At 31.4% G+C, this 144,179-nt stretch overlaps 11 protein-coding genes and 1 long non-coding RNA gene across 34 annotated transcripts in view; 5 read left to right on the plus strand and 7 right to left on the minus strand.

Moving 5' to 3' along the window:
* Positions 1 to 2,969: 2,969 nt before the first annotated feature.
* On the minus strand, positions 2,970 to 8,779 carry LOC124823124 (protein ALTERED PHOSPHATE STARVATION RESPONSE 1-like). Its single transcript, XM_047295259.2, has 4 exons — positions 6,927 to 8,779; positions 5,412 to 5,617; positions 4,801 to 5,024; positions 2,970 to 3,993 (listed from the first exon to the last, which is right to left on the minus strand). Exons 1-4 carry the CDS (start codon positions 8,230 to 8,232, stop codon positions 3,201 to 3,203), a joined length of 2,529 nt encoding a protein of 842 aa, XP_047151215.2. The 5' UTR covers positions 8,233 to 8,779; the 3' UTR covers positions 2,970 to 3,200.
* Positions 8,780 to 18,707: 9,928 nt separating this feature from the next.
* Positions 18,708 to 23,633, plus strand: LOC124823126 (uncharacterized). Of its 3 annotated transcripts, XR_015784529.1 has the most exons (6): positions 18,708 to 19,160; positions 19,862 to 22,119; positions 22,196 to 22,322; positions 22,402 to 22,641; positions 22,740 to 22,844; positions 22,934 to 23,633. It is a non-coding gene; the product is annotated as an uncharacterized LOC124823126 (long non-coding RNA). The 3 variants fall into 3 exon arrangements; XR_015784528.1 differs by having other exon boundaries at positions 18,708 to 22,119; XR_015784530.1 differs by having other exon boundaries at positions 18,708 to 22,112.
* A 29,263-nt stretch (positions 23,634 to 52,896) lies between these two features.
* On the minus strand, positions 52,897 to 59,843 carry LOC124823125 (putative L-ascorbate peroxidase 6, chloroplastic/mitochondrial). 2 transcript variants are annotated; one of them, XM_047295260.2, is made up of 12 exons: positions 59,457 to 59,843; positions 59,218 to 59,361; positions 55,910 to 56,030; positions 55,727 to 55,827; positions 55,552 to 55,639; positions 55,275 to 55,342; positions 55,097 to 55,183; positions 54,058 to 54,132; positions 53,855 to 53,932; positions 53,658 to 53,762; positions 53,439 to 53,510; positions 52,897 to 53,141 (listed from the first exon to the last, which is right to left on the minus strand). In XM_047295260.2, the coding sequence occupies exons 1-12, from the start codon at positions 59,670 to 59,672 to the stop codon at positions 52,989 to 52,991; spliced, it is 1,308 nt and encodes a 435-aa protein (XP_047151216.1). In that variant the 5' UTR covers positions 59,673 to 59,843; the 3' UTR covers positions 52,897 to 52,988. The 2 variants fall into 2 exon arrangements, with proteins under 2 accessions (XP_047151216.1, XP_047151217.1); XM_047295261.2 differs by lacking the exon at positions 52,897 to 53,141 and adding an exon at positions 53,179 to 53,296 and having other exon boundaries at positions 59,457 to 59,840.
* Positions 59,844 to 63,699: 3,856 nt separating this feature from the next.
* LOC148203986 (QWRF motif-containing protein 3-like) lies at positions 63,700 to 67,353 on the minus strand. Of its 4 annotated transcripts, none has more exons than XM_088106797.1 (7): positions 67,139 to 67,349; positions 66,647 to 67,022; positions 66,358 to 66,477; positions 66,126 to 66,236; positions 65,951 to 66,040; positions 65,751 to 65,858; positions 63,700 to 64,054 (listed from the first exon to the last, which is right to left on the minus strand). In XM_088106797.1, exons 3-7 carry the CDS (start codon positions 66,427 to 66,429, stop codon positions 64,049 to 64,051), a joined length of 387 nt encoding a protein of 128 aa, XP_087962923.1. In that variant the 5' UTR covers positions 66,430 to 66,477; positions 66,647 to 67,022; positions 67,139 to 67,349; the 3' UTR covers positions 63,700 to 64,048. The 4 variants fall into 4 exon arrangements, with proteins under 4 accessions (XP_087962923.1, XP_087962922.1, XP_087962921.1 ...); XM_088106796.1 differs by having other exon boundaries at positions 67,106 to 67,349; XM_088106795.1 differs by having other exon boundaries at positions 66,647 to 67,349.
* Positions 67,354 to 75,374: 8,021 nt separating this feature from the next.
* On the plus strand, positions 75,375 to 80,304 carry LOC124823127 (aldehyde dehydrogenase family 3 member H1-like). The gene is made up of 10 exons (XM_047295263.2): positions 75,375 to 75,919; positions 77,017 to 77,085; positions 77,190 to 77,286; positions 77,411 to 77,617; positions 78,302 to 78,417; positions 78,507 to 78,611; positions 78,700 to 78,872; positions 78,987 to 79,077; positions 79,440 to 79,589; positions 79,826 to 80,304. Exons 1-10 carry the CDS (start codon positions 75,689 to 75,691, stop codon positions 80,057 to 80,059), a joined length of 1,473 nt encoding a protein of 490 aa, XP_047151219.1. The 5' UTR covers positions 75,375 to 75,688; the 3' UTR covers positions 80,060 to 80,304.
* A 981-nt stretch (positions 80,305 to 81,285) lies between these two features.
* Positions 81,286 to 82,448, minus strand: LOC124823123 (HSP40/DnaJ peptide-binding protein). Its single transcript, XM_047295258.2, has 2 exons — positions 82,030 to 82,448; positions 81,286 to 81,813 (listed from the first exon to the last, which is right to left on the minus strand). Exons 1-2 carry the CDS (start codon positions 82,392 to 82,394, stop codon positions 81,372 to 81,374), a joined length of 807 nt encoding a protein of 268 aa, XP_047151214.2. The 5' UTR covers positions 82,395 to 82,448; the 3' UTR covers positions 81,286 to 81,371.
* A 6,314-nt stretch (positions 82,449 to 88,762) lies between these two features.
* LOC124847823 (aspartic proteinase Asp1-like) lies at positions 88,763 to 93,156 on the plus strand. 4 transcript variants are annotated; one of them, XR_015784344.1, is made up of 9 exons: positions 88,763 to 89,579; positions 90,890 to 91,007; positions 91,117 to 91,337; positions 91,502 to 91,735; positions 91,805 to 91,946; positions 92,041 to 92,235; positions 92,331 to 92,403; positions 92,496 to 92,669; positions 92,828 to 93,156. XR_015784344.1 is itself a non-coding variant. In XM_088106799.1 (8 exons), the coding sequence occupies exons 1-8, from the start codon at positions 90,343 to 90,345 to the stop codon at positions 92,920 to 92,922; spliced, it is 1,251 nt and encodes a 416-aa protein (XP_087962925.1). In that variant the 5' UTR covers positions 90,018 to 90,342; the 3' UTR covers positions 92,923 to 93,156. The 4 variants fall into 4 exon arrangements, 2 of the variants coding, with proteins under 2 accessions (XP_087962925.1, XP_047181353.1); XR_015784343.1 differs by lacking the exon at positions 88,763 to 89,579 and adding an exon at positions 90,022 to 90,515; XM_088106799.1 differs by lacking the exons at positions 88,763 to 89,579; positions 92,496 to 92,669 and adding an exon at positions 90,018 to 90,515.
* Positions 93,157 to 96,274: 3,118 nt separating this feature from the next.
* Positions 96,275 to 98,981, plus strand: LOC124847813 (aspartic proteinase Asp1-like). Its single transcript, XM_047325384.2, has 8 exons — positions 96,275 to 96,623; positions 97,091 to 97,208; positions 97,318 to 97,538; positions 97,648 to 97,881; positions 97,963 to 98,101; positions 98,207 to 98,401; positions 98,500 to 98,572; positions 98,675 to 98,981. The coding sequence occupies exons 1-8, from the start codon at positions 96,448 to 96,450 to the stop codon at positions 98,767 to 98,769; spliced, it is 1,251 nt and encodes a 416-aa protein (XP_047181340.1). The 5' UTR covers positions 96,275 to 96,447; the 3' UTR covers positions 98,770 to 98,981.
* A 1,840-nt stretch (positions 98,982 to 100,821) lies between these two features.
* LOC124847819 (Pentatricopeptide repeat (PPR-like) superfamily protein) lies at positions 100,822 to 109,087 on the minus strand. 14 transcript variants are annotated; one of them, XM_088106805.1, is made up of 7 exons: positions 107,314 to 109,087; positions 106,665 to 107,216; positions 106,397 to 106,477; positions 105,427 to 105,637; positions 103,748 to 103,806; positions 103,626 to 103,644; positions 100,822 to 101,239 (listed from the first exon to the last, which is right to left on the minus strand). In XM_088106805.1, the coding sequence occupies exon 1, from the start codon at positions 108,958 to 108,960 to the stop codon at positions 107,479 to 107,481; it is 1,482 nt and encodes a 493-aa protein (XP_087962931.1). In that variant the 5' UTR covers positions 108,961 to 109,087; the 3' UTR covers positions 100,822 to 101,239; positions 103,626 to 103,644; positions 103,748 to 103,806; positions 105,427 to 105,637; positions 106,397 to 106,477; positions 106,665 to 107,216; positions 107,314 to 107,478. The 14 variants fall into 14 exon arrangements, with proteins under 14 accessions (XP_087962931.1, XP_087962927.1, XP_087962930.1 ...); XM_088106801.1 differs by lacking the exon at positions 103,626 to 103,644 and having other exon boundaries at positions 100,824 to 101,239; XM_088106803.1 differs by lacking the exon at positions 100,822 to 101,239 and having other exon boundaries at positions 103,434 to 103,644.
* Positions 109,088 to 109,563: 476 nt separating this feature from the next.
* LOC124847818 (replication factor C subunit 3) lies at positions 109,564 to 117,760 on the plus strand. Its single transcript, XM_047325389.2, has 9 exons — positions 109,564 to 109,802; positions 110,164 to 110,380; positions 111,223 to 111,302; positions 111,382 to 111,541; positions 112,713 to 112,794; positions 115,921 to 116,050; positions 116,137 to 116,200; positions 116,282 to 116,350; positions 117,366 to 117,760. Exons 1-9 carry the CDS (start codon positions 109,625 to 109,627, stop codon positions 117,463 to 117,465), a joined length of 1,080 nt encoding a protein of 359 aa, XP_047181345.2. The 5' UTR covers positions 109,564 to 109,624; the 3' UTR covers positions 117,466 to 117,760.
* An 8,645-nt stretch (positions 117,761 to 126,405) lies between these two features.
* Positions 126,406 to 128,360, minus strand: LOC124847816 (NAC domain-containing protein 2). The gene is made up of 3 exons (XM_047325387.2): positions 128,054 to 128,360; positions 127,671 to 127,945; positions 126,406 to 127,212 (listed from the first exon to the last, which is right to left on the minus strand). Exons 1-3 carry the CDS (start codon positions 128,211 to 128,213, stop codon positions 126,769 to 126,771), a joined length of 879 nt encoding a protein of 292 aa, XP_047181343.2. The 5' UTR covers positions 128,214 to 128,360; the 3' UTR covers positions 126,406 to 126,768.
* A 15,399-nt stretch (positions 128,361 to 143,759) lies between these two features.
* Positions 143,760 to 144,179, minus strand: part of LOC124847820 (uncharacterized) — a 1,111-nt gene continuing 691 nt past the window's right edge. Inside the window, exon 1 of the mRNA XM_047325393.2 lies at positions 143,760 to 144,179. This exon is cut by the window's right edge and continues 691 nt beyond it. Within this exon, the coding sequence (XP_047181349.1) occupies positions 143,901 to 144,179 (279 nt within the window). The 3' untranslated portion in view covers positions 143,760 to 143,900.

Here is a 144,179-nt window from a genome sequence, read left to right on the forward strand (position 1 = left end):
ATTGTGTTTCTTCACATTTCTTTCTCAATTTTCTACCTAAGTTGTTTTTTTATTGTTGCAGAGTACTATCTTTCTTTCCCAGGAGAAGTGTTCTCCAAATTCGTACATGTGGTTATCATCTTTTCTTCTTGGAGAAACATGAATGATATGTTTTCCTGTACTGAGAATCTATTCAACTCCTTTTCTTTCTCCGAAAGATTTTGAAATTAAAAACTGTAAAAGCAATTTCAAATTATAGATAAAGCAATCCATCTTGCCTAGAAAAAGAAGGGGTCGATCCCGATATTAATATCAATTTTGAACAATGTTGTGAGTTTTTCTTGTGAAAATGCATGAATATGTCTGTATAGTTGGTAATGATTGAGTGTATAGGAATGTAATGTTATTCCTTATATGTGGTTTGTGATAAAGTAATTGATTGTTTAAGGGGATTAAACTCTTTTAAAAGCGAAAGTCATCCAAAATACATTTTATCACCTACCCTCCCATATATTCTTCCCATGTATTCTTCATTTCACTAACCTAGAAAATCCTTTTTTTGTGACCTTAAACGAAATGAATTTTCAGGAGAATGTATATTTCAGTATCACAAAATATAATTAAGAGAAAAAAGCTAATATTTAAATTATAGCATTAAAAAAATTATTTTGTCAACCTTATTACATTTAATTGTACTGGGATAAGTATGTGTAAAAAAGAGAGGAGAAACGTACGAGGGAAGTGTAAAAGTTAAGATTAAAATATCTAATAAAAGAAGTTATATATATATATATATATATATATATATTATATATATATATATTAATTATTTTGGTTTCTTTAATTTTATTTATTTATTCCAAGATTACTCTTTGTTAATATATCTCCCTAGACTTTACAACGAATTAGAACAAGACTCAAATGCTTTTTTCGATGATTTTAGTGTCGTTTATGAATCCCAATTAATATTTCATCTCGAATTTTGTGCTAGCATTTGATGTATAGTACATATATTAATGAAATGAAACTTCAATTTAACTTATAAACTATAAGGAAAAAGTTGTGTTTAAGCTTTTGTCCATAAATTAAAGATGCAAAAAGAAATTTAAGATATTTCAAATGACTTATATTTTAAATAATTAAAACAAAAAGTACCTAATTATTTCCAAAGTTGAGATGGAGTAATAGATACCTAACTAAAATCAAAGCAAGGATGTGTGCACCACCTACCATGAATGACATATCTAACCTAGGTGGAAAAAGATAAAATGATATTTAAGATATTCACCAATGGGTCCTAAAACACTAACTTGGACTATGACAAATCGAATGGTAGATATATTAATAGTGTGGACAATCCTATGATTACAAATTCATCTAATCATTGACATTTATTGCTCCTAAAAATGAACAAAAAGATATACTCATAAAATAAACTGAGGGACAATAAAGAGCTTTAAGTGTATAATGAAGTGTGAGATAGATATTTGAACATATCAAACCATTAAAAAACAATTAATCTACTTTTAATAAATATATAAAGTGATCAAATTTTATAACCAAATTTAATAAGCCTTTAAATGCGGCTAAATATGGCTATGATTATTTTTTCAGGTCATTAGTTTGCCTATGCTTATAAAGGACTCCAAAGAGTATACATTAGTTGGAAATTTATTTAATACTAAGATATGATTTTTCTTCTTAAAATGTCAATCACACTTTTTATTTGATCTCTTTTAAATGTATTTATTTAAAATGAAATTTAATAAGATGTTTTTTAAGATTTTGACAGACACTAATTATCTTTTATGAAAAATAAAAATTAATTTTGATTCGCTGTGTGGTGAACTAATTCCATTCATCAAACGTGATTATTGTAGACGAAATCTGGTTTTACTTTAAGTGATGATGATAATATAGAAATGAAGAACTTAAAATCAAATAAGAAAACAAATTAAAATTTAAGAAAACTACAAGACACATTAACTTTAATTTTTTGTACTCAACGGATATAGATCTACCATTCGAAATGCAAACAATGTACTGACAATAATTTAATTAAAATAGCGTAAGAATTTTGATGTTGCAGTTTAATCACAAATTAATGTCGTTGATTTTCGTAATAACAATATAGCTGTAGTGTATTATCGTTAAGTTCATTTACGAAACCACCTTGTATTACGAAAAAACCAGCAAGTTAGTAAAAATATTTTTTATTTTTAAATCAAGAAAAATACATCAAAAAATAATTATTTTAAACGGAACAGAGTTCAAATTCCTTAAATTTCATGTTCAAACACTGCTATAATTAGAAGAGAGAAAAAAAATCTACTACAAAACAGTTAGTCACTTTTTTTTTTCGAATATTAACTTAAATACTTTGCACTTCTATAATAGTAAAATGATAATGACAAATAAATTATGATAGTTTATATACTAATGTTAAAAAAGCATAATTCTAACTTCTTATGAGGTATTTGTTTCTATTAACCAATCTAGGTCCTTTTGACAATAAAAAATGGAAATAAAAATAATTAGAAAAACAAGACAAATAAGTAATAAAATAAAATATGAAGTCCACAAATTTAAATATCCTTCCTATCGGATTTTTTTGACAACAAAATAATTTAAAAACTTTTTATTTCCTTATAGTTCATCCGCATCGCAATCTATTTTTCCCTTTCCATATAGGGATTAGGGTAATTCAGTGTTGGCTGGCAAATGACACTAGGTAGTATTTACAACACTTCCCTACACGGTGAACCCTAGTCCCTTATCATTACAAAAATTGAATTTCCTCCATTGAGCTGGTGAACATTGGTTTCATATTCAGCACACAATCAACTCTTTCATCAAAGGAGGAAAGAATCAAAACTGCAGGAGACTATGTTTTAATTCACCAGATCATTCTTGAAACATCTACAAAATTTCCCTGCTTCCTCATAAAGATCCTACTCCTTCCTAGGCATATGCAACATATATAGTCCACCTTCAAGTTACAACCAATAAATCAATAAATGAATTTTTTTGCTATACAAATTTTCCTCTAACTGTAGATTGGGTGACCCTTCAGTGCTGAAACATGTTTCAAGCAAACGCTTTCCTACAGAATAAGACTAACTATAGCTGCAAAACTGGTGGGTTAGTTCTAAATCTTCCAAGTACAACCCCTAAACTCCCCCAATCAATTCACTCTAAAAGAAATAAAATAGTTGGAATCTCTACGAATCCCCAGCAGCCTTTTTAAGCCTAACTTGTTCATGAGCTTTCACCACCTCTGAAGTGAAACTCTCTAATGTCTTAAAAATGGGAATCAAACCAGCCTGTAAACTACTATTAGCTGCATCATGAACAAGTTTGACGGCTTCTTTATGCTTGACCCTCTCTTCATGTAATTTCTTCTTCATAGAATCTAAATCCACCTTTAGATCATCTAGTGGTGAAACACCGCTATCAGAAGTGAACTTCGACAATGCAGTCTTTCCTGAAACTTTATCATGTTCTAAGCCTCCCATTTCTGTGCGCAATGTTCTAAGTTGTTTCTCAAAGTCCTTTCTGAGATACTCGGCTTTGATTCTCTGACGTTGCACCTCATCTTGCCTTTCCCATAACTCATGTAGTTTTTGAGCAAATTCATGCATGGCCTCTGCCACCTCCGTTTCTGAAATTCTAGTCATTGCTTGATGCCAATCATTACAAATAATAAAAACTGGTGGAGCATCAAGCCGACTTGGAGAGAAAGGGGCAATACCGTCAGCTGTTTCTTCAGGTTCATTAGGAAGGCATCTCAAGAGCCACTCATTCAAATTCTTGACATAAGTTTTTTGGGTCTTAACCCAAATGTTGAACTGACTGCACCAATTCAAAAGCTCCTTTTCAAGTTCTACAATGGCCTTCAGAACTTCATCTCCTGAAACACCAAGGTTAATCTTAATAGACTGACTTTTACTCTCCATGATAGCTTGGACCTGTTTCTGGTGGCATTTGAGCATGAATTTCCACATTTTCGTGAATCTGTTGACAAATAGGCCGTTCATCAAATCAATAGCTCCATAACTTCTGACTCAAGAAAAACAATTCAACCATGTAAAAAAAAACAAAGATTTATCCACTCCAAAACCAAATAGGATAATGTTAATAATTATGACGGAAACATGTCTTCAACCACTGACGCCATAACCACAAGCCTATTTCTCATCAATCACTTGAAGATATACTTTGACTCAGTGCCATATCTCTATACGACTTGAGACAATTCTCGACGGAATGTCGAACTTGGCACATAAATTATGTTGTACCATCAATTATTGGCCTCTCTTGCATCCAGGGGCATTAATAATGACAACAAGATTTTTAAATTGCTAACTCAAACATTCCATAAGGGATTTCTCATCCTTAGGTGAACGAGGGAGTTGCATTGAGCCAATAGAACTGTGAATAAAAACTGTTAATTGAAGCATCTAAGGAGGAGAACAAGGTTTTTACTCAATTTATTTGTACAAAAACGTGGAAACGATTATATCACTTAGATCATTAAACATCGTCACAATTCAGAGAGATAATAAAACATGGCAACAAATCACGTAAAACTTCACAAAATGGCTTTTATGAGTTTAAAAACATTAATACTTCATCTTACTTATTTTAGCCTACTCTTTATAAGGGAAGAAGAGAGACCAAACACATCGCCTCTTGAAACGACAACAAAAAAAAAAGCCTTGACAGTATTTTCTGGTAATAAATTTAAATGTTTGAGACCAGAAATTAGCAAGAAATGACAGATAAAAATCAGCACAGTGAATAAGCGAAGCAATTTGATACCCATTAATCAATGCCGCAAGTTGAGGCTGCAATTCATTATCCCTCAATTTATGTATTCTTCCCATTATAGTTTCAGCGGTTCTGATGCAAATATTGATTTTTGTTTGCAACTTCCTAATTGATGCTCTAGTAGCATCAATTTTACTAGATTCAGCTCCTAGATTATCCAATGTTTTCAGTCTCTTGAACTTTTTCTCATAAATGGCCCGTAACCTCTCTTCATCCTGAGAACAGGGCAAAAACATAAATGCATAAGCATAATTTGAAATTAACACAGTATATTATCTAGAACCACTTATCAATACAAGTATGTGGTATAATCTACAATTTATTAATTAATACAAATAATTTATTATTGAAGATGATGCTGAATATGCATGACATTGAAAATACATGTTATTGAGTACTGAAGTTTCAAATTATATCCCCTCCTGTCCAACAACATGAAAGTATTAAAGGGACTATCATAAGGGTTTTAGAAGCCTTTGCCCTCAACAAGTAGGTCATATAGCAAATCAGTAAGAAGGATATCAAACTATGAATGGCACAAAACATTTCTAACTTCATGATTCATTAAACTTGGATTATTTTGAAAATAATCATATTCATACCTTAACTTCCTTATACAATTTCTTCTCCCACGCATAAAGTTTCTCCAATGTGGATGAAAGATTTTCTGGATTTGTCTTGAAGTCTTTCCCAGGTTCCCCACAGTATGCTCGTGCCAATTTTATTTTCCTAGAAGAAAATTGTATAGATGGAGGATCTGAAGGTAACCTCAAAGGTGCTACCATCTGCAAGATTCTGGACAAGATAACTGCACAAAACCACATAACATAGGAAGACATTTAGTTGACTGATGTTTCAAACTCAACAACAAAGAGGGTATGGAGAATAAAAACAGAGTTTAAGAATAAAGCCCCACATCTGCATTTTCTTGAGGCACAAGCCTGGGACGCTCGACTATGGAAATATAAAACTAAAGGTCATAACGAAAAATCTATACAATTATTCAACTTGGTTCAGTCGATCACAAAATCTGGTAGCGCTTGCAGTCTGTCTATGACTTGATTATTTGTTTTAGGAGAGGAGACGTAATGTGAACAGCACAGAAGAAAATGACTAAACGAAAGAAGCCACAAAACACGTCTTGAAATATAATCATACAGCATAAGAAATATTCTGCTTGGAGCTCACGCTTGCCAAATCAACACAAGTCTTTTACTGTTTTACAATAAACGTGCTACCATTCAATGAAGTATTTATCGTCTTGCCTTTTTTTCTCAGTGCAATCTAATTTTATTTAGATTATGGTGTCTACATAAATAAAGAAAAATCATGACAATTAAACCAGTGTACACAGAAAAATCATCAAATTGGACGCTGCCAGAGCCAAAAGAAAAAACAAAAAAAAAGAGAGAAGACAACTCAAGCTATTTTTGGAATAAAGTCCGGAAAATACTTTTTGCAAAATTCAATGCACAATTGTAAACTCCGATGCACAAAAATGAAGAAGAAATAATTTGTTGTTTTGAGAATAATAGCAAATTTGAACTCTCTCAACTGAAATCTAAACATGATCCCAACTGGGATACAGGCCGAGGAGTTGCGGACGCTTGTTCCCCACATCCTAGGATGAGAAAACAACCATGCAGACAACAGTGTTCCTGAGGAGTGTGGGGGCACTCCTCAGTGTCGGATTCATCCCAGATATTTTCTAATAGAAATTATTGTTCAAAAGCCCCAACAGACTCCAGGTTTATAAAGAGGATGCAAAGCCAAACTGTAATAAAAAAAAGAAACTAAATCTAATGAAATTTAAAAAAATGTAAAGGATAAAACAAACAAAACAAGCTTATTCTAGCTCGAAATTAATTAAAATATAATCCTAAATAAAAAAATTAAAAAAACGAATTATGTACCAAAGTCCCAAAAGGAGCAAATAAGGCAATCTACGTCATCTTTCCACCCTCTACCGGCTACAGGTTCAGAAAAAGAAGCAAAATACGCCAGATACTAACGCTCACACATCACCGTCTACAAGCTCCACACACGAACAAAAACTGAATGAAATAAAGGTAAGGCATGAGTCTAACATTTAACAGAAAAGGATAAAGCGTTTATACCTCTAAGTGCAGCAACCCTAGACCGATAAGGCGGTTTGCAAACCTCAAGCAACAATGCAACCTCTTTCCCAAAATTCGATGCCGTCACAAACTCATCCTGAATCTCCACCACAACCTCACGCAGATCCCTGGTTCCGTGCGCCGACAAAGTGGTTACACTACTCAGAACGGAAGAGTCACCTTCCACCGTCGTGACCGTCGCTTCATCAATCTCGAAGCTCACCCCTTTCTTCGCACCATGCTCTTCGGAAACAACAGTGTCGGGACTGCTCCTAATCTCTTTTTCAACGGAACCGTTATCGCTCCCGTCATGGAACCTTACCGTCTTGGAACTCCCCTCGCTGCTACTCACCTGCTGCAACGGGACCGTTTTAGTGTTCGAAGGCCCTTCCCCGAAATCCCTCACTCCAGCGGATCCCTTTTCCCCAGCCACCTTTTTACCTTCCTTCTCCTTCGCAGGAGCCTCTCTCGGGACTTCGTGCTCCATCTCATCTTCCAATTCGGGAATCCCCTCTCTCTCCCTCACCTCCTTCGAATCCGGACTGCTCGCTCTCGACCCGAACCGAGGCGGATAAATCGGATACCCGTTCTCGAAGCTATCGAAGACGTTGAGGAAATCCCAAGTGGAGACGCGAGGAGGAGACGGCGGCGCGGGAGGGGGACGCGGCGGAGATGACGACGGTCCCGGGGGAGGGTAGTAAGGGTAATCCCCACCCGGAAACCCGTAGAAACCGTAACCGTAAGAAGGATCGGGCCATTGTCCAAATGTTGCGACGTGCTTCTCTGGTTCTTCATATACCATTGGTTTTCCATTGGGGACAGACCTCTTCATGTAATGGGCGTATTGGTAATTTTGATAGTACCCGTAAGGAGGTGGGTCGGGTTCTGGGGAACCGTGAATTTGAGGCGAAGAAGAATGAGAATGCGAGTGAGAATGAGAATGAGAATGAGAATGAGTAGGAGAAGGAGAACTCAATTCGGATCCAGAAGAGAGAGGCAAGTGGGAACCGTCGGGAGAATCTGCGTGAGAGAGTGAAGCAGAAGAGGATGAAAGTTTGTTATTGTTGATGCTCTTGGTTTCGGAAGGTAATGTGAGAACCGGAGAGGAAGAACCGGCGGTGGTAGTCAGGTCTTGTTCCGCGAATTTGCGAAGAGCGTCGCCGATTTCCCTGAGCGAATGGAAATACGCCACGTGTGCCGCTGCCAGAGCGTAGCGTTCCTCCGATGCGGCTTTTAGAAACCTCTTCCGCTCTCTGCACAGAGCCACCGCGGGGAAGTCCTCCACCTTGGAGGCGCCGCAGCCCATGTCAGTGACCGGAGATCGTAGACTGAGTTGCCGATGTCGACGCCGGAGAACATAGTTCACCGCCGCAGTGGGTCATGGTTGATATAGTTGTGTATATGATTAAAGAAGTGAGCGCGTGAGAAAGAGTGAAGTGTGTGTGCATGCAAGGGGATTGATGGAAGAGAGTAACAGAGAATGAAGATTCTGGAGAGATTTATAATTATTAATTTAGAAGCATGAAAAAGAAAAGAGAGGGTGGGGAGGATGTTATGCAATAAAATAATAAGGAGAAATTGTATTGAGATTGGTGATGGTGGGGATCTGGTTTTTGTTGTTGGTGTTTGAATTTAAACAAAAAATTGAGTGAGATTTATGGAAGTTTGAGAGAGTCGGAGAAGAGAAGAAGAGGGAGAGAGAGAGAGAGAGAGAGAGAGGAGACCCGCCATTGACAACGGACCCCTTTCATCATAATACCATCTCATGCTTCTCTTTTTATTTATTTATCTTTATTTTTGTTTTTAATATTTAATATCTTCATTACCCATGCAATTCTACCTCAATATTCTGTGTCAAACTGTCGCCTCCTTCCCTCCAGTTTACACTTTCAATGTTTCCGCGTTTTTCAATTTATTTCAATATATTTTTTATAAAATAAATTCTTCATTTTATAATTCTAAATTACTTTATACAGTAAATATTTACTTTAAAAATATTTTCTTTCTGTAATATTTTTAAGTTTTATTTTTATTAGGGGTCGGGTTCACAAGTAATTATTTAAGTTTTCTCCTTAAACCTATTAAATGTCTTTAAATAACAATTATTTCCCATGTTAATTAAACATTATGGATCAAATCTGTTTATATATAAAGAAGTTCCACTGTTTGATCTGGCATGGGTGATCTTCATTAAAGTGAGATTAAATTGACTTAATTACAATTTCATGTAAGGAAAATGTTATTAATTCTTTTTAAATAACTATCTTATTCCTATTAAATAATATTTTTTGTAATTATTTTCGGACAGTGACAAACTACTTAACTTATTTCAATTTATTTACTATTTTAATAATTCATTGAAGTATATTTATTAATAAAACATTATCATATATAATTAATTATAATTTTACTCATGATTATACATGTAATTATTTTTTTATTCTGGTAAGGAAAGTCCAAAGGAAGTTACTCTTTACTTTTCTATTAACAATTTACATGTTTTTTCTTTCTGTCCATCGTGCAGAGTACATGTATCCGTCTGTCTTTGGAAAGAAATATGTTGTAACAGAAATACAGATAAAAAGTATTTTTATTTTTAAGAAATTTCACTAAAACAATATGACTGAATAAATAATCAGATTTTTAAATTGTATACTTTTGGTCCGTAATAAAAATTAATTAAAAATGTATTGCTGTTTGTTATAGTTTAATTTGCGACTAATTTCTTGTTTGGGTGCAATTTGTGGTTCAAACTTTTAACATATTTTACTTTAAAAACATCAAAGTATGTTGTAGATAAATACGTTTAGCTCCTTCCACTTCAAAAACTTATTTTTAAAAAGGTAAAACATAATTGTTAATTAAAACACTTTAAATGCATTTTAAAAATAATAATGACAATTGTATAAATTAATAATATTATCTTGTTTAATAAAAAATTTAAAAACCTAGAAAATTGTGTTTTAAAAATATTAAAATTATATTATTTTAATATTAAATGGTTTTATTATAAATAGTTTCATGGTAGAGTTTCATTATTTAAAACAAATTATTCTTTTAGAAACTACTTTTCTAGAATTCTCTCTCATTTTCTAGGAGTTTTTCTTCTTTGTTAATTTGATTGAAGAATTAGGACTCTAGAGTGATCATGACAGTGAGATCTTCAATTTAGATAGATTAGTTTCTTCATATCAGTAAGTTAAGTTTCAATCATTTTTCTTTGATCTTTTCTTTCTTTTATTGCATGTGGGTCCTGCTCATTTTGCATTTAATGTTTCAGTTTTTTTAAGACTTTCTGTTGATAAGTAGTTACTAACCGTATTCCTAATCGTGTTTATATTGTAATTAGGTACAGATAGAGCTCATTGAGATGTGTGAGCGGAATATGATTCTTTAAAGCGGTTGGTCTTCTAAAAGGTAAGGAAGCTAATTATCATTTGTTTCATGTTAGTGATGTTTTGATAAATTGTGTTATATGATTGAATTGACAATAGACCAACCTTGTGTGTGTGGTAGGGTGAAATGTTGACAATGATTTTGTAGAGCAGTAGAGGCCACCACAAGTACATGATTTGTCATAGCTCAACATTCATACCTTATCCGTATGGTCAAGTCTAAGTTCATGGTATGCCTATAATGTTTATTTAATTTGTTAGGGTTAAATATGTTTTTAGTCCCTAAACTATTGGCCGTTTCTGGTTTTCGTCCCTCTTTCAAAGTAAGGTACAATTTGGTCCTCATTCTTTTCGAAAACGTTCGTTTTAGTCCTCGAAAACTAACACCGTTTAAAAATTTGGTCCTCATTTAGCAACAAAACGAGGACTAAAACCAAAGTTCCGAGGACTAAAACGAACGTTTTGAAAAGAATGAGGACCAAATTGTACCTTACTTTGAAAGAGGGACGAAAACCAGAAACGGCCAATAGTTTAGGGACTAAAAACATATTTAACCCAATTTGTTATAAACTTTATGTATGATGAATCCTGATATTCTATGTTTATTTCTTTTGATATTAGCTTACTCTTCTTGTTTGTTTGTGTATTTGTTTTCTCTTTTACAATGATTACCTTAATAATGTGAGCTTAGAAAAACGTCAAAGATGAGCAAGTGCTAATGAATAGTGAAGCTAAATCATAGAATATGAAGTATGGTTTTTAACTATTCTCTTGTTTATTGTTTATTGTTTATGTAAAGTTAATTGTTAAGTTTAATTTTTTTATTTTTATTTTGAGATGCTAAAAAAAATACTTAATATATGAAAGACCTATTTCTTACAATTGAATTAAAAAAAAACAACAACCATATTTATTGTATGAAAGACATAGTTAATTGATAAGTTATTAATATTTATTACATGACAGTAGAATTATATTACTATATAGTTAAGTTTTTGTTCTTATGCTAAAACTTAATAATATATATAATATAAAATTCGCATCTAAACTAAATTATTAAGTTTTAAAGAGTCTAAAAAAATATCAAAATTACTTCATATGTAAGTAAATTTTAATGTAAAAAAGAACTCATTTTTCCATTCTTATAAATTTAATGAAAACATTTATTTGAATACGTACTTAATATTTAAATAATTAAAAATATAGTTTAATTTTTAATATGTAAAAGGTGTAAAAATTAGTAAGTTATTTGATAATATAGTATTTTCTTAAAATGTTTAATTATTTCGATAAATTATAATTTAATGTTGATTTTACAAAAATTAACAAAAGAACATAATTTTATACTTTTTACAAATTTTAAAATTAAGTAATTTTGTTTTCAAAAACTAAATTAATAACGGCTTATACATTAAGACTTAATTAGTGGTTTCACTAAAAAATTCAAAGCATTCTCACTTTGATTGGAAAAGTTCCAAAGCATGAAGGCTAAGAAGTTTAATATTTAAATTAGAAGAAATAATTATAAAACATGTCAAAGATGATTAAAAACGCTGGTTATTGATGATTATTAGATAACGCATTTTTAGAAATATTGTTTATTAATATTGTTTATTAATAGACATAGTTCCAATACACAATATTTAAACAGATTGTCTATTAATAAAAAGATATTATTTATTCATAATTTTGGACTAGCTAGTACAGGAATAGATACAAAATATTATATTATTTAAATTGTTATATAAATGTCTAGTTATTTATTTAGTTTAATAAATTAACAAAAATACTATTTGTTACACAACTAACTACAATTGATTACATTATTTTAACTTCGGAATGTTAATTATCAATATAATTAATTTATGCTAATGTATAATTTCTTGCCATGTGTTGGGTAGTACTGTTATAATATATTATTATTATATTGCAAAATATGAAAACGTTGGCAACGTTAAGATTCTTTCATAATTGCCAACGGAAATTTTTTTTTTAATAGCAACGTTCAAAACTTAATTGGTGCAACGTTAACATTTAAATGTTTTAATTTCATTTTAATTTCTTTTAATTAATTGATTCTCTCCAGCTCTATAAATAGGGAGTTCCTCCTCCATTCCAAGACACACCAAATTCAATCTTCTCATTCTTCTCTTTTCTGAATTTCATTCTTTAGCTTTTTCTCTCTTCTAAAAATATTCTGGGTTATCCTTATACTCTCTTTAGAGTTCCTTGCTAGTTCTGAGATCCTCAGACATTCTGAGAAGTTCCTGTTGTATCCTGGGGGACTTGCGCAACACACCGCGGATAAGTCCTTAAGGGCAGTGACTCTACACGCCTCAGGAAATACTCTTTTGTCAGCTTTTCCAACAATCTTAAGGACTTATGGCTGACATCAACAACATGCCTTCAGAGAGCCAAACCATTGCTTCCGGAACCCAGACGGTCTTCGCAAAATCTCTTCCGGACGTGTCAAAAATCGAGATTTTCTCTGGACAGAACTTCCGACGCTGGCAAGAACGCGTTTCCACCCTTTTAGACATGTATGGAGTTGTTGCTGCTCTTTCATCTCCAAAGCCCGACTCCACTATTCCTTCAAACTCAAAACTAGTTGAAGAGTGGACTTACGCGAACAAGGTATGCCGACACACTTTGCTTAGTGCACTTTCTAATGATTTGTTCGACGTGTATTGTTCCTACAAAGAAGCAAAGGACATTTGGGACTCGTTGATTCTCAAATACACTGCCGAAGATGTCGTCAGACAAAGATTCGTCATAGGAAATTACTATCGTTGGGAAATGATTGAAGACAAGGACATAAAAACTCAAATCAATGAATACCACAAGTTGCTCGAAGACATCAAAGCAGAAAACATTCTACTGCCGGATGAATTTGTTTCAGAACTTCTGATCGAGAAATTGCCGCCATCCTGGACAGATTACAAACAACAGTTGAAACACAGGCACAAGCAAATGTCTCTACCAGAACTCATTACACACATAATAATTGAAGATACCAACAGGAAGGAGTCTGCTACTACAAGGGCTAAAGCTTTATCTGCGAAAGCAAATATGGTAGAAGTAAAACCTGCTCCAAAAAGGTACGAATACAAACCTGATCACAAAAAGAAAAATAATTTTCTTAAATCTCGTCCCCATGAATCTAAACCCACCTTTAAAAAGAAAGGAAATTGCTTCGTATGTGGGAAGCCAGGCCATCATGCACCACAGTGCAGGCGTAGAGTGAGAAACGACAATCCTCCTAGGGCCAATATAGCCGAAGGAGATGACATTATTGCTGCGGTCGTTTCTCAAGTGAATCTGATGACCAATGTGAGCAAGTGGGTAGTAGACTCTGGTGCTACTAGGCATATCTGTGCGAACAGAAGTGCTTTTACCTCTTACACTAGTGTAGGGGATGGAGAAGAACACGTCTACCTCGGTGATTCCAGGACCACTCCTGTTCTGGGAAAAGGAAAAGTTCTTCTCAAACTCACATCTGGAAAGACTCTGGCCTTGAGTGATGTGCTACATGTGCCATCAATCAGAGTTAATTTAATCTCTGTAGCATTATTGGGAAAGGTGGGGGTTAAAGTGTCATTTGAGTCTGACAAGATCATCATGACAAAAAATAATGTGTTCGTGGGGAAGGGATATTGTGATCAAGGACTCTTCATTCTAAATGTTTCTGAAAATATTAATGAATCAGTTCTTCTGCTTATATTGTTGACTCGTATGATATATGGCATGCTAGATTAGGACATGTGAATTCCTCGTATGTTTTGAAATTACAACTACTAGGATTGATTAATATGCATGATAAACAGAGTAGAAAATGTGATATATGTGTAGAATCTAAATTAACAAAGAAAACCTGTTTTTCTGTAGAACGCCAAACTGAGCTATTAGGGTTAATTCATACTGATCTAGCTGATATGAAACAAACCATGTCTAGAGGAGGTAAAAATTATTTTGTGACCTTTATAGATGATTATTCTAGATATACCAAAGTTTACTTAATCAAACATAAAGATGAAGCCTTTGATGTATTTTTAACCTATAAGGCAGAAGTAGAAAATCAGTTGAATAAGAAAATTAAAAGGATTAGATCAGATAGAGGTGGTGAGTATGTGCTTTTTAATGACTATTGTGTTAAAGAAGGAATTATCCATGAAGTGACCCCACCATATTCACCTGAGTCTAATGGAGTAGCTGAGAGGAAAAATAGAACCCTTAAGGAAATGATGAATGCTATGCTTATTAGTTCTGGTGCACCTGATAACCTTTGGGGAGAAGCCTTGCTTACTGCATGTTTTTTACAAAATAGAATACCCCATAAGAAAACTGGTAAAACTCCTTATGAGTTGTGGAAAGGTTACCAGCCTAACCTTAAATATTTAAGGGTGTGGGGGTGCTTAGCTAAGGTGATGTTACCTGATCCTAAGAAAAGGAAAATAGGATCTAAAACCTCTGATTGTATGTTCTTAGGTTATGCTGAACATAGTGCTGCCTATAGGTTTCTAGTTGTTAAAAGTAACATACTTGAGAGAAATTCTATAATGGAGACGAAAAATGCTGAATTTTTTGAACACGTGTTTCCCTTAAAGGTTAGTGAGATGTCTCAACCTGTTGATGATAATGATAATAGTAATACCATAAATGAGGATTTGAGGAGAAGCAAAAGGCAGAGAAAGGAAACTTCCTTTGGAGATGACTTTTATACTTATCTTGTTGATAATGATCCAATAAGCTTTATAGAAGCTACTAGTGCTCCTGATGCAAAACAGTGGGATAAGGCCATTAGGACTGAAATTGAATCAATTCAGAAAAATAATACTTGGACTTTAGTAGATTTGCCTAAAGGAGCAAAACCCATTGGTTGTAAGTGGATCTTTAAGAAAAAGTATCACCCTGATGGATCCATAGAAAAATATAAGGCAAGATTAGTAGCAAAAGGTTTTACTCAAAAACCCAACATAGATTACTTTGATACTTTTGCTCCAGTGACTAGGATTTCCTCTATTAGAGTGTTGTTAGCCTTAGCTGCTATCCATAAACTAGTGATACATCAGATGGATGTTAAAACAGCATTTTTGAATGGTGATTTAGAGGAGGAAATTTATATGACTCAACCTGAAGGGTGTGTTGTACCTGGTCAAGAAGATAAAGTATGCAAACTCTTAAAATCCTTATATGGGTTGAAACAAGCACCAAAACAATGGCATGAAAAACTTGATAATGTGTTGCTTTGTGAGGGGTTTTCACCTAATGATGCTGATAAATGTGTGTACTCTAAGTTTGAAAATGGTGATTGTGTCATTATATGCTTGTATGTGGATGACATGTTAATCTTTGGTACATGCGATGAGATTGTCACTAGAACTAAATTGTTTCTAGGATCAAAATTTGAAATGAAAGACATGGGTGAAGCCAATGTGATTTTAGGTATTAGAATCATAAGGAAGGGAGATAGTATATTACTATCTCAAGAACAATACATTGAGAAACTTCTTAAGAAGTTTGGATTTTATGACTTAAAACCAGTGAGTACCCCTTATGATGCTAACTCTAAATTAATGAAAAATAGAGGAGAATCAGTATCTCAGCCTCAGTATGCCTAGATAATTGGGAGCTTACTGCACTTGATGAGCTTTTCTAGACCTGACATTGCTTATGCAGTAGGTAGACTAAGTAGGTACACTCAATGTCCAAATCAGGAACATTGGGATGCACTTGCTAGGCTTATGAGATACTTAAGAGGTTCAATGGATTATGCCATTGAATATTGTGGATTTCCCGCTGTACTAGAAGGGTACAGTGATGCTAACTGGATCTCTGATTCAGATGAGACAAAATCCACTAGTGGTTATGTATTCACTCTTGGGGGTGGTACGATTACATGGAGATCAGCCAGACAAACAATTATTGCAAGATCAACAATGGAATCTGAGTTTGTCGCTCTTGAGATGGCTGGTAGTGAGGCTGAGTGGTTGAAAAACTTCTTAGCAAACATTCCACTAGGAATGAAACCAACCCATCTGTGTCAATACACTGTGATTGCCAATCGGCAATAGCTATAGCTAAAAACAAAAATTACAATGGAAAGAATAGACATATTCAATTGAGACACAATTTGGTGAAGCAGCTGCTAAAGAGTGGAACTATTTCCATTGACTATGTGAAGTCAGAACGGAATCTAGCAGATCCTCTGACAAAACCCTTGGGAAGAAATATGATTTTAGAAATATCGAGGGGAATGGGACTTAAGCCACTAGCAAACAAACAAGTGATGGTAACCCAACCTTTGTGATTGGAGATCCCATGAATAAGGTTCATATGGGTAAAAACAAGTCATTTGTTAGTTCTGATAGCACTAAATTGATTTTAATCAATTATGTCCCTTCCTATGGTGTGTGTGAAAGTGCTAGAGACTGCAATATTGAGAGGCTAAACTTTGTCATTAAAATTCTATACGGTGATAGAATTTTGTCTGAAACAAAGTTTTAATGATTTTCATATCCCTTATGGGTGGTGTATGATTTGCAGCATACACTTGATGAAATCACCTATATGAGTGTCAAGTGGGGCCGCTTGCATGAGATCTTGGCATGATCTCTAGAGCACTCATGAATACCGGGCAAGCGCATGGCCTAGTAAGCGCAACACAGCGATAACAGCAAGGATTGTGGGGGTGTATTGTGATTGATAAACCTCTAACACACGTCAAAGTGTCTATGGTTCATATAGCTTGCTATACCAACTACATTGTGTGTTAAGTTTATAAATCTAAGACTGGTTCATATAGCTTGCTATACCAGCTCTGATGCATTACATCCTATGAGACCCAGAATAAAAGTTTCTTGTTTTCTGTTAGTGTTTGAACTATTTGAGTCAAAGACTATTTCTTTCAACTCTATTTTGCAATATGTGGGGGATTGTTATAATATATTATTATTATATTGCAAAATATGAAAACGTTGGCAACGTTAAGATTCTTTCATAATTGCCAACGGAAATTTTTTTTTAATAGCAACGTTCAAAAACTTAATTGGTGCAACGTTAACATTTAAATGTTTTAATTTCATTTTAATTTCTTTTAATTAATTGATTCTCTCCAGCTCTATAAATAGGGAGTTCCTCCTCCATTCCAAGACACACCAAATTCAATCTTCTCATTCTTCTCTTTTCTGAATTTCATTCTTTAGCTTTTTCTCTCTTCTAAAAATATTCTGGGTTATCCTTATACTCTCTTTAGAGTTCCTTGCTAGCTCTGAGATCCTCAGACATTCTGAGAAGTTCCTGTTGTATCCTGGGGACTTGCGCAACACACCGCGGATAAGTCCTTAAGGACAGTGACTCTACACGCCTCAGGAAATACTTTTTGTGTCAGCTTTTCCAACAAGTACATGTATTAGAATCCCATTTTTATAAAATAATAAGCGTTTGGTAAAACATGATGGATTTAAATTTATTTTAAGGATTTTTTTTCTTACAGGGTTGGATAGTTATACTTTTTAATTAACTTATTATGTTAAATTGATTTTATTATATATTTAATTTGGTACATCAAACATAATATTACAAAAAGGGAAGCTTCTTGTGTAATTCATGTATCTAATTAGATTTCTTGAATTTTAAATTATGCATGGAAAAAAGAAAGTCTCAGATTTCTCTCTCTTTTTTGTTCAAAGGATTAGTCAAAGAGTTTACGTCGTTTTATTATGAATGTTTGTGATCTGAATTGAATAAGATTTCTTCTAACTTAATAAGGTTTCAATGCAAAAGAAAATTAATATTATAATATCGTAGTCAAACTTTAGTTATTATTATTCTTAATTATTCCATTCAGTAGAAAAGGGAAATAAATATTTTATTGTAACATAACGGTTTGAATGACCCTTAATACAACTAAAATTTTCATATTTAATCAAACAAAAAAGTTAGTTTTGTTTCTTTTAATCTAAACTTTTTAAAAATCATTATTATATTTATTTTCTTGATTTTCTATTTTATTTTCTTTTAATCTCATTTAGCTGAAACAGTAAAAAAAAAAATACAGTACTTTTATTACTATCATATTAAATAAGGATTTATGTAATATAGGTACAATATCATCATAACCACTAAATTTATATGCTGAGGAATATTAAATAACACTTACGGGTAAGAAAAACATAGATTACAGAAGAATTAATATCGACGACCTTTTGGTCGTCGGTATATATGATTTATCAAAGGTTTTCGTGACGGTCAATTAAGATGGTTATTACGGACGACTTATATCCATCAGTAAGCGACAACGAATTTATTAAATGCTTTTGGTTGTCAGTATAGGCATGGGCTTAATGAAATTAGGAATTGGGATTTCTCGCTTCCATTCTCCCAAAAACCCTATTCGCGAAAGCAAGGTTCCCCTTTTCTAAGTTCCCTCTCCCCTCTCCCCCACCGTAATCTGTTTCCGTGTCTCGTTCAGAGTTCGAAACCACCTTGAGCTCCTCAGGTATCATTGTTTCCCAGTCATCCATTATGGTTCCGCCATTGCCATTAATCGTTCTCGAGTTCCTCTCCATTGTCCAAAAGCGTGTGTGGTTGAAGGACGGAGGCATTGACGTGACACCTTTGATTGTGAACGGTGTTTCTCTTAGGGTTTGTTCACGATAGTCCTTTGGCAGCGTGAGGAGGTGCATTGTCGGGTTAGTGGGTGGTGTCGTGGTTTCGAGCATAGCTTTAACTTCGCGAGGGAGGATAATCCAGGACGAGCTGGCTTTCTGTGCATGAGAAAGGCTTCGCGAGACAGGCTATCGGAGGTGCTAATACACCTAGGGTTGTCACTGCCATAGAGGTAAGTTATTGCTTCAATCGATTGCTTCAAATTATGTAGGTTTTGGTGGCTGCCCTCTTTGTGATGCATGTGTGAGTTAACTTTGTATGTATCTATTGAAATTATGATAGTTATGGTATAAATGGGAAAAGAACACGTTAGTACTTCAGTTTTGTTATGCTCTGACCGAACATGTTAGCTTTATACCTATGTATGTCTGAAACTTGAACTTTGATGATTGGATGAGATTATAGTTCATTAAATTTTGTTTGATGGTAGGAACACTATATCATATGTAATTCATGAATAAAAGATTGTGCCTGGTAGAAATTCGAAGTGGAATGTTAATTGACCTTTCCATTCAGTGCTTAAATCGTTTCAAATCTGTTTTAGTGTATTAGTTTTGATTTTGGAAAAGAATTGGATTAAGTCTGAACCAAAAGGCATGATTAATAGTTTACTATGCTTCTTTATGTGGATAGATAATGGATACTATGAATGTCCAAGTCCTTGTTGATTTTGAAAGTAACGTGTGATATGATGTGGTATATATCATTTTATTTGCTTAACTATACACTTGGAAGCTTGATGGATCAGTTCTAGAGAGTTATCTTACGACCCATATTGTTTATTGAAGTATGTTTCATGTGATTGCTTGTGTTAAGTGACCAAACTAGTTTTAAAAGTTGTCTAAGACTAATTATTTTAAAACTACAATTTAGATTGTCATGTAGTGATTGCTTGTTCCTCTCGGCCAAGGCTATTCAAATCTCACTTCTGAACTGTCGTAGGGTGCTCTAGCAAGTTTCTTTTAGAGGATAAACACTCAATCTTACAATCCCTCAGCTATTTGGCTTGTGTCTCAAAACTTGGCTAGTGGAGTTGCCAAATTTTCACTCTTTTTCTCACTGCAGAATGATGTTTCAGGAAGCTATTTTCCTTTGCTATATAGGCACTTAGATCAAGAGCTATACAAGTTTTCACCCCTCAAGATGCTACCATTATCTACACAAGTGTTGTCTGGTTCATTTTTTCCAAAAAAGTGACTCACAATTTGGTGGTTTAAGACACAAAATGTCACAACAGTGGCTGTAGCTCAAAACTAATCACTCCAGCAAGTTGATTTAGTGATTTTAAACTTGTTCAAACTTTGAATTGGCTCAAATCCAAACTGTTACTCAAAAACACCTTGCCACTTCCCAATTTTGACTCAAAATTGATGAATTAGTATACTATTATGCACTCAGACCATTATATCACTAATTGAATTCTGCTAGCAACTTTTAAACATCATTTTAGACTTGCTCAAACTGTCACACAACATAGAAATGCTAGCATTCGAAATCTGACTTTGTTATGGCAAAAAATGTAGAAAAATCACTCCATCACACCACCAAAACTGAGTTTAAAAGATTCAATGGACTAGGCAATGTTAAAAGTTATTGTAGAATGTGTAACTACAAAAGATCAAGCTGGAAAGCAGCAGCTAGGTGGAGTTAAACTCGAATTAGACTCACACATAACTCAAACAGCACAGTGCAAAGCTGAAATCTGAAATCTGAATGCTTATTCAATGTTGGTGCAATATCAAGCTTCTGTTTCAGTGCACATTTCGTGGTTCTACAGCTTAAGAAAAGTTTTTTTGATGATTTTACATATTTTTGAAGTGATAGCAACTCCTAATAATTACAAAATTGAAAATTGACTATTTGAGTTGCTTGAAATCTGATTTCAACCACTATCACTGTTTTTCCATCAAGCTTTTTCACCGTGCTTGCTTTCTTTGACTGTGTCTTAGGTGCTTATAATCTTCTAGTTGATTATATTTAGTTAGCTCTAGTGCATTAGGCTTTCCTAGAGTCCTTGTTGCTGCTATCCTCTTTTTCATTCTTTCAAATCTGATTTCTGGTGTTGTTTTTCGTGTATTTTGCTGCATATTTGACTATAACAAGAGTGATTTGTTGAATCTTGTTGTCTTTGTGCATTTCCAACGTTTGAGTAAGTTTAAATTGCCATTTCAAAGTTGTTTGCACTGTTCATTTGGTCATTTTTCAGCCTATATGAAGAATCACCTTTTAAACCGTCAAAATTTGATTTAAAATGGAAGTGAACCACTGATTTTTCATGCAATATGTTTCTTGGCTGTTTAAGTGTTTGCACACCTTCAAATTTATGATATAAACTTGCTTGAAGCATCACTTAAGCTGTTGAAACACTTTCAAGCATTTTTTCGTTTGAAACCACCATTTTCAATGTCATTTTCTGGTGCGGTGTGCATTTTAAGTGCTCTTTGACAATTTCAAATCTTTAATCTTCATTTCTGGATTGACAAAAGATGGTTTAGTGTTTCCAAATATAATTACATCTTTGTACTGTAATACAATCATAAAAAGAAAACGAAGCAATCCAGTTTTGGTCCCAAAACTTTAAAATCACAAAATCTGAAATTCATTGGGGACTTTCATCAAACAGTTTGCAAAATTATCAAACAGTTTCACTACACTTGATTTTGATCTTCGTTTTTGAGTTTTCTCCCTTGTTTAATCTGTTATGCACCAAAGTATGTACTTAGGGTGCCTGCTACACTACCTGCCACTGCTGCCCCTAGTCCATCATCCGTGGGGCCTCCTCCTACCCCTGTAGTAGACCCTCCTCCTACCCCTGCAGTAGACCCTCCTCCTACCCCTGCAGTAGACCCTCCTCCTACTCCTGCAGTAGACCCTACTCCTACCCTTGCAGTACACCATTCTCCTACCCCTGTAGTACATCCTTGTCCTACCTTTGTGATTATAACCCCAACTCCTTCCCCTATGCTTATTACCCCCACTCCTTCCCCTGACCCTACTTCTATACCTTCTTCATCTTCTATACCGTCTTCTGAGACTGTCACACCATCTGCTGATCCAGATTCAGTTGGTGATGGTGAAGGCGTTGACCTGCCCCTCCATGATCAACCATGGATTGAGCCATATGGTAAATGGTACGATTTTAATCCCTTTTTTTAACCATTTTGAAGTCTAAAGATCGCCTTAATTCAAATGACTTTTATTATGCAGATTTATTTCATCCAGGGTTGCTTCCCAGGCCATCACACGATCAATTAAGCAATAGTTTTTAAGTCCATGGCCTACTTGGGGAGTAATATCTGTAGAGGACAGAAAGCCATTTTGGCAGCGTTTTCAGGTGAACAACCCATTAAACTAATTGTCATTCTTATTTTAGTATGTTCATTAATCAATGTTTGTTTTGTTTAATGTTACAGATGAAGGTGCAGTGGAAACCTGAACATGAAACACATATACAAAAAATTTCCACATGAAAGCATCCCATCAGCTGTCAGAGAAGTTTACGGATGCCCACAATGCAGTGGAGCGCCCTTACTGGTTGGACGAGCACATTTGGAACTCTTTACTGACTCATTGGAATTCAGTAGAGTTTCCCAATAAGTGTGCCAAAGCCTAGAGGAACAGAGCTTCTGAAAAGGGTGGCACCCTGCATACTGGTGGGTCGATCACGATTCATGAGTATCCCATTCGTATGGTAAACTTTCATTACTTTTCTATTTCATATGTACACTTCTAACTCTAAATTATGTTACAGACATAAGCTTTGGGATGGGTGGTCCATGTTGATGAGGTCTTTGTACAGACTCATGTTCGGAAGGGCACTAATGAATTCGTTGATGAAAGATCTCGGAAGACTCATGTAAGCAAAGAACACTGTTACTATTAGTAATTTTTCATTTATGTTATTCTGTCATTCCTTAACATTGCTTTTAATGTTTGAACAAGAAGAATTTTCTACGAGACTTTCACAGGTTAGATTTGAACATGGGTCAGCTCCTACACTGGATGATGCGAGTAATGCAGAAGACGACATCCGTAGGACACAGTGCTGAGTCGACATCGTTGGCATCGTTGGTGGGAAGAAAAAGGGACGAGTGTACGGTGCATGACAACTTGATGCAAACTATACAGCATCGAGAGGAGGTACTCTGAAGCACCTACCTTCTTCTTCCACCACTACTGCTGACGAGGCCGTTGTCTGCCTCACGTAGGCACTAGAGCAACGTGACCAGGAAATCACTGATTTGAGAGCAGAGTTTAGAAACTTTAAAGCCCTAGTCATGAGAGTGTTGCCTGAAACTTCACAGGATCAGTTCATTATCCCTTCGACCCAACCATGACCCTTCCCGTCACCCGTTGTCCCTCAGCAACCCACATCAGTCCAGCGCTCATCAGTCCAGCCGACATCAGTCCAACCCACACCAGTCCAGCCATCTACAGAGGAGCAGGATGATGAAGATCATTTTGATGATAATTATGTAGATTATTAGTTTTATTTTGTTATTGAACATAGTTGTTATAGAAACATTTGGATATTAGAACATTTGGATGTTAGATCATTTGGATGTTAGATCAATTGGATGATTTGAATGTTAGAACATTATGTTAGATTGTTTTATGTTTCATTTATAAATACATATTCTATTGATGATTGGATGATTCAAATGTTATATTGTGTTTATGATCAATGATTGGATGATTGAGATGCACATTATGCAGGTCTGTATGTGGTTGGAAAATGTTATGTAGGTTTGTTTGTGCTGTGAACAATTTATGCAAGTTTGTTTGGTTAGATAAGAAATACAATTGTGCCTAAATTTTCCTGGAACTTATCGAAGGCTTCAGCCCTTCAGAAGTATCCGAGGGCCTCTGGCCTTCGATAATTACCGAAGGCTTATGTCCTTCGATAATTACCCACGACCTCTGGTCCTTCGGTAATTACCGAGGGCTTCCGCCCTTCGGTAATTACCAAAGGCCAAAGACCCTCGATAAATGTTAGCGACAAGAGATTTATCAACGGTATCACGACCGTCGCTAAGCCGTCGGTAAATGGTCATTACTGACAGCTTCTAGCTATTACTGAAGGATTATAATCGTCGATAATGTCTTTTTTTTTTAGTATAGATATTTTATGTAATAGCTAATATCATTTAAATTGAACATATCACAAAGTTTTAGTGTAAAATAAACGATCTTTATTCATGTGCACTTCCATCCAAGATATACACAACTTAAGAAACCAATTATAATTCTTTTAACAAGTTTGAAGAGTTGAATACTCAAAAATGAACTTGAAATATTATTTAATATGTAAAAAGGTTAACGTCATTAGATTAAAATAGTTATATTTATTTATTTATTTTAAAAATTTAAAAATTAAAGTTTATTAAAATTGAAAACAAAAAAAATTATAATTTTATATATAAGTTTAAGAATTAAAATCATAGTCAATCATTTATTATAATAACATAAGAAAAACATACTTATGTATATTTTTCTACTTCTTATATTTCTCAACAAAATAAAATAATGTGCATAATCTTCACAGCAAACTTGATTTACAAATAACACATTGTTTGTACACAACAATAGTTTCGAATTGAAAGTCAGAATTTGAGATGAACGAATACTGTGATGACGAGAAAACGAACATCCTAATGACAATGATAATAATAATAAAAAATAAGAAATTTTTCCTTCATAATTTAAAATTTTTTAACAAGTGGTGAAACAAATATGAAATGAAATGATGATGGTTTTGTTACATACATGTTCCAATCCCATTGAACTAGAGATTTGCCAAAATTGATTATATATACGCAACACCAACCCATTGTTTATATATTTCTCAAATATTATATAATCTCACTTGGTTTTCAACATTTGTCCGATCCTTTACTAACGTGTAACATAAAATCGTAATAAATGAATATCACAACATAAAAAAAAAATAAAAGGGTAAGTCAGTAAAAATCAAAACATATTACACATAACATCATTATCATCATATCAAGTAAATAACTCTCATCAAAAATTAAATATTTATCACACGACACAACTTTTTTAGTTCAACCCTTATGACTCACTCACAACATAAATATCTAGCTTTACTTTCGAAAGACTCATTATTAAATAGAATTAAAGATCCTACATTTGTCATAACTTACTCTTACCTCTTAAGAACTATTGTTATAGATTTACATAAGGACTAAAGTTTATCTCAAGCATGACCAATGTTAATTCGAATATTTGTGATATAGAGTTCTTTTTCACACTAGATAAGAAACCACTTTTAATTCTCACAACTAGATATCTTCTTCTATGTGAATCTGACATTACCATTGTCAAGATAATCTCAGAACTTAATCACTTTTCAGCACCACCTAACATCATCTCAATGTAGTACACCCTCCCTAGGAGTCATTACATTCACATCATCCACACAATCACATATCTCGTATCCAAACTTTAATAAATTACAAGAAAAACATTTTTTGTCATATTTGCGCCCAATATGTTACTTTTCTCACCTAATGAAAATCAAGAATAAAGCTCTTTGTATTTAAAACAAGAGTTTTTGCTCAACAAGACCTTGGCTTACTCAAGTATTTGGGAGCAAATTTCTCAAATATCAAACTCACTTTTACCCAACGATCAAAATCATCTTGCTCTCTAGATTTTGAATAAAATATTTTCACTCAATGGTTCTTTCTTCTCACCCAACGACCCAAGTCCTTCGAGCCAATTTCACTTAGCTTGTCTAGATCAGGGAATGACCCACTAACAAAAAGAAAGTCAAGAGCTCTTTAGAAGGAAAAATTATCTTTTGTGCCCAACAACTCTAAGGTCTCACCCAACAAAATTGCATGGTTCAGAATCTTATATGTGTATTATATTAGCTTATTGAGTCTATCTCAACCATTTAACTTTTTTCTTGTACCAAAATATGTTTAATTCAATTAAAAAACTACTCAGATAGACCAATTTGATATCTCATACTCAAATAAAAATATTTAGCCCGTCCCATTTTTATCAAACAGTCCAATCATAACATAGTTACTTAATAAAGTGAATTTTATACTCGCTTTCCTTACCTAAAATAGTTTTCCTCAAAGCTAAGGTTCTTCCACTCAAAAAGTTGAGTTGCTCTCAATTAGAGATTTAGAGTAAAGTATCCAAACAAGAAAAAACAAATAGTATATGGTAAAATAAGTTGAAAGAATAATTTCTCTCAACTAACTTCACTAAAATTAATAACTATAACCTTACTAATAATATTGCAGCGCAAGCTACGGTTATTTTAGATGATAGGCTAGAATTAAAAAATCGTAGTTATTAGGGTTAATATAAAAGAAACATTTTTTACTACGACTCAACCATAATGTAGGTCACTGTAACAATGTAGGTCATTGAGAAGCTCCAAATTCATCACGATTAACTCATCATAGTTTCAATGGTTGGACTATAACATTGAGCTCAATACATGAGTTATTTAGAGACTAAAAATACAGATATTAGGAAGAAAAACAACAAGGTCACAATGAACATGAACACAACCACTTATGAGTGCTTCCAAACAAAAATAAAGAAAAACAAAGCAAGAAAAAGCTTATCTTTTGTGGCGAAGAGGAAAACAACGAGTTCTATAATGATGAGAGACGTTTTCACAAACAAATAAAAAGTTTAGAAAATAACCATATTCAAAGAGGTATATACTACAATTTTATCCGAATATCCAATACTTGACAATATTTTAAAAAAATGTAATCATCATGTCACCATATATTATGTTTTTCTTGTAATAGTAGTCTATCTTAATAGTTAATTCATATATTTGTACTAATATAAATTAAAATAAAAAGGAAAATATTGAATAAATAAGAACTTATTTTGCTTGTATTTTTAAATGATCTTCTACTATTTCTGAAAAAAGATGATATATTGTAAAAAAAGATGGAGAGGAGAAAAAAAAAATCTTGTAGTAGAGAGAATGGAAAGCATAGCCTTTGTGCACGTTTTACATAGATATTACTATATATTACATAATCTTTTAAGAAAATTTAGAAATTTTGCTCCTGCTTGTATAAAATCCACATTTGTATTTACATTTTAATGTAGATATAATTTTTATTCTTATAAATTAAGGTTTTGTGTATTAATCCAAAATCTAATAGTCTTTTATACCTCATCAACACATTCGAATGATTTTTATTTTTCTTTATAATACTATATATCTATAACCATTACATTAGAAATGAAAATAAGAACTATTGGTTTTATTTGCGGAATGGAATAGCATTAACTATTGCTTCCACAATGTCATCAACTACACGACTATCTCAATAACTACTCTTTGAGTGAGATAAACGCCATTCAATCAAAGCACAAAAATCCTCTTTTATTTCAAGCAATCTGTTTAATAAATTAAAAGAAAAGGTTAGTAACATTCACACAAATACATAGTACTCACTAGTACAGTAAAGAAAAATGACAATGGTTATTTTCGTTTATAGATAGTGGTTCTGCAACCGATACATATACAGGCGAGGCAAAAGTGGTAGACTTTTTGTCTCGATTCTAAACTGAGGCAAAAAAGGGTAAGATTTGCCTCGGTTCTTTGGTAACCGAAGAAATATAATTTTTTCTTTTTTTATTTTTTTATTTTGACAGACTTTTTGCCTCGGTTCCTACTGAACTGCAGCACTATGTGGGACGCTACTGTCTCAGTTGGGATTTGAACCAAGGCAGTAGAGTGTTTTTTATTTTTTGTTTTTTTGTTTTTCGCCAATCTTTATGCCTTGGTTGTGACATGAATCGATGCCATATATGACTTTCTGCCTTGATTATGGTCACAACTGAGGTGTATTTTCCTATTTTTTTTTTAAGAACATGTCTATTTCTACAACATTCTCAACTGCAGAAACAAACCTGCGTATATTTAACAACCCAGAATAATCTAAAAGCATATATTTTCAATAAAAATTATACTAAAACATAAATCAATTTAAAGTAATCATAAATCAACTTCTTAAAAGTAAAATTCAATTCAAAGTAATCATAAATGAACTTAGAAGCATAACTCAATCTAATGTATCCGTTAAAAAGACTTACTACGTCTTAATTTCATTCTCACTTTAATATATAATTTACATAAAACTAATAATACACCTACATCCATTATTGCTGTAGTTAAGTTAATTAATAATTAATTATTGAATACCTCTAAATACGATCCTATTTATATTTTTAGTTTTAAACAAAATTATTAACTTTACATTTTTTACATTCAAATAAAATAAAAATGAAAATTAATTACTCTTAAACTATGATTAATTAATCATAATATAAAAACTCTCTTGTCTAGTTTCCTAAATTTTTACTTTCAATTTAATATTTACAATTAGATTACTGTTTAAAGTTTGTACAACTAGTTATGGAAAGGGTAAATTTGTGGCTTAATTTGATAATCACAAGGTTAAAAATTAGATGTAAAGTCGTTGTTTCGCAGGGGTAGAAGGAAAATAGAATCCTTAATAACTAACAAAAAAAAAACTCCTTTTTCATTTCAAATTTTGCATGCAAAATAGAAACTTTTGATATCAAATTACTTCAAAGTATTTTTATTATTGAAACATTCATATTTTATATGTCATGTTAGATATTTTAATAGTAATATAATATTAAATAATAAGATTAATTATGTTTTTAGTTTATAATATTATATATAAAATTAGAATTCATTTTTATTTCAAATTTTGATTAATTTTTGTATTTAAATTTTAAAAATAAATTGATATAATCTTTTTAACTTAAGAACTTTAATTTTGTAGTCTCGTTAAACAGTATTTCAAACTAATATTTAAATTAAAAAATATAAAAAAATATAAATAACGTAAACGTTATAAAAAAACTTATTTAACATGTTAAGTTTTTTAATAAAATTATATCTATTAATTTATAAAATTTAGAGATCAGAAGTTTATCGAATTTCAATTTCGTAATAATAAATATTGCTCTATTTATATGATGTGAAATTTATAACATTGATTAGTTGACATAGAAAGCTGATTTGCTTCATTAATATCTTCAACAAACACACTATTATTGGTTCGTTGGTTGGAAGTTATAGCCTATAATATGAGCCACACCAGCACGTCACTATTGACGAGGATGTAAGAGGACCTATAATATTTGTGCAGTCACATAACTTTCCTATTCATATCTATGTTCTCACCAAAACTTGTCTCTTTAGGTTAGTTTAACTTACCCGAAACACATGCATCACAAAACCACACAACAAATCCACGCACTCCACTTTATACCTTTAAACACTTTTTTAATTAGTCAACAATAACAATCTTTTCACTTTTTATTATTTATTTACTGAATTATTTTGTATATAATAAAGATTAAACACACATTTTTTTATTATATACTGTGAGCGGATGATACCTAAATATTATTTATACCAACTTATCGTATTATTGGCTTACCTAATTACACCTAAAAATTAATCATATATCATATTCGACATTTTTTTATTATTATTTTATTAGTGTGTATGTGTATAATCCGTGTGAAGATTAAGCTGCTATTGTTTTAATAAAAAACTGGAACACTCTGTTGGCATCATTGACATTGACACTTGGGATCCACCAGAGTATATGTAAGATTATTATATCCACTTGTATGTTTGTGTCCTAAAAAATTCCTATATTTCAATGTTCTGTACCTGGCGATAACAACTTTCATTTTTATTTATATATTATTTTGAATATTTATATATATATATATATATATATATACACATACCAGTATTCATAATTCATGTTTACTTAAATGTAGGATCGTCATAAAAAAATATAGAGGTATAAAGCAAATTTACACATATAGTTAAGATCTTACTTTATTTTATTATTAACATAAAAATTATTTACCAAATATTTTATAAATATTTCTAGATTTATTAATCAATTCATAATCATCTTATCTATTTTTTAACATGGTTAATATTAATAAAAATATTTTTTAATTTAAATAAATTATGGTCAACAACAATACAAATGTTTTCATCGATATATTTCAAAAGTTGTTCATGTCTTTGAAAACGAATATAAAATATTTTTGGGGTAATTTAATATTTTTAGTAGAGTGTGAATTATTTTGGAATTGAATTTAGGTACAGTGTCAGAACATCTAACAAAATTTATTTATTCTATCACAAAATACGATTAATTAATATGATGTTGATGAATAGAGTTTTAAATTAGCATTATAAATACAGATTTTTTGTTAACATTTTTTGAAATGTCTTAGTTATAACAAAAAACTGAGATACTTAATATGAGGGGTTATGCCACCCGTTGTTAAGATCTTACCTCTACATTTCTTTTTAATGCAAATGTTTTATAAGACTATATTTCCATTTTAAAATTATTTTTATATATACCGTATACTAAGTATAAATGTATTATAATAATTATAATATGTAAAAAACAGTGGAAAGATTTTGTAAAATTATTGACGAAATTTAACTGCATCATTAGTAAAACAAAATTTACTAAATAAATTTTAAAATTTTAATTATGGATGAAGACATATGTAGATAATGGATTTATCGATTAGTTAATTGTTATTACGGATGAAAATATCAATTGATAATGAAACTGTTGGTAAAATTATTTGATAATTGATATTTTTTAAATTTGTATGCAACATTGATACTAATTTTTTTATAAAATTTATCAATAATTATATTTTTAAAAATTTGTCAGCTGTCGTCAATTTTTTTTTTTACTTTATTGGCACTTTTGTCAGTAAAATAGATGTTAATTTTCTTTGTCAAATTTGATGGAAATTTTGTTATAAATTAACTTAACGTGAATGAGAAGTAGAAGAGAAAAAAAGAGTGAGATGAAAAAGGATGAGTAGAAGAAAGAAAGATAGAAATGATACTGAAAACAATGAAGACAACCACCACAGTAATAGAGGTCCCGATGAAAACAATGAAGACAATCACCATAATAATAGAAGCCACGATGACAACAATAGAACTGAAAGTAACGAAGATGCACTATTATAAAAATAACGTCTAACGTTAGGCATTCAACATCCAACAATTAAATAACTAATTTTATAAATGATTGATGACATTGTAAATAAATACAATAATTTAAACATATAGTTTAGCCCATATGAGAATAAAAAAAAGAAAAAAAAGAAAAGAAGGAAAAAAAAATTATTGTGATATTTGCTAATAGATAATTACTAATTATCATAATACTAATAATTTCTAATGAATTTATATTTTAGTGATGCATATTTTTAGTCATTAATAAATCTATCAATAGTTTTGATTTGTCCATAACTTTTAGTGATTACTAATAGATTTTATTCAATCGTGTGTGTGTGTGTATATATATATATATATATATATATATATATATATATATATATATATATATATATATATATATATATATATATATATATATATATATATATATATATATATATATATATATGGGGTTTGCTAACGCGCGTACGCCTGTTTTTCAGTTGGTACATTTTAGCAATGTGTGCCGAATTTTAGTAGACAAAAATATCCTTATATATCATGGATTCAAGTTTTAAGGTTAAGGGTATTTTAATAATTTTCATTCTCAAAACTTAAAAAAAAAAAAAAGAAACCCCCCAAACCCTTGCTCACCTCTCTCATTCCTCTCAATCCTCTCAATCCTTTCTCTTTCATCTTTCTCACTCCAACCTTTTCTCTGCCATCCCTACTGTAGCCCTAATTGAAAAAATCAGAAACACTTGCCTTTAAACAATTTGTCTTTCTAAAGAGTTGAGTCATTGACATATTCACCTTGAGGCAAAGGTTCATTCAAGATCTCTTCAATTTCACCATCTTCACTAATTTCTCTAATTTCATCATCTGCATATGTTGAATCATCATCTCTAAAAAAAACCCTCCAGGCCAATTACCAATTCTTTGGGATGTCATTATGCTTGTGAAAATTAGATAAAATTAGATAAGACAAAAATTATAAAATAAAAACTCATTATAAAATCATTTTTTGTAAGAAATTGTTTAACAACAAGTATTTCTGATTTTTTTCAGGTCAATTACCAATTCCTTTATGCTTGTGAAAATTGGATAAAATTAGATAAGACAAAAATTATAAGATCAAAACTCATTATAAAATCATTTTTTTGTAAGATTGTTTAACGGCAAGTGTTTCTGATTTTTTCAATTGGGGCTACAGTAGGATGTTTCTGCTTTTTTCAATTGGGACTACAGTAGGGATGACAGAGAAAAGATTGGAGTGAGAAAGATGAAAGAGAAAGGGTTGACAGGAATGAGAGAGGTGAGTAAGGGTTTGGGGGTTTCTGTTTTTTTTTTTAGTTTTGAGAATGAAAATTATTAAAATACCCTTAACCTTAAAACTTAGAATCCATGGTATATAAGGATATTTTTGTCTACTAAAACCCGGTACACATTGCTAAAATGTACCAACTGAAAAACAGGCGTATATATATATATATATATATATATATATATATATATATATATGTATATTTTTCAGTTGGTACATTTTAGTAGTGTGTACCGGGTTTTAGTAGACAAAAATACCCTTATATATAATGGATTATAAGTTTTAAGGTTAAGGGTATTTTAATAATTTTCATTCTCAAAACTAAAAAAAAAAAAAGAAATCCTCCAAACCCTTACTCACCTCTCTCCTCCCTCTCAACCCTTTCTCTTTCATCTCTCTCACTCCAACATTTTCTCTGTCATCCCTATTGTAGTCCCAATTGAAAAAATCAGAAACACTTGCCGTTAAACAATTTGCCTTTGTAAAGACTTCAGTCATTGAATAGGCAAAGATTCATTTAAGATCTCTTCAATTTCACCATCTTCACTAACCTCTCTAATTTCATCATCTGCATATGTTGAATCATCATTTCTTAAAAAAACCTCCAGGCCAATTACCAATTCTTTTGGATGTCATTATGCTTGTGAAAATTAGATAAAATTATATACGAAAAAAATTATAAAATGAAAACTCATTATAAAATCATTTTTTGTAAGAAATTGTTTAACGAGTGTTTCTGATTTTTTCCAAGCCAATTACCAATTCCTTTGATGTCATTATGCTTGTGAAAATTACATAAAATTAGATAAGACAAAAATTATAAAATGAAAACTCATTATAAAATCATTTTTTGTAAGAAATTGTTTAACCGCGAGTATTTCTGATTTTTTCTAGGTCAATTACCAATTCCTTGCCTGTGAAAATTGGATAAAATTAGATAAGACAAAAATTATAAAATGAAAACTCATTATAAAATCATTTTTTGTAAGATTGTTTAACGGCAAGTGTTTCTGATTTTTTGAATTGAGACTGCAGTAGGATGACAGATAAAAGGTTGGAGTGAGAAAGATGAAAGAGAAATGGTTGAGAGGAATGAGAGAGGTGAGTAAGGGTTTGAGTTTTTTTTTTTTTTTTGTAGTTTTGAGAATGGAAATTATTAAAATACCCTTAACCTTAAAACTTAGAATCCTTAATATATAAGGGTATTTTTGTCTACTAAAACCCGATACACATTGCTAAAATGTATCAACTGAAAAACAGGTATATGCATGTTAGCAAACCCGTATATATATATATATATATATATATATATATATATATATATATATATATATATATATATATATATATATATATATATATATATATATATATATATATATATATATATATATATATATATATATATATATATACACATACATATATATATATTAATGTATGTGCTCCTAAATTTTTGAACATTTTCTTTTGAGGACTAATTAACTCTTGATATTTTAGCCTCTCAATTTTGTTACCAGATTCTTGATTTTACAATTTCCAAATCTCAATAGTTTTTTTCATATATATACAGTTAAATAATGTTTGTCAATAACATTAAATTCCTCTATTGTATTAACTTTAAATAAAATGGTGTACTCTTTATTACTACACATATTAAGAATAGTAGTAAACATATTAATTTTTAAATATTTTTCACTATCAATATATTGTTTTGGCCGAGAGAGACAATAATTAATTAGAAGACAATTAAGAAAGAGAATTTACAATTTTGCAGTAGAAATTCGGATATTTTAAAATAATCAGTCATTGTGGAAGGAATGGAGTTTTTACTTGTTTATTTTTAAAAATATAAAAAAAGTAAAAAGTAAATTGTTTATTGTCGTAAATGGTTCCAATAAGGTTTGAGTGTTGTGAGGAATCTTAGAGAAACAAGGTGCAAACGAAATTCATAAACATTGAGCAGTTGAGGTAAAGAAAAAGAGGGCTCTTGAGAACTCCAACAATTCAAATTTGAAAGTTCCTTTTGAAAATTAAAAATGGAAAGGGAAAGATTCGAAGATAGAATTGAATTTTGCTAGGGTTTGAGAAAGTAGTTAATTGGTTCCTTATTAATTTGTGAACAGCAGAATCTAATTCTCGGGCAGCTCACGGAGAAAAATGAAGCAGAGGGTCCCATCCCATCCATGTATTTCATTATCTTTCATCCCTTTTTCATTTTGCCAACATAAAGAAAGATCTTCGTTTCTCAAACATTTATTGGAGACACATTTTCAGATTTTCAGGGTTAGGCTTTTTTTAGATTTCACAACAACAACTTCTACAATTAAGATACCTATACTTTTATCATTTACTTTATTAATTAATTAAATTTTTTAATCTATTAATTTATCAATTTTCACTTTTTCAGCTCTTCAACCTCTAATTTATAATTTTTTAATGAGTTTGTGTAATTTAAGCAGCACTTGTGTTATGGGGTAGCTAACTGCGAAAACATCAAAGATAAATGAAATTACAAATGTTATCAACCATGATATTGAACTTAAAAAATATCAACAATTCTTGAAAGTTATAGGAGTTAAAATTTATACTTTATAAATATTATATTTGTATTTTTTTTTTGTAAGATGTTTAAATTTGTAAAAACTCAATTGAATCCTAAATCATAAGAAAATTCTCGACTACTTCATATTTGGATAAATTAGTATATGTTTAAATCTTTTCATTTTAATATTTTTTTAATTACTAGTTTGATCTTTATTTTGGAAAAAAAGTTTTAAATTGGTTTCTATTTTTAAAAAAATTTCACGTTATAATTTTTATAAAAATAACTCAATTGGTCATAAAAAAAATACTAACCACTTTAATAGTGTATTATATATCAATAAGCTTTTTTTTTTTAACTTTTTAAAAAATTTCTTGTGTAAAATCTTTTGTTGTCAAGTTTTTAGTGTGACATGCGACACTATTGTCATGTGGTAGTATAATCTTATATATCAGTATCAGTGTCAAATGTTATTGTCTTAATTTCAATTTAGTCTCTATATATGTTTCTTTAATTCAATTTAGTCTCTATATATGTTTCTTTAATTCAATTTAGTCTTAAACTTTTTTTAAAATAGAATAATATTGTTTATCACCTAATTGAGACTAAATTTCTTTTATATATATATATATATATATATATATATATATATATATATATATCGATATTTTTATTAAAAAAGACATTTTAACATATTACATTATTATATAATCAATATTTTTGTTAATCCTTATTTTTTTTATAAGAATAAATTAATAAATATCATTTATACAAATAATGAATTTGATTCTCTTAATTGGGATCAAATTTGTTATTTGTATAAATGTTATATTAATATTTATATTAAAATTCAGGAATATAAGTCAAGATTAACAATAAAATATAAATTAATAATATACAATATAATATGTTAAAAGATCATTTTAATAAAAAATATCATTATAACATTTATATAAATAATAAATTTGGAGATCAACAATATTCATGAGGGCCTAATAGTAACCTTGAAAGTTCACTAGGTTCAACTTATCCCCCTCATCGATTTCAACATCGTTGTCTTTGGCACCCTAGGCGGGCTCTTAAGGAGCTCTGACCTTATTTTTATCTTTATGTACATTTGTGGTGCTATGATTGACCAATGCTAGACTTTGTTCGGTTGATCCTTGACTCTCTTGACTAAAAGACTCCTTAAACGAAGATAAACAAACAATTGATATTATTAACTCAAGTGAAAATTCGATCGATAGAAGTAGAGCAACGAAGGAGAAAATGAAAATGACAGGGCAACCCCATTGCTATTTATACAAATGGATAGCCCATATGTCGCACAAACTGAATCGTTAGATCTACTTGCATTTGATGGTCGAAAAGACCTAACACTTCACATCCCCGTCAGAGCTGATAGCATACCTCCCAAGATGTCCTAACCATTCAACACCAATGCTCATTTTTCAAACAAAAGACCAACGGCAAGGTTGACAAAAAAAACCTTGAGGATGTTGAAGAAAAACCCATTCACATATACCTTTTGCTAATGCACAAGCTTGGAGGGCTCATGTACAATATAGACTAATTGGTCAAATGACTATGCGACAACATTGATTGGCTGATCAGTTAACAACTCTTATCACACCAGCTTCACTCGAAACTCTCCCTACATGTGTGATGTAAAGTGTCGATCAATGTGCGGTCAGACCAAGACATTTGGCATAACTAATCAATATAAGAGTCACTTAATACAAAACAAGTCAATAATAAAGTTTAAGTAGGTTTGGGCCGTAATTAGGTGACCTTAAACAAAAGTCTATTAGGAAAACTATAAAAACAAGTCTAGGTAAGATGATTGATTGCACATGACAATATTTATTACCCATACAGTCGGATATGAACTAACTTTAGTATTGAAATCCTTTGACAAGTATCATCGATCAATTGAGAAGAACATGGACCTTGGCATTGGAGCACAAAGATGTGGAATAGTATACAAATGACTTCTATAAGTGACCAACCGACCCTATATACAAGAAACAATTATACTTTCAATTTAGACATTCAAGAAAAAGTTAAAGACAACTTATATATGACTAAGGCTCTTATTAATGTATATAATATAAAGTTTGCTTTATAATATAAAGTTTGCTTTATAATAACAAGATTGAATTATAACCTTCACTTTGTTCATTTGAATAAGTACTAAACTTGTCGGTAGAGCCTCTAATAGCAATATATAATATTTAAATCAAACTATTCATATTATAAAAATATAAGAAACTTTGAACTTAGTGTAACATAACACTCATTAGATAATGTTGCAAAATTTACAAAAAAAATGTTATAATAATTTTATAAAGGTAAATTTTGTATAATAACAAAGACTAGCCATCAATTATATTGATGAATACTTTGTATGAATGATGTACATATCACCCATGAAATATGGAAAAAGATGGCTCGGACCAATCCAACGAATCATATGTAAAAGATTCAATAATTGAGACAAATTGTGGAATTAATATAAATAAGATTAAAAGGCCATTAGGTCATCATTAGTTCAACATTAAGATAAAAGCTTACCCAATAGCTTATAAAAATGGTTTGAAATTAAGACATATATTACTTTTGAAACTATCATATTTATTGTACCTTGCCTTGACTGAACATTTACTTACCTCTAGTAGCATTAAAACCATTAAAAACATCAAATGAAAAAAATCTTGTGGGAGAATTGATTCTCATCTTATTAGAGTCAATTCTCCATACAACTCTCTTAAGAAAAGTCCTACGATGCAAAGGACAAGAGATGAAAATCAATTAAGGGAATCGATTCCTTCGTTGTATGCATATTAGAAGAATCGATTCTCTCACTTCCTACTTCTATTTTTTCTTCTTTCACATTAATCATTTCACTTAATACCATTTTCTCGCTTTCCTTGCCTCATGCATAACATACAAGGCAATTGTGTAATTTACTTCTGAATGAGTTGGCTTTCTTGGATAATCTCCTCACTTATACAAGGGTCATCTAAAGCTCAACTCTCGTAAATCTACACCTCAAATTCGCCTTAAATAAGTGGTGAAAGAAAAACTACAAATCTAAGATACATGGATGGACCAAATTTGAAGAGAATGGCCAAAAAATTTTCTAAAATGAGAAAGTGATTAGCTTTGTACAAAAAGTGATGGAAAGGAAAAGTGTTTTTCCTTTCTTTCATTTTATTCGGCTTTGAAGGTATGAAGAAAACCGTAGGCAAGCACCTTTGCTTCTTTTTTGGGTACCAAGATGCCCCACTACCTTCTACACCAATAAAACAAATAATCCATTTTTTTAATTTAATTCAGTTGCACAACACAACAGTAGACAGATTTTAGGGTGGGACATGGAATGATTGCACGTTTTTTTTAATCATGGTATATCAATTATTTATTTTTATAAATTTTTATTTATGTAACTATCAATATTATTTATGTTTTACAAATTTATTTACTCTTTTCAAATTATGCATTACCATTATTTCATTTTCTTTTCAATACAGAGATAAGAAATATATCTTTTTTGTATTTCTAATACTTGTATTTATAGAATTAAGAAATGAGGCTGACTCTGTTCACTTGCTAATCTCGACTAATCATATCCTAATCGTTCATTACTTGTTAATTACCAGATGTCCTAGATAGCCGACAATCATGCAGTCTTGTCGGTGTCGACCGGAGTCCTGGACCGTGATGGTTCATTTTAGATAGTGTGTGTAAAATTTATAGTCTTTCTTCACTTTTTCTTCTTTTAATCCTCTCCAAAATTTAAAAATCAACCTTTCTTCACCTTCGTTTCGGTGATTTACTATAAAGGAAGTATATTTTCTTCTTCCTTTCTTCTATTTCCATATTCTATATTCTATCTTAAAATATCTCATGCATGCCATAGGGTTTGCGATTCTGGGGAAAATCGAGTTTTTAGCTTAAACGTACGGTATTTGATGGATGGAAATTTAAATTTTAAGAAACAAAGCTTTTTGCGATGTTGTGCTTATCATTATTTCCTAATTTTAGTGCTAATACTACACAAGGAAAATTTAAGGGGAAAAAAACTCTATCTTAGATTCCAATTTTAGTTTTAAGTGACAACTTGTTTTTGTACTTAAATTATATTTATGCATGTGATAAATAATATGTCAATTAATACTTATGGATTAGAGCTCCGTTTTAGTGCTTGAATTAAGATTTCATTCTAGTTGGCAAGTGAAACTTGACTCGGGAAAATGTTGTAAAGTAAGGAGATTCGTAATGTTTGGAATAAGTTATTTGATTTAGATATACTTAAATTGTAATTAATGGCATGATTAATTAAAGTTCTTATTTTGAAATTGATCTTCGAAAATATAATTATGTTGTGACTTCAATTTTAGTGCAAGTTCTGAAACTTATAATTTTTTTAGAATATTCATTTAATATATATTTTTCATTTAAATTAGTTTAAAAAATATTTCAACTTAAAAATGTCATTCATATAAAGGCAAAATTATATTCCGTTATTATTTTAAATTAAGATTGAAATATTGTAAATATTTAATATTTGAGATTATATTATATTTTGTTATATAGAATATATAAATAAAATAAAATAATAAACTTTTACATACAATATCTCTCATATTTTCAAAATTTTTAAAAATATTTAAAGTGGTATCAAGAGTCATTGTTCTTAGGACATGTAGAATGGAAGGAAATTGTTTAGAAGTTGTTATTCTACTCTTTGACAGTGGAAGTTATGATTTATGGACGGTAAGAATGGAAACTTATTTAGATTGAATTTATAGGAAGTCAATGAAGAAGATGATAATCCTTTGTTTGAAAATTTCACCTTAACTTAAATCAAAGTGCATAAGGAAAAAAAGACAAAGAAGTCAAAGAAAAACTTATGTTTATTTGCCATTATAAAGAGAAATTAGTGTTGAGAACTACAAAAACAACTAAGAATCAAGGAAAACAATTTTGGAGTTGTCATAAGTACAAGGTAAAATTCATAGAACTTATGCTATTTGTTTTATTGTTCTTGAAAATGGAGTACTCAATCGTTGTTGTTGATGATTTTTTTGAATAGAATGAAAGTAAAGATGTTGGTTGTAACTACTTCAGGGATGATGCAATGATGATGGATTTGACAAAAGTGATACCTATGTGATGCGCAAAGGAAAGGATGAGAAGTTGGTGAAGACTGAAAAAAATGAAGGTGATAGAAAGATCGTACTTAATTTGGAGAAAGCTGTGTTGAAACGTGGATGAAAGTGTTGATAAGGGTTGTTTGTGTTGTATGTGTAATGAACATAATTGTAGTTTCAATGTTGATGACAAGTCCATGATGTGTTGTAGGTGTAATTTTGTAGGTGTAATGTTGTTCAATGTAATGTTGGTAAATGTAATGTTGGTAAATGTAATGTTGTTCACTGAATTAAAAATTTTCAAATGTTGATAATTGTCTGTCCATTATTGTTTAATGAATATGGTTGAATGAAAATGGTTTATTATAATTGGTTGATTGAAAATGGTAAATTGAAAATGGTTTAATGGAAATGGTGTACTGAAAATGGTGTAATGAAAATGATTTAATGGTATAATGAAAATGGTATTAATGGTATAGAAATATTTAAAATGTTATAATGTGAGGTTGTAAAGTATACTAAAAATGAATTGTAGTTATAGACTCACTAGTGCAAAAATAGCGTATAACGTCACGTGTTCAATGTCTAACCACTCAATATCCAACGTTAAAAATGATCGGTGACAATTTTGTAAATAAATGCAATTATTAAACGTCGTTTAGAATTATAATTCGACGTAAAAGAATATAAAACGTCGAATGTCTCAGTGTTAGACGTCAAAAGGTTAGTGAATTCAATAAAATATTGAACGAGAGATTGAAAATTCATTCACTTTATCTTAATGCGCAAGACCCTCTTCTCTGCTCAAACTTTTCTCGAACAAAGTTTGACGACCATCACATGTAATCTTTCTTTCATTTGATACAAATGCATTTTATTTATAATTTTCATTTGTTTTGACCGATTATTTTCGTGCTTTTGTTCTTCATAGGCGCATTCTGTTTTCTCTGTCACCGGTGACGACACTTTATTCTGACAAACCCACCTTTTGAAGGTTAGTTTTCGTTTTCGTTTTGAAGAACTTATTTATTGAACTTGTTTTTGTTTTTTTGTTGAACTTGTTTGTTGTTGTTTGTTTGAACTTGTTTATTGTTGTTGTTTGATTGAACTTGTTTGTTGTTGGTTATTATTGTTTGTTGCTGATACTACGTTCATAGTTATTGCTTTATAAAATACCAAAAACTGAAATTTGTTGTTTTTCTGCTTTTCAGGTCTCGTAGAGTTGTAAAAAAGGATCACAATCAATTAAAAATAACAAAAAAAAATTGATTAACGTCGTATATTAACAAAATTTGACGTTAAGTTAACGTCGTATATTTACAAAATTCGACGCTAATTTGACGTCGAATTTAAAAAATTCGACGTCAATTTAACATCTCCTAATATGACGTCGTTCACGAATTAGTCATTAAAAGCTCAAAACATTCAACGTTGTACGCGATTTTTGTACTAGTGACTTCAATTTCTGATTGAGCATTGCATATTTATGATTGAGCATTGCATATTTCTTAGAGTTCTTTGCATTTGCTGCACTAGTTAGATAGTTCTAGGATGAATTCATCTTGCATTTGCACCATATTTAAATAAATTTTTCTGCTTAATAAGTAATTTTACAGATCAGGTCAATTTTGCTGTCATGTTAACTAAGTTTTGACAAATCATTTTTTCTGCATAATAGGTTATTCATGCATAGCATTCAGTCAGCTATATATCTAACGCAAATTGCATTATTTAACACTTGTTCAAGTTGAGATAATGCATCAGCACAGCCTGGTTACAACACTTAAAACCTGATTTGCATATTAGACTTAAGCTGTCATGCATTTCTTTTTATTGTTGTCTATTTTTGATTCCATTAGTGATTTTTATAGTTCTTGTCAATCCTGAATTATGTGTTGCATCTCCAATTTCAATTAAACATTATAAACTTGTATAAACCATCTTAATTGTGTTTTAAACCTTGTTTTACAGAATTTTGTACATTGCATACCTATAGCACACAACATTGATATTAAACAATTTGATAGATGCAATACATTAGGTCACTTAGGTTCCATACATGCATTATAGTTCTAAGTATATTTCAGCTTGTCCATGACACTGCATCTACATTCAACAATTTTAGAACCCATATTTTGTCATTAAAATAGTTCTAGTGTAGTCAAAATTTCATCTTTGGGTTTAAGCATTCATAAGTAGTTTTGAATTGCATCCATGGTTTGCACTAAAATTTCATTCGCAAGCATTTAGATCAAGATACCATATTCACACGCAGACATTCAACTAAGGGAGACATTGTATTAACTCATTAAAGACCCAATACTGTCTTGATAACAAAAGCTTTTATCCACCACATAAGTTTTGTACAATACTAAAGTTATAACATTTGTTCAAATAACCATAACAATTGTTCATACAACAATTAGAAAAATATTAACAGAAAATATCATAGGGATAGGTTGGTGTGCTTCCTCTGGTTGTGGTTGACCTTCATATAATGGGATAGGTTGTTGTCCTTCCTCTGGCTGCACAACAAGTTCTTCGGTTCGTTTAGGACAATGTGTTCTTCCTCTGGCTTCACCTTTTGTCATTCTTTTTTTATCATTTCTCATTTCCCACTACTTTAACCTTCTTTTCTTCTTAAGTATACCTGACAGGTTCCTTTTGATGGAGGCAACACATCAGGATATCAGGTAATGTCCCACATGTTGCCATTTATAGGATAGATAATGGACGAGTAAATTTCTTCATAAGTTGACTTTTGAAAGCAAGAAGGTATGAAGTCTTTTCCATCTATATTAAGAAACTTCATTGCTGCTAGTGAATGACAACACAATATTCTAGTGACGCTCCATTTCTTGCAAGTGCATGAATATCCGTCTATATTGACCACAAATTTCTCTCCACTTTGTGACACATGTCGAACTTCAAATACCTTGTGTACAGACCAACTGTGAAGACAACCCAACATTAATCATGTAGTACAAAATAATGACAACAAAAATCATTGCACATAAATTCAGTTTACCTAAGAATCAAATATTTAGTTAATTGTGCATCATTTCAAAGTCTGTTCAAGATTTTTGGACAAATAGATGCATCAAATGATTATATCTTTGACCTATTTGTTGTCTATCGTAATTATGGGCTTAGTCCTTGTATGAATCACTACATTTTTAAAGGCCTTTAACATGTTAATCAAGGTATCACATTGAGTTGTGCTGGTGAACCTTGATCTTGACCAATCTACATTGGAAGAATAGTTATCAATATTAGTCATGCTATTAACATTAATGAAAACATAAATGAAAAGCTAAGTGATACATACAAACCTTGGAGGAATAGCTATCAAGTGCCTAAAAGCCTCCCGATTCAACTCTTTTATATTTCTCATCTCCATTTTCCATTTTTTTGGGTGTGTTGTTGTAGTTGTCCTCCACATTAAATGCTTTAGATTTATTTTCCAGGGTATTTCTTCCTAAAGTTAGCATACAAGTGCTTTACACAGAACCTTTGGTCAACTCCAGGAAGAAATTCTTGTATAGCTGGTAATAGGCCCTGACAAATTCAACATTAAGTTAGATGATTTTTGTTTTCATAGTATGCATGTAACATGCAAAATTTAGAGGTTGTAGTTGTTTACCTTTTATTGGTCTGATATAAATGTAATTGAAGAACAAACTAGAGCTCCACTAAGATCTTCAATCAAAAGCTCCATAAACCACGTCCAAGTGTCTTTGTTCTCCACCTCCAGCATGACATATGCAAGTGGCAACATTTGGTCATTGACATCTCGATCAACAGTGGTTAACAACTCTCCACCATATTTTTCTTTCAAAAAAGCTCCTTCGAGGCTATTGGCCTGCATGATACAAAACTATCTTTGCATGCCTTCAAAAATGCATAAAACCTCGTGAAAATTGGTTTTTTATCATTCTCGTTAACTTTTACCTTCACAGTTGACCATGGATTTCGAATTGACAACTCATGGGCATAATCATATATCATTTTATATTGCATTGTTGATGACCCATCTACTTGGTCTAAAACAATTATTTCCCCTTGTAAGCCATCCACTTAGATATATGAATGTTCCATTTCCTACTAATGTTCTCTCCAATTTCAATTCCCTTAACATTAGGATTTTCTCTCACTGTTTTTTCCAACTTCTTGCTTAACCACTTCGCATTAAGTAAGCGAAGCTTGTGCTCTCTACTGCTTGTGTGGGTGTCCATAATAGTCCTCAGTTGCCACGTATCTACTGCCTCCATATAACCACAATTGTCACGTGACAAGATTCATATAACTATGTTCCTCATTATTTTCTTCATCACTATGTGCTAGAGTAATTAGTTCTTCATATTCTCACTCATCATTCGACAAACCTCTCTAATTACCAAAACTTATATCATGATTATCCAAATCTCAATGAGACATATCATCCATGATGGCCCTTCACATTCATGTAAAACAGTTTCCATTTCAACGTGCACATTACTAGAACAATCTACTTCTCTTAAGTCACACTCAACATTTATGTCAACTAGCACCTATATACTATTTACCTCAACATTACCATCATCATTCGACGTTCCTCTATGTCACCCTTATCTTGTGTTACACCACCATCTCCATGTGTTTCACTATCACATACACCACCAATATAATCTATTTGTTGTGTGTTACCCTTGTCTTGTGTTTCACCATCATCTTTTTCATATTCACCATCACCCTTACCACTATCATGCAACACATGTGCAACTTCTTCACCTGTTTCATCCCCAACATATTTCAGCATGTTTATCACCTAAGATCCAAACATTGTGTAAACCACAAATAAATGAACTTCAACATTTAACCGAGCTAAGTTTATCATATGCATGACTTTAGTGTCATCACACAAAGGTTCCAACCTGTCATCCAACACAGAACCCCCTCCTATAGAGTACCAAAATTCTTTGAGTCCAGGATACCTAAGCCCTTTCACTACACTTACTACAATAAAGTAACTCCAAACGTTTGGATCAAAACTTAAGGTTTCAGTTTGCCCTTCATACTTCAGCCTATCATCATTTACGAACTTCCTCATGTGATGGATAACTACCTCAATATCCTCTCCATCACACACAACATAATATAAAAAAATTCTACACCTATAAATAATCCTATAACGACAAAAAACAACACATATTAAAAGCACAATGCACTAAAAATGACACTCCAAAACAACTTTAAAAATGGGGACAAGATGGGGGATCATAGAGCAATAAACATACAAAGCCATGTCAACATTTGTGGGATAACCCCACTATCCACCTTTCGAAAAATGAATGTCACATCACGATAAAAATCACCCAACAATAAATTGAAACCCCAATACAACATTTACTTACGTTCAACACCTCCAAGCATCTCACAATTGACCTATAACCACCTCGCGATTTCAAGCAACAATGTCTAATTATAAGCAACAATGCCCTAATTTCGCTTAATCATTCTCCAAATTTAGTCCCTCTTTCAATCCCTCAATCAATCAGTTCCCAATTTCAAATGATAGAATCTTAATTTTGCAAGAAACATTTCCAAATTTATTTTAGTTAACTTTTACTAATTTTTTTAATGTTTAAAATATGAAAATGCATATATCATGCCCAAAAATATGCCACATCAGCCTACATTTAATTTCGTTTTTCCAATTTAACAGTAAAAGTTCAGTTACTTCAATTTTCCACACCATTTACCCAATTAAAAAAAGCAAGAAACTTATTTAAAAAAGTTAACAGAGATTATCTGTATGATTAAACGCTAATTCTTTTCAAATTCTTTTTAATAATCCTTTTACGAGAGTTTTATATTTTTTAAATATGAAACATGCTTATTTATTTAATATTCTCTTTATAAATAACCTTTTCACAAGGGTTATAGTTAAAAAAGGTAACATTATCCTGTTGTTCTTGTCACTTTCAAGTTCTATGAGTAGGGTTTATAATCATGAAAGACTTCAGACTGTTGAAGAAAATTACCACAAGGTAATCTATGAAGATAGTAATAAAACGGCAAATCATGAAGTTTTTAACGACTATTTATTGAGAATAATATTGTCCTTAACTTTTACGGAGTCTGTCTACTGAAGGATAAGGATAACCTTTGGAGGTAATGAAAGCAAAAATATAAAAATAAAAATTGAACTATTGAACACTTTAATTACCCAATTAATTTTCGTATTAGTATAATTTTCCCTTTGTATACATGCTTTTAAACATGTTTTAATTCCAATGATTTTAGATGGCAGATATTAAAATAAATTAAAAAATTAAAAATAAAGAAACTAAAACGAATAATTTAGGTGTAGATATTAAAACATAAAAACAGTTATAATACAAGAATTAAAGGAGTAATAAAACTTTAATATTATATTTAATACAGAGTCTTGTTTGTTATATCAAGCTGATTATACTTTTACAGGCTAAGTCAAAATTTCAAATCTCTCAAAAGAGATACGAATGGTACACAAAAATAAAGTATATCCATGAACCAATATCATTAAAAACGAAGAATAAATAAACAGAAAGTTGTGTAGTTTATGCATATGGTTGGCTATGTTGAATCAGCTTGGAGGAAAGAAAAACAGATACATACGTTTACAAGTACAACCTTGAAGGTTGCGACCAGAAAAACGTTGCTTGCGTTCACAATGGAAAACGAGTGAATGTGTTAATTGACCAATTCCAACTTTATTTTAGAAGAAATGTAAATGAATTGCAAATAATGAGAGCCAATAAAAGAAATCAAACTTTGAGCAAGGCACTTAAATTTTTGGTCCAGTATCCGTGTGACCACTTTGAAGGTTTTCGGAAGTTGTGATGGCTCATTAGGGTAAACTGTGTCTGCGCCACAAAAGTGGGAAAGGATAATGAACTTTGCACTTTCATTTATCACTAAAATGCTGAAGAGAGATGTGGAAGAGAATCTTCATAATTTACTGGAACAAAAAGCTTACCAAATGTGATTCATCTAGGAGAGTGATGATTAACACAGGAACCCACATGTTCCTAACTGGGAAACATAGCAACTTTTCGCAGCTTTTCACTATCTGATTATCAAAACAAGTTGACATCCAACAACATCAGTCGGCTTCCCTACTTTGACCAGGAAATTTACTTCACAAAATCGGATATTTTATATAAATGTTCACACTCTCATTTATTTACGCAATTTGTTTCTCTAGTGTTATCGTTTTATATAATGCTTGTAAAGAGAATTATGAAATATTGTGTATACACTTCCAGACTTTTATAAGAGACTATTAAACTTACCTGTATTAGGATTATTTCAAGTACAACGAAAAAGCAGACACATTCTTTATCAACGTTAAAAATTGGTTTAAACCTTGCTTTTCATTAAATCTCAATTTGGTTCTCATTTTTTCATCTATATGAATTGGGTAATATTTTTTATAAAAATGAACATATTTTACTCTAACCGTTAACGGGTCTCAGACGACGTTAAATTAAGACCACGTGGTGTAGAGAAAATGTGCTGATGTGTGTTCCTCATTTACGTGGAGTGTTTTGATTAAATAAACAGTGGTGATATGGCATTATTTATTTCCCTTTATTCACTTACGGGATATCAGAATTAGGGATTTGAAATTGGAATTGGGGATTTCATTTCCTTGTTGCGAGACGAAGCGGAAGACGATCACCAACTGCAATCTTGGACAAGACGAAGAGAATCCAGCCGATAGTTGACGCGAACTAAGGTAAGGTATTTCGTTTCGTGTTTGGTTTTCTGTTTGAACGTATAAATGTCTTTTTGCTTTTACGAACATGTGTGTCTTCGATAATTGGGTTTTTGTTTTGCTCTATAACTATCTATAATGATTTGTGGTCCTCATTTTGCATGTTCAATTGTTACATTGTAGTTTAGACATTGTGGTCCCGAATTTTCTTTTGTTGAATTTTTTATCAGCTGTAGTGGTCCTCTGTCTGTGAGTGTTTCGTTAGTGGGGATGTTACTTTGTTCCCTGTCCCCCTGTCTGTGTCGGTGTGAGTGTTTAGTTATACCACCAAAGAAGAGGACAATGCCAGGAAGTCCCAAGAAGAAACGAAGACTGGAGGATTGGGAGTTGAAGAAGAATGACAGTGAATTAAGAAAGGGTGGCACAGAAAAAAATGTGCCATTTGCAAAGAACTTGGACACAACAAAAAAGGTTGTCCACAAAGACCTCCAACAGTAGAGGTTCCTACTGCCCAATCTGCTGAACAAACAGAAGTCACCCAACCTCCACCAACAGATGTTCCAATAACTCAAGAATCTACTATGCTTGGTACTGACCAATGTCCTGAACAACCAGAACCCAGCCAACCTTCAGCAACACAAGTTCATATTACTCACGAAACAATTATGCATGTATCTGATGAATGATCTAATGTACTGAACTTATTTATGTTTTGTAGCAAATGTTTGCTCTATCATTTTGAACACACTCTGTTATGATGTAATCTTCATGTATTTTGGATATGAAAGTTGATGTATTTTGGATATGTAAGACAATGATCTTATCATTTTGAACACATTCTATTATGATGTAAGACAATGATTTTGGTTATGACAAAGTGATTAGTGTCCAATTTCATTATCAGTCATGATCTTTATTGCTCATTGCTTTATGATGTTTGTTTTCCACTTAAATTACCAATATAATTAAAAGAAATTAAATCAGACACATTATCATTGTAATCACTCACCTTCATAAATAAAAGACACATTACATAAAAGCCAAGTTTCATCAATGAAATCAAATGGGACAGTATCAACCAAGTTTCAGCAACATTGCTAATACAATTGCATTCAAAATAAATATCACAAAAATCATCCCCACTAAAAATTTCAACCACTTTTCCAACTTAACTAAACTTTTCTCTATAAAGGCCATTCTGATCTTTTCACCATATTTTTCACCATATGTTTCTTCCATCTGCAGCACACTGTCTTCCATGCTCATCACACTCACTTCTTCATTTCTTACACTACCACTCCTTTCTTCTACATTCAGCCCATTTCCTTCATTTCCTTCATTTCCTTCTTCAATGCACTTGAAAGAAGTTGCAGCCAACCAATTCTTCACTCCCACCCTGTTCAACAAGAACACACACTCCTTCGTGAAAACCCAAATAAATAGACAAAGATTTATGCTTATGTAAAACTGACCTTGAAGTTAGGGCAATCCCAGAATTTTTTCACCTTATTTTTAGGGGTTCTCGCAATACGGAACATTGCATTCTGACCATAGAAGCATGTTGGTTTTGCACCCAACCTCCTAAGACTGCCACTACTGTGTTGCATGGCCGAACCCAAACATTTGCAAGAGGAAGATGAACGAGACATCCTTACCAGCACCTCAACACCACAGTGCTTAGCGAAGATGAAAGATAGCAGGTGTACTTGGCAAAGACGAAAGACGAACCTCTTCTTCTCCAAGACGAAAATATACTTTGAATGAGAGGGGATGCCCTTAAATGTTAGGACTTAGTCGTCCACCTGAATAAAACACAAGAGTCATTCAGTTTTAGTGCACAATGCCACGTGGATAAAAGAAAAAATATAGCTCAGATAAATTTAACGTCGTTTGAGACCAGTTAACGGTTAAGGTAAAATGTGTTCATTTTTACAAAAAATATGATTCAATTGAGACAAATGGAAAAATGATAAGATTTTCATATAAAAATGAGGACCAAGGAAGGAATTAAACCTTAAAAATTTGAATACTCAGTTTGAAAAACGAGACATTTACTTTATTTACTCACTATTAACTTGTTTTTATATGTTCTTTTTTGTGATATAATAATCTCCATACACAAATTATGAATATAACTATCTTAATAACATTTTATATATTTTTTTCAAATTTAATTTGTTGTGGTACATAATTAGTTTGAGTAAACTTAGTTTACTAACATTTAACAGTTTTATATTTTAAATTATTATTATCATAAACATATTATTATTTTAAATCAAAACAATGTGTTTTAAATTATAGTGATTACTATCAATTTTAATTTCAAGTAAAATTGTATTTATTATTATTATTATTATCATCGTCATCATCTTTTAATAATATTTCAATTCTAAAAATTTCCTTCTTTAGAATATCATTAGTATAAATTGTCTTTAAGTTTAAATCATATTTTTATGTCTGAATTCAATTTTATTTTTATAAAAATCTTTAGTAAAGCAATTAACTTTATATAATTAAAAATTCCTATCAACTTTGTGCTAGAGAAACTTCCAGGCATTAGGAAACAAATATGCAAAATTAGAATTAAGTAATACTTGTTTTGGTGAATGCCCCATTTCCCACTATATTTGGTCGATTATATTTTATTTTTTACTGTGGCAAAGTTTTGAAACTACTTAATTTTAATATTTCATTTCACTCTCATAGAAATATAATCAAGCAAATATAGCGAATACATAAAAAATCGTAATTAAGCAATGCTTGGTAAAATAAATGGCATTTCCAGTTATATACTTGATTGTATTCATTACAAGTACAATGGAGAAGTTTTGTAATTGCTTAATACATATATATATATAACCTACTCAAATAAGATTTTATAAAAAAACATATATCAATACAATTATTCATACTTTACAACTAATCTAGTTGGACCCTCATAATAAAAATGGGCTACCTACGAGTCATTAACCAACATGCCAAAGTTTTTAACTCACATAACTTTGATTTTTTTGATTAACCAATGAATAGCAAAAGTTTTAGTTACGCCGACTACTTCCACCCCCATCTCTAAATTATCACTATTTTCCCAAGTAGACTCATTCATTCAAAATGAGACTACACAGAACAAGAAAATAACTAAAAGCATGGTGAAACCTAACTACCTATTACTCATAAGTTGCAGAATATAAATATATTTTTATTAAAAAAGAAGGATGAGGAAAGTAAACAAAGTCAGGTCAATCAAAATGAATGTAGGAGATAAGATATTACTAAGAAAAAAGTAAACTGTCAATGTTGTTAGTACATGGTTGCCGAAATCCTTCCGCACCCTTTCTTTTCCTGCGTTTTTGTTTTGCCGTATTTGGAGGAAGTTGAATTCAAACTTTAAAGTAAAAGTTATTTCTTTTTCCATTCTTTTCAACTTCCTCATACTAATGAAAGTGACTAGTGTTTTTAAGTTGGCACCTAACTACACCAGGATGAAGTTACACACAACATTCTTAGGCAATCAGGAAACGCGAACCAATATTTGAAGCAATGAAAAAAATAGAAATTCTAGATTTCAGATACATTTGAACTGATGAAAAAGGGGAACCAGTGGAAGAGAAAAGAGACTTCCTATGGTAACTCCAAGACACAGAACTCTCCATACAATATCATTTTACATTGAACGTATTAGAAATTTGGCTATAGCTATGAATAATTTTATCAATTCTTTAACATTTTCAGTAACTTGTCAACAATTTATTGCTTTCATCTATATAAGCGGGATAGATCAACAGCCGTGTTTTGGATTCTCATCCACACACCTCAGACGTGGATCGCAGAAGCAAAACCATTAGTTGCTTTTTGCAGACTTTGAAAAGAAAACGTAGTTAAACATTGATACTATTTCAGATCCAAACACGCAGCAATTTATTTTTTAAATGAAAAAATATTGAACACTATTTATTTCAAGAATTTAAATACATTTACTTTTTCTTCCAATACCTTTTATAAAGCATAGAGAGGAATAATAGAAAAATATTGTAAAAGAATGTAACATTACTTATTAAAACTTGCAAAAGCTTATTTCGGTCCAAACAAGTAACAACACTTGCCTACAACAGATAACAGCTAATACAAAGAGGTCCAGGTAATGGGAAAAGAAAAAAGTGACAGCAAATTATTAATATCCTTTTACAATATTATTAGGTGAAACTTATAGGGTTAAATATGTTTTTAGTCCCTAAACTATTGGCTGTTTTTGGTTTTTGTCCCTCTTTCAAAGTAAGGTACAATTTGATCCTCATTCTTTTCGAAACGTTCGTTTTAGTCCTCGGAATTTTGATTTTAATCCTCATTTGTTGCTAAATGAGGACCAAATTTTTAAACCGTGTTTAGTTTTCGAGAACTAAAACGAACGTTTCGAAAAGAATGAGGACCAAATTATACCTTACTTTGAAAGAGGGACGAAAACCAGAAACGGCCAATAGTTTAGGGACTAAAAACATATTTAACCCAAACTTATATTTCACAAAAATAGTCGGTCTTTTTTACACTTAATATCAGACTTAGTCCCAATTCCACGGGCTTTATTTTCTATTTTGCTATTCTTAGATGATTTTCACCTGATAATAATGGTGAAAAAGTGTAAGAGTATCTAAAGCTGAAATTGACGAGTGAGTTGCAGAGGATTGCTAAGATTTTCCATGGTCAAAATATTCTTGGATGGCTTTTCCGAAAATTCTAGACAAATTCTGAACTACATACTGAAATTGAAAAAGATAATGTTCAGCTAAAAAAGAATTCAAGTTAGAAATAAAGAATTTTCTCATTCCAACCCACCTCTAATGTTCTGTCAACAAAATAAAGTCAGGAAGAGATAAAAAAAGGATAATTCATACGCTAGCAGAGAGGGATAATTTATAAATTAATGATCAAGTCATAAGATACCGAATGCCGATCTACTAGACTCTACCACCTCATATTTACCCACTCATTGCGGACAAATTTTGCTATAACTCCCCCAATCCCAAACCAATGTCATGATTACATGATTTGTTACAGCAATCATATATTGTTTTCAAGTGTGTACTTTTGGTCAATGAAGAAAATAATTGATACCATAGTTTAAAAATTAGAAAAAGTGTGCAAATAGCAATGCCATTATAGCAAAAATCAATACAACAAAATCCAACTAGTTTCCAAGAAGTGATGTCAAAAGTGCCAAAACTGCAATAATAATCATGATATTTAGAAAATAGTTTGACTGTAGAGGCTTATCTGGGCTTCCACCAACGGCCTCATATTCAGCCCGTATCTTCTGCTTCATTGCTTCAGACAGCTCTCTCTGCAATTCAAATAGGAACACTATTGAATTTTATTCCTTTCTTCTTCATTTAAAACTTCCATATTTTACATGTGATATCACATGATTTGAAAATAGCTTCTTCTTGTATTACTAAAAGATACTTGCACAAGAAAACATGACACTTGTTTTTATTCCTGCACCAAACCAGGAAAAGTAAAACAATGAACAATAAGCAAATATACATCCTATGCAAGTCTTCCATAGAAAGCTATCCAATAAATTTTCTCAATATCAACAAAATGAATAGTAAGATTTGATATGTGCAAAGATAAAAACCTTTCCAGTGGAGTATTTGGCTGCTACGAACTTCTCTGCCCCTGCATTTGGGGATTCATCTATCACAACGCCCTGACAAAGATAGCAAAGAAAATTTCTTACTTGCTATGAAAAGGTAACAAAGTTAAGTCCACAAGAACGGAATATCCAGGTCAAGGGTTACAGGCATAGATATCTTAATTTGTAAAACACAGTAACAGTAATTCAAATTGAACAGACCTCTGGAGGATCAAATTTGGCTCCAAGGTTGCTAAGTTTCGCATGGGCTTCAGCATAATCTTTAAAGAATGCTTCCTGATCTTCAGCATACTTCTCAGCATATACCTGAATATTTCATAAATATTTTGTTGTTTTCGTATGTCATAATTTTTATATTGAATTGTAATAACCACTAAATAAAACTCCAGCTACATTACCTTGAAGGATGGGTCTTCAAAAAGAGCAGCATCAGTTGGCAATACCAATAGATCTTCATCCTTTTTTTCTTTGATGTCCTTTATGTAACCACAGTCACAAAAATAAAACAAAGGTAAATTCCTGCATACTCCTCTCCCCTCTAACACTCCCCCTGATAGAACACCCAACCCCCTTCCTGGAAAATTAAAAATATATTTCTGACCTTGAAGTAAGAGTTGTCAAATTTCAACCATTGCACTGTCCATGATTGTCCTCCAGGTGCTCCTGGTCCATCTTTCTGTAGAGTGAGAAATACATGTGAATTTCTTGCTGTTTTATTGCATATAACTGAAAGCTATATGATTATCGTTTATCAGGAAGACCACAACAGCTAAAATTCAGTCTAGATATGTTGCATCAATAATGTCTTCTACTCCAAAACAGAGTGATAGGTTAAAAAAATCATTGATACGTACTTGCAATGTTCCTTAAATTCCCTTTCATCAAGTATTCATTTCAAAGCGCAACAGATAAACAAATAGTTGTTCTTACTGTTAGCCAAGAAAGAATTAAGCCACAAATTTAGAGCAAGTCCAAAACTTCTATTTGTAAAGTAGGAACCACAATCAATATTTAAATAACAACCTTATATTGGATCTATTTGTTTGTGCCTAAACAAAAGTAATTGTAAAAAAATTAAAGCAGAAAAAAAGAAGAAAACTGCTTATTTTGAGAAGCAACAGTTGCTTCTTAAGAAAAGCAATTTTCTGCTTTTGCTTTTCTAAATAAATTTACCCAAACATTAAAAAAGTACTTTTTTCTTGAAAAGGTTTAAAAAAGCTTCAAGGTAGGCACATGCGGAACTTGGAAGCTTTGCAGAAACACTACTGAATGTTTGGAGATGGGGAAAAATCACATTAAGAAAGAAATTCAGTAAATTGACATGAATCTGGAGTATTCAATTTGCAGCACACATTATCTTTTCATCAATCATGTAAAAATTACAGTCAATTAAGTGACTTGAAGCTGTTATATGGGGATCTAAGTTATGAAAGAGAGCAGTCAAATAGTGGCCATCTTCTTCTACATGAGCAATCAAAAGTTTTAACATACAACATATATCCAATACTTCTGATTATTTCCTTCAGCTTAAGGTGCTCAAGATTGTTAAAATTAAAATTTAAAAATATGGCTTTCAAAAGAGTTCAAAGACTCGCACAAAATCATTCTTATAACTTGTGGTCACAAGGGAGAGAATATACTGTATATTTAGTCTCAGGCTTTCCCCAACCACTACGATCTGGTCTAGACCTCCCCAGTGTGTGTGCACCAGATAATGCAACAATTTCCTGCAAATACAGTAATTTAAAAGTCAAAATGCGACATATGACTGGAATCCAATTTACAAACCTTAATCCTTATGAGCAAAAAGAAAATTACCTTGTCATTCAAACCCATTCGGTAGAAAACTTGACGCAAATGATCAGCAGGTGAAGGGGGACCAGCATCTAAATACATACAATAACCTCACATTTTATAAACTTCAAATGATAAAACAATTTTATTAATAAGCATCTTATAAATAAATAGCTATCTGTGTCTCTTACTTTTTGTTTTCCCAAATTAAAAGTAGATTACGTAGACCAGGTCCTACGGCAAACAAAGCTAAGAGAGTTTTCTATAACAATTAAGCTACCACAGAATGTATGGTCATTACCAGGAAGTCTCCCTTCTTCGGGACATTGTTCAGGTCCAGATACATCCACTCTTCCATATTTCATTGGGAGTTTTGGGCCTCCAGCTTCCTGCAATTCAAAAAGAGATAAATGTACCATTCAATATGTTCAAATAAACTATAGTCAGTCCTGAATCCAAAATAGGACTAAAAGAACCTCCACAGCTGTGGCACCAGCCAACTGAAATAAGTCTGCATATGTCACACCAGAGTATTTGTCTTTGATCGGCTGAAGAAGCTTCAATGCATTTACGAGTCCTGATGTGGCAGTGGCAGTTCATCAGGGAATATTATCTCATAAGCATAATTCGGAAATAATCAATATTCAATGAATCATTACCAGCATTGGCTCCATGTTTCAGCTCAATTTCAAATCTTAAGCTACCATTAGCTCCACCTCTTTGTGGCCATTCCTCAATATTCTTATTGTAAGTACCAGCATCATGCCACCCCAAACGAATCTATCACATTGAAGTTTATGCATGTAAATTATTGAAATAAAAAAAAAATCTCATCAATGAAACAAACAAAAACTATGACAAATTCTAGTCCCATCCATGGTACAAACTAAAATTACATGACAAAGATCGAAGTGTATGCAGATGGTATATATCATGAACCCAGAAGATAGTATTGTATGTTCATCAGAGTTCAACATCATGTTGACTAACTTAGTCACAGTAAAGTTTATTCGCTATCAACGACAATTTTAGTTCGGAAGTCAGAATCAATAAGTTAACAGCCTCTTTACAATATCCGTGACAATTTTAGTTCAGAAGTCAGAATGATTAAGTTAACAGCCTCTTTACAAAAACAATTGGTATAGTTGGTCCAGCAAAAGTATAAGACAACAACCTGACAACCAAAATTCATACATCTGTTGCTATTTACAAGTTCAAAATAACCCATAGGAAGCCAAAACATTGCAAAGACTGTGTTTAATTGGGAACTACAAATTATTTTCCTTAAGAATGTTCCAGATTAATAGTTAGGATTTTATACTTTGAAGTATGTAACGCGGGATGAGGCCAGGTGTCTTTAGATAAAAGTATAAGGGAAATGTTGTAGTCACCTGCTTTATTATGAATAAAATATGGATCCAGAAAAGTTAATTAATTCAAAATTCCTTCTCTAATTGGGAATTTGCTGAGCTACAGCTTCTTATCAGCATCTATTAGATGAATGAATTCATCAATCTCTGATGGTCAGTATGATGCAACAAGTATCCTACATCACCATATCACTGGTGCCAATCAAGTGACACTTTAATCTTTTTTATTCTAAGTGATCCTAAAACCAAATATTTATATAGGTTACTATTAGGGGTAGAAATATCCTGGGCCAGGTCAGGTTTTAGTAGACCTGGGTTTAACCTTCACTGAAAAAAAAAGCCTGAACCTTGTCTATTTTCTTGTCGCATATCATTTTTCAAAGTCCGCCTGACCTATATTAAAGTTTGCCCTGACCTACGAGCATGTTATAAGTATGTTTTACAATAAGGCCTTTAAAATTCTAGTAAGCTTACAGTATTATTGACCCACAATCTTCTTACATTATTATGTATTATTGTTTATATTTTTGTATATAATTATGTATACATACAACATAAAAAATTAATTATTTAAAAACCTATTTTGTAAGGCCATCTAGGTTATAATACCATAAAGTCTTAATTTACTTGTGTGGGTCTCATTGTGCCACATCATTTTTAAGACATACTTGTAACTTTAGCTCCAATGCAAGAGTTACAAGACCCCCACTTTAATTATATTTTTCTTAAACTTCTTGGAGAAGCTTTTAAGATAAAAGCAATTTGTTATTACTATGACCAATGGTCTTATTTAAGAGTCTGGGTCTTAAATTTTATGCTATATCAACATGCTCGAATACAAGAATCTTATATAAGATTCAGATCTTAAACTTATGTCCTCAGCAATGGAAATACCCTAATAGTTGTTAAACAAGATATCAATATATTTTTTAATAATCTTATAAATTTTATAAGTATGACTTTTCAGATGGGTAAACATGTTTACTAATTAAGACAAATAAAAAAATATATTTTAATACATTATAACAAATATAATATAATATAATAATCCTAACAAAATTAGGATTTATATTTACTTTAATAAACCAGCATATTAGACATAAAAAATTGAAATGACTTAAGGACTGACCTTTTTTAACTAAATCAATTTTAATAAAAACCTAGACTTGACCTACTTTCTAAAATATATGATCTGGACTTGATGTAGGTTAAGCTATAAGCCCTTGTGGATTAGCCTTACCTATTTCCACCTAAATTTCTAATCAGAATCTTGCATGCACAACTGAATGAGTGCCAATCTAAATGGAAGAGGTTTCGCATCACCAAGTTTGTAATGCATCATAAACAATTCTGCATAAAGCAACAAAGGACTAGGATAGGAGTGCTAATCATATCTTCAAAGCAGCAACGCAAAGCTCAACGATACAAACAAAACTCTTGATCTCGAAATAACAATGTAAAAGCCTATGCGGTCCATCTCCACATTGATAGATGGGTGTGCTTGATGAAATAAACCGTGGGGTCATTACGTTTCTAGATGAAAAAAAAATTATAAATGCCTTCATCGTAAAAGAGAGTATGCAAGTCCATGAGCAGAAGTAAACTTGAGAAAAAGTTAAAAAATAAACAAAATAAAATCAGTGGCACTGCAAATTGATGAATGAATTTAACGTTACTTGCACAAGTAGAGAATGGTTATCTTTTAGTAAAATATGACTAAAAACACGAACATTATGTCTTCTTGAAGCGTGGCTAAAGATTTATCTGTGATATGCCATGCAACAGAAACCTATCGTGTATACCACACGAGACTACAGAACTAGCAAAAACATTAAAGAAAACCCAAAATAGAAAAAGAAGAACAGTCAAAGGTGTGTTTTGGAGGAGAAGGGACAGTCCTATTTATAGAAGACTCACAATGCCCGCTAACACAAAAAGAGGAGTAACATTATGAAATACGACAAGTTCACAAGGCACGATGGTCATATGTGTGCAAGACAAGGAAAACAAGTATCCCTAAATACGAGGAACCAAGATAATCCGTCGACCTTATGACAAAATTCGGATAAGGAAATATGGGAATAAAAGATAATAAGAGAATATTAAATAAAACTTCTGATAAAAAACATGGAACTGTTAGAAGAAATATGCAGGAGTTTAAACTAAGTCGTGAATAGAGAGTTCAAAGTCCAAAGGAAGTTCAATCTTATGTCTCAAATCCATTGGCGAGACTCTTGTTTTCCACTTTGAAGATATAAGGAATTTGATGGTTTACTTGTTGTTTTCCACTTTGAAGATATAAGGTAATTGCTGGCTGAGTGAACTAGACAATGTGAGAATTTTGACTTTTGGAATATAGCACAACAAATTACAACATATCTAAGAATAACCTTCTCACCAAACAAATAGGTGTTTGAAAGCACCCAAAAATCCAATGACGATTCAATTCGAGGAAATATAGCTTACATGCTTCTTTATTTCTAACATTAAAATAAAAGGAATTAAGGAACCGCTAATTCAAAGGCAATACAACAGCTAGAACAAAGAGATCGCTTAAAAGAAAAAAAATAAAAATAAAAGTACGAAGCGAACATTACCAGAATAGGATGACAGAACTTTGACCTGAGAAGCTCCTTGATATCTTCTCTAGCGCCCTTCAACTGATCAGGATCAGACGCGAAGGACTTCGGCGCCGACACCGTTCCGTATCCTCCACTCGAAACGCGAACCTCCACTCTCCGCTGAAAAAGCAAAAATCGCGTGCGGTTCACGAACACGCGCTCAAATTCAAGAAACAATCAGAAGCGCAGTAATCAGAGATAGAACGAATCGTAACCTGATTGAGAAACAGGTGCGAAATGCGAGGAGAAGAGCGCAAGCACTGAAGTGAGGAAGAAGAGGACGAGATAGAGAAGAAGGAGCGAGAAGAGGAGAGTGAGACGGAGGGAATGATGCGAGCGGAGGCGGCGCCGCTGAAAAGAGCCATTGCGGTTGGAGTGTGTTGAGATGGTAAAGGCGGTGACGAAGGAGTGAGGAACACACGCTCTGCCATGCGCTTTAATTAATATTTATATTATATTTTTTTGTTTATTTCGTTGCCTCTCCTCTCGTTTCGGATGATAGATGTGCCAGATGCCACCCCTGTGAGTGAGTTACGATGATACTAACATTGCTATTGGGGAACGATGAATTATGTGCTTATCTCAGTCTTATATACAAACAACTCCTAATTCCAACCACTGCCCCCATCTCATCCCCCAAGAGCCAAATCCTTTTACGCACCTTCTTTTAGGCTGCTATTTAGCAGTGGAAAAGGAATAAGTTGTACTAGATAATCAATTTTATTTTAGTATTCCCTAAAAAATCAATTTCATTACTGAAATATAATTTTCTATCTAAGTAGTTTCCAAAGTAAGGAAATTATATAAGCAATTTTTTTAGTCATAAACTTTCTCTATTTCCAATTAGTCTCAAAACATTAATTAAACATGTTAATGCAAAAACCAAATTGATGAATATTCAATATTTTATAACTTGTTATTCAGGAGGATTATTCAAGAGACATTAATATATAAGATTCTAAATTGGTAATTTCCAAGATGATTTGTATAAAGAATTTTGTTGTCATGTGCACTAAAAAAAACTTTACATGTCTATTCATATTCTTATAGATAATAATAAAGCTATATTTTTTTTTGCCAACAAAACATTTATAAGAAGACCATTTCTCGTTTAGTTTTTTAATTTCACTGATTACCAATTAATCTTTTAAAATTACATTAAAATTAAATTGTTAATTTGCAAACACTCACGATTAATCCAGACAAAGCTTTACAAATGATTAGTCTCCAATTAATAAAAAAGCTTGGTAATAATAGTAATAATTAATGAATATTTTGTCGTATTATTACAGTATATGAGTGATTTCAAAAGCTTAAATTCAATATAAATAATGACAGTAACTACAAAAGTAAAATATATACACTAGAAACCTATATATTTTTACTTGTATTGATATAGAAAATGTAAATCGAAGTTAAGAAAATGTAAATGAGTAACTAATGTTTTAGTCCAGCTATGCTATAAGATAGAAGTTTATTATATATTTTAAAAATTTAAAAATAATTTTCTTTCATATTTTCAGTAACAAGTCTACATTGTTACCAAGTGTAAATTAATTATGTAGTCAATTTATATTTATTTCAATTTTTTTAATCTTTATATTAAAAGTTTTATTTTAGACCTTACAAACATGTTTTGTATAACAGCTATTGTTGTTATTTTTTTTGGTAGTGTAGACAAAAAAATATATTAAAAACATATTAATTTATAAATAATATCCCCATATGTTATTGAAAGTTGTCTATGTGAAAAAACTCATTCTCAACCATGCTGAACATAAATATGAAGGGAAGAAATAGAAAAGTAAAAACCCAAAACAATTTCTCCTTAAAAAATTGTCTTGTGGCGAAAATAGGGATAATTTGAGAAATATAAACATAATCGAATAATGTAAAGAAAAGTCTTAAGTTCAAGTTTTATTCATATTTTTTAAATGAAACAAATATTTAGTAACGGCAAAGTGACATAATTTTATATTTATTTAATACATAATATAAAAATAAAATGATCATAAAAAATAAAATTTTATATATTTTCAAAAGAGATGAAAATAAAAAATAATGTTTTCAATCTTTTATTGATATATTTTTATATACTTTCAATCTTTTTGTCCAACTTTTACTAAATAAACGGAACAAAACTCATCCGTGTGAAAGGAATCTTATGAAGGAATACTAGCTGAAAAATAAAATTAAAAATTTTGTTTTAGAGCTTTAAAAAAAATTTCTTTTAACTAAACAATTCCAGTGGGATGTTGGGTGTGTGTAAACATATAGTTTCAGTCAAATATCCCATCTCCTTTTCGTTATCTCCAAGAAATGCCCATGTTTAAAAGTACACATTAAATTAAAGAAATTAAATATTCAACTTGTAAACAAAACAAAGAAATGAGTATCATTTTATTAAAAGATATAATAAATTAATTACTATATATTAAAGAAACACGTGAACATTTGTATGTGTTTCCATTTTTGTCTATACATTTATTTTTTCAGAAAAAACATATATGCATTTTTTTTCTTCAAAAAAATATGTATTTTTAAGGTTCAATGCATTATTACTTTTAATTGTAATTATTGCTTTTAATTGTGAATAATTATTGTTAGAAAAGTGGAGTCTTATATCTTAATATCAAGAGTGAATTGGATTTTGCTTAAAAATAGTTCTTTCAAAAAACTTTGCAAAATTTTGAGTTTTTTTAAATCAATATAAATCAACTACAAAGGAGAAACGATAGAAAGGTAACACAACAATATATACTAGTTCCATTAAATCTATATCTAAACTTTCTTTGATAACTTTAATTGAAGGGATTTCACTATAATGATAGAGTATACCAGCAAGAATACAGAGATATCCTCTCTGAATGCACCCTCTTTCCCCACTCAATATCACTTATAGTACAAGATGTGAACACACTCACAATCTTACCCACCCAGAAAGCAATCCCAATTTTTTGAACACCTTGAGAGCAATCTCATCTCTCTCAATGAAGAATACCACGATTCTTTCCTCCTGGCTAACCTGCATAGGAACACAATCCTCTTGATTGCAAAGGTTGAATCTGATCCTTAGAGCACCAGCAGTGCAAAATTGATCTGAATGTTTCAGCTCAGCTTTCTTGCAAGAATCTTGATGACTTTACCCAAATGTATGATCTTGATTCTCAAAGACTTCCTTAGACGCTAATGCAATCAATACTCAATCAACAAGTTAGTTATGAACTGAAAATTCATATAATTGTATTGAAACAACGTGCAAGACAGTTATATATAGGATTTTCAAATCCTGACACACTTTAATCAATTACGGAATTAATGTAATCTATTAAGATTTTCCTTCTACTTTAACAGTTTTACATTTGTCTAAGATTTACCAAATTAAATATCGCATGCAATCGATTATGTTAATCATATAAGTCAACAACCAATTAATATGACCGTTATATGCAATTAAGGCTTTTAATGAAAATGATTTTCACAAGATAAACATTTTAACCGATTAGAAAATTTATGTATCCAAATCATTTTCCATTCCAAACATATCATTGCAGTCAACAAACACATGTTGGCATAGCAACATTTTTTAATCGATCATACAACTAATGTAATCGATTACTATACAGTTGTTTTGCCTATGTTAAACATGTATTGAAATTTGGATAAATTTAACAGATTATATACATTGTCTAATCGATTATTTCTACTAGAAATGCAATGCGCAATATGTTTAAACTTATGATTCATTTACATACAATGAATACATGTACCAAGCATTTCAAGCACAAACGCAGTAACGATTAAGCAATTGTTATGTCATTTGTTGTGCAATAAATCATAAAACATTTCTTTTGTTCATCATAAAAAAACATATATATGGATGGGTATAACTAGACATTGCTCCTTATCACCAATTATATTTATTTATTCATGAAACCTCACTTCTCGTTTTTTATTTGTTGAAAATAAATTGTTTCCAAATGTAACCCATTCACTACAAAAAATTAGATTTTTACCGGGGGTTATTTTTTCCGTTTCCGGCGGTTTTAACCCCTGGAAAATATGTTACCCGCGGTTAGAAAAACCGTTGGGAAAACCTGCGTCGCTAAATAATTACCGGCGGTTTTTCTAAAAACCGCCGCAATTAGCAGGGGTTTTGAAAAACCGCCGGTAGTAGTGGGGGTTTTGAAAAACCGCCGGTAGTAGTGGGGGTTTTGAAAAACCGCCGGTAGTAGTGAGGGTTTTACTAAAACCGTCGAAAATAACCGAGATTAAGCAAAACCGCCGGTAATTTTGAGGGTTTATGAAAACCGCCGGTACTTTTGAGGGTTTTCCAAAACCGCCGAAAATGTAAATAATTTAATTTTTTTTATTATTCAAATGAGTTGATTATCACTAATAAACCAAAATTAAATAATATAAAACTAAAATTAAATAATATAAAACCAAAATTAAATGTAAACATTAAATATAAACCAAAATATTATTATATAAATTGTAAACATTAGAAATACAATTAATGGCTTGCATTTAAAGCTAAGCTCCTGCACAAATACTTGAACTCAGTACATGTTACAAGATGAATGAAGCAACAGATGATATTGATGTTGGACTTGGTAGTTAACATGCACTTTGCCACTCGTAGGCTTAAAGCCATCATCGGGGTCCTCACTAGTCACTCGCACAGCCACACAATGACCTTTTGGCTTTGTGGATTGTGCTTTGTCAAAATCAAAAGGGGTAGCTAAAGCTGAAGCTTTTCTCCAAGCATCATATCCCCCACCGTGCTCCACCCCATAGAAACGCCTTATCTCTATTAAAGGAGACACATGAAATACATGTAAGAAATTAAATAATAGAAAATAGGAAAGCAAATATCAGTAAAGAATAATTTAAACTATTCATTGGGTCTCAACCGTTTCCTCATTTTAAGTTTAAGTCTATATGAGAAAATTGTAATTTTTAGTCCCTAATAAAATTTTGAAGAAAATTAAACAATGCAAGGAAGGCTTAGTAGCAGATTTACACTGCAAGAAAAATCTCTAGTTTTGGGTACAAGGCAAAAAGTTATCTTTTATACAAATGTAGGGACTAGTACTTAATATTCTCTCATGTAGGGAATAAATTTAAAGCTGGTACAACTATAATGAAGTACCAACTCTGATCCATACACCGGACACACACTAACATGGACATCAGGATATGGCTAATGTCCAAAGTGTAGGACACATCTAATATTTATTTTAATATAACAAAAATCTCAAATGAAAATGAAAATTTATATGATTCACACTAAAAACAAATTTGTAAAGTTATATTTTTCTATAATAATGGCTCTCAATTAAATTTTTTGAAACATACATCTTAAAAGTTAGAATAACTAGTTAAGCCTTATGAAAACAAACAAATTTAGGCTTCTAAGTTCTAAGAATCTTCCTCTAAAACAAAAATAATGGGTGTTCCAAGTCGAGAGGGATATCAGATTCTCCAGAACCAAGTCAGAAAAAAAAAGGAAATACTCCTTCAAATGTGAGCATATGATTCCCACTTTTACCTGGCAAACGAATAAAAATGCATATTGGGTTAAAATTTGAAGGATCAATTCTGGAACCTAATGCAGTTTAGAAATTGATATTTGCACATAACTTTTTTTACATAACTTTTTTTACATATCTAAATGTGCATGGAAATAAAAGTAGACTATTTCCGAAGTTTTATTACTGCTGTGGAACTCAAATGGAAAGTACTATCTGAGAATGGAAAATGGAACTGGAGAGTAGGTTTTTTTTTTTTTTTTTTGAGTAGAAAAAAAAAAAAGAAAAAATGGGGTCCACTGGTGAACAAAGTAAGAAAGAATAATATCTAATTTTCAGGTCACCGCACAAGGATTAAGTTGGGTTTTCTATTGGTTCTATCCAAGATTCCATTGGATTACCAACTCCCCTCCAACTCTCATATAAATACCAATTTCAGCATGATTTCCACTGAAGAGAAGTGTGTATAGGAGAAACAAGACAAGCACAACAAGCATTCAGAAATTATCTTATTTGTTAGTTCCAGGGCTTGTAACAATTAATCTTGAAAGTGATCAAGAGAATCAAGAGAAATATCATATCATATCATATCCCAGGAAATACAATAAAGAGAAATATCATATCATATCCCAAGAAATACAATAAAGAGAAATATCATATCCCAGGAAATACATGTTCAAGTATAATTCTAAAGGACCATCACCTCAAATTCTCTATCAGCATCACTATCCTTAGGTTCATATTACTGATATAATTAATGTACATTTTAAAATAAAATACTGACTAATGTTAAAAAAAAACATTCTTTAAAACAAACTTTTGAGAAGACAGAAACCAAGTGATGCAAAGAGAAGAAGGCTATGGAATTACTAATAGGGTAGATGTAGATGAAGTTCAAACCTTAAGATTAAGCTCGTTATACAGGGCCTTTACTTTAACATCATTAAAGGAATAGTTAAAAGAACATTTAGTTACCTGAAGGAGACACATGGTATGGAACATATCATTGAATTCCTGTAAGAGAAACTTCTCCTGTACAACAACTTCTGCTAATTCTGATACCAATCCAGCAATCTCGTCAGCCTGATCATCAACAAATTTTAACTCTATTTTTAATTTTAAGTCCTCACCAGATAATAACAAGACTAATATTAATACACTGTTATCAAACATACCAAGGGTAAAAAAGCTGATAATGAAGAGTTCATGGAATTTGTTAGCTTCAATGCACGCTTCTGAGAAACTGATGCTAATTTCAAATCCACCTGTAAACAACAACAAAATACAAATTCTATAAATGCAAATTTTTTTATACTAAGGTAAGACTTGAATGTCTTTAACTAGACTCACTTGAGCACCTTCCAAAAGATGAACTCTGCATGCAACAGAATACAAACATTCTTGCAATAAGGTGATTGCAGCTACATATTGCCTTTTCATACTTCTCCATGTTTTCAATAGCTTCATTTACCAACACATATCACACACCAACGATGAGAGAATTGAATCTCTAAAACAACAACAATGGCATAATGCCAATTCAATCATAACTAAATGAGATACACATACACTATAAACTCACTTGAGATTGCAGTATACCATCCAGTTTCATCTCAAGCTTCTCTCTCTCAATTTCTATCGTCGTTAGTACCATTGAATATTGCAGTTTGGCTTGAGTATTCAAAGCACATATGAAATTTCCCTAAACACAAAACAATTCAAAAAACAATTGTTAATCTCATTGGAAATGAAATATAAAACCACTCACAACGATCTTACATGTCATATGATTTCATATCAGTAGCAGATTTTGGTTAGGCCCAAATCTGAAGGAATAATAGCTTATCCTTTTTCGAAAGTATAATCATTACCCAAACTTGAAGGAAAATGGTGTGATTCACAGCACAAGCTCTTGCATTTGTAAACCGCCATTGGATGAAACGATTATCAAACAAACGTAGTTGATGAATAACAACAATATCTTGCTCAACCCTAACCAAGATCCAACGCACACAGTTTTATCACCTCGCGTGCGGAATCTAGCACAACCGATCTCAAGAAGCAACAATCTATTTCTTCCAAGGCTGCTTCACCGATGTGAAAGTGTGAATCGTCTCTATTATTATGCGCGAGAGAGTGCTCCTACAAAAAGAGGAAGAAGAAACGTGAAACCAAACCCTAGCTCGTTCTCCCTACATGTTCAGATTCACTCTTTGCTTTGCTTGCAGCTTTCATTGCTTCCCCACTCTGTAGCAAGACCGTCACTGTTATTTTTAAAAATATTACTAAACTAAACAAGAATAAGAATTTTTGGAGAATGAAGACAAGACCGATCGTGGATGGAGATGAAGAAAGGCCCTGACTTTTCACGAGCGAAGAAGGAGAGAGGAGTAGAGTTGGCCGCACCAGTTCTGTCGCCGGACACCATGCTCACCGGCAGTGATTCCAGGAGGAGATGTGTGATGGCTGGCTTCTCTGTTGGTTAGAGGGTCATAAAAGAAAGAAGATGAAGGGTTAGAGGTTTACAGTGCTGTGTAAAGAGGGAAAATGAAAAAATATTAGCACGGTGTAAAGAGGAAAAATGAAAACATGTTTTCACTTAAAAAGATTTTGAATAAAAAAATAATTTATTTGTGGTTTTAACGAAACCGCGAAAATTTCCAAAAGTTTTAAAATAAAACCGCCGAGTGTTTCGGAGGTTTCAAAATCCCCTAGTAATAAACCCCTCCTATAAATTATTATTTTTGTAGTGATTATAGTTTAATAATAAATTATTATTTAAGGTTTGATGAAACAGTTGATTTAGTATGATCATTAATTAGAATTTAAAAGTTATAATAGAAATCAAGATAAAATCATTTCATCATTTAAACAAAATAACTTTTTTATCAGAATTATTTTGATTAAGATATGAATAGTCCATACATAATTATACTTGTGATGATATTTATTGAATAAATATTAATAGGATTTATTATATATATATATATATATATATATATATATATATGGGTTTGCTAACTTGCATATACTTGTTTTTCAGTTGGTACATTTAGCAATATGTACCGGTTTTAGTAGACAAAAATACCCCATATATTATGGATTATAAGTTTTAAGATCAAGGATATTTGAATAATTTTTATTCTAAAAAAAAACTCAAACCCTTACTTCCGTCATTTCTCTTAACTCTTTCCCTTTCATCTCTCTGAACTCTTTCTCTTTCATCTCTCTTTAACATTTTCTTTGTCATCCCTACTATAACTCCAAGTGAAAAATCAAAAATATTAGTAGTTAAACAATTTTCCTTTCTAAAGAGTTGAATCATTGGCATATTGGCCTTCAGGCAAAGGTTCATTCAATATCTCTTTAATTTCATCATGTTCACGAACCTCTCTAATTTCATCATCTACAGATATTGAATCATCATCTCTAAAAAAAACTCTTCAGCGCCAATTACCAATTCCTTCGGATGTCATTATGTTTGTGAAAAATAGATAAAATTAGATAAGACAAAAATTATAAAATGAAAACTCATTATAAAATCTTTTTTTGTAAGAAATTGTTTAACAGTGAATGTTTTTGATTTTTTTTTCAGGCCAATTACCAATTCCTTTGATCTCATTATACTTGTGAAAATTAGATAAAATTAGGTAAGACAAAAATTATAAAATGAAAACTCATTATAAAATCATTTTTTGTAAGAAATTGTTTAACAATGAGTATTTCTGATTTTTTTCAGAATTACTAATTCATTCATGTGTCATTATGCTTGTGAAAATTAGATAAGACAAAAATTATAAAATGAAAATTCATTATAAAATCATTTTTTTAAGAAATTATTTAACAGCGAGTGTTTCTAATTTTTTTCAATTGGGGCTACATAGAGATGACATAGAGAAAATTTTGGAGTGAGAAAGATGAAAGAGAGGATTGAGAGGAATGAGGAAGGTGAGTAAGGATTTGGGTTTTTTTTTAGAATGAAAATTATTCAAATACCCTTAGAATCCATAATATATGAAAGTATTTTTGTCTACTAAAACTCGGTACACATCTAAAATGTACAAACTGAAAGAAAACATACCCAAATTAACAAACCCCATATATATATATATATATATATATATGTGTGTGTGTATAACGGCGAGGATTAAATTATTTCAAGTGGAAAAAAATTAATAATTAAAATTATAACAATTGCGAATAAAACAAATCTTATTAGAGGAATATTATAGTATTTTTAACTTGAAATTATTGTAAGAAATATATTTAAATATGATCATAATAATTGATGTTACTAGTTAATTAAAGTATTATATATACTTAAATATACTTTGAGATAGCTGTGAATTAAGAATATACATTACAAGAAATTAATAATTTATCTATTGATATTTTTTTACAAATATAAATCCGTAAGTGAATTTTATATTACGTATGAAAATTGATAAATTTTATATTATGTATGAAAATTTGTTTATATTTAAAAATATAATTAAATTTGTACAAAAGTTAGACAAACAAAAACATTTCTTTTTTATAATTATTCATAATTTATTCATAGACAAGATAAATGGTTATTTATATATGAATATTATATATTGAAATTTAAGAAAAAAAATATAAATTTAATAAAATAAAATCTTAAATATCTCATATGTAGAAAACATATTTTAAGAAAAGTTTAATAATGAGTTACATGAGAAGTTTAATTTTATGTTGAGATACAATATTTTTTCTTGATTTCAGTTTTTCTCTTCCTTGTGTTTCTTGTGAGCGTTTGAATTTGAAAATTTTCACTATTTCATTGACCTTGTTCTATTTCAATAATTATTAAGTTTTTATTTTGAGTATTATCTAGTGTGCATTCTCAATCATCACATTGTGTCTAGTCCTTATGTTTCATTGTTTCTAATGCTCATTTCCTTGTTGAATAAAGTTTTGTTCGAGTCAAATTCTTATATGGATAAAGAATTACGCAATAAATTCTCTCACTGTGATCTCTTTGTCTTTATAAAATAGATTATTCAAACCTTCATAAGATGAAAAAACCCTATCTCGAAATTGAAAATGTATGAAATCCTAAGTCACTCAAACCCTATGTGTCTTTCTATTTGTTCTTCATTAATGTAAGACATTTTGTTTTTTTAACACTAGTAAACAAAACTTTTTAACACGTCTATTATGCTTCGCTTGAAATTTTCTCAAAACTATATGTTTCGGTTAAAATACAACCAAAGTAGTAGACCACATATGTGATCGAATCCCCAAGGAACCGCTACCATAATGTCTGCAAAATTGACAAGCAAAGACTTTTCAACTGACACAAATCTCTCTATGGGACTTTGGCCTCAGTTCCATAGGCAACCGAGACCAAAGACCCTCTGCAAAACTCACACTCATTGAGGTTTAGCAAACCAAATCTCTATGCAAGGACTTATGACCTCGATTCTGCAGATAACCGAAGTCATAGACCCTACAGAATCCCTCTGACGTTCTGCAACTCTAACGTTTCAGCTGACAACTTTTTCAAAAAGGGTCTATGGACTCGGTTTTGTAGAGACTGAGATCATAGACCTTTTTCAAAAAATTTGTCAACTGAAACGTCAGATTGGTAGAGAAATTTTTTAGATCATTCAGAATCAAGCCCATATATCTCATACATTGACTCATTTTAAATATGTAAATATGTAATTCTTTTGCAGGTTTTTGGCAGCGCTTACTTAGGAGCTGAGGCAATAGAGTTATTATGCCTTAGTTTGGCGAGGAACCGAGACAAAAAGGTTGAACGAAATTTCAAAATTGTCATTTATATTTATTTTTGATTTTTTTTGAGTCAACTTTAGGCCTCAGTTGTTTGTATAACTGAGGCCGTAGACCCCTTACTACTTCAGTTTTAATTTTAACGGAGGAATTATCTCCTGTCAGGGTTAATTTTTTGTGAAAACGTAAATATTGTCATCTTCTTCGTTCTTCTTGTACACTTCTTCCCTACGAAAATGTGAAACTGCCGCAACTCACAATTCAAGTCACTGTTCACATCGTTCTTTGCACTGTCGTCATCATTGTTCACATTGTTCTTCTTCATTTTTCCTCGCGCACATTTTAATCCGATCAAATTGGGCTTTCGTCGTCGTGGTTAGAGCTATGTTCTTCTTTCTTTGTTTTTGCGTTTTTTTATTATTTCAGATGATCAGACTTACTTTTTTTGTATTTGTGTTAGGTATTGTGTTTTTGCTGTGAAATTTGTTTCGTTCTAGAACGCGAGTAGTCGCATCTTTTCTGTTGTTGACTACTTTTTCACGCTTCCAAGTTCCTATTAATTTGGTTATTCAATTTTCTTTTGTTAATTTTTTTGTATGTTAGATATATGTAATTATGTATGATTGAATGAGATAAGATCAAAAATTAAATACGAATTGGATCAAATTGATCATTCAAGATTATTTAAATATTGTAAACAATTTCAGTATATTTACGTATGGATCGAGATTGGATTAATTTGCCATGCATCAGTGCTAAGTACGAGAGAAAGGTAGAAAAATTTATATAATTTGGGCATCGTAATGAGGATAAAAGTGATGATGAAGTGAAGTTTAGATGTCCTTGTGTCAACTATTTTGCTCATTGCACAAGTCACCTCCCAAACATCTTAGATGAGTAATAAATTAGTAAGAACCTCAATGTTTGGGCTTTCTTTATTATAATAATGTATCCTAAAGTTTTTTTTCATAGTTTCCTTGCAAAACATATGATGTTGTCCGAGAAATCAACTTCTAAGACTAAAAAGTTTGCATGGTTGGCTATCAATGTTTGATATTTTGGTCAATACTTTCTTATAATTGTTTTATTTTAATAATCTTTATTAACTATTTATATCTATGATTATAAATTGTAGTATAATAGACAAATTGACTCATATGTGTGCAATTATTACGTAATGTTTTAGATTACACACAATGTTCGTGCCCATATTACAAGTGGATGAGAAACAGTAATATTTGGATAATGTATTTTGTTTTTCTCCATCATTTGGAATTCATATACACTAATTAAAATCAAGTATCTTGTGCAGAGATTCAAGTCTTCTGTTCCAATTCCAGAGATATCCCTTCTTTTCCTACGAAAAGCACTTGCAAAACATATAATAAAATTATACAATAGTGCATAGTTAGTAGGAATTAATAACATATACATTGATATATTTTAGTTGAGTTGATTTATAGATATTAGACTTTTTACATTATGTTTTAAGTATTATGTGTTGTAAATATTATAGTTGAGTTGATTTTGTGTTGTAAATATTATGTTTTTTATATGCAGGTCTATTTTTGTAATAAGGGATGTCGCAGAAACATACCTATTATTAAGAAAAACGCAAACTTTAGGCAGCGATTGTAGTAAAAATCGAGGTAGAAAAGGATTTATGGCCTCGTTTAAGGCCACAACCATTGCCATAAAATGCGCCAAATTTAAAAAAAAAATTTAAGAAGCTATTGCCTTGGTTCTTGCTTGAACCGCTGCCAAAATTACCTCGTTTAAGAACCCCACTTATTACCTCGGTTGAACTAAGGCCAAAATCCCTCCTCGTTTTTTTTTCTGGTTTACTACTTTGGATTTTGAGGAACCAAAACAGAAACCCTCCATTTATTACCTCGATTGAAACCGAGGTAAATAATCCACCTTATTTATTTCGTGAGTATATACTTCAATTCAAAAATCGCTATATATTAAAAAATAACCATGTGATTTTCTTTCGGACACTAGTATAGTGGTAACGAGGGATGTGATGTGATAGTTGGTGGTGGTTTTCCATGTGTAATTATATGTCTATCTTCATGCCTTTTTTTTTTATTTTCTTCATTGATGTTGCAATGGTCTCTTTGTGTCATTCAATATATGGTAACAAATATTTTTTGCATAAGTGTCATTCATTTATGCATAATCGGTAATATAAGTTTGAGTATGAAATAAATTATGTAAAAGATTAATATAGTCACTTTGTGCATTCAAAATGATTCATGTTTTATAAATTTTAAATATTAATATACAGGTTAGAGGTATGAATAAGAGCATAGTAAATTAAAGGAAAAAAAAGCGTCTGACGGTTCAGTACATTATAAACTAATTTCAAAGTAGAAGTACACAACGGATATTATTATCAACAAAAAATAATTTTTTTATTGACAAATGTCAATTGCTAGTGAAAAAAATTAAATCTACAACTTCTTTTCATTTTTTCTTTTAATTCTATCATTATATGAACTTTATATCTTCAACAAATACCTTATTTTGAATGCAATATTTCACCCAATCTTACTCAAATATGATTTTCTATTTAGTACTAGACACTGAGCCACTAAAGGTTAATTCTTTCAAATATTTCAGCACTCATTGAAATGATGAGGAGTTGTAATGTTGTTTTGTGAGTTTACTTTTTGTACCCCGTTTTAGCTTTGAGCCCTTTCGTATCTTTAGGCCCATTTATTTTTCTGTTTCAAATGTGGGCATTTTTTTCCTCCATCTCTAACCATTTCTCATTACACTTTCAAATTTTAACCATTTCTCTTTACACTTTCAATTTATTTTTTTAAATTTCAAAACTATTTTCTGTAATTCAAAAAATTTTATACCTTCATCTTTTTTTTTTCAAAAGACTTTAAAATTTGTTGAAAGATTTTAAAATTTGTTGAAAGATTTTCTTAGACGTTAACGAATTTTGAAATTTGTTGAAAATATTTTTCTTTAACGAATTTTAAAATTCATTGAAGGATTTTTCTTACATCAAAATTCAAATATGTTAAAAGATTTTTCAAAGACTTTAACGAATTTCAAAATTTATTAAAATATTTTTCAAAATCTTAGGATTTCAAAATCGGTTAATTTTTTCTTAAAATTTTAACTAATTTTAAAATTTGTTGAAAAAAAAAATCTTTGGATGAATTTCCAAATCCATGAAAACAAACGTAACCTCAAATCATTTTCGAAAATTGAAAGTGCGTGAAGAGACGTTTGAAATTGTAGGATAAGAAACAACTTTCAAATATATTCAAATGTCATCAAATTTTAATTTCTCGTAATATTTTTAACTTTTTCGTATTTACCAAGTCTGCTTAATTTAATTGTTATATTTTATTGTCTTAAAGAAAAACTAATAAAACAGACACGTGTTTTAAATGGCAAATTAATCAATTTTATTGATGTTTTCTTCGTCACTTTGTTAAGATTCTTTTAGTGTGTGGCTAATGACCTTTTAGAAGCTATGCAAGTTATGACGAAGCATGCTCTTACGTATGTAAGATGCGTAATCCAAGTTTTGCTAGCAATTTTTATCTCTTGATAGTGAGGAGCACATAAACGGGTCCAAAACAATTATAAAACTAATAAAAGGTAAATGGTAAAAATAGTATAACCTCTCATAATTTAAATTATAAAAACAATTATAAAACTAATAAAAGGTAAATTTAAAGAAAAAAATTATAATCATTTACCCAGGTGACGACCTCTGACATGTTCAACATGAAGTCGTGTGCACTCTGCGTAATTTATTTTAAATCTGTCCATTTTGATAATTTTTGTACCAAAAATACACCATTTCAGTGGAAAAAAACCTACATTCTTTCATTCATGCTGTTGATTCTCTGTGTGCAGTCGTATAGTCTAGATGGCAGGATTGTAACAAAAGGGAATTCAATAAATAAACAGACAATGAAAAACAAAAGGATGAACAAAGTTAAATTTAAGATAATGAATGAATAATTTTAGTTCACTAAACTTTTTAAAAGATAATTAAGACGCAAAAATAAAGTAACACAGTACAATTTAGCCTTTAATAAATCAATCAATCTTAAATTGATGTCAAAACTTACTTTAACGTGAGTTTGGTTACGATGTTTCGAGCCTTATAATAAAGCAATATTTTTTTTTTCACACTTCTCAACAAATAAAACACCTATTTTGTTACACTAAAAGGGTTCCCTTTATTTAAAAAAATTAAATAAGGTAGGTCAAACAGAACATCATAGGTTTACTATTTTTATTCCTTTTAAGAAAAGCCACTAATAAGTTTTTTCAAAGAAAAAGATATACGAGCTGGGGATAAGGTTATTGTAGACTTTCAGGTTTAGAAAATTAAACATCGACAATATCAATTAGTGGTGTCTCTTCACACTTTTGAAAAAAGAGAGAGAGAGAGACTTTTTTAAAGAAGAAAAATAAATGGTATGATCAACCAAAACGTGACTTTGAAGGTCTACTTTAACATACATAACTATGATTTGAATTATGAAGAGTAAAAGGGAACATGATTTAATGTGATGATGTTGAAAACAAAATAAATGTGTGATTAATTATGCTTTTAGTTTTCAAATTTTCATCTGAAATTAAAATTCGTTTTAATATCAAATTTTGATATAGATGGACTTCAAATTAAAAAATAATAAATATAGTATTTTTAACTTAACTATTTAACAAATAAAAAAAATTAAAGTCATTAACTTAAAAAAAAAAACTATATTTTTAAATTATCGATATTTAGAAGAGACGAATTTAAAGACTAAACGCCAAACGCGCGTCCGTTGAGAAGCAGGAGAGTTTGGAAAAGTCCAAACGCATGTCCATTCCTAGTATGAACCCACTTTGGCGTCGGATAGCGCCGCACCGCCAAGCCACCGTGTAATCAATGCTCCCATCCCATGATATGACGACGATTGAGTTGCATCGCCATTCATCACATAATACGACGCTTCTCTTTCGTGTACATATAGATTTGTTTTGTCTGTATATTCGTATACGGTATCCGTGCTACAATACAATTTCAATCATTCATCGACTGAACTCACTTTCTTACATACTCTATATAGTTCTCCTCTCCTAACAGCTCTTGCTTCTAAATATCATTTTTTCCTTAAACAATAATGTCGGACGAGGATTCACAGACACAGAAGAAGGTGTTTGACGCGGAAACGGCGTCGTCGCTGGTGAAGGAGTTGAGGAAGAACTTTGGTTCGGGAAAGACGCGGAGTTATGAATGGAGAGTTTCGCAGGTGAAGGCTCTCTTGAAAGCGATGACTGATAACGAAGAGGAAATCGTCGATGCTCTTCGTTCAGACCTAGCCAAGCCTTCACTCGAAACCGTCGTGTACGAGGTACTGTTGTCTTGTTTTCGTGTCTGCCACTGATCTTTATAATATGCAATACTTTTACGTTTTTTATTTTTTATTTTTTATCTTTGATAAAATCTAAAACTTCAAATTTCTAACACATCATCGTTCATTCCAATTGTCTTATTTGATGAATGATTTGTCTGCTTCACGGTTTTTCATGGATGGAGAAGGTGTTATGTGATGTGGCTTCATGGACCACAAACTGCTGTGACTGATAACTGGGGAAACTTTCAGATGACCTTTTACTCTCTTTCAAATATATTTTTTTCCTTTCTAAAAATAAGTGGACTTGCTTACGTTGTGAAGCAAATACTTTTCAGTGATTTTAGAGGCTGGTAAGTAATTACAGATATTATCTGAACTCTTTATAAAATCAACTAAAAAAAAAAAGCTCTCAACAGTCAACGGGATCCTCCAAAATTTTGTAGCTATTTTTATTATCATTTTTTTTAATCATGAAATAAACTTTTGGCACTTTGACAGGTGAGAAGTTCAAACCATTAATTATACGGAGTCTGATGTCGTTAAGGCTCGGCAACTCTTTCCAAGATTCAATGTTCATAGACAGACTTGTCCAAAATCCCTTCGCCCAAGAAGATTTTCGAAAGAAATTCGCAAATATAAGATTTTATCACTTAATATAATTCAAAAGAGGATACTAAAATGAACTATATGAATTATGATATTCCGAATAGATTGTTCTCCAGACACGTCACACAGATCTATATGAGAAATTAAAGCATAAATTTGAACGCAAAATCTTGAGACAATTTGGTCTAAAGTCGAATCTCCGTTAAATCTTTGCTATAAGAACCTATGATCGTTAAGAAGTACAAAATAAAATTTCTTTAAAAGTAGGAACATAATGATAGTTTACCCCCCAATCTTAAGGACAAAGATATTGTTAGTGAGAGACAGATACGTGGATAATCTTCTTTAGACAGTGAAAATAAATAGGTAGACGAAAACAACTTCTAAATGCTCAGCTTAGAACACTTACAATCCTTAGGGATTAATACAAATAATTGCTTTAAATATAATATTTTCCTTCTACTCTTAAGATGTAGTCTGTCTTGCAGATTGGAGTGATTAAAAGCTCGTGTGAAGGGATACTGAAGGAATTGAAGCATTGGATGACGCCAGAAAAGGTACATTTCATCACAACTAATTTCCTCACCTTAAGAAGGCAATTGATCAATAATGGTGATTATAAAATTTATTCATCAGATGGATGTTCGTCCATTTATTTCAGGTCAAAACATCAATCAGAACTTATCCTTCTTCAGCTGAAATAGTACCTGAACCGCTGGGTGTTGTGTTAGTCATCTCTCCATGGAACTATCCAATGTGTATGTCAATATTTTCTTGACCTTGAGTTTCATATATTTTTTAATTAGCTGACATTTTCAGCTCTGTCTTCTTTTAAAATCTTCATTAAGCTAATTTTTTTACCTATCTCTGCTATAATTCCAGTGTTGGCCCTTGATCCAGTCCTCGGAGCTATAGCAGCTGGTAATGCTGTGGTTCTAAAGCCATCAGAAATTGCTCCAGCCACATCATCACTCCTAGAAAAATTGATAGAGAAGTATATGGATCAATCAATTGTAAGAGTTGTCCAGGGGGCAGTCCATGAAACAACTGCCCTATTGCAGCAAAAGTGGGACAAAATTTTCTACACAGGTTTTTCTTCTTTCAGTTGTTCTGGTTGTCTTAATAATTGGTATGCATGAATATATATATATATATATATATATATATATATATATATATATATATATATTTCGGTTATACAGCTGAGTCACTTAGTACCTTCACAATTTCTTTCACAATTTCTCCTTCTTCGCCGTCCGATCTTGTTCCTTGGATCTCTTGTTCTCTAGTCCGGTTGGGATGTACCTGCTAAAGATACTCAAATGCCAAAGTCACTAATTGAACCGTCCGGTTATCTAATATGACAATGACAGTAATAAATGCACAGTAATTGCCTTTATCTACCTTTTATCTTTGATCTATATTTATAGTTTTCGGGCATGGGTTTAGGATTAGCGATATTTTAATCTCAATCAATTCCGGTTTAATACTCTTAAACGTAATTTACCTTAATCTCCTTAACATTAATCATTTGGGATTAGGAGGCCGGCCGTCCCGGACAGCAACTTTGTCTTCTGTTAGCCGTCCGATCATGTGAAGTTTGTGGGCTGTGACGACCATCCGGACATATCATACAAAATATATATATATATATATAAAAGCAACTTTGAAATGCATAATTTGCACATAAAATAGCAAGAGCATTAAATGAATTGTCTCGTTAATGTTATATATATACGTATTTTTTCGCATAAGTAGTTCCTGTATTGTTAGGTAATGGAAAAGTTGGAAGAATAGTGATGACTGCTGCTGCAAAACACCTTACACCAGTTTTGCTGGAGCTTGGAGGAAAATCTCCCGTTGTCGTTGATTCAAATATCAACTTGAAGGTATTACTATTTCCTAAGCCTTTTGTTTCTCAATTACTTGCTACTACCTTAGCCTCTTTCAAACTCATTCTTGGCTCAATTGCTAAAAGGTAGCAGCAAGACGAATAATTTCTGGCAAGTGGGGATTGAACAATGGACAATCTTGCATTTCTCCCGATTATGTTATAACAACAAAAGACTATGCCCCTAAGTTGGTATGATATTTTTCCCATGTGTAACTGCCAATTGGATTTCTTAACCCATGTTTCTGTTTATTTATTGTTTGATGCCTCCTATTTCTAGGTGGATGCCCTAAAGACTGAATTGCAGGAGTTTTACGGTAAGAATCCGTTGGAATCAGAAGATTTGTCACGAATTGTGAGTTACAACCACTTTGCTCGTTTGTCAAAGCTCTTGAGTGATGATAAGGTTTCTGGGAAGATTGTTTATGGAGGTGAAAAAGATGAAAATAAACTGTAAGTTCGCTTGATCTGTTTTTAATTAAATTTAACTTCCTAACCATGGGAATTTTTTATTAAAGAAATGCAATAGTTTTTGACATGGGTTTTCTTATGGTCCCAAAATTGCAGAAGGATTGCTCCCACTATTCTATTGGATGTTCCGCGAGATTCTCTGATAATGGGTGAGGAGATATTCGGTCCATTGCTTCCCATCATCACGGTATGAATAACGTAACATAGACAACCCTTTGTATGATATTTTGAACTTCAAATTTCATCTGTGTTCTTTGATTGCTTTTAACAATACTCACAGTTTTATAAAATGTTTTCAACTGCAAGAGTAATTGACATGTGCCTCTTCAGCTGCAAGAGTCACAAGACATGTCAAGGAAACACTCACTTAGAAAACTAATAATAAGATATGTCGGAGAAAACTTCGATTATTATGTAGATACCAGCCTTTTTGTGGACATCAACAAATGTTACAAGCTAAAGCCGGCCACATGCAAATAGTTGATATTTAAAAAAATTCTCAAGCAAGGAAATATTAACTTTCCAAACTATTTTTGCTGCGTATAACAGGTCAATGAACTTGAAGAAAGTCTAGATGTAATCAACTCAGGAGACAAGGCCCTTGCTGCATATATATTTACAACTGACAAGAAGTTCAAGGAGCAGTTCGTAAAGAATGTTTCCGCTGGGGGTTTGCTTGTCAATGACACTTCCGTACATGTAATATTCGTTCTAACAAAAACATCCATGATTTTGATTGTGCCTTACGATTCTAATCGCTGAACAACATTGAAGGTCTTAATCTGCTTCAAGTTTTGGATTGTTGACAGCATGTTGCTGTGAAATCATATTTTTTCCTAGCATATTTGATATAGTCTTGATATTCGATATTCCTTATTTTCTGTTTTGTATTATCAATTTAAAAACTATACACTTTTTATGTTTTCATGGTGTAGGTTGTGGTTGATACTTTGCCATTTGGGGGAGTTGGAGAGAGTGGAATGGGAGCATACCATGGCAAGTTCTCCTTTGATGCTTTTACACACAAAAAGGCTGTTCTTTATCGCAGTTTTGCGGGTGATTCGTCGTCAAGGTACCCACCGTACACGGATACAAAGCAAAGATTGATGAAGGCTCTCATCGCTGGTAGCTTCCTTGGCATACTTCGTGCTCTTTTTGGATGGTCCTAAGCTTATTTTGCCTCCAAAACCAGTTTTTGTTGATGTCTTCTCCGTTATTGTGTTAGGTGTCTTGTAGTTGTATATTGTGGTAATGCCTTATAGAGGCTTTACAGGTTGTGGTAGTGTGAATATATATATATATAATATATGTGTGTGTGTGTACTATGAACAATTATGCTCACGAAAGCAAATAAGGCAAGCTTAGGTAACACAATCCAGATTGTGATACCGGTTGGGTCTCTTATGTTAGTGTTTGTGCTGTGAGTCTGTGGTTATTTTGGTCTGTGTTTCCTATAAGAACAAAATATCACTTCCCATGATATATATATAGATATATAGACACACACACTTAATATTGCTGATACAAGTGTTTAATAGAATATGAATATGTATTAAAGGTCTCTTGAGAAATGTTCGTGTGGTTCTTTATATTTCTAATTATGAGAGCATTGTTATAGAATTTTACAATGTAAATGTGTTACAAGATGTATCCCGAGTTAAAAGAATAAAAGAAGAAAATAATATAATGAGAGATCAATTTAATCTCTAAATTATTTTCTTCCTATTTTATGCTAAAAAATATTCCATATTTGAAATACCACCAACAAAGTGGTATCAGAAGGCCATGTTCTTGAAAAATAAATTATTTGAATTAGAAAATGATAATTTATTGTAAACGTTCGAGTTCCTCTATTTAAAGGAGAAAAATATATTTTTTTGGCAATATAAATTGAAACATTATTTACTTCTTTAAATGTCTCAAATTTTATACAAACAGAATATGATGATCAAACTACCACAGTTGCACAACACACACAACAAACAATGAAAAGAAAGAAAATCATAGATGTTGGAGTTCTTGGGATGATTCTAAAAAGATTCTCACTAGCCATATTTTCAAAGTCCTTCAAGTTCAAGTTCTTCATCTTCAAACTCAACTCCTAAAAGTTGAAGTACTTGAAAAGACCAACACATTAAAGACTAAAATGTTCAATAATGAGTTGTGAAGTATTTTCTGAAGATTGAATGTGTACTGAAAGATGATTGAAGAATATTTAGTGATATTCATATAACTCTTTATATTTCTAGCTCTTAGAGTACTCTTATAGATTTCTTTAACACCATGTTACATGGCAAATAAGTACTGGATTTTCAATCCTAATTTTTGCTTTGTTTTTCCTTTGGGACTTATAATAGTGCCCTAAAAGGCTTACAAACTTAACCCACTCGTTAAATGAGAAAAAAAGGACTGAATTATGAAAGAAAAAAAGGTGATCGCAGATTACTCTCGAGCATCTAAAAACTAAAAATGCTATAACAATCAAGAATCCTGTAAAATACGAACGACCTCTGATCTTTGATTACTTGTGAGATGTGTCGGAAACACAACTCGAAACGTAACAATCAAGTTTCCTCTGTTTCCTGGTTCTTTGGAGATAGGCATGCCTTGTTCGGGGACGATCTTCTGATAGCCAGGGTGTACGATGTCGTCAAGTTTAAGATTCATGTGGTCTCCACCCAACAGTGGAATCAATATGGTACACCCAGAAAGTGCCTTTACTAAGGGAATCTCAACTCTCAATACCAAATCATCCCCGTCTCTTCTAAATAACTCGTGTCTTTTCTCGGAGATAATAAATACTATATCTTCTCTGTATGCTCCTGGTCTCTCATTCCCTTTTCCTTCAAATTTAATCTCTGTTCCTTTCCTCCATCCAGGTTGCACATTTATCGTTAGCAATTCTTCCTCTCGAACTATTCCCCTGTATATACACCAAATACACAGTCCATCAAATCCTCAACTTGCACAGTTAATTATTACCATACATATATAAAACTGGTTCAAGAACAACAGGTAAATTTCGTGCTTTAGGCCTTAAAAAAGGCTTCCAATTTTTTTTTTAATACTAATTACTTTAAGTTTGATCTTTTAAAGAAATTGAAAGAAGAAAGAACGTTGGCATGGTGGATACACGAACCCTGTATCTGTGAGGACATCCCTTGTGATCATCATATTTTTTTTGCATCCGTAGCACAACTCTTCCAGAGTGCATTCCAGTTTTTTCTCGATTGGTGGGGGTTTCAGCATCCCAGATGAATTGGAATACATGATTGGGTTGCTGCTCCTGCCGCTGCTGGCATTCGTTGAGTTCAGATGAGGAGGCATTGATCTTAAATTCCCGCTTCTGTTCAATGAAGAAGCTGCAGACATAAAATCATAGTTCTTGCTCGATGTCTGGTCGGGTTTTCTGCTTGCATTTCGAGACGAAGAATATATGCAAGGAAAGCACGAACTATCTGAACTTCTATGCCTATATAAACAACATCCTCTTGGACTACTCATTGGATGATCACCGACGTTCCTCCTCAAATTGAATACGAAGCAGCCAATTCCATTCGTGACTTTGCCATCTTCAACAGGTTTCTGGTGAAAGAAACGCCAGGCGAAAACTTTATTAATTATTAGATTCTCTTTACGTGCATGTGTTCATGCATGCAAGAATATGCATTCAAAGAATTCCTATATATGGAAAAGCCATGCATTAAAAAATGATTGTAACCACGTTTTTGTTAACCGATTAACCGTGATTTTCTGTACTAGATAATCATAAACATAACGGCCCAGTTAGAAAGTTAGAAAGTTTTGCATGAAGAAAAAGAGAGGGTTTCTAGATTCTGTATAATACCTGTTTTGTTCGGTTGTGGCCTCGTGGTTTCTTCTTATCATGAAACCATCTTTTGATGATTGATCTGTATGATTTGCAGAGGTCACGAATAGAGTTTGTGGCAGACACCCAGGTACCCACCATTAGAGAAAAAACTGAGAGCCTAAGATGGGATGCAACAAACAGTCACAATCTCAACACGATGAAATTTTGTCTTTCAACTTACGCTTTTATTAGCACCATCTCCTCAATGGAAACCCACTGATTTGTTAAAATAATATGTATTTATATTTTAATTACATTTTCTTTTTATTTTGACGTAAAATACAATTAATATTCTTAAAAATAAATTATAATATGAGTTTTTTTAGAGTTTCAAAATTTTATTTCTTTTTTATATAGTTATTTTGAACTTCATTATTTAAGTGCACTTCAACTTGGTATTTCCAGAATTATTGAATCTTAAGATCTACCTAAACTTGTTAAGAAAAATTAAAACATTATCCTTTATTTATTTAATTAGCCTAAACTTAACTTATTGTATACTACTTTCAGAACCCTAGCACTTAAAAAATATCTTAAAGATGAACCTAAACATCACAAACATAAACAAAAATATTAGGTATTAAATCACAAAATTTATTTTAATTTTCCGCAGAAGTAAGTCTAATTAAAAAATATATTAAATAATACATATCAATTTAAAATTTTAAAATAATGAATTTATAAATAATAAATTTATGAATTTTTTAATTGTATGTTGTTTTTTAATGTATGACTTAAATTTTATTAATTATTTATTTTTCTTTAATAATATATATATATATATATATATATATATATATATATATATATATATTAATTATTAAAAAAATTAGTGTAAATTTTATTAGAATTAATCTAATATTCTTACATCTTGATTTCATGATTCTTTTGTTGTATTTATTAGAACTTTATCATAATGTATCACGTACTTCGTTCTAAGTTTTCTTTTCTAAAATATTAGTAAAATTAATAAATAGATTATAGTCAATAATTATATTATACTATATATTATATATTTTATTTAATATGATATAATAGTATTAATTTAAATATAATAAAATTATAATATATTAAACTATTTAATAAAATATATAATTTTATATATGTACAAATGATATTATTTCTAATAATTAATTAAAATCGTATAATAGGTTATACTCACCTTAATGTTGAACCTAACTCATTTAAAAAGGATTTGGAGGTTAGAGTTTTTTTTTGGCCTCATCTGGAAAGATCTATTAAAAGATGATTTTTTTTTAATAATAGATTAGAACTAATCCATAAACCATAGATTAAGTTGATAACTTTATATCTAATGATGAAAATTTATAGTGTATTTTTACGGAAGAAGACAAGTAATTAACATAGTATTGTTATTGCAATTAGATATGCAATAAAATTTTCATTTTAAATATTTAATGTATTTAAATATTTATAATTTACACTTTTGATTAGATATACTTATGATTTATATAACTTTATGTCAGTTAATTTACTTGCTCAATGATAAAAATGATAAAAATGCTTAAATTTTCTTATAATAATATTAATAGTATATTTAACATATTTTTTATTATTGAGTATGTCGACCTTGTTTTTTGTTTAGGTTTAATCTCATCAGAAGTTTCTATTTTTTTTTGAAATCTTAAATAGGTTCTTTTTTTTTTTGGCGTATCTGATAAGTGTGAAAAAGAGTTGTTTTTATACTTATAAATGAACTCAATCTTGTAATTATTCATGTTGTTCCTCATTGAAAAGTTGTAATAGGTAGTAGATTGTTATGTAAAATATTGTACAGGGAATGGTGTATTATTTAGATTCTGTCAGCCAATTTTCGCAAAGCGAAAGCCAAAATTCGCACTGCCAGGAAATGGAAATTCGCATAGCGCACCATTACTTGTGCGCTGTGCGAATAACATCAGTTGAGAGGCAGCGGTTACACAAAATTCGCATAGCGCACCAATACATGTGCGCTAAGCGAATTAATGAATTTAAGTGGCTTTAAAAGACGTGACAGAGCGACAGAAACAGGCCCTTCGAACAGAAGTTCCAGACAAAAGAAAGAAACGAAAACATCTTAAGGAACTTCCAGAGACTGCTCCAAGGCATCAAGACACCATTGTTGCAAGGGATTGCTTCAAATGTGTACGTTTTAGATGATTAGGAGTAGTTAAATTTCTCTTTCGTTGGGATTGGATGTAATGAACTCACTGTAATTTTCCTGTTCAATATATCGTTGTTCGTTCATATGCTCTTTCTTGAATTTATTATCATTGTATGAAAATATAATGTTATTTGAATGTCTTTGATTACTGGAAAGTAACTTTGAACATGAACGTAGATAGAGCAATTAAGTGATTGGGATCTAGGGATAGACTCAATAACTTGATCATTCTTAACATCGGACTTAATGCAAATTGTATGTTAAATTGACTAAGGGATTAGCATTTTAATATATTAATTTAGAACTAGTTGCTAAGGGATTAGGACTAGTATGCCTTGATGTGAATGTTTGAATGAAGTAATGAAATATTGAACAGAGTTTTATATTCATATGATTCATGAAACCCAATTCCAACGAAGTTTCTTTAAATATAAATTCTTTGCACACCAACTGTTTGATAAAAATACCAAAAAGAGTTTCATGTGTTTTTTGTACACTTTGATGTCTAATTGAATTATAAAAGAAAGAATTGTCATGTGTTGCACAAGTCCCTTGGGAGAACGATACTTTGAACTTACTCTATATTACTTGGAACGATTTGGTATACTTGCCAAAAAGTTATCAAGTTTTTGGCGCCGTTGCCGGGGACTTGTGTTCCAACACAAGACAATTTGGGCATTTATGACTCTTTTAGACTTTGTTGTGTTGTGTATGCAGTTGGCTTTAATTTTTTAAGACTTTCCATTGATTTAGTTTGAACTTAATGCTTGTCTCGGGGTACGCTTTAGAGCTTGATGTTGTTATTGAAAGTTCTTAGGAATAAGATTTCAGTAGCGGAACTAACTAAATCAAACCAAATGTGCAAATCACCAGGGATGGGGTTGTGTGTTTGGATTCACTGTTTTGGAACTTAAGGCAAGTTTGATGGACTTCTTACACCAAGGGATTGGTGAGGGTTTGTCATACTTAGGTAGGCACAACAAGAGGGATCTGAGTGTTCTAACTTCAGAAAACAGGGAAAGTGGAATTCTTTGCCAATTGTATGTCTCTTTTTGTTTGAATTTCTTTATGCAGTTTGCCTACAGATGTTTCTAGTTGTTGGAAGATCCTAGGGATGGGATTCCAACAGCTGAAAGGGGAGTACTAAGTGATCTTGCAACAAGAGGGATCTGAGTGAGGTTATTTAGGAAATCCATTTCAATCATTTTGCATATTGGAATTGTTGTTTGGTTGGTGTGCTCATGTTCTGTAATTTTTTTTCTTCTTTTCCTTATTTCTTTGTTTGTGTTTTTATTTTATTTTTCTATTTCACTTCTCTCTATGTTACTTTTGCAAGTGCAGGTGCAGATGGAGTTATTTTCAATGTTTAATTATGTTATTTATGTTTTGTAATATGTTTTGAACTATGTGTTAGTTGTAAAGACATGTGACTTTGTGATTTAATGATTATGCATTGTCTTGATTAAGTCGATGTGATTCTTGAAAATGATAACACATATGACTGTGGTTGCAATGTGCTTCATGTATTTTTATTTGTGTGTGAGTATGTATGACCAGATCTGTGAGTGTTGAGAGCATATATTGATTGAGAGATATTGAGTTGTCTAGATATGGAATTGGTTTTTGCATGATTTTGATTCTACGTAGATACGCACACTTTTTGGTTAAGGATGAAAAAGGCCCTGTTTATTATTGATTATATAGCTACTTGGCCAGATAGCCAACCTTTAGACACTGTGATACATTTGTGAACTTTTTGAGCCTTGAAATTTTTTTTCCTTCCACCTTGAGCCTATTAGATGATATCCTACCTTACACCCTAGAAGAGAACATGTATTATGTTTTAAAAGAGGTTAAGGTGGAATTCAAGTTTGTGGAAAGAAAAGATCAATAAAAAAAATATGATACAAAAAAAAAAAAGCTCAAAATGAAAGAAAAGATTGAGCTGTGAAAGAAAATGGTATGTGATGAATGATATATTTTGGGATTTCAGTACTGGATTGGAAATTGAAGTTGTTCTCTTCTTAATAAGTGTCTTTGAATCCAAGAAAAACCATGATTCTTTTTCTAGCCAAGCCAAGCCTTAACCTGAAAAGACCTTTGGACTTAACCAATAGTGTGTGAAGTGTGTGAATCAAATGAAATGCAAAAGCTGAGGAAGTTCTATGTCAATTCTACTGTCATGTGAGGACAAACACTTGAGTGTGAGTAATGATAAATGCTGATCTGGTTGTTCATATTCTATGCACAGATGATTTTATGAGTGATGCACCATGTCATACTTGTTTGAAATCTTTGGGAATGCATATGATTATTCTGATGTGCAGAGTCATTTTATCAAAATGTCAAATGTCTGTTGTGATGTTCATTTTCTTATGTGATTTCATGAGGGCATGAAATAGTTCAAGTTTGGGGGAGTTGATAAGTGTGAAAAAGAGTTGTTTTTATACTTATAAATGAACTCAATCTTGTAATTATTCATGTTGTTCCTCATTGAAAAGTTGTAATAGGTAGTAGATTGTTATGTAAAATATTGTACAGGGAATGGTGTATTATTTAGATTCTGTCAGCCAATTTTCGCAAAGCGAAAGCCAAAATTCGCACTGCCAGGAAATGGAAATTCGCATAGCGCACCATTACTTGTGCGCTGTGCGAATAACATCAGTTGAGAGGCAGCGGTTACACAAAATTCGCATAGCGCACCAATACATGTGCGCTAAGCGAATTAATGAATTTAAGTGGCTTTAAAAGACGTGACAGAGCGACAGAAACAGGCCCTTCGAACAGAAGTTCCAGACAAAAGAAAGAAACGAAAACATCTTAAGGAACTTCCAGAGACTGCTCCAAGGCATCAAGACACCATTGTTGCAAGGGATTGCTTCAAATGTGTACGTTTTAGATGATTAGGAGTAGTTAAATTTCTCTTTCGTTGGGATTGGATGTAATGAACTCACTGTAATTTTCCTGTTCAATATATCGTTGTTCGTTCATATGCTCTTTCTTGAATTTATTATCATTGTATGAAAATATAATGTTATTTGAATGTCTTTGATTACTGGAAAGTAACTTTGAACATGAACGTAGATAGAGCAATTAAGTGATTGGGATCTAGGGATAGACTCAATAACTTGATCATTCTTAACATCGGACTTAATGCAAATTGTATGTTAAATTGACTAAGGGATTAGCATTTTAATATATTAATTTAGAACTAGTTGCTAAGGGATTAGGACTAGTATGCCTTGATGTGAATGTTTGAATGAAGTAATGAAATATTGAACAGAGTTTTATATTCATATGATTCATGAAACCCAATTCCAACGAAGTTTCTTTAAATATAAATTCTTTGCACACCAACTGTTTGATAAAAATACCAAAAAGAGTTTCATGTGTTTTTTGTACACTTTGATGTCTAATTGAATTATAAAAGAAAGAATTGTCATGTGTTGCACAAGTCCCTTGGGAGAACGATACTTTGAACTTACTCTATATTACTTGGAACGATTTGGTATACTTGCCAAAAAGTTATCAAGTATCAATTGGGTCAGATTCAATTAGGGATCTGTCATCAAATTCACGGCCTTTTAATATTTGGTGACGTAACATTCTCAGTTGAATGAATAATGACATGTGTCATTAGAATTGAATTATTTAAAAAAAAAATTATGGAAAGAGGTGATATCAGATTGTAAGAAGGGCAAAACTGGAAAGATTAAAAATTTTAAGGGTTGTCTGTCTTTATCCATCATGGGGTAGATGATAAGTTGAAAATCCATGGTAGTCAATGGTAATCAATGAAATCACTGAAACCACGATAACCTTTACCAATAGTAGAATTAGGTGAAGTTGCAACATGTAAAAATCTATCAGCAACCATAAATTATGGATGTTTCAAAAGATGTACATGAACCATTTTCCTGTTGCCCAGAAACTCCTCCAGTACATAACCTTCGATATTTATATCTGAAATGAGTCATGAAATTTTCTCCAGAAAATCACAATCACCGTCTTCATCAAAACCTTCTTACACGGTGTTCATATCTATATAAAATATGTCATCGTCGTCATCACAATAAAGTGTGAGTTGTCGCCATTTTAGGTGCCTGAAAGATGGAATCATGGAACAGATTCAAACCACCAGAAAAGCTATGGGAGAGAAAGACCCCGTTGCACCAGGAACAACAAGGGGCGAAACACCGAGGCTTAAAATCATTGACCAATCACTGAGACAACAAAGGGCCTTTCAACAAATTAGCATGATGGAAACCCATCCCTGGAGACCTCAACGTGGCCTTCCCGAACGATCTGTTTCAGTTCTTCGGGCTTGGCTTTCGGGCTTTCTGAAAATTCCATTAGGGTTTTTTACCGGCGCGTATTGTCTCTGCGTCCTCCTCACCACCGTTCAATTTCTCGTTTTGTTGCGGAATTATTAAAGTGAACAAAAATCAAACCTGGGGAGTGAAGGTTCAGGGTTCGGTTTTGGCGCTCCCTCATGGCGGATAACGTGGAAATCGATTCGCCCTTCGATTGCCAACCCTTCAAGCATAAACGCATAATTCCTAAAACCCAGAGAAGAAAATTGAAAACCCAGAAGAAAAAAAACGCATTTCGATGAGAGGTTTGAAGATTACGGTTCTGGAACGATGAACAATCTGTAATTTCTTCTCCCTTTGCTTTATAGATAGAAGAAGAATCCCACTATCTAAGAACCCTAATCATAAGAATCTCCAATTTTTTTTTCGTTTCAATTGCATATCAATTAAAAAGGCAGCCTTTAAAATTTTTAATTTTTCCAGCTTTGCCCTTCCTACAATCTGATATCACCTCTCTTCAAAATTTTTTTTTTAAAATAATTCAATTTTAATGCCACATGTCATTATTCATTCAACTTAGAATGCTACGTGACCAAATATTAAACGGCCGTTTAGTGAATTTGACAGCAGATCTCTAATTGAATCAAATTTACAATAATAAAGACCCAATTGATACGCCAAAAAAAAAAAAGAGACTTATTTAAAATTTCAGAAAAAAATAGGGAATTCTGATGAGATTAAACCTTTTGTTTAATATACTTTTCATAACCTTTACCTAGTCACAAAAACTTGTTAAAAAATATTTAAGGAAATATGTTGCTTATCCGAAGATTGGTTTTTTTATTTTCCTATAATTACTCACAAATTTTTATAGGGCTCAATAGTTATTTCATTTCAAACTATAGACAATTTTTTTGTAAAAACTTTAAAAGTAATAGAAATGCTTAGAAGAGAGATTCCCTTGTGAACGTTTTCTCTCCGTTAGTCTCTCGTTGCAGATGAGCCCGCGCAGACGTGGTTTAGTGCGTACAAGCTCTCTCTCTGCTTTAATTTCGTCTTCATCTTCTAGTCAAAATCACAGTTCTGATTTTTAGTTCTTTGAACATGGATGTGAAAAGCAGGGGAATTTCACTCCTTTTGCTTCTTTCCATTTTCTCAACCTCCTTCTCAGACACCGATCAGGTTCTCAACTCCAAGAAGCCGACACTCTCAACCACTGTTCATTCCCTTGCTTCCTCTTTCGTTTTTCAGATTAAAGGAAATGTTTATCCAATTGGGTATGTTCTGTTATCCTACTCTATAGTAATTACATTTTGCATCCTCTGACTTGTTCAACAAACTTCTTCAAAAAGTCATATACTAACTCTCATTCTTTCTTATTCTTCAATCCTTTCAATGTTTTGTTTTCTGGGTTTGGATTTCTTTGGATAGTTTTCAACTTGTAGTTGTTTCAATTAATCCTTCTAATTTCTTAGGAAGTTTGAGAACCATCCGTGTTTATATCGAATTAATCCGATTTTCATCTACTGATCCTACACAGAGGAGTAGTTTGACAGACCCCTTTGTGTAATTTTTTTTAGCAATGGCAACAAGTAAAGAAAAGATGATTCTTGGTTTTGTAAGATTGAATGAATGAATTCTTTGTATGCAGGTATTACTCGGTGAGCCTTGCCATTGGTAATCCCGCTAAGTTTTATGATCTTGACATCGATACAGGAAGTGATCTCACTTGGCTTCAGTGTGATGCACCATGTACAGGGTGCACTATAGTAAGTTTCAGTTGAGTTGAGAACGGTCTCAAGTACTTTTATATTAATTACTAACCAGACATGTCGTAATGAAGGATGATATTCATTTCCTTAATTGTTGATTTTTCAGCCTCAGAACCGACTTTATAAACCTCGCGGCAACGTTGTGATATGTGTGGATCCCTTGTGTGCTGGAGTCCAGTCAGCACCTCCCTGTGCTGTAGCAAATGAGCAATGTGACTATGAGGTTCATTATGCAGACGATGGATCATCTCTGGGTGTGTTAGTCCGAGATTATATTCCAGTTAAATTCACTAATGGATCTTTACAACTCCCTATTCTGGGCTTCGGGTGAGTGTTTTCTTTCAATCTATTTCACATTTGCTGGCTAACGAATTTCAAATTGTTCATTCATAATGCTGAAATACTTTAAGGCTTGACTATTTTTTTATTCAATAGTACAATATTTGTCTTCAGTCTCTTAGAAACCATTATTTTTTTGTGTTTTATGCTAGGTGTGGATATCATCAAACAAATCCCGGTCCTCATCCCCCACCTTCCATAGCAGGTGTTCTTGGCCTTGGAAATGGCAAAATAAGCATTGTATCCCAGCTTCATTCCCTTGGCCTAATTCGTAATGTTGTAGGCCACTACTTAAGTGGGAGAGGAGGAGGTTTTCTATTCTTTGGAGATCAATTCATTCCCCAATCTGGAGTTGATTGGACACCCATGTTGCAAAGTTCGTCCGTGTAAGTGTTAGACTAGATTTATCTGTGTGCTACTAGTCATGAGAGCTTACACACAGTCTTTTGTTTCAGGCAACAAAACTATAAAACAGGTCCAGCAGACCTGCTTTTCGATGGAAAACCTACTTCTGTGAAAGATCTAGAGCTTATCTTCGATAGTGGGAGCTCCTACACATACTTCAATTCCATAGCTCATAAAGTTCTTGTTGATCTGGTGAGATATGGAACCAAAAAAGCCCTATTGTATATTATGCGAAATTAATAATCACCACCTGCATTCAATTAGTAATCCTTGATCTGTGATTCAGATAACTAATGATATAAAAGGGAAGCCGTTGATTAGAGAAACTGCAGATTCATCTCTCCCAATTTGTTGGAAGGGTCCAAAGGCTTTCAAATCTTTAGATGATGTCACTGGAAATTTTAAGCCACTGGTACTCAGCTTCACAAAACCAAAGAATTCGCTGCTGCAAGTACCACCAGAAGCTTATCTAATTGTCACTGTGAGCACCTTTTAAGACTATTATGACTTACATTTCTTTTCTCCTTATGAAAGGAACAAAAGAAATCATGTGTATAACATGCTACTCTTTTCTAGGAACATGGCAATGTCTGCTTGGGGATTCTAGACGCCACTGAAATAGGACTGGGAAATATCAACATAATTGGAGGTTAGCATATGAAATACCATAAAAATATGAAGTATAAGAAAAATCTTATTTTTCTTTCTCTTTTTAGTTTGATTGTAATACATTCTTAACAGATATATCTTTACAAGATAAGATTGTGATTTATGATAACGAGAAACAGCAGATTGGATGGGCCTCTCCCAATGGCAAGTGTGATGGACCTTCCAAATTATAAATCAGTGTATTGTGATTTTTTCTTTGGCTGAGATTGTCAACAGGACTTTCTCATTACAAATATCAGCAAACAGGTGCACTGCAACTTATGATGTCATAGACTGTGAATGTGTTGTTAGGCAATGAATGTTAGAATGCAAAATTGCTGGGATGGCATATACAATCCCATATATATGGAACAACATAATCTATAAATATTTTCATTTTTAACATGTTACTATTGTTTTTACAGGACCGAACTGTACTCGTGCATCACGTGTGCCTACCTCGCTCCTTCTAATATCTCTTCTTCTCTACAATTGCTATGTTCTCGGTTGGTCAGTCTGAATATTATGTTTGTCTGGCTTGATCTCACAAGTTCTCGACCAGGAAGCTTGCAAAATCATTCGGCACTCAAAATGAGCAATACCTAACATCTATTTATAGTAACTATGTAGGCTTTTGTCTTTCATTATGTGTATTCTCATTTAAGATTATTGTTAACTAGTTGGCAAGTATATCAATTCATTACAAATACTAAATGAAAGTACGCTTGTTTGTCTAATAATGCTCATTTACCAATCTCAACTTTGATAAGATTTATGGTTGCTTCATAATGATCAAAATATATGATAAACAATGTAAATTTTGTTATTTGATTCGATTAAAGCATAATCAGAAATGGATTGCATATGAATTAAATAATACAAAAACTCTATACAATATATCTTAATTTTCTTCAATCATTCATATCTAAAGCATATTAGGACAATTCAATTACCTCCTTTAAATATATTTACTTTTGTTGATAAAAAAAAGTCTAATTAAATATTACTATTAAGAAAATTAGGATCAATTTAATTAAATACATATTTTTATCTTGAAAGAAAATAAACAATATTTTTAAATGAATTCATCCCAAAGCATTTAGTTAAGAAAATTAATCCTCGTTACTCTAGAAACGGTTTTTTTACAATTGTTAAAATTTTAACTATAACTTTTGAACTGTTATTGAAATTGTATTGTTAAATTGTCGTTAAACTTCCAAACACGACGACGTATATGAAAAATAAATAAAAAATTAGATAAAACTTATAAGGATGGTTGCTCTAAACAACCATGTTTTAAGTCCATCTAAATTTAAAAATTAAAAAAAAAAAGTAATGAAATGAGATATGACCACGGTTTAAATAATGTTACAAAGTGGCAAAACAGTTTTGGTAACAACCTTTTTTATGAATGTTATTTTATATATATTATTTATAATTTTGTTTTACCATTGGTAGAAATTTTTACACAAATAGTTATTTCAAACAGTTCAAATGGTATAACAGTTTAAAGGTATTTGTGTAATCTTCCAAAATAAAAAGGGTTAAATATGTTTTTAGTCCCTGAATTATTGGTCTGGTTTTCGTCCTTCTTTCAAATAAAGGTACAATTTGGTCCTCATTCTTTTCGAAACGTTCGTTTTAGTCCTTGAAAACTAAACACTGTTTAAAAATTTGGTCCTCATTTAGCAACAAATGAGGACTAAAACCAAAATTCCGAAGACTAAAACGAACGTTTCGAAAAGAATGAGGACCAAATTATACCTTACTTTGAAAGAGGGACGAAAACCACAAACGACCAATAGTTTAGGACTAAAAACATATTTAACCCTAATAAAAATATATGTAAAAATAATAAACTAACTTTCAACTACTCTAAATTTTATATCTAAAAAGAAAATTTATATTTTTTAATCATAAGCTAATGCTTTTGAATTTAATGATTATTCATTATTAAAAATTTTAAAGAAAAAATAAAAATAAAATTAATACATATAAAAATAAATTATTATGTATATTTAATATTGGAATATATCATATTATCTCATACAATCATATTGTTTTTACAAATTTGTCATTCCTTTCCAAGACGGTTATTTGATAATCGTCATTATTTAAAGTGAAGGAAAATGATAAACATGTGTTTTTTAATCTTCGTACACCTATTCAATACCTAATCAAATATTAATTTTTTAATTTTTCTACTTGATTCATAATGTATTTTACATTTTGAAATTAAATATTCTTTTACTAATGTAGAATAGTTGTGAAGTAAAAAAAAATATGTTGTTCGTATATTATCATTCAAGAATCAATTAGCAGACTTCGGTTTGCAGTACTTTCTTTTCTTTATTGATTTATTTTGATCAATAGTTTTCCATTTTTTATCTTTGTTATTTTCTCTAGCAATTAAATATTATTTTTTGTTTATTTTTCTAAAATCACGTTAAATATTTTAAATAATTTTTAATTTCTCGTTAATTTTAATATTTTTAATTAATTTTTATTAAATTTTTTGTTTATTAAATATTTTTAAAAAATATGTTATTTAATTAAATACTTGTTTAATTTCTTCTTTAACTTGAGTGATAATTGTTGCCTTATCTCTCGTTATCTTAGTTTAAGAAAAAATAAATTTTGTAGTCAATAAAAAAATAACATTATAGTTAATCTAAAATTTAAAATGATAAATAATTTTTATTATTTTCTTAAAACTGTATGGGATAAAGAAATTTTTAATAACTTTATATCATCAACCACCGTGATCAAGGAAACATTCTCATACAATCATTAGCAATCTTCTTATTATCCAACACGATTTTAATAAAAATAATAAAAGTTATTGTTATTTTTCATTAACATAATATCATTTTTATTTTATATTAACCTCTTGACATCTGTTTAACAAGTTGATACAAACATGTAAAACAACATAATAAAATAACAGTTATCACCTAGTTAAGAAAATAATTAAACTTTACAAGTTCAATTAAAAAATATAACAATTTTAAACATTTAAATATCAAATAGAATTTAATATAAAGCGATAATGTATTTAATGTAAAATAAAAAATTACTTTTCATTTTTAAAAAAAATGTTAAATAACGTTTTCTCATAATTTTTATATCATCACTTACTATTAAAATATGATCGTCATTACCATCATTAATTTAGGTTATGATAATAGTCATTTGCTTTTTAGTAAAACGACTGCATGATTTATTCCATATGAATGTATAAAATGGGTTTTAGTAAAATTACTCCATGATTTATTGTAGATGCATGTATAACAAAGCATTATTTGATTATAATTTATCATTTAAAATACTTATTCTTTCTAAATTAAAACATAATAATAGAAATAGAACCCAAAGATATAATGCTAAAAGTGATGAAAATTGCTAGGTGTTTTCACGGAAGGACACAAGTAATTTTACATAACATTGTTATTTGAATTAAATATGCAATAAAATTTTCATTTTAAATATTTAACGTGTCTATATATTTATGATTTACACTTTTGATCGGTTATATATTTATGATTTATCTAACTTTAATTATGTCAGTTTATTTACTTGTTAATGATGAAAATCGTTAAATTTTCTTATAATAATATTAATACTATATTTTAACATATTTTCTATTATCGAGTATGCCAACTTTTTTATTTAATAAACTTTTCACAACCTTTACCTAATCACAAAAACTTTTTAAAAAATATTTAAGCAAATATATTGCTAATCAGAAGTTGGTTTTAATTTTTTATATAATTACTCGAAATTTTTATAAGGCTCAATAGTTATTTTATTTCAAACATAGACAAAAATTTTATAACAACGTTAAAAGTCATAGTAATGACGTAAACGAGAGATTCCATTGTGCGTGTTTTCTCTCCCTCTTAGTCTCTCTCTGCACATGAGCCCGCAGACGCGGTTTAGTACTAACATTAGAGGAGAGTTATTTCTCTCTCTCTCTCCTTCTATTTCATCTTCATCTTACTCATCAAATTCTCAATTCTGATTTCGAGTTTACAGTCCTTTGAACATGGATGTGAAAAGCAGGGGAATTTTACTCTTTTTGCTTCTTTCTTCCATTTTCTCAACCTCTTTCTCAGACACCGATCAGATTCTCAACTCCAAGAAGCCAACACCCTCAACCTCTGTTCATTCCCTTGCTTCCTCTTTCGCTTTTCAGATTAAAGGAAATGTTTATCCAATTGGGTATGTTCTGTTATCTTACTCTACAGTAATTACATTTTGCATCCTCTGACTTGTTCAACAAACTTCTTCTAAAAGTCATATACCAACTCTCTCATTCTTTCTTATTCTCCAATATTTTCAAGGTTTTCTTTTCTGGCTTTCGATTTTTTTGGATAGTTTTCAACTTGTAGTTGTTTCGTCGCTTTTTTTCATGTATACTAATTCTTACCCTTTATTATATCTTTGAATGCTCCGCCCAACCAATTGACTCTGACTAATCCTTGTAATTTCTTAGGAAGTTTTAGAACCATCTGTGTTTATATCGAATGAATCCGATTTTCATCGAGTGATCCTACACAGAGGAGTGGTTTGACAGACCCCTTTGTGTAATTTTTTTCTTCTGAAAATTGTTTTTAGCAATGGCAAAAAGTAAAGACAAGATGATTCTTGGTTTTGTAAAAGTGAATGAATGAAGTCTTTGTATGCAGGTATTACACGGTGAGCCTTGCCATTGGCAATCCCCCTAAGCTTTATGATCTAGACATTGACACAGGAAGTGAGCTCACTTGGCTTCAGTGTGATGCACCATGTAAAGGGTGCACTATAGTAAGTTTCACTTGAGTGGAGAACGTTCTCAAGTACTTTTATACTAATTATTAACCAGACATATTGAAATGAAGGATGCTATTCATTTCCTTAATTGCTGATTTTTCAGCCTCTGAATCGACTTTACAAACCTCGCGGCAACGTTGTGAAATGTGTGGATCCCTTGTGTGCTGGAATCCAATCAGCACTTCCCTGTGCTGTAGCAAATGAGCAATGTGACTATGAGGTTGATTATGCAGACCATGGATCATCTCTGGGTGTGTTAGTCCGAGATTATATTCCAGTTAAATTTACAAATGGATCTTTAGCACGCCCTATTCTGGGCTTCGGGTGAGTGTTTTCTTTCAATCAATTTCGCAGTTGCTGGCTAACTAATTTGAAATTGTTCATTCATAATGCTGAGATATTTGTAAGCCTTGAGAATTGTTTTATTCAATAGGTGTGGATATGATCAAACGCATCCTGGTCATAATCCCCCACCTTCCACAGCAGGTGTTCTTGGCCTTGGATATGGCAAAACAAGCATTGTATCCCAGCTTCATTCTCTTGGCCTAATTCGTAATGTTGTAGGCCACTGCTTAAGTGGAAGAGGAGGAGGATTTTTATTCTTTGGAGATCAATTCATTCCCCAATCTGGAGTTATTTGGACACCCATATTGCAAAGTTCCTCATTGTAAGTGTTAAACTACATTTATCTGTTTTCTTGTGAGATCCTACTAGTCATGAGAACTTACACACCGTCTTTTTGTTTCAGACAACACTATAAAACAGGTCCAGCAGACCTGCTTTTCGATGGAAAACCTACTTCTGTGAAAGGTCTAGAACTTATCTTCGATAGTGGGAGCTCCTACACATACTTCAATTCCAGAGCTCATAAAGCTCTTGTTGATCTGGTGAGATATGGAACCAAAAGAGCCTTAATGTATTGCCGGGCTTATCATGCTAAATTAATAATCATCACCTGTTATTCAATTAGTAATCCTTAATCTGTGATTCAGATAACTAATGATATAAAGGGGAAGCCGTTGACTAGAGCAACTGCTGATTCATCTCTCCCAATTTGTTGGAAGGGTCCAAAGGCTTTCAAATCTTTACATGATGTCACTGGAAATTTTAAGACACTGGTACTCAGCTTCACAAAAGCAAAGAATTCGCTGCTGCAAGTACCACCAGATGCTTATCTAATTGTCACTGTGAGCACCTTTTAAGACTATTATGACTTACATTTCTCTTTCTCCTTAATGAAAGCAACAAAAGAAATCATGTGGCTAACATGCCTACTCTTTTCTAGAAACATGGCAATGTCTGCTTGGGGATTCTAGACGGCACTGAAATAGGACTGGGAAAGATCAACATAATTGGAGGTTAGCATATGAAACACCATAAAAAAATGAAGTATAAGAAAAATCTTGTTTTTCTTTCTCTTTTTAGTTTGATTGTAATACCTTTTCTCTTGCTCTTAACAGATATATCTTTACAAGATAAGATTGTGATTTATGATAACGAGAAACAGCAGATTGGATGGGCCTCTGCCAAGTGTGATGGACCTTCCAAGTCATAAATCTGTCTCTTGTGATTTTTTCTTTAGCTGAGACTGTCAACAGGACTTTCTCATTACGAAATATTAGCAAACAGGTGCCCTGCAAATTATGATGTCATAGATTGTGAATGAGTTGTTAGGCAAGGAATGTTAGAATACAAAATGGTTGGGATAGGATATACAATCCCATACGTATGGCACAACATAATCTATACATATTTTCATTTTTTTAACATGTTACTATATTGTTCTTGTCCAAACTAGAATTCTGTTTGCTGTAAGATACAATACGCATTTACAAAATGTATGCATCCAAAAGTATGTATAAGAAATACAGTGGCCGAATCTAACATAAACTGTAAACAATGAGTCGAAAAACAAAATTAAACAAATCAAAATGGAAAATATAATAATCTGATTGAATGGAATTTTCAATCTGATATACTACGCTCTGAGTTAAACCTTATCTGGGAAATAAACCTGTCTCATATAATATGTTTATAAAATTTGAATACGAATTTGTTATTTTTAGTAAATTAGGTTTAAAAAAATGTAGTCATTACATCGATTTTATTGTACTTGAAATCTTAAAATTGTCATTTTCTCACTCAAATTTTTAAAATTGACAAATAAATTGTTTTAAACATTATCCTCAAGTTTATTTCTATATATGCCTTATAAACTATAATTTCATTATACGAGAGAAAAAGAAATAAGAATAAGGTGAAAATAAAAATAAAAACTACTTAATATTGTGGTTTTTCTTTCGGTCGCGGTGGTTGGCTTTGGTTATAAATAGTTGAAACCTGCTATGTGTAATTACTAACTAATGATTGATTACCAATTAATGGTAATAACCTTTAAAAAGTAGTCTCTTATTTGAAATTTGCAAAGTTGAAAACGAAAGAGAATTTATAAATTTGTTAATATACAGTGACATTTGAACTTCATTCCCGTTTTCATATTTACTTCACAAGGTAGATTTTTTTTTCTTTTCTAAAAGGTGGGTAGAAAGTCAACGTGTTTACCTCCTAATTTAAACAAAATATACACATATTAATGTCATTATATCATAAAGATGTTTTTTAAAGTAAATTTTATCCACGGGAATATGCGTATAATGTAACACGTAATAGTTAACGCATATGTGGTTCGTTCTTTAAACCATTATCAAAATAGTTGTATGAAAATTTTGGTATCACGTTTTCTAGACAGAGTTCTATAAATATCACATATGATCTGTCTTTTTGGGTTATAAAAAATGTTCTCTTCTACATCAATATGCTCTACACTCTTAAAGTTTTGGAGTGTGAGAATTTCAAACCTTATAAGCACATTGAAAAGAAGTGTTGCGACATGGAAGGTTTTTCTTGTTTCCTATTTCAAGTTTACCTTTATCTTATTTTGAATCGGTTCATATATTTTTGAGATTTTGTATTTTTAATTCAAAATAAATTATAAATATTTTCCTTCTTCATATAACTCTTTGATGAATTATCCTTTTATGGAAAATAAATTTTTTTATAGTTTTTATGAGAAAACTAGATTTGCGTGTTCGTTGAGATTGAAGAAATTAGACATAAACCATGATTTTTATTCCTATAATTACTAGATAGGAACGAACAAAATTAATCAAAATTATACTGTAAGATAAATATACTATATTATACTTGAAAGTATTGAACCGAACCATTTTATAATTTAATTTTAAAAAATTGAATCTTTAAAGTTGTGGTTGTTCATTAACATAAAACCACTTCGTTGATAAAAATACATAATAGCACATAAGTACATAGGTTAAAGGTTGATAATGGTCAATCTGAGTCAAAGGTCATAACAAGTCGACCCTGAATGAAGGTTTAGATAAACCAAGCTGGACCACAATCGAAATTTGGTTTAATTTGACCGCGATCAAAATTTGGTCAAATTTAGTTGAAATTGACCAAGTTGACCTAAGCTAAAATCTGTCTGAATTCGATGCCAAAATTTGTCTGAATTCGACTAAGTTGACTACAACTAGAATTTGTTTAAATTTGGATGAGTCACCCTTAGCCGAATTCAACTGAATTTACCACAATCGAAATTTAGTCAAATTAGACTAAATAAGTCAACCAAGACTGAAGAATTTGACTGAATCGGCCTAACAAAAATTCATCTAAATTTAATCCGACCACTCCCTACGAAAATTCGGCCGAATTTTCTCTTTTTTTCAAGGTCTTTTAGAACTAAGTGTAGATAGTTTGATAGAATAAAAAATTAATTCAGTTAAGTTAAGACAAACTACTTTTTAATTTACAATAATTTTTAACAATTTAGTTTAATGCAATTTATTTTCTTCATCCCTGTTACTAGGGCATTTGATTAAAAATATGAGACAGAGCACGGGTTCTTGTGAGCCGCTTTGATGAGCCTTACCAATAAATGGTAGGAAAAATTGTTGCATCAGTGTTTTAACCGCAGCATTAAGCTCTCATAAATGCGTTGCATGAACCTGCATTAAAAAAAAACGTATGTTTTATATACAAGTAAATATCTTAATATGAATCAATTATAACATGACAGTTAAGAAGTGAGTATTGTTTGAATTAGGTGTGGGTTCAATTCCTTAGAATGAGTTTTTGTGATATTTAAGATGACTAAATTTTGAAATACTAAGGTTTGAATCCCTTCAATTGATCTAAAATATTCTCCATACAGCTTCTTCTGATCTTGTGTCCATATTAGTGTCATTTGTTACATCTCGTGACAATATTTTGGTTTGACAATTTTGCATGGCTAACATGTTTATCAACTTCACTTCTTTTTAATTTCTTTGGCCTTCCTACACGTGTTCTATATATGGGGAGAGTGTTTCTAGAGAATTTGTTTTGGGTCAAAGTCGTTGCCCATTAATTGAGCTAATTTGTGGTCCATAACAAGTCTCACATACCTCTCTCTTGTAAAATGTGTGAACATAATCCACTTGTTGTTCTAACCTATAATGAATTTCATCAATAGAATGTCTATAAGATATACTCACCGAGTCCCAAAAATAACATTGCAACTATGGTCATTTAGATTAACAAAAAAAATTTGCATGCTAACCCCTAAGTTACTTCAAACTAAGCATCCCTAATCCATACAACTATCTAATTCCTAGCTAATAAAATTGAACTATTAAATGATTCACACAAATTATTCATTTGCACATCACACCTTAGATAACATCTAAATGCGTGTTTGCACCATGATTTCCAAGGAATTGCAAATTAACCAACTATAAGTTCAAAATTTATTTTCTTCAACTCATCCATTTTTGTTTCCCATCCCTAGAAGTATGTTGCCTTTGTAGTGACCACCATAAGGTTTCTTGTGACTGTTCCTCCACCAAATTTTTTCTTATAATTATTAGATAGGTGTATGAGACAGAACCTATGTTTTACCCCTCCAAAATTTCATCAAACATTGTCAAAAGTCCCTACATACAATATAAAAGGAGTTAGTATGTGATAGTATACATGTAATATGAATTTTTTAATGTAAGTGGTCTTTAGGTGACAACCATCAACATCAATGTAGTATGCAACCAGTCAAGAACCCTTTCTCACAACCTTTTAGACACATGTAAAAACTACCAAACCTTGGTTGTAGAGTAGGTTGAGGTTGATTCACCTTAATCTTAAGTATTTCAGCTCTCACTCTTGTTAATCCAAATAATCATAAAGAAGACTATATTTTCATTGTTCGTGCCCCATCATACATTCCATGGTTATTTGCTTTGCTTTAGAAGTCCTCCAAGGTGTAATCTCTATGTTATGTCTTCTTCACCTCAGTAATGATTTCGTTCATTGTCATCTTTTCCATATCTACTAACTTGTCCATTAAAACTTGTGCCACCCAATCTTTATTAGCCTTTTTTTTTTCCAAACACCTTCTCACATATATAACTATCAACCAGTTTCTTAACTCGAAATGTGAGTGTCTCCAACTTTGTTGTCTAAAATGACACACCAACATTTGTTTTTACGAACAACCCTCACTCTTACGCAATCATTCTCAACAAATTACACTTCTTTACTGTTTAAAATAGAATGCTTCATAAGTGTCTGCATAAATTCCTTCAAAGAACAAAATTTCATCCCCAATCTAAACTTGAAGTTCTTGTTCATATCTTAAGGTTTAAACTTTGGAAATTTATGCCCACAATGACTATCACCCTTATCACTGTCCACATCAATAGGCAGTTCATCATTGTTGTACTCTTCACCTATATATATATATATAAAGATTTTCAAATTATTATTACATTTTAATTAAATTTTAAAATTCTATAATTTCAAACATTCTATTTATTCTCGTAAAATTACAAAATTTCAATCTTATTTCTTATCTAATCAACATACTTTATAAAAAAAGTATTTTAAATTTTTTTATAAAAATTACTTGTTTTCATTCGCAATTTATTTGACGAATTGTAAGAAAATGGCAATTCTAAGATTTTAAATTAGTGGAACCTAATTTCCTAAAAACTTACAAAGTAGTGTTGTTTCTTAAATATATATTAATATATAAAAATACTTTACACTTTAATTTCACAAATAAATTTATGTATGACAAGTTTTAGTTATACATTGGATTGTATTAGAATTTAAAAATTCAATTCATTCAACTTAATAGTATTTTATATTCATTTGTTTAATAATTTTTTTCCGACCATTTTTTACAATATATATTAGAGTTTACCATTTATGAATATCCTTAGACATTATTTTGTTTGTATTCATTTCACCAGTATCAACAACAAAAAATCACATTGGACTGATTTATGACTTGGAAAGTCTATCAAAATATGCAGATAGTCATCCAATCTGATGTTTCTCATTGTCACAATATCTTACCTTATAAAGAGATTTATTTCTGTCAAGAGCAAAAGAAAATGCATTACAATCAAACTAAAGTCAGAAATAAAAGACAAGATTTCCTTATATTTAATATTTTATTTGAATTCAATATTTCTCACCTCCAATCCTATCCTATTTCAAAGCCGTCTGGAATCCTGAAGCAGACATTACCATGTTTCTGGAAAAGGACAGCATGTCAAATAGTAGACACAGATTCTTCTATCCCTTTCTTTAAAGAGAAGGAGAGATGGGGAGGGATATAGATCATAGACTCTTATCATACATATATGGGTGGGCAAATCAAAACTGAAGTGTATTGCTAACTCCATTGAACTAAGAATTAATTTGTCCGAACTAAACTAAAAAAATAGTTCACTAATTTTGAATTGAAGTGTTAATTGTACTAATTTTAAATTAAACTTGGACCAAATTCTTTCTAATTATAATTATTATAGCAATATGAAAAAAATTATCTTTTAATCGAATTATTTGTTACTGTCACGATGATAAAAACTATGGCATAATAATAAAGATTTTAGCCTAACTAAATTTAATAAATTTCTCGTTACTACGTTGCATTTCCAAACATATATTTTAAGTTGAAAGTTTCTTACATAGTTAAAGACTTACAGTTTAGAAATTAAAAAGTGAAAAAATTAATAGATAAAAGATATATAATAATAATAATAATAATAATAATAATAATAGTAATAATAAATGATAATATTTTTATTTGTGATTGTTAACATTGTGGTCTTTTGAAGCCTTGGGATTTATAATGATTGATGAAAGTTTGTTGTGATATTCTATAATTTGACATCCACCATTTTGTCTTGCCTTGTGGATTTTCACTCATTCTATTTTATACTAATTACTTAATCAGTATCAATGCAATACATTTGTCATTTATCTTGTATCTTACAAAATCATAATAGACCAGATCAATGCTTGAATAGAATGAAAACCCAAAGAGTTGTTGCAGCATGGAGTTATAGGATTCAAGATGAACTCATAACATTTGTCATTGTTCTTGTATCTTACAAAATCATAATAGACCAGATCAATGCTTGAATAGAATGAAAACCCAAAGAGTTGTTGCAGCATGGAGTTATAGGATTCAAGATGAACTCATAACAAAAGTTGTAACAGTAATCACCATACACTGGAAACCATAAATGAACAAAGATTCAAGTTTTACTTTCAATCATATTGATGATAAAAATCTTAGAAAGAAGTTAAAATTCTTCTCCATCAATGAATTCTAGAAGTTTAGCCTTTATCATTTCACACTATGCAAATCTGCAAGTTCATTTCCATTTACTTCTAACAAGAGAAGACACATTTGTAAAACAGAAACAACTCCAGTATGGAATAAGGAAATAAATAAGAAACCAATGTGGAATGCAGATAACAGGAGTAGTCACAGTTCACAGTGAGAATATCCTTAGCAGAGCATCATGTGCCATGTCAATGTTTTTTTTATGCAATTTAGAAAAGGGTCTATTAACAACAAACTTCACCTTTTCTTCTTATCAAGTTCATTTGAGAAGCTAAACTTGGCGCACAAACCTTTGCTGTTTTAAACAAGACAGTAATGATTTCCAAAGTGAGCAGGTTGCATATTACCAATCCTCTTCTAATGGCACACACATCTGACCGACATTTACTATTCTTAGTTGACGATGTCTCAATACAAGGAGATAAAGGATCAATTCCAAAAGTATCTAGTGTGAGAGTTTTGATGAATCAAAATCTCTTAGAAAGAAAAATATAAGTAGAATGAGAAGAAGAAAAGTACCTTGGTGGCATGAACAACCTTGAATCAAACACAGGGAACTGAGGCCTCAGTAATGGTTCTGATATCTCACTATCTCTCCTTTCACTTTAAGGCCACCAAACACCTCATCTGGTTTCTTCTTCATTTTGACCCACCATTTGTTTGAAGCGTGGTTCAGATTTATTTAACTCAGCAATATCCTGTGTTGGATTTGAAAGATTATACTAGCCACCTGTTTTGTCACTGTATACTGTCATAATCTTTGCAACAATATACTACTTAATCCTTAAATTTAAAATAATATCTGAATGACTAATTGAAGAAAGCAATGACGCTTTGTCAACTAATATAAGTGAAAACTGAAATCTCCATTATATTAAGTTATCTAGCTTAGGTATTTTGAGACTTACTAGAAGAATTAGGGCGTGATAGTAATGGTTTCAATCCGATTTATGGTCCAAAACTCCAAATCTTTTAGAAATCTCTCCAAACTCAAACTGTTCTTCGATCATGCCCACGGGTAATGACTCATTGCATAATCAACTAAATGATCAAATAAATTCCTACTTTAGTACAGCTATAGAAAAATTATAGTTCTCTTCTTTAGTACAGTTCATAATAGAGATACCAAACTAAGCCACATAATTAAGGGATTTCAACAAGTTCCTCTAGGATCAACAAATGTTGGAATAATGTCAAAAGTTTCTAATAAAATAATAAATAACCCCTTGACCAGTAGGTACTAAAACACCATTACATATAGATTTTATGCTACAGAATAAAAAAGTAAAAGCATTGCAATTCAAAATCTCCCAACAAAAAATTCCCGACATCAACTATGATTCATACTGAAATGGTGAGACAGGGGATCAATAAGTTTATACAAAATTAATGTTGATGAGAATATAAACAGTACAAAATAAATAACTTCCTCGGGGTGAATTGAATTTAAAATTGAAGTATTGAACAAAAGATTGAAATGAAGACCCACTTGAAACAAAGACCAAGAGATTGCTCCCCATCCTCAAATTTCAGACAGGACAACAAGGCCACCAGTTTTTTCAACTCCAACCTATAGATTCAAATTTCAAAACAATAACGTCTATCAAACAGAAGAAGATGAAAATAAGCACACTTCATAATCCCTCACAAAAAACATAAATTCCTTCGACCTCATTTGTAATGAAATTTATTATCACCAATGACCCCATTTGAAAGCAATTTGAAAGCAGGATAACGAAGAACATAAATTCATTTACCGAACCAGGTCCTTCAGTGCAGGGACCACCAACCAAAGCAATGATCCTAGCCCCAATCCTGGGATTACAAGCACCAAGCAACCCCGTTGTTACACTCAACACAATGCGGTACACCGTGCAGGGCGCTTCCCAATCAAAACTGGCCACTGGTCAGTTTGCAAGCAGAAGGGGGTTGAGCCTGCGTGGGGTTTTCATTGGAGCTATCCTTTGGGACAAACTGGAAATGAGAAATCTCGGGAAAAGGACGGAAGAAACTTAGAAATATAAAGATACAGTTCTCACCAGCCCAGCCCTACATACATACATAGCGTTGAAAGGTGCTCGCAGTGACAATTATATAAGCTTCTGTCGTGTACTTGCAGCAACGAATTCTTTGAATTTGTGAAGCTGAGTACCGGTGGTTTAAATTGCCAGTGACATCATGTCAGATTTGAAAGGCTTTAGACCCTCCAACAAATTGGGAGATGGATCCACAGTTGCCCAGTCAATGGTTTCCCCTTTGTATCGTTAGTTATCTGAATCACCGATCAAGTGTGGCTAATAACCCAAATTCTGGTTCAGAAGAACTTCGTAAGTCAACATTGCTCAGCAAGTACAATAAGAGGCAGTTATCTAGCAACAACTGGAAAAAATATACCAGTTAACCTACCTAAGCAATAACATACTAAATTTCTTGCAGTACAAGGTTAACAGACTCCTTTTGAACAACAGTTATGCTGATCATCAAATGTGCGACCCACATGACAGAGTACCGTTCTTTTGTTGCCTGATTTCACTCTAACATAGGTCCCTCCAAAATAATCACCACACACAATCAAGACATAAGCCTTGCCAATCTGATCCTCGACCGAAGCTTCCTCGCTTCATTGGTAAACCCAATATCGTGGAGGCCATCAAGAACCGCCCGCTGAGTGGTCCTCAACACCTGGTATCCACCTTTCAAACACGAAATCAGCACCTTCGAGGCCCAAAGGAACCTCCTGGCCCTGCAAAGATTGTGCACCAATATAGTATAAGTAAACGAATCCTTCACCTCCATCCCCTCAAACAACTTCACAGCATCATCAATATGCCCAGCCTTCCCCAAGCCATCAAGCATACAATTAAACGCAACCAAATTATATCCAAACCCTAATGTACTCATATAATTCAAGTGCCTCCGAGCACCATCTAACTTACCAGCCTTACACAATCCATCAACAATAATAGTATGCGTGTACTGATCACACTCCAACCCCTCCTCCTCAATCTCATCCAACAACTTTAATGCATCCTCCAACCTCCCCTGCCTGCAATAAAGGTTAATCAAAGTGTTATATGACACGAGATCTGGCCGGATGCCGGTACTCACCATGATATCAATTATCTCCTCCGCCTCGCGCGTCCGGCCAGTCTTGATCATCGCCGCAATCACCGTGCAGTATGCGAATCCGTCAAACGTGAACCCTAAATTTCTCATTTCCGACAAAATCTCTAACCCTTGCTCGAAATAACCGCACCGGAAGCTGCACTGCATGACGGTGGTGTAGGTAATAGCGTTCGGTTCGTAACCGGATTCCCCAAACTCCTTGAGCACCATCTGCGCGTCCTTCAACCGCTTGGCCTTGCAGAGTCCGTTGATAAGCGCGTTGTACGTCAAAACCTGAGGGACGAAACCGTGCCTCTGTAAGTTCCTGAATAGGCTCAATGCGTGGGAGACGTAACCGTTCTTGCAGAGACCGTTGATCATGACGTTGTAAGTGGTGGCGTGAACCTCGCCGCGGAGAACGGTTTCTTTGAAAATGCGATTGGCCTCGTAGGGCTTTCCGAGCTTGAACAGACTGTGCATTTTGATGTTGTGGCTCCACGCGTCGGGGGTTACGCCACGCGCCAGCATTTCCTCGAACAGGTCGAGGGACTTGAAGAGCATAAACTTTCTGACGGCGCCGGAGATTAACGAATTGTACGAAACGACGTCGGGGGCAATCCCTGCTTCGCGCATTCGCGCAAGGACGGAGTACGCGACATCGATTGAGGCGAAACGACAGTAGGCATCAATTAGGATGTTGTATGTGACCGCGTCAGGGAGCACACCGATTCTTATGCCGTCGTTTATTACGGATTCGGCTTTGGATATTTGCTTCGCTTTGCACAACGATGATATGCTTATGTTGAGGAGCTTGGTTGATAGTTTCGACCGCAACGACATCGTTTTGGTATCTCCTGACCGGAAGTGAGAGTGGTTTCTTTTGAGAAGACGAGAGAGAGATTGGGAGTGACAAGTGCGGGTGTGTTGGCTAGAAACACCGGGAAGCATGACTCAGAATGGAGAAGTACAAAGCCGAAAGAAGAAGAAGATGATGATGCAGAGGGAAATTGGGGGGAATTTTGGTCGCCTGAATTGGGCCTGATAAAGGAACTTTCAAATTGCCAAATCCGCCCCCTAAATTACTATGCGTGTACTTTCTTTCTTTGCTAGATTATATTTTTAGGTTCTTTAAAAACAGTGATTATTTTTAATTTTGGAACAAGATCTTGAATTTCTTTTATTAATTCGGTGTCTCAATAAACATTAGTTTGTGTGCTTCATACTAAAAAGACCGAAGAGTCTTACTAAACAGTATTGTTTAATATATCTATTAAGCTAGATAAAAACAATAGCATCTTTAAAAACTACAAAACTAAATAAAAATTAGATATCTAATTGAATTTTAGATAAAAAATAAAAAAACTTTATTTTAGCTTAAATCATCGAGATTGTGAATTGTTTAAAATGTACATTATTAATTTATTATTTCTCAAAGGTTGTTTTAATTTTTTATATTACTTCAATAGAATACCAATATAATATTTTAAAATTAAAAGTAAGAAAAGAAAAAAATACCTAATCCCCTGGTATGAATGAATATGTATTTGGCGCCATAAAGCAGCACTCAGTATTGTTACTTTGGGAGGCAGAGTGTAGGAGGGGTGACCTATCAATGACGACCCATCTCATGGAAATCGACAGCGATAGCGATGACCAGACAAACTCCGCCGGGGAAAATGACATACTTGCCGCAGACCTTACTGACCTCGGCAAGGCCATTCCGTGGGTTGAAAAATACCGCCCTCAGTCTCTCGACGACGTCGCCGCTCACCGTGACATTGTTGATACCAGTAAGACATCTCTCTCTCTCTCTACCTTTTTTTATCTCTAGGGTTTATGATTCAAGCTGTTCGTCAGAAGCTCAATATTGGAGTTTTCACTGTTGCAGTTTAGGTTAATTTTCTTATTTTGATTTGAGTTTTTTCCCTACTTGTCCTCGTGTTAGGGTTTTAGGAATATGGAAGTGGGGGAATTGTAGTAGTTGGATTGTACAACTTTGGTTAGCGAGGGAACGACATCTATTGTTTTTATCTTTTTTATTTTGGTTTAGTGAAAATTAGGAAATTAAAAGAAACATGTAATTGTACATCTTATAATATATTTTCTTGGATCAATTGCTCATTGTTCTTTGTTTGATAATTTGCTGTGTAGTTGATAGGCTGACTACAGAGAACAGATTGCCGCATCTTTTATTGTATGGCCCTCCTGGAACGGGTAAAACATCGACCATTCTCGCTGTGGCACGCAAACTATATGGTCCACGCTTCCAAAATATGATTTTGGAGCTCAATGCATCAGATGACAGAGGAATTGAGGTCGTGAGACAGCAGATTCAAGATTTTGCTAGCACTCAGAGCTTATCATTTGGGTTGTCTTCTCTGTCCTTTATCTCGTACATGTACACTTATTATATACATTTGTTTGGTGTGTTATGACTACAAAAATTGTTTTCTGTAGTTTTTGCTGTTGGTTTGTCTGATTTCATGTTGGGAGTCGAATTGATATTCTTTTGCTTTTCGAGTTGATATTCTTTTTTATTTTGCAGCTTTAGTTAGAAATATAGTTCACTGTAGTTTAACCTCGGGTTAGAAAGCTTCAGAATTTATGGTTTGATTATGCTCCCCGTGTTTCCTGTTCCTTGTTACTCATTTTCAGGGTTCTGCATTGCGTACTTCTACTTCCTATACTAGTCTATTGGTCAATTCAGAGGTTCTGGTGTTCTCCTTTGTTTTAGTTGGTTGTCCGGTCCTATATCTCCTGAATATTTATTTCTCTAAAATTCGTAGTTTAGGTGCTAAAATTGCTCGCGTTCTTCTCATTATTATTTTCTATTCTGCAAGGTGCTGCTAAAATCCTTCACTTAGTGGGGGATAACTAGGGTTGTTATATTGCATAAAATTTATATTCCCGATGCATATATTACCACATAAAACATTATAGGCAATTCAAGGACATTTATATAATTCTTTTTTGTTCATTTTAATTTTCAGTTGTAATGGTTCTGATGTTCAAAGACCTTTGCTACTGTGTTTTATTTTCTTTCCTTTATTTCTTTTGCTTGCATATGCTGATGTGACATTTGATTTGGAAGCTAGAATGATGGACAAAAAAGTGTAACCAGAGTTGAACATTTTTTTTTTGCTTATTGTTCTGGAATTGTATCGAAGCTGCAAGTCTGCCTTAACTTACTATTTAAAACTCTCTGTTCAGTGTTAAGTCCTCTGTAAAGCTCGTGTTGTTGGATGAAGCAGATGCCATGACAAAGGATGCCCAATTTGCATTACGTAGAGGTGTGTGCTAATTTTTATACTCTATTGCAGCATCAAGTGGTTTCATGAGTTATAGTGTCCTTATCTCCTTTTCATGCAGTGATTGAGAAATATACAAAAAGCACCAGGTTTGCTCTTATCTGTAATCATGTAAACAAGATTATTCCTGCACTTCAATCTAGATGCACTCGATTTCGATTTGCCCCTCTTGACGCCGTCCATGTCACTGAAAGACTGAAACACGTTATTAAGGCTGAAGGGTATGCTTCCTGTTCTATATTATCTAGTCTGCCTGTAGTAGCTGGAGTCATGAACTCTTCTTTTTATCTTCTCACATCATCTGGAATATTTTTATAAAAAATTCGGTTGGATTATATAATTATATTCTCGAATATAGTGGGACACTTGTGCATGTGAGTGCCAACGTAATGATCATTAATGAGGCAGATGAAGATTTCATTGCTTATCTTGGGAATTGAGTTTATTTTATTCATATTTTAATATTGTTCAATAATTTATCTTCTGAAAGCGGGTGATTGATAGTATTTCATGTGCTAAGTAAACCTCAGCTTCTTTTGAATATCAGTTTGTTTAGAGGGAAGGGGCTGGGAGGGGAGAAAATGCGCTACCCCTTCTATACATCCATTTGCATTCAGTTCATTATAGAAGGTTATTGTAATGTTTTTATTTGACTGTTAGTGATTACCCTATTTGAAACAGTTTCTTCTCTAAGACAATTGTATCTTTTTTTTTCTTCAGTTTTTTAGGTAAAAGGTCTGAATGTTCCAAACAGAAATTTGTAATCCTAAATGCAATACATAGTGAAATTTAGCAAACTTTTATGTCATATAAAAAAATGGTGGTTGTATTGTACGTGTTAACGTTAGTTTTTTTATGCTTAGATTCATTTGTATATAATGAAATACTCCATCAAAAGTAAAATTATACACTCTAGTGAGTGCTGATAATTGGATCATACGGACGGTCAAAGAGAAATAAAGAGCACATACAAGTCCTACTGTTTTAAACTTAATGAGACCTTACTTGTGTGTGCATCTCTCTGTAACTGTTTGTACAGTTTAACTGCAAGGGTTCGGATTCTTGAATCACTTCAATTTTTTTAGTTAGTTAGCATGGTCAAATTGTTTAACGCAAACTATGTTTCAATTTAGATTTTTAAGTTGTTTAGGAGGTTGTAGGTAAGTTTTTGTAAGAAAAATTAAGCTGTAAATGCAGTAAACGGAATTATAAGGTGCTAATTTTTCTGAAACATGGTTGTACATGCTAATCTCCTCTGATGCATCTCACATATGTGCCCTTGTTATTGGTTCATTATATATATAGTTTAATTATAAACATTTGTAATTTTGTGATTCAATTTTTGACTTAATAACTTAAAATATGATGTTTGGCATTTTGTAATTTGACTAGGCTTGATGTTGAAGACGATGGCTTAGCTGCCCTTGTTCGGCTTAGCAATGGTGATATGAGAAAGGCTTTAAATATTCTTCAGGTAAATAGCCTTCAATTTTTTTACATACAAATCTAGCTCAGCTAGTCCTTTTATTTTGATGTTTATTCTTGTTCAAGTTAAGGATTAATTGTATAGATTACATAGACTCAAAATTTTTAAATGAGTTTATACGGTTTCATTTCTTCCCTTCAACTGCTTTCAGTGTTGTACATATTGAGATGCATGTAGAAGTACACACTTATATTTTGTATAGCAAAAAAGAAGGGGGAGGTTAGGGCCGTAAATGGTGAAGTGTTGGCAAAGTATTAATTTTGGCATGTTAGCTTAGATAATGTCTATACGATCTGAAAATTAAAACTCTTGAAGTATGGATTCTTGCTCGAAAATTTCCAACTTTAATATCTAGCAATATACATTACAACAACAATAGCCTTATTGCATTAGGTGAGATCAGTACTATATTACACAACACCATTGGGCTAGGTCAAAAATAAAATGTTCAAGGGTATTTTTTCTATTGTATCCCTTTCGATAATTTTTCTCAGTGTTTGTTGGTTTTCCTCTGTTGAAAGTCCCACATCGACTAGAGATAAGGTCAATTTATAGTATATAAAGTGGGTGCAAACCTTACCTTACAAACGGTTTTGTGGGGTTGAGTTAGGTTTAAAATCCACTTCTTAACATGGTATCAAAGCTAGGTTAGAGCCTATCCTAGCATATTTGTTGTTTGTTAGACATGTTGTTCCACCCACTATCAGGCCACTATCGGACTATCCATTAATTACTAGTCTCACGCTCGAGATATATATACGTCGGCGTGAGGGGGGGGGGATGTTAGAAGTCCCACATCGACTAGAGATAAACCCAATTTATAGTATATAAAGTGGGTGCAAATCTCACCTTATAAGCTGGTTTTGTGGGGTTGAGTTAGACTTAAAGTCACTTTTTAACACCCTCTGTGCCTTTTCACAAGACTAGACACTAGAATCTACTCTTGTACTAGTGCTGATAAAAGAAACTATTGTTACTAGTTGTTGGAAGTTTCACATCGACTAGAGATAAAATCAATTTACAATATATAAGTGGGTGCAAACCTTATCTTACAAACCGGTTTTGCAAGATTGAGTTAGACATAAATGTCACTTTGTAACATGGTATCAACCATCTATCCTAATGAAGTTTGTTGTTTGTTGGATCTATTGTTCCACTCGCTACCAGGCCACTATCGGTGCACTCATTAATGTCTAGTTCCACACTCGAGATTATATGTCTCGAAGTGTGTTGAAGTCCCATATTAATTAGATATAAAGCCAATTTATAATATAAAATGAGTGGAAACCTTACCTTATAAGCCGCTTTTGTAAGATTGAGTTTGGCTTAAAGACTATTTCTTAATATTAGTGACATTCTTTGTGTATATTTAAGTCTTCCTACCCAAAACTTTGACTTCTCCTTGATAAGCATCTCACAATATCTCCTTGTATTACATGCAATAATTTTTGTATCATGTGCATTCTCATGTTGCAACACATCTATGTCAACATTCTCATTTTGTTACTTACCTTTCTTCTTTGTCTCTTTAAAGCCCAATATTTATTACAATAGAGTGGTTATACAGTTGTAAGATAAAACACTCCTTTGAGCTTGGTAGGTATTTTATTGCCACAAGTAACTCGATGTTATTACGCATTTTAACCACCCAACCTTTATCATGCATTGTAAATCTCACTCTGACTAAATGTATGGTTTAATTATAGTATATAAATGAGTGCAAACCTTACCTTGCAAGCCAATTTTGTGATGTTAAGTTGAAAATTCATTTTTTAAAATGGTATCACAGCCTATTCTGGCAAGTTTGTTGGATTTATTTTCTCAACCATTATTAGGTCATCCATAAATATCTATTCCCATGTTCACAATGTTCAATCCTTGGTGTGAGTAGGTATGTTGTAATTCCACATTGACTATAAACATGACCAAATTATAATATGTAAGTGGAATCGAGCTTCACTTTTCAAGATGGTTTTATGAGATTGAGTTTGATTTGAAGTTCACTTTCTAATAATATTTGTGGTGTATTCATTAATTTTCTTACCGATTTTTAATACTGATCCCAAATACTTAAACTTTGTGGACATTTGGGGCATGAAACCTCCTAATTTTTCCTTAAAATCGTGTTCTTATTTCTTGCTAAAATTGTAATATATTTAGTAATGTATGTTATCTTGCCCTTCCTTATTCAAGAAAAAGCACTTTGATTCCAAAGCATAGGCTTAGAACTAACCTCATCACTTGATTCCTCAATTAGAACCATATTATCTGCAAAAGGAATGCATTTGGGGATAATCTTTTTGCATGTCCTTGGTAGCGTAGCACATCAGATACTAGATTACATGAGCAAAGCCCTGAGATTGAGGTTTGGTATAAAATCATCCTTATAGAGAAGTTTGTCTCGCCTATATAAGTTTTCACACTAGTAATTATCACATCATACGTTACTTCTTTTAATCAAGTTAATAAAAACCACATGTAAGTTACTTGATTTATTTTGGTACCTTTCTGTCAATCCCTTTAGAAGATAAATAGCTTTTGTTGTGGAATTCTTGGCATATAAGTGCCATGTAAGTATGTGCTTAACTTATCCCGTTAGTCTATAATTTTCCACAAATATTTATGTACATGCGATGTACTGATTATTTGTGCATGTGTTACCATGTAATTTGTGTTTCTGCCAGTGTCAACTAAATGTATGAAAGTGATAATTCCTTTTTTGGTAAAGCATGGCTTGTACCGGATGTTATGAGATTTTCCTATCATAGCTGAGGAAACTAATATAGTATGTAATTTCTTTGTATGTGATAGATGTTTTGCTTATTTATGAACTTGTAGTGTGGAAAGAAAAGGAAGGAAACATAATGTAATGGGGACTGTACTGAATGTGTATATAGAAAAGTAATTTTCTCAATTATTATTCTCATTTTCTTTTTTAGATCCAAATGGTGGTTAGCATTCTTAAATTTTGCTCACATGATTTTCCTTCATTCATCTTGTATCTAAGTGTCAAGGACAAGTACCAGTTTATGATTAGTGTTATGAGTTGTTATATCTTTAGTTTTTTTTTAACAATGAATTGCAAATGACATTCTGTTTTTAATATTTGTGCAGTCAACACATATGGCTACTCACCAGATAACTGAAGAAGTTGTTTACCTTTGCACTGGAAATCCATTGCCCAAAGATATTGAGCAAATATCTTACTGGCTTCTAAACGAACAATTTGCAGATAGCTTTAAAAGTACCGAGTGACTTGTTACCCTTTATTATTGTGTTTAATATTTGTAAGCCATTTATGATTTTTTGTTTGGTGATAATTTTAAATAGGAATAGATGAAATGAAGACCAGGAAAGGGTTGGCCCTGGTTGATATTATCAGAGAAGTGATCATGTGAGTCTTATGCACCATACTGACTGTCCAACATCCTGGCAACATCTTTTCCATAGTATTTTCACTTTATTATTGTTACAGGTTTGTTTTTAAGATTAAGATGCCTTCAGCTGTTCGAGTACAATTGATGAATGATTTGGCAGACATAGAGTATGTATTTCTTCTCTACCAACATGCTACTCTCCTTGTGCCTTGCCTAATGAACAGATGTTAGTTACATTAAACAGTTCTCTAACATTGTAAAAAATGCATGTACAACTATTTGAAAAGCCTTAATAGGATTTAGGCCAGGATAAGCTATGTTTTAAAACCCCTATAATAGGAAACAAGTCAGTCTACAGGCCGACATTTTGCGAAAAGGAATTGGTTTACTTTTGTAAAGTGTTATCATTTCCAACTCGAATTACACATGGGGTTGCGAATAAGCATAGTAATGAAAGGAGAAAAAAAAAATTAGGCTAAATTTAACGTGGATAAAAGATCATAATTTTTCTACCTCTTTTTTTCCATATCGTGGGAACTTGGATATCAGACCTATAATATTAACATAACCTAAGCAGATTTACCCTGTCCAGACTTTATATGTGAGGAGTGTTAAATAGTAAAAATTGTGTTGCTTGTAGTCGTATTATATTTACGTACATCTTAGAATTGAAGAAAATAAGAAGAGCTTTTAGTATTTGTACCCCCTATGCATATTTTTTACATCTAAGTTATTGGTTTCCCTGGTTGATGATCAAATCCAAAATGCTTTGGTCATCTTCGTGCTGCTTGGTTCTTGTTAAATGGCAGTAGATCAATATATTATGGATCTCTAATAATTTATGGAAAGAGGAGCACTACTTATACATTTTTTTTTTCTGCAGTCTCATTTATTGGCTGAAATTCAATGCTTTTAATAGAGATATCGCCCTTCTATCCCTGACCCCCGCCCTTTCCATACCCATTTTATTCTATTTCCTCTCATAGTATTTTTGCAATATCCTCACTTTCCAGTGATTGTGGTTACCTAAAAATTGGGTATACCCAGGAATTTTGTTTATCTGATTAATCTACTAGAGCTGACATCATTGCATTATGGTTCGATACAAATGTAATATGAAAGTTTCATATCTGATTTATATTAGCTTTATTGATAACGGGAATGAAATTTCATCTCTTCCAGGTACAGATTAAGTTTTGGGTGCAATGATAAGCTTCAGCTTGGATCGGTCATTGCTTCTTTTACACGTGCTAGATCTGCACTGGTAGCTGCTGCCACATAGCCTACTTCCGAATCCGGTCCACTGGGTGAAATTGCTTTTACATGCTATAACTTGGCTTGTTTGATTTCCGTAGCATTGTTCACCGTTGAGAATGGGATTATGAGGATCTTAATTTATGTGAAATAATTATTCATCGTAGGACATGTAGTCGGTTTTACATCTTCCATCATATTACTATTTTAGGCGACACCATTAGGATTGAAAGATTAGATAAATTAGCTGTTTTGACATCAGTACAGTGAAAACCCTTGGAATGTATTAAATTTTGGTTTGAAAACTGGAGGATTTATGTACCTTTTTCTGTGGGTGGGATGTTCGGACACGAATATCTGTGCGTATTCCTGGGTGAAAAGTACTATACAACAGGGAGTGTTTCTCCATGTATCTCCCCACATTTTCCCTTGTATTTTCACGTTCCAAAAATAACATTTTTTAACGAATTTTGAAATTTATTAAAAAAAAGTGATATATACGGTTTTTTGAAATGTAAGAAATAGTTTTGGAATTTAAAAAAATGTGAGAGTGAGGGGAGAAATGGGAGAAGGACAGGAGAAACACTCTGCAACAACAACAGGACCCAGAAGTCGAATGCAACCCATTATTTATGCGGGTTTTGTTTCTTTCGACCCCGTTATTTCAAAATAATGGATTTGCCCCTTTTGTTTTGTATTGACCAAGATAATGGAGGTGTCAGACACTAGTTCATGAATTTTTTTTTTTAATTGTGTAATTTTGAAGTCTTTCAGAATAAGCTATCTTGATTATTAATTTGAATTTTATATGTACGATTTTAAAGTATTTTGAAATAAACAATCTAGAATAGTAATGAGTTTTAATGTTGTTAGATATTCTAGCTAAAAGACTAATTAACAATTTTTGAAATGTAGAATCTGATGCAAACACCTAACTAGAACAATTTTGAATTATATAATTTGAAATGGATTTGAAAATTTGAAATATTTTTACCCTTTCGAAATATATTGAGAAAGAAAGTTTCATCTTCATCATTGTCGTATTTCATTGTGTCCACTTCACTATCTTCAGCTCTGGTTTTAAATTCCTTTCGTATCGATATCTTTCGTTGTCATAGGATCTCTAATGATGTGTTTTCATCTTCGATTTTCACTTGCAATGGTTTGTCAGTGAGTGGTGCTTTTGCAGGGAAAATTATTATTTTAAACCTATTTATACTAAGCTGACTAACCTATAAAATGATGAAATTAAAACCGAACATAGCCGAGGCCATTGCTTCCTGCACCCCATATTTTCTTGAAGCACTCCAAAGTCTTTGAAATACCCATTATACTCTCTACTTCTTTTTCCAAGAACGCTTCGTAGGCATTGCCTCTCTACTGGCGGCGTAGACGATGTCCACCTTCGGAGACGTTTGCATTATTTTGTGGTGTAGGAGGGTTTTCAGAGATTCTTAAATGGTGAGTTATTTGAGAAAGTATACATAATTATTTTCTAAGCTATAAAGCAATAACAACATGATTAATTTGCAACTTAACTAAGTTTATGTATATGAACTTAGAAAAGTCTTTAGACGGCGATTTTGCAAGTGTTTAGTATTATTACAACATTATTTTATACAATCTAAACAAATAATTATTATCTGTGTACAAATGATTTTGGTTCTTGATTATTTTGTTGGCTCATGCGTATGACGTCCTTTTAGCATACCCTGATCCTTATATTAACCACATAGTTGAGTTCTTTGTTGTTGTACAAATTAAAGATATTTGGTTCTTTCCAATACTAAAACTTGGAAATTGATAAATCCAACAACGATTTCCTTGCGTAAGATAAAATATGCTTTATCTTCATGTGATGATATTGATTCATTAGATTGCAAATTGGTTAAACTATTCATAGATACTAGTTTAAAACTTAACATCAGTTATGGTGAATTTATTTATGACTCCTATGTACATAGAAGATTAAAAATATTGTTTCACCACACATTCATTTGCAGTATATCAATTATTACCGTACTTAAAGTCCATTATAGGTTAAGGTCTCTTTTTTTTAGCTAAATTTAAAAATTACGATATTTTAACAACTTTTTCACGAAAAATATATTTGAAATGGACCAATCACAAATTACAATACAGGTTGTAAAAAATTATCAAAAAAAATTGTTAAAAAAAGTATTTTCCTAAATGTGAAGTGAACATCTTTTAAGATACTAGAAAATCAATTGGTTTTTTTTGTTTTACTTGATAATTCTCTTGTTTCTAAGAAGTCTCTAAAATAACACATTGTGCCTAGGTCTTAGGTGTACTCAAAATAATATCTTATTTTGAATGAAAGTAGTTTGGCTATAAATAGTTATTCAAATATTTTGAAATTTCAATTCACACAACAGTATTTTTCTGTAACAATAAATTTATCATTCACTTTAGTTTTAACACCTATCACTTTCAGTAACGTAGTATTAAACATCATATAACTGATAAATTTACAAAGATAATTATTTTTACTATTTTCTTCAACTTTAATCGGATAAATTAATAATTATAAATATTTATATTATATTATGAAGCATAATTATATATAATCAATTATTCTATTATTTTATTTTAAGTCTATTATTAGTAAGTTGCGATTATGTATAACTACCAACCTTCATAAATTGTAATGTAATGATTTACATGTCTTAAGTGAAATAAAGGGGTTTAAAGAATTAAAGTGTCCATCCAACAAAATAAAATTTAGCATAGCATTTGAGACTGTAAATACAAATGTTGAATACTGATAAAGAGTTCACTCTAATGCTATAATCACGAAGAAGGAATTAAATAAACAAAAACTTGTTTGATTATAAAAATGTTTTTAGAATGGGTCAAAGTTTTATATTAACTAAAAATAAAATCAATTTAAAATATATAAATAAATATAAATTTTATTTTATAAATTAATTTTATAGGATTGTATTAAGTTTTAAGTCTATTGTCTAAAATATAATAACACAAATTTTATTGTTGGAAATTCTACTAGAGATAAGATCAATTCATAGTTTATTTTATTGTTGAAAATTTCACTAGAGATAAGATCACTTCATAGTTTATAAATGGATACAAACCTCATCCTACATTCCGGTTTTGTGAGGTTGAGTTAAATTAAAGGCCGCTTCTAACACTTATTACAAAGGTTTTCTCGTGGGATGGTAAAATACCTAACAAAACACTTCAGTTGTTATCATTTCTCCACGGAATAGGTAATGGTTTTTAATCTAAGATAGCTTCCTTCTCCATCACTCCTATTCTTCAACTTGTTTAACGGGTTGGTGAATTTCCACTAGCTTTATCAGATAATTGACTATTGCCAAGAGCTTTATTAAATGGATAAGAATTAAAAGCAAGGTTGTAAAGGGTTGAAAAAACAAAACAATGGGTTAACAAATGAACCTAATCTCATACCAATCAATTCTGACTCTGAAAATGCTCATTATTAGTTTTGCATACCACAACTCAATAAATTCTGATTGAAATACGCACGTTGACATTACTGTCTATGAAACACTGTTACATCATTCGAAGTGTGAAAAGATTATTAATTCAGTCAAATACGCACACGTCCTGAGTAATTGTGGCGGTTGATATATACATTTTTGTTTGTTATAATTTAACAACGCGATAACAGCGTAATACAACGTGAATAACACAGGTCAAATTAATTATAACATGTCTTTTTCAATCATAATTGAGTCGCTCTTTTTAATTGTACCACATTGAGTTCACTCTATAATTTCTTCTATCTAACACTCAAATATTCATTCACTGCTTGAAAATTTTTATGTCGGTTCGGTTAGAACCACGTCATCATAATTTCTAGGTCAGAATCACATTCATGTTTTATATAGTCCAAGTTGGGAGAACTTATTTGGAATTATCTCATTGTTTTCACACTGTTTAGGTATTTCAAAGAATTTATAAATTATTTTTCCGCTTACGTTTGCTTGATTGCTGTGAAAACAACGTATAACATGCAGATTAAACGGGAATAAGATAATTTAATTTAATTTTCTCTATAATTATAGAAACAACTTGTATACAAGTATTTATATGATAAATATTAGATCAATACACTCAATCAAGTTGATAAACCCTTTTACCACAGTCATATCCTATACTGTGTTCGGCCAAGGTTTGGTTGAATTCAAATTACAGTCCACAGTATTGGAAACAATGGGCTTAAAGCCCAATTTTAGGGTGTTGTTCCTCCATCACCACCACTTCTCCTTCAATCTCCCAACCTTCTCAAAAAAAAAAATAATTATAAAAATAATTTTTTTTACTTTTAGTCCTATTTATTTACTTTAAATTTTTAAATATTATCTTTTTATCGATTTTTACTTTTCACTCAGCCTCACCTTTCAACTGTCATTATCTTTCTTTTCAGATTCCCATCCCCCAACTTTATCACATCTGTCAGAATCATTAAAAACGCGCCCAAACCCCTCTGAACAGACGCCAAGTGTCAAGCAACGAGGATCCGAAAATCAGATAGTGGAAGGCAGGTGTCGGCAGATGAGCGGACGTTCGTTTTAAGCAAAACTGAGTTTTTGGAAAGTTTACGTCACACTCTCTGCATGCATCTTTTTCTCCAAAACTCTGAGTTTCTCAAATTCTCCTCCTTCTCTCTAAAATCTCTCCCTTCTCTCTACCAAAACTCACCATTTCTTTTTTCTGATCACTGTTTAGGTACTGTAGAAGCACTTCCGGCGTCCAGAGCTTCAGATTGAACCGAACGGTTTCGGGTTCTGAACTGGTAAGTTCTTCTTCTCGTTAATCATTCGTTATCTGGTACATGCACACCAAGTTCTGGTTGCATGATGTCGTCTTGTCTGATTCATTGTTGGTTTTCTATTGTTTGGTTTAGTTTGAAGAATTTTTGAACGTGAGGGTAAAAGAAATTGTAGTCAGGCAAGCCTTAATTCTGCCTTTAGGACGTTCGTTCACGCTCAGAGGTAAGGGAAGCTTATCTAATTTAATTGTATTTTCGTTTGTACGTTCGTTGATAATGAATGCATGTTGTTGAGTGGTTGAATGTATATAAAGTATGAATGCTGATATGCTTGTTTATATAGAATATGATTATTTACTATGATATGGATTGTATGGAGTATGAAAATTGATTATGATGTGAATTTATGAAGTTATGAAATTATGTATTAAGACATGAGTTGAAGATAAATGAGTCCTGGATATGAAATTTCCTATGATAGTGTACGTTCGTCATTGAACGGTCATTGACCGTTCGGTAATACTAGTAACCTTGGTTAAAATTGGATCCTTTCATTTGGAAAGAATCCTAGTTGAGGACGAGTGTCTTAGTGTGGAAATACTATGCTTGAGCGTTCAGCCAAGTGTAGTTGTATCTGAGTATTCTGTGATAAACTTAAATTTTGTAAATATATGTATTTGTATATTTTAGTTATTCTGAAACACTATTCGAATAGTATCTTATTACATTTATTAATCTTTCTATTATAAGTTTAGTAATGTTCGGTCTTACACCAATCGCTCGTACTATTTTCTTTTATAATATATTTCGGTGAAAATAACGTTCGTCCAACTTCAATAGAGTTTTCTCTTTGTTGTGCTCAGTCATTGACTAGCATTCAGTTTTCGTGATGCTAAACTTAAATAAGCTAATTTTTCGTAAGCGTTCGGGTCCTTACGGTGAATCCTTCTAAGTATTATTCTCTGAATGTCTTGAAGTGTCTACACCCATTGATTCCAACTTAGAGCCTTAGTACTTGACACGGTCCTTTTCGGTGTTCGGTTGGAACTCTCAAGGGTCAGTTCATCTAATTGGCTCACTTTTCAAATAACGTTCGTTCTAGTCGTTCCTATTATATATTAACGTTCATTCTAGTCGTTCCTGTTATATATGATTATACTCGGTTTCTTTTTCAAACCGATAGTAATCCCCTTAGTCTTATTCTATTCTGGAACTAGAGACCTCTCTGTCTCGTTCCAAGTGTTCGTCCTCGTTCAGAGTGAGGATTGAACGTTCGGTATCTGGTGTCCTTGAAAATCTTTAAACAAAGATGAAATTGAAATGATTGATAATGAAAGATGAAACTAAAATGATTGATAATGAAAGATGAAGAGAATATGATATGAATGAAAGGTGTTGGAATTATGAACGAGCGTTCCGGGGAGGAACGACTCGTGAATGAATATTGGAATTTATAAATTATGAATGTGGTTATGCTAAGCTGGCGATTCATCCTGATGTTCCGTGAGTATTCGTCCTCACGTAGATGAGGGTAGGCCATGTGTGGGAACGACAGGAGGTCCTAGTCCTTAGGGGTACTTTGGATAGATAGGACTAACCTCGAGTGGCAGTTGATGAGAACATTCCAGTTACTACATCACCTAGGTGCACGAACGTCGTAGCTACACAGATTTCATACAGTCCGGACAATCAGTCTAGTATTAAGCTTTATATGAAACGTATGACGAAATATATCTTGTGTGTATGATTTTGTGAAAATGTATGTTTATACATGAATTAAATTACATAAGTTTACCCTGTGTTCTTGTCTTGTCGTGTTTTGTATGTTCGTCTTGTCATTGCAATGATCATCCGTGTGGATGTGAGCAGAAGGAGACGAGTTGTTGGAAGATGCGCTAGAAGAAGAGAACCTGGTCGAGGTAGAAGTGAAAACCGAAGAGTAGGACGTTCGGTCAGTAGTCTAGTTATTGTAACTTTTTGTTAAATATGACCGTTCGGTAGTTTATTTTGTAAACCGTTCGGTCAGGTTTGCTTATCCTATATAGTTTATGGTAACTCTTTTTGTAAGGTCGTTCGGTCATAAGCGTATGTTCGGCTTTTAGTGTAAAGACTGATCTAAATTATTAATTAATGTGATTATTCTATTATATAGTTTTAGACTGTATTTTGGAATGTTACAACATCAGTTTGTTTTAATTACAAAAATATTAATTTAATAAAATTATATATTTCATATAATTAAACTAATAAATAATTTTTTATATAATTATAAAATTATTAAAGAATACAAAAACCATATATAAAAAATAAATATTATACAAAAACATTAAAATAAAAAATTAATTATATATAACTGCAAAATACAAAAAAATATATAAATATAAACTAATAACAATAAAGATCTTCAAAAATACATTTCAAAAATAATACATCAAAACATATAAATTACATTATTAAAATATCTCCAAAATTAATATAAAAAATAAACTAATAAAAATAAACTGGAAAATAAATATGTAACTTTAAACGGATGTGAGCATCTGTCAATGGATGTTGACATCCGCTGAGGGATGCTCACATCCGTTTAAAGATTATACGTTTATTTTTTTAGGGTTTATTACGCACCTTCACGACGAATCTTTCAAGCTCCACCACCGCACACCGATCTTGGCACGGCTGATCAATTGCTTCCACCACCACTTGCAATCTCTCCCTAAGCACACCAGCTAATGAATGTCCACACACTCTAAGACCACAATTCTATCACAATTAAAGAATGAGAGGAAAAAGTGGAACGTGAAAAAGAGGAAGAAGAGTACAATGAAACAATGAGGGGACAGAACGATAAAGAGGAAGAAGAGTTTTCGCTGCATACATGTAAAAGATTGGAGTGGGTAGAGATTAAAAAATATTAACCCAAAATTTTACTAAAGGTAAAATAGGAATGGAAAACTAAAGAGAGGAATAAAACAAGGATGAGGTGGTGGAGGGAGCAAAGGGTGGTGATAAAGGGAGCAACACTCCCAATTTTATTTAAGTTATGGGCCAATCTGGTTATATACGTCTACCTCACATAAAATTCTTGATGCACGTCCTCATATTTTTCTTTATTTTTCCCCTTCTTTTTTTCAATATTCTTTTCAAATTCCAAAACTATCTCTTGCAATTTCAAAAGGTCTTTTAACAAATTTTTTCCATCTTCATATTTTTCTTTATTTTTTTTAACAATTTTTCTTTTACAACTTGATCTGTTTTAAAATGTATAAATCAATAAAATAATGATACATACTCTATTGTCAAAATATTATTAAGAATAGTTATTAACATATATGATATAATTTTTAAGTTCTTTAACTTGTTTCAAAATTCGTTAATAATTTTTTTAATGAATTTTAAAATCTATTAAAAAAATCTTTCAACAATTTTGAAACTTAAGATTTTTCAAACCTAAATGGATTTTTTGTTAACGAATTTTTTAAAATTTTAATAAATTTTGAAATTCGTTTGAATTTTGTTGAATTTTTTTTAAAATTTTAATAAATTTTGAAATCCGTTTTGAATAATGTTATTTTTGGATTTTGAAATTCCATGGGAGAAATCTGTCAGTAACGATCACTTTTACCGCAGTAGTAACATAAATGAAGAGACTAAAAGGAAATATTGGTTTGAATTAAAGGTCCAACAGCATATCTAAGTTTCTTCATTTAAAAATTGAAACAAATGATTTTGATGAATATAAGTGTTTAATGTAACTTCAACAGTTGTGGTTGGTAAGGATAACGCACGCCATTTGGACCATAAATTAATAGAAGGTTCATTTTTCACATGAAAGAGAGTTCTGGAACATTGAATAAGAAATAAATGTCACATTCGCCTTCATAAAAAAACTATAACTCCCACACATGGATTACCTCATCCTGCATTTAAAACTTCAGATTGCGACGAATTCTCATATAAATATTTACAACTCCTTTCCCTTGAAAAAATTAAGTAGAAGGAATGATGTAATGGTGGAGCAGGAGAAACTGTATTGGTATATTTGATCAACAATAACTAAACTCGTTTTAGACTATTAATTACATTAGTACATTTAAATATAATAATATTGAGAAGTAAACAGAGTGATATCACTGCACTGAATTTAAAAAGACACGCCTAGCTAGGTACTTAATTAGATTTAACACATACTCATACTAATACTAATCATAACATATATAAATTAGAAGGACCGAATTGACCTTCTGAAAGAGAGAGCTTCTGTCACATGACAACAACCTGTAGTGTACCTATCTACGTTCTACAATAGCTGTACACATGCTACTACTAGAGACAGCTCCATCATGCGCCGTTCGATTGTCTTCATCACATACCAACATACACAACCTCCAAACTTTTTTAGATCTTTCTCTGCCCAAGCCTCAACTGATCAATAATCGTGTGCGAGCTCGCACAGGCACACTCATGGACCTTCAGTCTCGTGCTGCCGTGCAATGCGAATGCGTGCTGCTGTGTGTGGCCCTGGGCTTCGAAGGAATATTGTTGGGGGTGTGAAAATCAAAAGGGCTTGGGCCAGTACATGAACATGTCCTGCAGCGGCGACATCTGATTATTATTGTTGGTGTTATTGTTATTGCTCGCGAATTGGGTGAAGCCGTTGCTCAGAGTGGTATCCATGTAGAATGGAAACTCCAGGCTCTTCTCCCACTCGTTCCACTTCGGCTCGCTCTGCACCTCGCTGGCGAATTCCGGCGAAACCACCTGCTCTGAGCAGCTCGAGTCCGTGTGTAGCTTCGGGATTGAATCCGACGGATCGAAGTACATGTAGTCAGTCATCGGCGGCGCCGGCGGAAGAACTCCTCCGCTTTTCAGAATCTCCGGCTTCTTCTCTTCGATCTCCGGGGATTCGATTTTCCGGGTCACAACTGGATCACTGCTCGGTTGTAATTTCTCGATCGTGCCCTTCTTGTTGTAGATACGGCACAGCACCCAATCATCCAACTGCAGAATCAGAACCGTGAGATTAATTTTCATTGTTTTTATTTATTAAAATAAATGTAAATTTAATTTATGATGCAGGTGAGAAAGATAAGAAGGGATAATTTCCATAAAGGGAAAGTGATAATTGGGATTGGAGGAAGATTTTTTTTTTCAGGGTTTTGGATGTGATGTTAAGTTTTGGGCCCAAATAAATCAGCCCACACCACATGCGGGTAAGTCTTCAACTAGTGAAGGTTCCGCGTGGTTGTCATCACATGATAAAGGTGGGGGATAACATATTAGGACCATAGATTTTGCATGGTTTCCACCAAAATCCCGGACTTATCCTCGGGAATTATTATTATCATTATCATCCTCAGCTTCATCAAAAGCCAGTGGGACCGTCCAGGGGATAAACTCGTAATTTAATACAATTACTCTTGAACTGGGAAGGGATTATGTAAGTACGGTGCATATACCCTTAGGCTGTTCTTTTTGCGAACGGACCGATCTACATCAGCCAGACGATACTCGTGCATGATCCAATTGCTTTTGTCCCCTTTCGGAGCTTTCCCAGCGTAAAACACCAAAGCTTTCTTGATCCCAACCGCTTTCGGGTGACCAATGGGCTTATCTGCCCCGGTTGCCTTCCAGTAACCGGTTCCCGCCGCCCGATTCGGCCTCGAACCGTTTGGGTACTTCCGGTCCCGTGGTGAAAAGAAGTACCACTCTTTCTCTCCATAAGAAGCCAATCCTGAATATAGAAAAATTGCATTTGAAATTATATAATCAGTTCACTTGAAAATTAAAAAAAAAAAAAAAAAACAAACTGGATTGAAACGAAGAAGATCGCATTAATTACCGGGAAGGTCCCAAGGGTCGTATTTGTAGAGGTCGATTTCGGCGATGATGGGAACGGCGATGGGCTGCGAGGCGCATTTGCGGCAGAGATAGTGCATCACGAGCTCCTCGTCCGTTGGATGGAATCTGAAGCCTGGGGGCAATTGAAGCTCTGATGCCATCTTTGTTGAAAGAAAATTATTTCTCCTCTGAGAGATCTCTGGTTAATTTCTGAAACTAATGAATATTGGTTCTCCCAATATCCCTCTCTACTTCAAGACTAAGACCAACTATGGTGGCGGCGCTTGAAACTTATTACATAAGGGAGAGACGTTTATTTATAGGCGATTTGGGAACACGTGGCGTCAGGAGCCAGCAGTTTCTAGAATACACATGGGCGATAACGTTTAGGCAGTGGGCCTTTGATTTTCCATCCACTTTATTTTTCTACTTTTTATTTTTATTTTTATTCTATTCTATTACATATGACATTTGTCCTATTTAGTTTTTATTTTATTTCTTACCATATGCGTTACGTGTATTCCTCGTGGCGCAGAGCGTGGTAGGGAGTGAGGAAGATAAAACATTTCATTTTTAATACATGGCATTATTTTTTTAATCTATTTTCAAATTAATAATGCTCCGCCATTAGGTTAGGTGACGATTTTAAAATTTAAATACTAGTATTATATAAGTTAACAGCAAGGTTAAGGTGAAAATGGCCGTCATTATCTGTTTATATTTTTTAAAAGTTGTGATATGTATATTTCTTTTATTTTGTATTGTGTTCTGATTCCTTTTACATCTCCTTTTATTTTCCGGTGTTCTTTTTATGCCTTTATTCAAGGTCTATTTCAATGGGAGTTTTTTAAAAATAAAAAATAAAATAAAGAAGGTGGGTGATGGGTAAGCGGACACGTGTCGTGCTCTCAACTGTGGTGCGCGCGTGTCGAGAGCCCACACGAGGTGATTTTGTCACTGCTTACGACACTGGTTTTGGAGCGAAGCGTGGGCTAGTCGGTTGGGGCCCACGGCGTCGATGGTGTTGCATGGAATCGGCGCGTTAATTTGACTTTTGCTGCAGAAATTGGACAGTGGATGAAGGGTACACGTGTGCCGCATATGTTCATTTGCGTTGGATCATCATCTCGCGTGATTTATGATTTGTAGCTTTGTAGCTTTTCTTCTACGACATAAGGCCCCACCTCACCGCGTAATCTCTACCACCTCTTCCACATTCCTTTTTCTTTTCTAATTTTTCCCTCCTTTATCTTTCAGTTTTCACCTCGCCAACTTTTAGCTTCTTTTTCAGAAAATATCAGCCAAATCTTACCACATCTATTTTAAATTCACTATATACATACATATATTCAATCAAATAGTTGATATGTAGTATTAGAAGGCGTAGTAAACAGTTGACAAAAACAACATTTGTTTGCCCTTTTAGAAAATATTTATTACCATATTGTGCGCTGAGGTATTTTATTTTTACATGATTTTCTGTGAAATGTTTAAATAACTTACACAAAGTTTTTTCCGTTCGTTAAATAATTTATTATACTCGTTTATACTTAACCTATTTTAATAATTTGCTGTAAGAACACCTATTTTAATAATTTTATTAACGACGTTTATCATAATAAAATTTGTAGATGAAGTGAAAAAAAATATATTATCAGAGTTTTAACATCAGTTTGAGATACGAGGTTACTAAACACGTTAGTTTATTCAAATAATTTATTTATGGTGCTTTCGAATACGACATTTTAGGATGTACATGATACATGTTTGATAATTTTTTGAAAGTCGTGCATAATCATAATTTTTTTTGTATTGTTTTAATGAGCAGAAGATATGTTGTCATCCTTCAAATCATAATTGGATTTTTCTTTGTTCAAGTCATAATTTGGTGTACATAATTATGACAGGCTTTATCGATGTTTTTGGATTCGTTATAATCTTTGTAGAAGGAATTTAACAAGTCATGCAAGATATCAGAATGACCATGGATAAGATGTAAAATACAAGGTCACTTGATTGTGGGTTGATAATGATGTTAAGGTTCATTTGCATAAGAATGACTTTATGCCCAATTATTAGACATGTAGATTTTAGTCACAGCTTTCTAGGTAGGTTAAATAGTATTAAAGATCTTACATTAAATAACATTAATGAAATAAAAAATTAAATTTTAATAATTAAATTTTAAATTTAATTTGATTTCATAAAATTAGTTTGTAAAATGAAATTTCTTATACTAAAGTGGGTGTAATGATTTTGAATGCATTTACAAGATAAGGGTGTGACCCATTGATTTTGGAAAATTCAATTATGAGGTACATGAAATGTACTTTGAAATGAATTGTTATTTGAAGCTGGTAAATTAAATCACTATATGTCAAACGGTTACCAAATCTTAATTGTTAATATGAGTAATTAAAACTTAATTAAGATCTAGATCTCATGTGAATGTTTTAGAAAAATATATAAACTATTTTTTTCGAAGTTGTTTTTGAATGTTAATCTCCTGAAATCTTGCTAATTAGAAATTTATTACTCAATAAAGAGATATTGGAAGTTGAGAATATTGACTACTGTGTTTATCATCATTAAGATAAAGATAAAGTGAATGAGTGAAAGTTCTTAAAAAGGTCAAATTACTATGAGATTGGAGAAACATAAAAGAGTCGGACTCTATTTCCATAAAGTTTTATTTGTGAATTGTATGAAATACATATGCTCTTTGCTGTCCCTGGTGAGACTTAAATCTTTTAAGCCACGCTAACTTTGCTATTGGACTTGTATAAGTGTTGAATTGTATTTTAAGATATATATATATATATATATATATATATATATATATAATATATATATATATATATATATTATATATATATAATATATATATATATATAACATAATATTTGTTTTAACACGAAATTTTTAAACATAATATTTTTGAATCATTAATATGCTTGAGTTGAGACATTTGTCTACTTTTTAAGTTTTTATTATAGATTTGTATTTAAATAATATATCATGTGTTAATAAATGAGAATATATTAATTATTTAACCTTATTTTATATATCTGATTTAAATATACTAAGTGATATAGTTTAGCAATGATATGTTACTAAACATATATATAAATTTATTATAATTTTTAATAATTATTAACATCTTTTAATAGCATTTTTTAACATGATATTATTATTTAAATCACATAAAAGTATTTTGAAATTCATATTTATTATTTTATACATAAAAAATTCTATTCTTTTACATAAATGTATATATACATCTTTCACTATTTTTCAACATATAGAAATATACATTAATATTCAAAAATCCAATTACAGAATGTTTATCTCTACATCATTTCATATTTTTCTCTCTGCATTTCCATGTTTTTTAAAAAAATTAAAATTATTTTTTAAAAAAATCTTATATCTCTTTAACGAGTTCCAAATCCGTTAAAAGCTAATTCAAAATTTGTTGAAGAATTTTCTTAATCTTCAATCAATTTTAAAAAAAAATTAAAGAATTTTTTTTGAAAATTTCAAAAGAATTTTAAAATTTGTTGAAAAAAGTTATTTTTAAAATGTGATGCCCGAAAGAACGTGGGATGGTGCAAGATAAACACTTCCATTTACATTTTACTAACTATCCAAAATCATTATTTATATTTATCTAGGAACAGCAGTAATCTTAAATTATATGCAAAGCAAACTCCCAGTCAACTGCCAACAATATCAGAGCTAATTATAAGTTATTTTTCATGAAGAGATGATAAAAAAGAAAAAGGTAAAGTTGAATGAAATTTCGATGATGACTCATCTGTGGTCTTTTCCACATGTGTGAATGGTAAATTTAAGTAGCATTAAATGCTCAGAGACGCAGGTTCGATTTGAATTTTGAACATTGAATGCAGAGAGTTGATTACACGTGTGGTGGTCAAATTATTAAGTGGAAGTTACCTAGCAAGTACCCTAGTGGAAGACTATATTTTGTGTTTTTTTTTTTTTGCCTAATTAATGATTTTTAAAAATTTAAAAAAATAGAGAAAAGAAAGATGATAAGCATGGATGGTATGTGAGGCTTAGGATACATAGGTGGATGAGTGGATGTAGGTGAATGTCATGCCGTTTCCTTCACTTTCGGTGTTCGGTGCTTCGTATTTTACCACTCTGCCCTTTATGTTTTTTTTTTTGCACATATCCAATGCTACCAATGTTTCATGGTCCACACACTCGAGCTTCACATTTCATTCATTTTCTACAACAACAATATATTATTTTACTTTTATAATATACTATATCCTCACAACAATAAAATAATAATATTAATAAAAACAATGTCACAATAATCATAATCACATTCAACAATATAAACAAAAATATGACTACCCTGTCAATTACAATGTTAGACTGTATAATGTGAAAGTCATAGTCAATATCTTAATAGTCAATGTCATAAATTGCACGCTTCAATTGAAATTATTAATTTTTTTATAAGATTAAGACTAAGATGTTTCTATTATCAGAGAGTACAATCATAATAATTGTTTTTTTAAATGGCCAAATGTGTATTAACTTCACTAATAGTTGGCTTGTATATAACAATTTTTAATGTTAGGCTATTCACATTGGTAATATTTAATAACTAAGAATTGTTAATTTTAGAGTTAGTTGAATATTTCAACTTTGTCCATATTTAAATTTTAAAATTTATGGGATGATACAAGTTTCCTCAAACTTAAACTTTAGAACTTTTGGAGAAATAAATTTAAAAAATATTGCTATTATAAATCGCTATCTTAATATATAATGTAAAGTAATTCAAAAAATAGATTATTTGTTTTGAAGTTTAATGCTTGATATTAATGATATATATTATAAAATACCAATTTAATACTTTTAGTCTATTGATATAGTCTAGTTAAAAAATGGATTATTGTTTTCAAGTGTAATTGTGCTTGATATTAATTGTATACAAATCTAGTATAATACTTTTAGTGTATTAAACAAAAAGTTTGAATCCTACAGTACTCTCTAGAGCTATATTTTCGAATCATAATTTATTTTTACTTTTTTTTAATATAGGATGAAAACTATCAACTAAACATAACCTCACGTTTAGTTTAAACATAATCTAATACTAGTATACATTTTAACAAAAAAATATGAAACAATAAATCATATAAATTATTAGATTAAAAAATACATTATCCAAATGCAGCTTAAAAGTATTTATAAAAATACTCTAATGTATTTTTAAAATATTTTTTTACAAATATATGATGTGACATTATAAGACCTACAGGGTCTTAGTCTTCCAATTCTTATTTATACATACATACATACATATATATATATATATATATATATATATATATATATATATATATCATATCCTTCCTGTTATTGTATAGAGTCGATCCATTACTTTCAAATGAGAATTCATTCAAAACTTGTTATTTCAAACTATTTCCTGTTCGTTAATAAGAGCACCTGTTAAAATCTTTAAATATTAAAATTAGTTTAATTTAAATATAAAGATAATAAATATGTAAGGATAATAATGAATTTGTAATTTATTATTTTATTTAAATCTCTATTTATTAAATTTATAAAAAACTTTTAATTAAAGTTAACATAATTATGATCCAACTTCATTTAAAGACTAAATCATAATATTCCTTTTATCTGAAGCCTTTTAGTCTTGTGACCCATTCGAATTTTTAGTTAAAATAATGCTTTGACTGATTAATTAACCTTTCGATTTATCGACTGATCTCACTGTACACTCCCTTTCTCTTAATAAAATATATTACTGGTGAAAATAAAATAATACATACATGTAGAAACATAGAAAATTGTCACCTTAACAAAAAAAAATCCAATCGCCCAATATCTATTTTTCACAGCTGTCCGCAGTTTATTTTGAATTTGTGATTCTCTTTCTGGTCCAGGGAATTTAATTTATCCTTATCTGAAGAAGTAGCTGACACTTCAATGACTTTTTCAATCAAACATATGGAATGTGTTTTTCCATTGCTATATAATTTACATTTCTTTCATACTAAACCAAATATAATAAAACAATTTGCGATTTCCTTATTTTTATAATTCACTTAATCGAGTTTAAACTCTTGATTTTACTACTCTAAACAAAAAAAGAGTTAAATTTATGCATAAAGTAATTTGATGAACAATTTTACTTTATTTTGTTAAAACTTGTTATTACTTGATCAGTCAAGTATAATCTTGTATGTATTGCTTTTGTTTACATCTATTTACATTAATAATTTTTTAAAAGATCAACTAATATTTATGTTATTTATCAACGGATAAATATGAAAAATACATGTTTTCAGACTTAATAATTAATTCAAAATTTGTATTTATTCATGAAATAATGTATTTTTCTTATTGAAAAATTGTAATTAAAAGTAGGAAAGTGTATAATAAATTAGGAATTTATACATGAAAGTGGAGTGCTATCAGATGTTTCTTGCTAACCCAGCATTAAATCGCTCAGCTAAATAGAGTTTTATTCGCTCAGCGCACCACCACAGCTCGCTACAATTAAAGATATGCTGCAGTTGAATATTCGCTTAGAGCATAAAGAGTTGTGCGCTTAGCAAATTAGTTATTTTTTCAATTGGCTTTTAAAGTGAGAAATAGACAGAAAGAAAGGAGAGAAGTTGCAGATAGAGAAAAGAAACCATAAAAAATCCATAAAAAGAGAGAGAAACCATAAAAAATCCAAAATTCTCCAATCAAAACACCTGAAAAATGAAAAAGAGCAACATCGATGCTCTAAAAGGTAACAAATCCATAACTTTAAAAGGAACTCCAATGAAGGGAGCAAATCCATAACTTTAAAAGGAACTCCGATGAAGGGAACAAATCCATAACTATAAAAAGAACTCCAATGAAGGGAGCAAATCCATAACTTTAAAAAGAACTCCGATGGAGGGAGCAAATCCATAACTTTAAAAAGAACTCAGATGAAGGGAGCAAATCCATAACTTTAAAAAGAACTCAGATGAAGGGAGCAAATCCATAACTTTAAAAAGAACTCCGATAGTGACAGCGGTAGACGATGAATCTTATGAAATTTTTTAGGGGCTGTCGGCGGCCATGACGGCTGGCCGCGGCAGACAGCAAAGACCACCAGAAGAGATAAGAAAACCTGCTCTGATACCATGTTAAATATAGTGAAAATTATATATGGGATTAATCTCCCTTGTGTTAAATACACACATAGGGTTCTCTATTTATAATAGAAGAAATATGGGCTAAGCCCAAAATACAAATGAGAAATAATAAGAAACTAGCTAAAAGATAAAGATAAAAGATATAATATATCTAACAACTTCAAGGCATCTTGTTGCAAGGAATTGCTTCAAATGTGTACGTTCTAGATGACTAAGAGTAGTTAAATTTTTCTTTCGTTGGAATTGGATGTAATGAACTCACTCTTATGTAATTTTCCTATTCAATATATCGTAGTTCGTTCATATACTCTTTCTTGAATTTACTATGGAAATATAATGTTATTTGAATGTTTTTTATTAATGAAAAGTAACTTTGAACATGGACATAGATAAAGCACCTAAGTGATTTGAGATCTAGGGATAGACTCAATAACTTCATTTTTAGTATCGAACTTAATGCAAATTGTATCTTAAATTGACTAAGGAATTAACAGTTTGATATATTAATTTAGAACTAGTTGCTAAGGGATTATGACTAGTATGCCTTGATGTGAATGTTTGAATGAAATAATGATATATTGTAGTATCTTCATATGATTCATGAACCAATTCCAACAAAGTTTCTTTTAAATATAATTTCTTGCACGCCAACTGTTTGATAAAATACCAAAAAGAGTTTCTTGCGTTGTTTTGTGCATTTTAATGTCTAATTGAGTTATAAGAGGAAGAATTATCATGTGTTGCACAAGTTCTTTGGGAGAACGATACTTATACTTATTCACTGTATTACTTGAAACGATTTGGTATACTTGCCACAAAGTTAAAAACAATTATACTACAAGTAGAGATGAACCTTTCATGACAATAAAAGAAGCTAGAGGGTATTAAGCAAAGGAAATGAAATATTTATAGTCATTATTGGCTTATTATCTTTGAGGAAAGGTGTAATCAAGAGTCCAAATAAAGTGATGAAGAATATGTGCTAAAAATTCTTTTAAGAGACTCGTGTTTAATCTATGATTCATGTTTGACTTACATGATTGTATATGAACCAAAATATGCAAATAATTGATATAAATTGACAAAAGAAGATTATAAAAAATAAGTTAATTTTTAGAGAAAAAAAAATAAATTAAACGGAAAAACTTTTCAGAGACTAAAAGAAGTCTATCTCACAACATGACAAGTTGTTTAAGTGGAAATTAATGTTTTGATAAAGAAATATAAATATTAAAGAATAGTTTTTTCAGACGTGCCTAATGTTATGATGCCATAATAATTAGTTAATGAAATAGACTTTTACTATTAACCTTCACAATGTTAGGAATAATATATAGTTATTGAAAATTATCGTGTTCTAATAACAAATGTAAAAAATAAAATAATTCAAAGACTATAATAATGGCACATCTTAATTTTTTTATGAACTAATTTGAATATTTAATGATTTATTAATTTTAATAAAGAAAGGAGATAAACTTGTATGAACTTTATGAGTGAATATGACGTAGTTTCGTTTCAAAATGCAGAATATCCATTTCTTGATGGATAATACAAAATATTCACACACTCAATATCTTTCCACTACTAATAAAAAAAATCAATATTTGTATTTTACTATTTTCTTCTTCGTCTTTTTCTTATGTTATTCTCAATCAGAACGTGTATATAAATTCTACTGTGAATAATTAAATAATGTTACTTTTATAAAAAATTCAAACCAACCATCTCATGTATGCTTTATTTCGAGTAAATATAAAATACATTTATTTCAACCCGGTTTAATAAGTATTATGTACAACAAGACTTATTAAACCTTTTTAATTTTAGAACAGTCCAAATCTAGGTTATTGAGATAATACTTACATATTATAAATAATACATTTTGAAATTATAATTATTATTTATGATAAAGTATCAATGTTATTATTAGTTATTTTGTTATTATACAATTGAAATAAATATTATTTGTTGATTTATTTAGTATTTTTCAAAAAATATCTATTCAATAATTATGTATACTCACTAGTATTTATAAAAGATCCAAACGTTAGTATAAAAAAAATTAACTTCTTACTTATTTCTAAAGTCAATTGACATTGAAAACTGTATTTTTCAATGTTCAAAACCTTATTGTATTAAATTGTCTCTTTTCTATTTTCCGACGTCAAGTAACATCTCTCGATGTTAATATTTTCTTAAACGTTAAAGATAAAAAATATCAACGTGAAAATCAATTTTGTATTAATGAAATTCTCTTATCAACTTGAACTCAATAAAATCATTAGTGAAAAAAATGTACAAAAATAATAAAAATAGATTTACAAACATCACTACTGGACTTTTTATATTCAGTAGATAGTCATTCATATTTATCTTTATATTTATAAAGATTAAAACTTTTTTACTTAAATGTTTAAGAGTCTTTAATAAGTAAATATCTCACCTCTTAATAATTAGGGATTCAATTTCGATAATCTAAAATACTCAAATCACCATTGAGATCTTGTGACATGTTAATAGATTTACGCTCAAAATCAATTTCCATTTTATTTCTCATTCTATAATTTGAATCAGAATTGTTTTAATATTGAACTCTCGTACCACTCTTTAGTTTAAGAAAAACGTGATGTTCGATGATTAAGTCGTGATCGCCATTTAAGTCTCCGACTTGTTCCTCGCAAGATTTCAACGCAAATAAACAATTAACGAAAACGACAATCTTAAACAACATTAAAAACACAAAGCATAGCGAAAAGAGAAAAAGCTAGTACATAATGGGTGGGGTTTGGAATCGGTAATTCACTTCTACTTGTGAGGAAGCAAAAGGTTTATGCCAAACCTAATTTTCTATTTTCCTGTAATTCACAATTAGTGGGGAACATATATTTAACCACTTTTGTGTTCAAAGAATAAACCTCGTTACTTGCACTCGTCTCAACATTATTATTAAATTAAATTAGCCAGTGCGCATTTCATCAAGCAAAACACAATTAAATATTCTCATCTCAGGCTCAGGATTAATTTAAGCATAATAAATCAATTTCTAAAGTTATATTCGGTTTCGTCATCTTTCATATAAAATCACCGACTTTTTAATTTTTCATCCAAAATAACACACATGAACTAAAATATTATATGAATAGCACATTGTACCAAATATTTATATAAAAAACTTTTGAAATATTCAAAAGTAAAAGAAATTATTTTTTTATAATCATTATTTCATATCAAATGAATGTAAATATATATTATCCTATAATTATTTAATTAAAAATATATACTTTGACACATAAATTTTTTTAAATTTATTTGATATTATTATTATATTTATTTAAATTTTAAAAATTGACTTTTTTTATAATCATTTTACGTTTATAGTATATTAAATAAATATAAAAAAGTATTATACCATTACTCTTATTTATATTTTATAGTAAATATATTTATTTTCCATGAGAAAAAGGTAGCCGTGAAACAGGAGAGCTTGGGCCTGATGAGAATGATGGTTTAGTAAAACAGTAACAGGTATGGTCTACATGAAATGAACACATTTTATTTCTTTGTTTCTTTTCACTCACACCTTTCATATTTAATGAGGAAGTTGGTGTGGGTCATGCCTGGGGCGGCAAAATTTTTGACTTTTATTTTGGACTCACGTTATCTTCATAAAACAACACAAACTTCTATCAAATATGCTATCACATTATATGTGCTAGCCGCCGTTAAAAACCTCATTTTTCTCACACTTCTTTTAGTCTACCCATTTCCATCCGTCACTGTCAACCCCACTTACTATATTTTCTTATTTAATCACTTACAAATTACATGTGTTTTCGCCCACATTATCTCCAATTACTACTTAATCACTTCCTTTCTACTTTCTAAATCTTTTTCTTCGACATCACATTTTTTAACTGTTTATACGTATCATTATTAGAACAATCTTATAGTACATACCATTTAATCTTTTATATATTACATAGAATATTGTAAAAGTTAACTTATTGTAGAAAGTTGACTATCGGATCTCCGTTTTCATGTTCTTAAACTTTCAAATGAATTAAGGATTACATTATTTTTTTCTTATTACGTATTCAATTCAATTTCAAACATACAGTAATATAAACTCAAACAATTAAGTTTAATTATGTAATTTAAATATGTTTAAATTTTTAAAAGAATAAAACACTATTTTGTGAATTTCTTTTACAATATATAATATTCATATATACATTTTTTGTGATTAAAAATATACAATGTTGATAACATTATTATATATTAAATTTTGAAGTGTGAGTCTAACTCCAAAAGTTTGTTAAAATTTGAAGTGAGTTTAAATTTCACACTGAATAAAAATGAAAAAAATAAAATAACGTACAAGGTTGAAGATTTATTAACTCATTATCTTAAAATTTTGGATAGAAAGTGATATCAATATCTTATGCGGTTAAACTCAAATTTCATTAATGTTATTGAACCATAATTAAACTATATAATGCTATAAGAATACAAACAAAAACATATAAACATATAATCAGTGTGAATAAAATCAAAATATATACATATCATTGCTCATTACTTATTACCTCTAAAAAAATATTGCAATATAATTGGATATTAAAGTCTCTTTATTTACTTAAAACATCACAACAAAATTTCCCTCATGTTTTTAGAAAGATAAGTGTGAGGTAAATTCTCCGTCGTGATTAAACTTTGAATAGTGTATTAAGCAGGTTAAATGATTAAACTTTAAGTTTTCCACTTTACATAATGTGTTTTGATTAGAAAAAGACAATTCATTGAGGACGTTTACAGAGTAATCACTGCTTCCACTTATTCAACTCACGGATAACTTTGTTAATTAATGATTCACTTCTGTGGATTAAATTCAATTATTTTATAATTCTATCTTATCTTTAGGTTGAAAGTCACAATAGTAAATAATATATATTTTAAATTTTTGGAAGTGATATTAAAGGGGAGAATGACTCTGTAGGTAAACATATGCACTATTACAATTTTCCTATTAAGATAAGCTTTGAAGCAACTGTGTTTTCTATTTTATTTAAACTAATAAGGAAATATATAGTTACTTCCAACTAGTCTAACATTAATTTTATCTGTTTGTCTACTTCTTTCTTTATTTGCTGCGCTGTGAATTTTGTACCTTATCTTATCTCTTTTACACATTTGAAGTTGATTTTTCTGTGGCAAACAGCTAGAATGCACTGAATAACACACAGCATCATATCTACGTAGCCTTTTGCTAGTTGCAAGGTCGAGACTCCAAAGGAACAGAGAACACGCCCTCCGACATCTTCCGTCAAACAAGCATTCTATGTATTAATTTTTCTACTAATACTAAGAAGTATAAAGTCAGTGTGATGAATTTAAAACGAAAGATAAAACAGATTTTAGTTTAAATCTTTCCCTTAACAAATAACGTTGGGAATAAAAAAAAAATAATGGTAAATCATTTTGTTTTTTTAATAACTTTGATGTTTTTTTTCTGACGACAGTAGTTGTCGTTTTCGGTGTCACTAAATCGATGCTGATTATAATACATCACGAACTGCTGCAATCACTCTATGAACAAAGGGAACGAGTTAATAATGTATCAAATAAAATTTAGGCTTATATAATATTATAGTTTTCATCCACTTTATTTTGGTAAATTTTGTAAATTTTAGTGTGATATTATTGTGCATGCACGCACTTCATTATTTTCTGGTTGTTATGTGAGGAAAAAGATAAGTGAATGTCAACAATCATCCAATCCTTTATTATACGCTATTACGAGAAAAATAACCAAAAAATAATAAATAAAGTCACATATTTGGAGTATTTTGTCAAAAGAGTGGTATGTGTGTATCATTACTCTATGTGTAATGGAGAGCTTATTAAATAGACTACAAAAAGTAGAAAATTAAGTAACCTAAAAAAAACAAAGTCAAGAGAATTAAAATAAAAATATATCTCAATTGAAAAGGTTAAATAGTTACGAATCAAATTTATAAATATTAAACCTTTGAACATTACAAATATAGCAGTCAGGAGTGGAATAATTAAATCTATGACAAATTAGTGGTGTCAATTTGTATTATATTGGTTTGTTTAGACTATATTATCAACACATTATCAGATTAGGTTAAATTGAATCAATTTAAAAAGAAGTTAAAATTTTGCTACTCTTGGTAAGCTTCCAACAGATTAAACCTGTAATAAGTTAAACGTGTCATCCATTCATTATCTTCTAATCCATTTGGATTTGTCGATTGTTTATCTAAAAAATATTTGGATTAGGTTGGACGAACTAAATTCAACGACGGATTGACTTGTTGTGGTCCAATAGATACTTATTTTTTAAATATAAAAAAATTAAAAGATATCAAATGAAAATAATTTTTAAATGATACTTCTAATAAAGTGTTTTAATGATTCTAAATTAAAATGTAAATATAGATTGACATTTATACTATAAATAGTATAATATAATACCTATGGTTAGAAATAAAATATAGTACATCAATTAAAACGATAAACAAATATGAGAAAGTAGAAACACAACTTAATTTATACAAAAATATTGACCTTAAGATAAAATTACAAACGACATAATATTTAATTTTTCATTTGTAATTTCAACCGTTAAAAATAGCTCTCAATATATAAAGAATATTAACCGTAAAAAATAAATGTACTTCACAAATAGTATTTAATTTATGATATTTATAATTTCACCAATTGAAAATAACACTTAATGTGTAAAGAATATTGATCTTGTGATAAAACTTTACAACACAAATAGTCTTTAATTGATCACCTGTAATTTCACCTATAAGAAATAGCACTCAATGAATAAAGAATGTTGGCCTTAGGATAAAAATTTACAATGCAAATAGTATTCAATTTATCATTTATGACCAATTGAAAATAACATTCAATGAATAAATCATATTGACTTTTGGATAGAGATTTACGTCGTACATACTATTTAATTTATCATTTATAATTTCACGAGTTAAAAATTGCTTTCCATGTGAAGAATGTTGACCTTAAAATAGAAAATTACAAAGCAAATAATATTTAATTTATCACTTATAATTTCACCAGTCAAAAATAATACTCAATGTACAGAGGATAAACATCAAAACAGGAATTTACAGTACAATAGTATTTAATTTATTATTTGTACCTTCTATTTTCAAAAATAACATTAAGTTATATTTTTTTATCAGATTTTTGATGAATGATTTTTCTTCATCGAATTTGAAAATCTGATGAAGAATTTTTCAAAAATGTATTAAATCTTGAAATCTATAAAAAAAATGAAAAATTTTATATCAACTTTTAAAATCTAATAAAAAAAGTCTTTGATCGAATTTTAAAATTTGATGAAACACGGAAATTAGGATTTTTTGAATTGTAAAGGACAATTTTGAAATTTTAAAATTTGTTGGAGATAGAGGATAAAATGATTGAAGTTGCAAGGCGAAAGAACCTTCGATTCAATCTAGATGGGCCAAATCAAGCCCAACAAATTTCTCTAGTCCAACCCAATTCGGAAAAAAGTACTTCATTGCTGTCATTCTTGATACACATATAATGAGTGCACTTGTAATCAATCAATATTATAAAAAATTAACCATAAACGTAGAATTTCACAGATAACACTATCACTTTTACAAAGGGTTTGTTGAACAAGTTTTCTCCTAAGAATTTGTTTGATAGAAAAATAAATAAATAAACTTATCAAAAATTTAAAATTAATTTGTATGTAAGTTAATTTTAAAAAAATTATATAATATTTTTAATTGTGTATAAACTAATTTCATCTTTTTAAAATGATTTTTTATTCTATTTTCTGTTTTAAAGAGGTTACGCAGAAGTTTTTAAAACAGATCCAAATAGCAAAATGAAGAGCAAACAAAAAAAACCTGAAGATAAAGCACGGCAGCAAGAATAGCAAACGGTGACATATAAGCCAAAATAACAAAGAAAGCATAAGAAGGATCACAACATAATATGGTAAAATTTGGTTCTTAAATAATATTAAAAGACCAAAAATCGAGTCACCTTTCTTCTATTTTTTGCACATAATTATTAGTCTTTTAAAAAAAGTAGAGTTATATTAATTTAGTTATGGCTAAAACTATTATAACTAACTAAAATTAGTTCCTACAAATAATTATTCAAATTGACGAGGAATTAAAACACGATTCACTTAATGATCATGTTTAGATTAAGAACTTTTGGAGACTAAATTAAATATATATTTGAAAAATAATAAGTTTTATGAGAAAATTAAAAAAAAAAAACTATTTTTTTTTGTATGTAAGTAGTTACAGAATACGAACTAATACTTTACGTTTGAATTTAGGGTATATTGTTTAAACGGATTTTTACAACTGCAAACATGTGTGGGCATTTGTAAGCTTTCAAATAAAAAAATAAATTTTGTTCAAGGAATGCAACATAAAATAGAAAGATTAATAACAATGAGGAAATTAATCTGTGTAATTATTTCTAATGATCTAAAGTTTTCATGCTTTTGTTTATTTTCTGAACTACAGTTTGATGCAAATCCAGATTACTGTGCGTAATGTATACAAACACGTTGATTAAAGAATTGGAGCGAAAGAATTAAGTGTTGGAAGCCATGTTTGGAGTTGAAACTTCATTGCTACAAATGGGACAAACCTTCTTAATTTGAAGCCACTTGCTTATGCAATCTGCATGATAAAGGTGCTCACATTGAAGTGCCACCAATGCTTCATCATCTTCATATTCAACCTGACAAATCACACAGCGATCGATTCCACTTTTTCTTTCACCACGTTGCCAAGTATAAGAGTTCAAGCACATAGAGATTTCATTTGCGGATAATCCCCTCGTTTCTTCTCCTATAAACTCTCCCAACTC

This window comes from Vigna umbellata, chromosome 2, assembly GCF_029865625.1.
Source record: "Vigna umbellata cultivar VRB3 chromosome 2, Vumbellata_1.0, whole genome shotgun sequence".
Taxonomy (NCBI): Eukaryota; Viridiplantae; Streptophyta; class Magnoliopsida; order Fabales; family Fabaceae; genus Vigna; species Vigna umbellata.

Bases quoted from the DNA above. Each gene is read 5' to 3' on its own strand.
- LOC124823124 (XM_047295259.2), bottom strand. From the start codon at position 8,232: ATGGGCTGCGGCGCCTCCAAGGTGGAGGACTTCCCCGCGGTGGCTCTG. The intron at 5,025-5,411 runs GTATGAATATGA...CCCTGTTCTCAG, and splicing joins AATTGTATAAGGAAGTTAAG to GATGAAGAGAGGTTACGGGC. The intron at 3,994-4,800 runs GTATCAAATTGC...ATTTGTCAACAG, and splicing joins CTTGCGGCATTGATTAATGG to ATTCACGAAAATGTGGAAAT.
- LOC124823125 (XM_047295260.2), bottom strand. From the start codon at position 59,672: ATGGCAGAGCGTGTGTTCCTCACTCCTTCGTCACCGCCTTTACCATCT. The intron at 55,640-55,726 runs GTTCTTTTAGTC...TTTGAATTGCAG, and splicing joins CTGGTGCCACAGCTGTGGAG to GAAGCTGGAGGCCCAAAACT. The intron at 53,763-53,854 runs GTAATGTAGCTG...TGAAATATTCAG, and splicing joins TTGAAGACCCATCCTTCAAG to GTATATGCTGAGAAGTATGC.
- LOC148203986 (XM_088106797.1), bottom strand. From the start codon at position 66,429: ATGGTACTAACGACGATAGAAATTGAGAGAGAGAAGCTTGAGATGAAA. The intron at 66,041-66,125 runs GTGAGTCTAGTT...TGTTGTTTACAG, and splicing joins ATCTTTTGGAAGGTGCTCAA to GTGGATTTGAAATTAGCATC. The intron at 65,859-65,950 runs GTATGTTTGATA...GTTGATGATCAG, and splicing joins TATCAGCTTTTTTACCCTTG to GCTGACGAGATTGCTGGATT.
- LOC124823127 (XM_047295263.2), top strand. From the start codon at position 75,689: ATGTCGGACGAGGATTCACAGACACAGAAGAAGGTGTTTGACGCGGAA. The intron at 75,920-77,016 runs GTACTGTTGTCT...TCTGTCTTGCAG, and splicing joins TCGAAACCGTCGTGTACGAG to ATTGGAGTGATTAAAAGCTC. The intron at 78,612-78,699 runs GTATGATATTTT...TCCTATTTCTAG, and splicing joins AAGACTATGCCCCTAAGTTG to GTGGATGCCCTAAAGACTGA.
- LOC124823123 (XM_047295258.2), bottom strand. From the start codon at position 82,394: ATGAGTAGTCCAAGAGGATGTTGTTTATATAGGCATAGAAGTTCAGAT. The intron at 81,814-82,029 runs GTTCGTGTATCC...GTGTATATACAG, and splicing joins GATGTCCTCACAGATACAGG to GGGAATAGTTCGAGAGGAAG.
- LOC124847823 (XM_047325397.2), top strand. From the start codon at position 90,343: ATGGATGTGAAAAGCAGGGGAATTTCACTCCTTTTGCTTCTTTCCATT. The intron at 91,338-91,501 runs GTGAGTGTTTTC...GTTTTATGCTAG, and splicing joins CTCCCTATTCTGGGCTTCGG to GTGTGGATATCATCAAACAA. The intron at 91,947-92,040 runs GTGAGATATGGA...TCTGTGATTCAG, and splicing joins ATAAAGTTCTTGTTGATCTG to ATAACTAATGATATAAAAGG.
- LOC124847813 (XM_047325384.2), top strand. From the start codon at position 96,448: ATGGATGTGAAAAGCAGGGGAATTTTACTCTTTTTGCTTCTTTCTTCC. The intron at 97,209-97,317 runs GTAAGTTTCACT...CTGATTTTTCAG, and splicing joins CATGTAAAGGGTGCACTATA to CCTCTGAATCGACTTTACAA. The intron at 98,402-98,499 runs GTGAGCACCTTT...ACTCTTTTCTAG, and splicing joins ATGCTTATCTAATTGTCACT to AAACATGGCAATGTCTGCTT.
- LOC124847819 (XM_088106805.1), bottom strand. From the start codon at position 108,960: ATGCTTCCCGGTGTTTCTAGCCAACACACCCGCACTTGTCACTCCCAA.
- LOC124847818 (XM_047325389.2), top strand. From the start codon at position 109,625: ATGACGACCCATCTCATGGAAATCGACAGCGATAGCGATGACCAGACA. The intron at 111,542-112,712 runs GTATGCTTCCTG...TAATTTGACTAG, and splicing joins CACGTTATTAAGGCTGAAGG to GCTTGATGTTGAAGACGATG. The intron at 116,051-116,136 runs GTACCGAGTGAC...AATTTTAAATAG, and splicing joins ATTTGCAGATAGCTTTAAAA to GAATAGATGAAATGAAGACC.
- LOC124847816 (XM_047325387.2), bottom strand. From the start codon at position 128,213: ATGGCATCAGAGCTTCAATTGCCCCCAGGCTTCAGATTCCATCCAACG. The intron at 127,946-128,053 runs GTAATTAATGCG...TTCTATATTCAG, and splicing joins CGACCCTTGGGACCTTCCCG to GATTGGCTTCTTATGGAGAG. The intron at 127,213-127,670 runs GTATATGCACCG...CTGATTCTGCAG, and splicing joins GCAAAAAGAACAGCCTAAGG to TTGGATGATTGGGTGCTGTG.